The sequence below is a fragment of the Barbatula barbatula genome, assembly GCF_947034865.1.
Source record: "Barbatula barbatula genome assembly, chromosome: 2".
Lineage (NCBI taxonomy): Eukaryota > Metazoa > Chordata > Actinopteri > Cypriniformes > Nemacheilidae > Barbatula > Barbatula barbatula.
Window position 1 is genome coordinate 23,023,927 of NC_136767.1, and position 114,347 is coordinate 23,138,273.

The 114,347-nt window shown below is 38.2% G+C and overlaps 11 protein-coding genes across 29 annotated transcripts; 5 read left to right on the forward strand and 6 right to left on the reverse strand.

Moving 5' to 3' along the window:
• Nucleotides 1-7,575: 7,575 nt before the first annotated feature.
• casp22 (caspase 22, apoptosis-related cysteine peptidase) lies at nucleotides 7,576-10,953 on the reverse strand. The gene is made up of 7 exons (XM_079487339.1): nucleotides 10,813-10,953; nucleotides 9,726-10,052; nucleotides 9,364-9,380; nucleotides 9,117-9,222; nucleotides 8,470-8,965; nucleotides 8,199-8,352; nucleotides 7,576-8,065 (listed from the first exon to the last, which is right to left on the reverse strand). Exons 1-7 carry the CDS (start codon nucleotides 10,817-10,819, stop codon nucleotides 8,039-8,041), a joined length of 1,134 nt encoding a protein of 377 aa, XP_079343465.1. The 5' UTR covers nucleotides 10,820-10,953; the 3' UTR covers nucleotides 7,576-8,038.
• A 3,906-nt stretch (nucleotides 10,954-14,859) lies between these two features.
• Nucleotides 14,860-16,525, reverse strand: vma21 (vacuolar ATPase assembly factor VMA21). The gene is made up of 3 exons (XM_079487888.1): nucleotides 16,373-16,525; nucleotides 15,866-15,975; nucleotides 14,860-15,630 (listed from the first exon to the last, which is right to left on the reverse strand). The coding sequence occupies exons 1-3, from the start codon at nucleotides 16,432-16,434 to the stop codon at nucleotides 15,488-15,490; spliced, it is 315 nt and encodes a 104-aa protein (XP_079344014.1). The 5' UTR covers nucleotides 16,435-16,525; the 3' UTR covers nucleotides 14,860-15,487.
• Nucleotides 16,526-17,443: 918 nt separating this feature from the next.
• On the reverse strand, nucleotides 17,444-25,197 carry mtnr1c (melatonin receptor 1C). Of its 2 annotated transcripts, XM_079487952.1 has the most exons (4): nucleotides 24,906-25,197; nucleotides 24,618-24,802; nucleotides 24,091-24,166; nucleotides 17,468-18,656 (listed from the first exon to the last, which is right to left on the reverse strand). In XM_079487952.1, exons 2-4 carry the CDS (start codon nucleotides 24,621-24,623, stop codon nucleotides 17,767-17,769), a joined length of 972 nt encoding a protein of 323 aa, XP_079344078.1. In that variant the 5' UTR covers nucleotides 24,624-24,802; nucleotides 24,906-25,197; the 3' UTR covers nucleotides 17,468-17,766. The 2 variants fall into 2 exon arrangements, with proteins under 2 accessions (XP_079344077.1, XP_079344078.1); XM_079487951.1 differs by lacking the exon at nucleotides 24,091-24,166 and having other exon boundaries at nucleotides 17,444-18,656; nucleotides 24,906-25,174.
• LOC306912114 (uncharacterized protein) lies at nucleotides 25,073-30,997 on the forward strand. Its single transcript, XM_079487980.1, has 6 exons — nucleotides 25,073-26,143; nucleotides 26,234-26,401; nucleotides 26,479-26,577; nucleotides 26,870-26,940; nucleotides 29,627-29,757; nucleotides 30,354-30,997. Exons 1-6 carry the CDS (start codon nucleotides 26,029-26,031, stop codon nucleotides 30,586-30,588), a joined length of 819 nt encoding a protein of 272 aa, XP_079344106.1. The 5' UTR covers nucleotides 25,073-26,028; the 3' UTR covers nucleotides 30,589-30,997.
• Nucleotides 30,998-31,078: 81 nt separating this feature from the next.
• nono (non-POU domain containing, octamer-binding) lies at nucleotides 31,079-35,349 on the forward strand. Of its 6 annotated transcripts, none has more exons than XM_079487899.1 (10): nucleotides 31,079-31,340; nucleotides 31,955-32,102; nucleotides 32,402-32,595; nucleotides 32,859-33,160; nucleotides 33,238-33,333; nucleotides 33,612-33,808; nucleotides 33,981-34,165; nucleotides 34,250-34,280; nucleotides 34,402-34,481; nucleotides 34,564-35,349. In XM_079487899.1, the coding sequence occupies exons 2-10, from the start codon at nucleotides 31,955-31,957 to the stop codon at nucleotides 34,654-34,656; spliced, it is 1,326 nt and encodes a 441-aa protein (XP_079344025.1). In that variant the 5' UTR covers nucleotides 31,079-31,340; the 3' UTR covers nucleotides 34,657-35,349. The 6 variants fall into 6 exon arrangements, with proteins under 6 accessions (XP_079344025.1, XP_079344022.1, XP_079344027.1 ...); XM_079487896.1 differs by having other exon boundaries at nucleotides 31,089-31,340; nucleotides 34,561-35,307; XM_079487901.1 differs by lacking the exon at nucleotides 31,079-31,340 and adding an exon at nucleotides 31,347-31,544 and having other exon boundaries at nucleotides 34,564-35,119.
• Nucleotides 34,765-37,177, reverse strand: tnfsf10l4 (tumor necrosis factor (ligand) superfamily, member 10 like 4). Of its 2 annotated transcripts, none has more exons than XM_079487964.1 (5): nucleotides 36,593-37,177; nucleotides 36,372-36,500; nucleotides 36,240-36,285; nucleotides 36,043-36,108; nucleotides 34,765-35,922 (listed from the first exon to the last, which is right to left on the reverse strand). In XM_079487964.1, exons 1-5 carry the CDS (start codon nucleotides 36,764-36,766, stop codon nucleotides 35,510-35,512), a joined length of 828 nt encoding a protein of 275 aa, XP_079344090.1. In that variant the 5' UTR covers nucleotides 36,767-37,177; the 3' UTR covers nucleotides 34,765-35,509. The 2 variants fall into 2 exon arrangements, with proteins under 2 accessions (XP_079344090.1, XP_079344091.1); XM_079487965.1 differs by having other exon boundaries at nucleotides 35,293-35,910; nucleotides 36,593-36,903.
• Nucleotides 37,178-37,688: 511 nt separating this feature from the next.
• Nucleotides 37,689-50,727, forward strand: aifm1 (apoptosis inducing factor mitochondrion associated 1). Of its 2 annotated transcripts, none has more exons than XM_079451247.1 (17): nucleotides 37,689-37,992; nucleotides 41,254-41,384; nucleotides 41,518-41,617; nucleotides 44,113-44,328; nucleotides 44,438-44,592; nucleotides 45,755-45,885; nucleotides 46,021-46,111; nucleotides 46,611-46,695; nucleotides 46,791-46,867; nucleotides 47,246-47,354; nucleotides 47,813-47,920; nucleotides 48,223-48,311; nucleotides 48,414-48,554; nucleotides 48,680-48,822; nucleotides 49,014-49,138; nucleotides 49,335-49,519; nucleotides 49,625-50,727. In XM_079451247.1, the coding sequence occupies exons 1-17, from the start codon at nucleotides 37,905-37,907 to the stop codon at nucleotides 49,694-49,696; spliced, it is 2,046 nt and encodes a 681-aa protein (XP_079307373.1). In that variant the 5' UTR covers nucleotides 37,689-37,904; the 3' UTR covers nucleotides 49,697-50,727. The 2 variants fall into 2 exon arrangements, with proteins under 2 accessions (XP_079307373.1, XP_079307374.1); XM_079451248.1 differs by having other exon boundaries at nucleotides 37,736-37,992; nucleotides 44,477-44,592; nucleotides 49,625-50,701.
• Nucleotides 50,728-52,104: 1,377 nt separating this feature from the next.
• Nucleotides 52,105-65,091, forward strand: glra4b (glycine receptor, alpha 4b). Its single transcript, XM_079451144.1, has 10 exons — nucleotides 52,105-52,337; nucleotides 53,886-53,980; nucleotides 55,303-55,370; nucleotides 56,940-57,163; nucleotides 59,389-59,471; nucleotides 59,569-59,706; nucleotides 59,930-60,144; nucleotides 60,298-60,456; nucleotides 62,485-62,589; nucleotides 63,134-65,091. The coding sequence occupies exons 1-10, from the start codon at nucleotides 52,267-52,269 to the stop codon at nucleotides 63,422-63,424; spliced, it is 1,449 nt and encodes a 482-aa protein (XP_079307270.1). The 5' UTR covers nucleotides 52,105-52,266; the 3' UTR covers nucleotides 63,425-65,091.
• Nucleotides 64,556-66,832, reverse strand: rpl36a (ribosomal protein L36A). The gene is made up of 5 exons (XM_079478451.1): nucleotides 66,775-66,832; nucleotides 66,225-66,330; nucleotides 65,597-65,664; nucleotides 64,902-65,024; nucleotides 64,556-64,636 (listed from the first exon to the last, which is right to left on the reverse strand). Exons 1-5 carry the CDS (start codon nucleotides 66,775-66,777, stop codon nucleotides 64,616-64,618), a joined length of 321 nt encoding a protein of 106 aa, XP_079334577.1. The 5' UTR covers nucleotides 66,778-66,832; the 3' UTR covers nucleotides 64,556-64,615.
• Nucleotides 66,833-69,950: 3,118 nt separating this feature from the next.
• Nucleotides 69,951-80,789, forward strand: sptbn4a (spectrin, beta, non-erythrocytic 4a; the record flags this gene model as incomplete). The annotated part of the gene is made up of 10 exons (XM_079471668.1): nucleotides 69,951-70,373; nucleotides 75,668-75,964; nucleotides 76,069-76,272; nucleotides 76,534-76,623; nucleotides 77,384-77,662; nucleotides 77,754-77,884; nucleotides 77,998-78,202; nucleotides 78,729-78,974; nucleotides 79,262-79,396; nucleotides 80,496-80,789. Exons 1-10 carry the CDS (start codon nucleotides 70,251-70,253, stop codon nucleotides 80,787-80,789), a joined length of 2,004 nt encoding a protein of 667 aa, XP_079327794.1. The 5' UTR covers nucleotides 69,951-70,250.
• Nucleotides 80,790-96,505: 15,716 nt separating this feature from the next.
• On the reverse strand, nucleotides 96,506-110,071 carry LOC306910999 (uncharacterized protein). Of its 11 annotated transcripts, none has more exons than XM_079485991.1 (20): nucleotides 109,831-110,071; nucleotides 108,972-109,064; nucleotides 105,333-105,360; nucleotides 104,407-104,610; nucleotides 104,120-104,313; nucleotides 103,987-104,023; nucleotides 103,444-103,569; nucleotides 103,103-103,291; nucleotides 102,812-103,005; nucleotides 102,679-102,715; nucleotides 102,136-102,261; nucleotides 101,795-101,983; nucleotides 101,504-101,697; nucleotides 101,360-101,396; nucleotides 101,226-101,257; nucleotides 100,656-100,683; nucleotides 98,430-98,507; nucleotides 97,990-98,190; nucleotides 97,537-97,727; nucleotides 96,506-97,404 (listed from the first exon to the last, which is right to left on the reverse strand). In XM_079485991.1, the coding sequence occupies exons 2-20, from the start codon at nucleotides 109,044-109,046 to the stop codon at nucleotides 97,387-97,389; spliced, it is 2,178 nt and encodes a 725-aa protein (XP_079342117.1). In that variant the 5' UTR covers nucleotides 109,047-109,064; nucleotides 109,831-110,071; the 3' UTR covers nucleotides 96,506-97,386. The 11 variants fall into 11 exon arrangements, 10 of the variants coding, with proteins under 10 accessions (XP_079342117.1, XP_079342115.1, XP_079342113.1 ...); XM_079485989.1 differs by having other exon boundaries at nucleotides 98,421-98,507; XM_079485987.1 differs by having other exon boundaries at nucleotides 108,972-109,171; nucleotides 109,831-110,028.
• Between the last annotated feature and the right edge of the window lie 4,276 nt (nucleotides 110,072-114,347).

Consider the following 114,347-nt stretch of genomic DNA (forward strand, 5'->3'; position numbering starts at 1 on the left):
ATCCACTTTTTTATATTGACAATGCATTCCACTATTAAAGTAGAAAGTAGAATGAACTTAAAGTAGAACTTAAAGTAGAATGAGTCTGTGGAAACTAGAGGTTTGCTTTAAACATCTGTCTAAACTCATAGAAAACATCTGTCTAATCTTAAAAAACAGCATATAATAGACATTTTGAGTGCTAATAGTAGGAAAACTCTGCTTTCTATTGTCTTGATAGTGTAAAGGGGACAATATGAGGAGGTGTCCTGTCACCCTAAAGTAAAATGAGTCTGTGGAAACCAGAGGTTTTCTTTAAACATCTGTCTAAAGTCATAAAAAACATCTGTCTAATCTTAAAAAACAGCATATAATAGACATTTTGAGTGCTAATAGTAGGAAAACTCTGCTTTCTATTGTCTTGATAGTGTAAAGGGGACAATATGAGGAGGTGTCCTGTCACCCTAAAGTAAAATGAGTCTGTGGAAACCAGAGGTTTTCTTTAAACATCTGTCTAAAGTCATAAAAAACATCTGTCTAATCTTAAAAAAACAGCATATAATAGACATTTTGAGTGCTAATAGTAGGAAAAGTCTGCTTTCTATTGTCTTGATATTGTAAAGGGGACAATATGAGGAGGTGTCCTGTCACCCTAAAGTAAAATGAGTCTGTGGAAACCAGAGGTTTTCTTTAAACATCTGTCTAAAGCCATAAAAAACAGCATATAATAGACATTTTGAGTGCTAATAGTAGGAAAACTCTGCTTTCTATTGTCCTGATATTGTAAAGGGGACAATAAGAGGTGATTTACTGTCACCCTAAAGTAAAATGAGTCTGTGGAAACCAGAGGTTTTCTTTAAACATCTGTCTAAAGTCATAAAAAACATTTGTCTAATCTTAAAAAAACAGCATATAATAGACATTTTGAGTGCTTATAGTAGGAAAACTCAGCTTTCTATTGTCCTGATATTGTATAGGGGACAATAAGAGCTGATTTACTGTCACCCTAAAGTAAAATGAGTCTGTGGAAACTAGAGGTTTTCTTTAAACATCTGTCTAAAGTCATAGAAAACATCTGTCTAATCTTAAAAAAACAGCATATAATAGACATTTTGAGTGCTTATAGTAGGAAAACTCTGCTTTCTATTGTCCTGATATTGTAGAGGGGACAATAAGAGCTGATTTACTGTCACCCTAAAGTAGAATGAGTCTGTGGAAACTAGAGGTTTGCTTTAAACATCTGTCTAAAGTCATAAAAAACATTTGTCTAATCTTAAAAAAACAGCATATAATAGACATTTTGAGTGCTAATAGTAGGAAAACTCTGCTTTCTATTGTCCTGATATTGTAAAGGGGACAATAAGAGGTGATTTACTGTCACCCTAAAGTAAAATGAGTCTGTGGAAATCCAGAGGTTTTCTTTAAACATCTGTCTAAAGTCATAAAAAACATTTGTCTAATCTTAAAAAAACAGCATATAATAGACATTTTGAGTGCTAATAGTAGGAAAACTCTGCTTTCTATTGTCTTGATATTGTATAGGGGACAATAAGAGGTGATTTACTGTCACCCTAAAGTAAAATGAGTCTGTGGAAACCAGAGGTTTTCTTTAAACATCTGTCTAAAGTCATAAAAAACATTTGTCTAATCTTAAAAAAACAGCATATAATAGACATTTTGAGTGCTAATAGTAGGAAAACTCTGCTTTCTATTGTCTTGATATTGTATAGGGGACAATAAGAGGTGATTTACTGTCACCCTAAAGTAGAATGAGTCTGTGGAAACTAGAGGTTTGCTTTAAACATCTGTCTAAAGTCATAAAAAACATTTGTCTAATCTTAAAAAAACAGCATATAATAGACATTTTGAGTGCTAATAGTAGGAAAACTCTGCTTTCTATTGTCTTGATATTGTATAGGGGACAATAAGAGCTGATTTACTGTCACCCTAAAGTAGAATGAGTCTGTGGAAACTAGAGGTTTGCTTTAAACATCTGTCTAAAGTCATAAAAAACATTTGTCTAATCTTAAAAAAACAGCATATAATAGACATTTTGAGTGCTAATAGTAGGAAAACTCTGCTTTCTATTGTCCTGATATTGTAAAGGGGACAATAAGAGGTGATTTACTGTCACCCTAAAGTAAAATGAGTCTGTGGAAACTAGAGGTTTGCTTTAAACATCTGTCTAAAGTCATAAAAAACATTTGTCTAATCTAAAAAAAACAGCATATAATAGACATTTTGAGTGCTAATAGTTGGAAAACTCTGCTTTCTATTGTTCTGATATTGTATAGGGGACAATAAGAGGTGATTTACTGTCACCCTAAAGTAAAATGAGTCTGTGGAAACTAGAGGTTTTCTTTAAACATCTGTCTAAACTCATAAAAAACATTTGTCTAATCTTAAAAAAACAGCATATAATAGACATTTTGAGTGCTAATAGTTGGAAAACTCTGCTTTCTATTGTCCTGATATTGTAAAGGGGACAATAAGAGGTGATTTACTGTCACCCTAAAGTAAAATGAGTCTGTGGAAACCAGAGGTTTTCTTTAAACATCTGTCTAAACTCATAAAAAACATCTGTCTAATCTTAAAAAAACAGCATATAATAGACATTTTGAGTGCTAATAGTTGGAAAACTCTGCTTTCTATTGTCCTGATATTGTATAGGGGACAATAAGAGGTGATTTACTGTCACCCTAAAGTAAAATGAGTCTGTGGAAACCAGAGGTTTTCTTTAAACATCTGTCTAAAGTCATAAAAAACATTTGTCTAATCTTAAAAAACAGCATATAATAGACATTTTGAGTGCTTATAGTAGGAAAACTCTGCTTTCTATTGTCCTGATATTGTAAAGGGGACAATATGAGAAGGTTTCCTGTCACCCTAAAGTAGAATGAGTCTGTGGAAACTAGAGGTTTGCTTTAAACATCTGTCTAAAGTCATAAAAAACATTTGTCTAATCTTAAAAAAACAGCATATAATAGACATTTTGAGTGCTAATAGTAGGAAAAGTCTGCTTTCTATTGTCTTGATATTGTATAGGGGACAATAAGAGGTGATTTACTGTCACCCTAAAGTAGAATGAGTCTGTGGAAACCAGAGGTTTTCTTTCAACATCTGTCTAAAGTCATAAAAAACATCTGTCTAAACTCATAGAAAACATCTGTCTAATCTTAAAAAACAGCATATAATAGACATTTTGAGTGCTAATAGTAGAAAACTCTGCTTTCTATTGTCTTGATATTGTATAGGGGACAATAAGAGGTGATTTACTGTCACCCTAAAGTAAAATGAGTCTGTGGAAACCAGAAGTTTGCTTTAAACATCTGTCTAAACTTAGTATTTATAGGTAAAATGATTTTCTTGATACTGTATGTAATACATTATGTCCTCGATGTAGTATTTGAAGGGGTGTTAATATCCTCAAAATTATACTTAAAATTTTCTCTCAAAGAACAGATAGTGAGGAAAAAATGTTACCAATTAAAATTAAAGTAAGAATAATTTGTTAATTGTTAAAGTAAAAAAATGAAAGTCACAGCAAGAATTAAATGGTTCTTGTCTTAAAACATTGATTGTAAGATGTCATTAAACTAACAAATCAGTGGGAGACAGAAGAGCACTTTTATTTTGAAATGTTCTCGCAATTCTAAGAAGGTCCTCTCGCGGTATCTTTACCGTAGTGTCTCATATATGCGCCCATAACAAAACCGCGTGAGGGCTGACTTGACCGTGTTTTTCAAAGTGGAGGCTGGCCTGACTGCAGTGAGTCACGGCGCTGAAGCCAAAGAAATGCACCATTGCATTTTACTGTTTAACTTAAAACAGGCATTTAATTGATTGAAATCATATTGTTGTGACATTATACATAGATGCTTTACAATAGTCTATACACTGAATTAATCCCCCGTGCCCTGGAAGCACCCCAGCTTACAAGCAAGTACAGTTCAAGTTGTCTGATCATGGGACAGAAGAGATGGCACACATTAAAAACTAAAACAGTTTGCCATGGATTTACCGCTAAATTCGCAGTTTAGATAATCACGTTTTTAAGTCTTCAATTAGCTTCTGTGGGTTACGCTACAGTTAGGGATTTCTACCTTCATTTACTCTTTCTGCCTCAGACTAGACTGTAAGCGTTTGTTAAAAAAATTGCGAGATAATGTGACCGAGAATCCAGTCTCCATGGCAATGGTCGCTAGTCGGTGAATCACCCTTAGTTACTATTGCACAATCAAAATACAGGATGTGAGCTCAAGCTGCTGTGTCTATGGCAACTTAGCGCATGTGTTTGACTTGGGGAACAAGTTCTGGTTCTGCAGACTGAGACTGGAGTATCACCAAAAATATCTGACTGTCTGGACCGCTTTCTATCTAAAGCTCTCATGGCTTTGCCAAAGGCTTATTTTCTTTAGATCACAATATTGGATCTGTCCCATGAGCCACACAAGTAACTATCAATGTTTTAAAACACAAACAGAATGGATTCCTCTGACTCTTCCTTCCGTGAAAGACATAAGAAGATATTTTGAGAAATGTCTCAGTGGTTTTGTGTCCAAACAATGGAAGACGGCAAAGTCCATGTTCTTCAAAATATATTCGGTCAATAAGTCCTCCAAGGTCTTCTTCCATGGAGCCCACTTTTGTTCAAAAATCGACGGGTGGTAAAATCAGAAACTGACGTATCTTCACCTTGGTGAGTTTGTATCCTTCTTAATCGTTCTTTTTCAACCATTCACACTATCCTTCTGTTTAATCTAAGCCCGATTTTCCTCTTGGGGCTGCGCCCAGGGAGGTTGGCTACAATTCCATGGACCTTAAAGGCATCCAAGTATACATGATACAATAGCTTTTAATTTCATCACTCTTCAGGAGGAATGACGCATTATTTCAATGAGCTGTAAGGGTTCCAACAAATTTGAGCATGTCTGTAGTTCAGTGGCCCTATTGGGTCAGCAATGGTGTTCAACCAAAATGGAAAAAATCAAATGTGTGTTTACACTGATATGATTCATATGAGGTTAATGTGGTCAGTATGTTTTATTCAACTTTAAAAGGATGTACGGAGTGGTGACCGCATAAATATCAAATATTCTTGGTAGTGTTGATGTAGGCTAATCCTTGTGCATGTTAATGAAGTCAGTAGCACCGGTAAAGACTTATTAAACCTTAATGAGGTCACATATTGTTTAATTGTAGAGAAACACACCTTAATACACACAGGAAATGGTGAGGATTATACAACATCCTCTCACCTCGCTGCATGTGTGTTTACACGACAGGGTGAATCAAAGAGAATAATAGGGGGGATTCAAAAACACACATACCCGACCATAAACTCCTGAACATATGCACACACATGCACAGACATGGATTAATTATTGTGATGCACGAATGTACAAAATCTCCGTCATCCCTTTGTGTCTGGGGAGTGGGTGGTGAGGTAAAAAGAAAGAGTGAAGCAGAAATAGAGAGACTGGTAGTGGTTCTATCACGTGGCAGCGCTATGGGTGGTTTAATAGGGCTGAAGCCCCGAATGTTTTCAGTAAAGCCCCAAACCTTTCATTATCATGCCGTGTACGAATCCATGAGAGGCCGTTTACATTTTGCGTGCAAATGTGAGTGGGTCCCTCTTCTTGGAGATTGAACAGAAGGGTGGTGCGAAAATTGAAAAGCCACAATCCTGTTGGGGAATGTCCTTTGGTCAGATGAGTCAAAACTGGAGCTTTTGGCAAGTCACATCAGCTCTATATTCACAGTCAAAAAATCAAGCTTTCAAAAAAGTGAAAACCATACCTACAGTGAAACATGGAGGAGGCTCGGTTATGTTTTGGGGCTGCTTTGCTGCATTCGACACAGCATGCTTTGAATCTGTGCAGGGCACAATGAAATCTCAAGACTATCAAGGCATTCTGGAGCGAAACGTTCTGCCCTGTGTCAGAAAGCTGTCTCAGTCGCAGATCCAAAACACACGGAATGGATAAGAAGAAAGAAATTGACTATTGTGAAGTGGCCTTCTATGAGTCCTTATCTGAATCCTATCGAACGTCAATAAAAAGAGCTGAAACCTGCAGTCTGGATAAGGCACCCGTCAAACCTGAGACAGTTAGAGCAGTTTGCTCAGGAAGAGTGGCCCAAACTACCTCTTAGCGGTTGCAGAAGTCTCATTGAGAGCTACATAAAATATTTGCTTGCAGTGATTGACTCTAAAGGATATGCAACAAAATATAAGATAGGGGTCCCATCATTTTTTTTCATGACATTTTCATTTGTTTAATTATTAACAATATTATGTTGAATAAAAAAGAAGTCTGATTTCTATTAAATATGGAATAAACAATGGTGGATGCCAACAACTTTTGTCAGTTTCAAATTATTTCAGAGAAAATTGTGCATTCTTTGTTTTTTGTGGAGGGCTACCAAGCCCTACACGTGAGTGTTGATAAAAACATAATTTAGTCACGAGAAATTCATTTATTGGCACTTATATTAAAAATGGAGATCCGCCTTGAAGTTTTCCAAAATATTAATTTGATTTACTTTTGAAATTTGGCTGTTGCTCAGCTCCCGATCCACACTCGTAGACCATCCGTGTTTATCTCGCCTACTGTTTTTTCCATACTGAGGTTTCGGACATACTATTCATGACTTATTTTCGCCCACTATATAGTTTTGAATTAGGCTATTTCGGGCGCAGCCTGTGTTATTTGGGAGATGCAAGGTCTGGAGAAAGCGTAACTAGACGAATCATGTGAGCCAATTATAACAACATCTAGTCTGCTTTCCTGCATTCCGTGATTTTTTTACTAAAGCATGCAACCTTTATTCAAAAAATCTGATTCTAGTGTCTTTGATAACACAGATATTATGAGGCCATTGACAGGCGAGTGCAGACAAACCCTGCGTTCGAATCAGCGTATCCGTCCTAATAGTATTCTAAAGTAGAATTAGTATGTCACAAATCGTAGTATGTTGAAAATAGTATTCCAAAGATTCCCAGATGGTCTACTACTTCAGGTAGAAATTGGAAGTGCAGAATGATTTAAACTCTATCGGCTGATATTATCCACAACTCACCGCGAGTAGGGGGAGTTTAGTGATGCTCCACTGCATATTTGTAGTATTTACAATATCTCAAATGTTTCCAAATATTTGTTAACCGTGAGAAAAATGGTCATATTAACCAGTAACACGAGGTCCTGTCTGGCGGTTGTTGCTAGAAGGGACACAGCTACAGCCGGAAGTGGTGCAAAATCTCGGCATGTAATTACAATAAATTACATTAGCTCACACCTAACCCAACCCTAAACCTAAACCTACAATGATAAACAAATATGAATCAACTGTTTTCAGCATAAAAAAATATGCGGTATTGAAGTGCGGATGCCCAGTGGAGGTAGTTGTGTCCCTTAGTCAAAACCGTCCCTGCATTCCAATTCGCTTATACAATGCCCTAATAGTAGGTACAGTTTTTGTGTTGGAATAGTAGGTACTTTTGAGTGCATGGCAAAAGAGACATACTAACAGGGCCGTTGTTGCCTAGACAACTTTGTGGTCAATAACTTTAAAAACACATCAACACACATCAAAATACAGCTCTTCTTTCCATTAAGGTATTTATTCATTCATTATTTTGTGTGTAATGTTTACTGTACTTGTTAAGTTTCACATCAGTTATATAATTTATTAACCCATTAACTATCACCGCGCTAAAGTTTACTTTAAGATTTCACAATAGAATTGCATCCTAACCATGAGAAACTACATATCACAATTTTTACATTTTCTCAAGATTTACAAATCTTAATGGCCCCATGGTTTTTGGATATTTTCCTGCAGAAAAGTTACAAACTGGATATTTAAATTGCAATTTATAAAAAGCAATAAAAAAAGGAAAAAATATATTTAATCATTTGAAAATAAACATAATTATCATGCTTAAATGCATTTTAAAATAACAATTAGGTAAAGTAGAAGACAGGAAATTCTTTTGATGCTGTCGATCTTCTCAGAAATGTGAACTGGGAGAATGAAGTGACAGTGATGGAGGTGTGTATCATCTTCTAGAACCAGCAGACTTAGCCTAACAATGGTAATTTTGAGTGTGAGTTAGCAAAATTTTTGTTTACTATATATATTGCCTCGAAAACATCACATGACATGCCTTGAAATGACATCACAACATTAAATCATATTAAATAAATCATGGTTCTGACCTCAGGAACTCTGAAAATTAGAGTTTTCCTCAAAGTGAACTGGGGCTCCGGAACCTGCTTGGCATCGATTGTTTTTTTATTTATTATTACAGTTCCCTCTATCCTGCTTACTTCATCGTTGACATCAATGAGGATGTTCAAGATGTCCTCACTCCTAAAAATGGAAAACCAAGTCAACTTATAAAAAGGGAAGATACCATCTTGTCTTATACAAGCTTAAAGTAACTTTAATATAATTTGTGCTACATCAACAAAATTAGTGGGGGCTTACTGTTGGCTTCCAACCCTTAAATGCTTGCAGAGGGACTGTATAAACCATGATCCACGGTGTGGATTTCGCATTGCAAAACATCCTTCAACCGTAGACATGACTGTCAAAAAATCTGAACCACTTGCAATGTATTCATCTGGGACATGATCGGACTCTTGGTCAGGTTCACCACCCGAAGTATCTGCTTTAACTTCAACTTTTCTCTGCATCTCATCGCCTCTACATGCCTGGATGAAGAACACTTTTGGCTTGTCAACAAGAGAGGGACAGTTGACTCCATCAAATGGTGATCTTATCTCCTTCAAGGTACACCTTTCCTCATCTTTCCCAAGGATACCGCATTCGTCTCCATGACTCAGCACACAGCAGACAAAGCAGTCTCCATGACGTGGATCTTTACTGTATTCTGTCATAAGTTTTTTTATTTTGTTGGCGTCCAAATCATCATGCTTCTCCACCACAAAGCCCAAAAATGTAAACACATCCTGCAGAGAGGCTGACAAATACAGAAAATTTGAGCTTTTTATATATCGAAGCTTTAAATGTAACCATATATAAATGTTATTGTAAGAATAATATGTTTTTTTAAGAAGAGTATGTCTTTATTGTTTCAAGGTTTTTAACATAGAAACATTTAAAATGCCTACCAGCATCAATATGGGATCCGTGCCTCTTTTTTTGGGGTTTTTTGAAGTTCTCATTATTTATAATAACAAGTCCACGTGGAAAACTCTCCATTTTGTACTCTTTTCTCTAAAACAAAAATCAGGTTGACTGTTAAAGCACAAACATAATCAGTAAATGTTTAATGTGTGTGGATGTTTGCAGTAAACATTTAATAATTTAAAGTGGAAATCTGGAAATGTGTTCCATTGACCCGCTCCACTTCCCTACCTCTGTTTTTTGTTTATCTGAAACAAGAGGGATACAATGTATAAATATATCAAAAAATCCACTGTTCCATCACCTTAGTCTTAGATCATTATGTTGTATATATATATGAGAATTAAAACAACTTATTGACTCTTAAGTTATCGTTATGAATTACATACAAATATATATTTACATTCAGTACAATAATTCTTGACATATTACAGTAAAATGCAACATAAAGCATCTTAAAACCAAACATAAAACCACAAAAATAAAAAATTTTTAATAATCTGATATTTATTTTTAATCAAATGTAAAGGCCGAAATTAAATATTTTCTTACAAAATTAATTTTAACATTTGAAAAGAATTTTTTATGACTACCTGTGGTCTCATGGCTGACACTAGAGGTCACTGTTGCCTTACGTAGAACTTCTTCTAAAAGGCTGGCGATTTTCAAGGTTTTGTATAGAGTTTTGTCATTTTTTTCTAAGGAGGCAAAAAAACGCTCGCTTGCTTCACACCCCTTCACTTTCACACTGTCAATCAGGCCACGAGCCTGATCCGATCGGGTTTTGGTCTTGTGCAGTATATCTTCCGTCTCGTCTTTGTTCAAAACTTCGCCCTTCCGAAGATCATCCACCAGATTCTGGATGACGGGCTCGGTCAAGCCCTCCTTCAGATCAATCCGAAGAAGTTCCAAGATCTTGTCTAAAATCAATGAGATTAATAATTCGTTATAAAAGTTACCAACATAATTATATGAAGAGTTTGCTACTACACCCGCTTATCGTTCGTTGAAAATCGTTTAGGGTCCACTCTGCCAGGCGCATGTTTCTATTTGCCATTTTCTGCTGGCCTTTAAATTGGTGTTTTCAGGCGCAATTTGGCGCGTTGCTATTTTGAGGAACTGAAATATACTGCGACGGCATGTACCTTTTTCTAAAAAGTCAATTTTCCAAGAGCGCGTTAATAGAAAATGCGCCCTTTCACTTTCCTTATTAGACAGAAAGAACCGCAGCAGCACACAAACACGCCAAATATAAAAAATTAATGGATTAAAATGTAAAAGAGTATTATTGAACATAAAGATACAAATACGGGTTGTCCAGTGTTTGGTCTGCACGCGCGCTTTAACCTCACGCACAAAGCGTTTCCTCTCTGGTGAAGCGTCCAGTCTTTCCTCTTGCTCTTAAAGGGAATGGTGGACAATACTCTGGTTGGTTTACTGCACATGACTCATTATTAAAGAGTCATTAAGAGAAACCCGTTTAGACCGTTTTCCCGTCGTTAAACTAGCTAAATTGAATTCGGACGCGCCCTAACATCTGCCGTGCGCTTAGATCGTTAGAATAGGGCCCTTGCTTTTGCTTTCATTATTATTGTCACATTTCTTCAAGAGAATAGGCCGTCTGTTCTGGTTTACTTTTACATCTCACATGCTGGTATATTTAGGCTATAATAATCTTACCTGCCATTCTGTCAGATACAATGAACGCAAATTTGTCGCTTTCGTGTAGAGTTCAGTGTCGCCGAATGCTTTCACAGAAGAATCCGAAGGTATGACATATGGACATAGGCGTGAAATATTCATGCCGAGACACGTTTATATTCATACACAGCAAGTACCACACATAGGCGGAGTTTGACATTCGAGCCAGGGGGGGCAAAAAAAAATCATTGTAGCAGCTGGGACCTGGGCTATCAATTGGGGAACACAGCACTAACACATATGGACACAACAAACATGCTAAATAAACACATATATTTATTTTTAACCCAAAGAAGAAGAAAAAACAGTACAACAACACAATCATTCTATTAGTAAACAGGTAAGCCACTTGACTTTGCATCGCATCTTCGGACACAATTAGGATCAACGCAATAAAATTCGGACCACTTTTGTTAAAATATTATCTTCAACCAAAACGAAAAGATTTTAAAAGTTTTTCTTTCCTTTTTTCAAAACACATTGTGGCAATGAGAGCGATTAAAAAACAAGTTATATTTCGCATTTTGTTGTACTTCATGAAACATTTAAAACATTTTGAGACAAGGGGAAAAAATAAAAAAGACGCCATGTGAGAGGCTACAGTATGCATAGATACAAAATTGCCTTTCACTTATAAGTGTGACAAGTCGGAACATTTTCAACTGACAGTCACACAATACTCCCCACTTTTAATTTTTATATCAGTGGGACCCCCGTCCCCATCCCTCAAAAGACAGCATATTGAAAGCAGTGTGTTGAGTTTAAAGCAGTTATTTGGCAGAGAAAATGGTCTTTTAAAGAATGCTGTTGTTTTTTGAAAACAAATATTTAACCAATTCAGCTCAGTTGGATATACTGTATAAAATATATGATCTTTTATCAGGCCATTTATTTTATATTGTGATATATGTGTGTATAGGCTCTGTGGTTTTAGGGAAATGCCCTCTTAAGCCTGATAATACATATTTGTAAATAAAAAAACTACTGACAACATGCAAACAGCAAATGTAAAGTTACAATTAAAATGCTATATAACAATTCAAATCACGAACAGAAAACAGAGTTACTAACTTAAGCCTTTCAATTGTCACCTTTTCACTTTCATGCCTGAACTTCTTAGATTAGATTAGATTCAACTTTATTGTCATTACACATACAAGCACAGTGTAACGAAATGAAGTTTAGGTCTAACCAGAAGTGCAATTAGCAAGTGCAGGATATACAGTTAGAATAAATACAGAATACAATATGGGAGAATATAATACAGTGGGCATGAACTATAAAAATATTTTGCAGTAGGAATGTTCTATGAAAATATGACAGTAGGTATATACTATGAACAATATATACAGATGGCTATATACTATGAACATTAATGTACAGGTGGATATGAGCAGATAATAATTTAGACTAAAATAGTGCAAGTGACTTAGGTATGCATAGATTATTGACATTGGCTATTAAAGTTGCAGTGCAATAGGTGAGTTAATGCAGTAGTTGAAGTTAATGCAGTTATTAAAGTTACGGTGCAATAACGATATAATGCAGTTAATACGATTTAATGCAGTTAATAGTTTGCAGTCCAGAAGATGAGTTAATGCAGTTTATAGGTTACAGAGCAGTAGATTAGTTAATGCAGTTATTGAGGTTACAGTGCAATAGATGAGTAGATGCAGTAATAGTTACCGTGCAGTAGATTAGTTAATGCAGTTATTGAAGTTACCGTGCAATATGAGTAGAGGCAGTTAATAGAATTACAGTGCAGTAGATAGGTTAGTGCAGTTATGGAAGTGGTCCATTAGTGCAAATGAGCATTCAGTTAAATATTCCTGGTGTGCAAGTGAGCAGTATAGAGTGCAAATGATGCTGTATGTGTGTAAACAGTCCAGTAGAGCAGATAACATGAAGTACTGGTGTGTACAGTTCAGTCATGCATGCAGCCCTGTAGTGCAATGTTAACAATGTTATAGCAGCATTGGAGTTAAAGGTAAGAGAGGTAGTGGAATCAGTGGGGGGCAGAGTTCATGAAACAGCTCTGGGAAAAAAGCTGTTTCTTAGTCTGCTGGTTCTTGTCCGGAGGCAGGAGAGTAAACAGTCTATGAGCAGGGTGAGAGGAGTCCTTGAGAATCCTGCGAGCTCGACGCAAACAGCGTTTCTTCTGGATGTCCTCAATGGGAGAAAGTGTAGTCCCTGTGATGCGCTGGGCTGTTTTCACCACCCGCTGCAGTGCCTTGCGCTCAGCAACAGAACAGTTCCCGTACCAGACTGTGACACAGTTGGTCAGGATGCTCTCTATCGTGCAGCGATAGAAGTTCACCAGGATAGTTGAAGACAGTTGGTTCTTCTTCAGTGTCCTCAGAAAGAAGAGACGCTGGTGATCTTCTATATTAAAATAATTTCCCAATTAAAACGTTGCATACAAAATGTGAACCTGCTTGTGAAAACCCAGCAAAGTCCATAAAATCATCCTACAGAATGTTTTGTGAAACGATATCTTCGATATAGACTTAATAATACCAAAATCTTAGTGAAATAAATGCTTGACATTAATCTTTGACGCTTGTTATAATAATCTATTCGAATATGAGATGTTAGTCTGGGTTCCCACAGGGTCAAATGTTTACATGCTGACGAATAGTGCAAATGCTAAATGTAGATAAAACATTACGGTTAATAAAATATCACAAATTTGGTTGGTTGGACACAATTAGCAAACAGTAAACAGACTGACGGCTACAAAAACTGTAATATTCGCTGCATTGTATTTATGCATAGATATTTATTTGATTTGTTTATATATATATATATATATATATATATATATATTATAAATACATTAGCTACACACTGTTCTTCATTTTATATATTTGAATGTCCATTCTCTCCATTTACCAATTAAGTGCTTCTCCATTATGCTCTCCATGTTTCCATACACCCATAACCACAAGGGTTGTCAAGATATCCGATATCCACAAGATATCTATGACAAAACAATTCTGGATAACAATATTGTTTCTCAAACCATGTGTATTCACACATCCATAATGTTTTTTAATATCGTGTAGATATTGTCAAAACAGATGTACTGTTTGTTTTATTATGTGTTATTTTATTTTACTTCATTACATTTTAGGTTTAATTTGTGTTTTATACCTTTGAATGTTTAGCACATATTTTCCCTGTCATGAACTGCCCCGAGACTCGAGGGTTGAAGATCTAAATGCAGCTAAATAGTGAATAGTGAAAGTGGGAGAGAGCTCTCTTGTGGAGTACGAGGGCACTGCAGCTGACAGACGTTACATTGCCCATGTTTTCATATCCGACCCATCCATTTCCGGTTGTAAAGAGTGTTTACCAGTGTCCAGTCCAAAAATGAAAGTGTAAGAAATAGATAAGAGTGTTTGTAATCACCAAACGTCCCACTACTCACATAAATGAAAGACAGCATGGAGAAATGATGTTGAAGAATAACAAAGATAACAGAGTTAGGATGACTGATTATGGAAACGTTCAAAATGTGTAACATTGGGGATCCTCCAGGAGCAGGGGTGGTAGAAGGCAAAAAAATTATCACTGTGCCTGCTTGTAAAGGATCCACATTTCCGCCCGTTTAGTTATGTTTTTCTTTAATATTATAAAAAGCAATTTTACTATTCATTTGTTGTGCTTTCACTAGCATGCTAAATAACATAACATGAAACTATGACTTGTCACATAAGACCCACCACTGTTTCAGTACATACATGTAATAGAATTTCAGTTTAATGATTCATTGCAACTATTTTGGAAGATTACTTTAAACTCAAGTTCCCCTTAACTAGCAAGTCTGATTTTCTCTTAAATTTTAACCCGATTAGCGAATTTGATCATTATCAAAAATTAGATTTATTGGAATTAGAAATTTTTTATGTATTTAGCTGCAGATGGTGCAGCTGACACAAGGGTGGCAATTGGTATACTCTTGTTTTTTTATTAAACATATTTTTTGTGTGTGTGTGAAGAAAAACAAACAAATACATTATTTTTGAAAGGTAGGGGAGCATTGATTTAATAGCTACACAGTCAGTCAAAAGAACACAAAACATCATTCCCACCCTCACTTGACAGTGTCATTTAAATATTTATAAATAAAAATTTATAAAGCAGAAAATGACACATAGAACATGAAATGATCAAACTTTGGGTATGCAGGTATAACCAATTTTCTACACAATATCACCAATGATGTAAAAGGGAAGACATGAAATCCTAGAGGGACCTAGATCTATTTCAATTCAGTGCTTTCAGGCTCAAAGTTTTGTAGCTGTTCTGTTCTTTTACAGCTAGAATGTATCAGTGTATCCGTGTCATCTTTTTTAATTGTAGAGCTGAATTTATTAGATAATCTGAACTGGGGAAGCCAATGACACTGCAGTAACAGTTAACTAATATACGAACACAAGCTTGTTTTATCTCTGCAGAAAAACACAGAACAACAGCTTCAACAACTTACGAAACTTCCTGCAAGGCTTAAAATGACCTCAACCATTTTTCAGCAATCCAGTATCTTCTCTCTGACAGTCTGAGACATTCAGTTAAAAAGTCAACACACGCATAGACAAATATGATGTTATTGGTGTGTTAATGTGAGTTTTCCTCTTTCTGTCTCTCCATTTTAATCCTGTTTTCCTTCTCTATGTTGGCGGGATCCTTCATTCCATGCAACGTATACGAAGAGTGCCAGAACCACATGTACTGCTAGCACGGCAACAATAGCAGCATAGAAATAGCTATCATTGTTGGAGTAACCCAGAAAGGCTGTGTATAAGAAATAAATTGACAATTAAACGCTTGTATTAGCAGACAAAAAATAAGGTTGTAAACGAATATTCACACATTCTACACAGACACATAATGTTATTATTTAGACCGTACTACTGAGTTATGTTAATACATATACAGAAAGTGTTATATAAAATATTATTTATAAATCCATATACAATATCATAATCGTAAACTTGTCTTTGCCTGATCAGATAATGGAAACAAATACCTTCGAAAAGAAAAGATTTTGATGCAAAATACAGTCCGATAGGTAGAGTTATCATCAAAATGGTGAAAAACAACAGTGTCCTCAGAACAGATACAAGAGAGCCATCATTCCTGGAGAGGAAAGGAAGCAAGCAAGAGAGATAAATTAAACACATATTTTATTCCATTAATATAATCCCTTACAGAAAAGTAAAAACATGGGTTTACTACAGTTAAATTACCAAAAATATAAATCTGTGCTTGAATATAAATCATTCTCGAGAAAAACTGAACTGAATCATACAGATCAATGATTCACTGAGACTCGTGAGCACTCATGCACGAGGTTTTGCAAATGTACACTACATTCATTTGTACCTTAGAATGAATTTACATACTAAACGTTTCTTATGCACGTAATATTTATGTTCTATTTATGATAGTTAAGTCTTCGGCTATGCTTCTTTTAATGGACGGGTCACGTGCAGTATGAATATGAACATAAAAAAATACAAAGAAAATACATTACCCCCTGAAATCCGGCGCAGTTCCGGCCACGGAGCCCACAGGCGTCCTTTCGTTATTTAGCATTTTGTATTTTTATTTATCGACGAGAGAGAGAGAGAAGTAAAATCATGCGTACGTAATTCCTGGTTGCGACATCTTTAATTATTTGCGCTTCCGGGTCTTTGTCACATGATCGTGATGGAAACGTTTTGGTCGTCCGTGAATCCGATAGGGGGCGCGCGCTGCGCCTTAATGCGCTCCAACTGTGCACAAGCTTCAGACGATGAACATTTATAATTGATCTGTGATGAACAGGTCCTCGTTTGTTTGTGTAAGGGATTGGGGTATTTAATTTACATTTACTCTTTTTGTATCCAGCCCTCTCAGGACCTTGCAGAGTATACGCGGGATGAATGATGTTTTTTAAGTGACAGGTAAAACCTCAATGCTGCATTGTGAAAACTAAATCTCAGGAGAAGTGTTGGGTTGCAGAGATTAGGTCATCACCAGCTGCCCCTTTTAATAAGGTAAAGTCTGGAAAGGTGTTCATTCTGAAAGTAGGAGGAGGTTTTGTGGCATTTTGGTGTGTGTGTGTGTGTGTGTGTGTGTGTGAGAGAGAGAGAGAGAGAGAGAGAGAGAGAGAGAGGAGAGAGAGAGAGAGGAGAGAGAGAGAGAGAGAGAGAGAGAGAGAGAGAGAGAGAGAGAGAGAGAGAGAGAGGAGAGAGAGAGAGAGAGGCGAGAGAGAGCGAGAGAGACGAGAGCGAGAGAGCGAGAGAGAGAGAGAGAGAGAGGAGAGAGAGAGAGAGAGAGAGAGAGAGAGAGGAGAGAGAGAGAGGAGAGAGAGAGAGAGAGAGAGCTTCGGACCCATTGCTAAAGATACAGTCACAAGAAGGGTGGAAAGGACTCAAAAGGACAAAGATGTATATCCTTTTTAACATTATTACATGCAGACCCCTTAGACTGAAACTGTCCACGCTGATTTTAGTGATACAGTATGATTCAAAACATTTCACCAAAATCGTTTTTGTTTCAAAAATAAAAACGTAAGTATACAGTAGACATATCACATTATGTATTGTACGAAGAATCATGTGTCTGTCATTTTCCTTTTTTATTTCTAAGATCTTTCCTATTCCTTACAGATATACAAAAAAGACATATATAAATATACAAAGAACACACATAAAATGTCTTCCAGTGCTGGTTGGGGTGGCATCCACCAATTTCTATGGAAAGTCAAGTGGATATTCTCGACCCACAATAGTCCATTTGCTACCCAGGGCCACTGTAACAAAATACTTAAAAAAGCAAGAAGTGTTCATTCTTCAAGCTCGAATTAGTTTTACAGGCCTCACAAAGACCACCAAAAGAAGTCATATTGTGGTGCTTCGCCGTGGCCTCTGATTGGCTGATCTACTAGAACAGATTTTGGGTCACTCTGCCCCTACACACATTCACCTCCTTCACATTGTTATTGGTCGCCGCTGGTGACTGTTTACTCTTTATGTCCTCCGTGTTGCATCTTGAACTTTGAGAGAACAGCGCTCTCGGGGTACAGAGAGCACGAAGAATCTGTTTGTACTCTTGCCTGAAGTTCTGGTTGAGCAACCCGTACACCACTGCATTCAGACAGCTGTTGAAGTACGCCATGAAGTAGCTCATAACAAACAGCCATTCTGGGATATTTGGGGCCACCTTTGTAGGATTAACTGCCACAGCAAGCCCAATGAAATTCAGAGGTGCCCAGCACACGGCAAACAGCACGAATACCACGAACATCGTCAGGAAGTTCCTCAGGTGTGCTGCTCTAACCCTCGGATTGGGCCGGGCGCGACCTTTGACCCTGATCACCAATGTCCATATGCGCAGGTAGCAGAAAGATACCACGCCCAGCGGAACCAGAAAGTGTATCAGCACGACGCAGATGGTGTAGGAGGAGCTTGCTGTTTGGGTGAACGTGCAGGAGAAGATACGCGGATCGTAACTGAGGGAACCCACGAGGAAGTTGGGAACTGTTGCCAGAGCTGTAAGCATCCAGGTGAGGAACAAGTAAAGACTGGTGTTGCGACGCGAATAGAGGCGGTCGTAGCGAAAACTGTGGCAAATGTAGCAATAGCGGTTAATGGCGATAGCAGTGATGTTGAAGACGGAGCCAATGACGCTCAGTCCCATGACGAACCCGCTCAGCTGGCAGTGCAGGGAGCCCATCGTCCAACCATTATGGAAGATAGCTAGCAGGGCTAGGGGATAGGGGTACAGCGCCACCACCAGGTCAGCGACAGAAAGGCTCACCACAAAGATATTACCTATAACAAAGAAAGAGTGAGAGAGATGGATGTAACAAGAGGAGATGGAGTAAAAAAAACAGAGTGAGTATTACTGGGAAGTACAACATATTATGAGCTATTGAACAGAATGATCCTAACATTTTAAGTATAAATTGGCACCTTAAATTTACTGTTTTTCAGTGTGTATTAATGCTTTGCTAAGATTAGATGTTTAACCTTCATAAATAAAGTATTTCACTGCACGCTGTGAGAGAAAATCAGACATTTGTATTTTTTCACCATATTAAAACAATAAAAAATGTTCCTTATACTTTTTCTCTCTAACATACATTCCTACAAGCCTGATCTTACAGGAATCCCTATTTTACAATTTCGAATGAATTTGTATGAAGTGAATCGTAAAAATTTCAATAATGAAATAACAAGGCAAAAATATTTTTGGGTGAAGTATCAAGCTCTTTAGTCTGCACTGTCATTGGTAGACAATGCTGTAATTATGTTGTGCATTTACATTATGTTGAACTCTGCTCAACTTTGTTTCATCGCCAACGGTCTCTGCTGCTCATGTCGCCTCAATTTTTCTGTTTGCTTTGTCACTGTGAATTGCTGTCAGTGTAAACGGCCCTTAAGGGGACCACAAGGTCCGATGTGTGCTATGTGGATGGTATGCCTATGGCTTTTATTATTTGAGGGACAATGAGTAACCTTGTCTCTGTGTGTCCATACATTATTCTATTGTTACTCTTCTGTTAATCTTATTTTAATCATTCTTAATTCAATTATCACTCAAACAAAAGTATGTTTCTTCATTTATTTGGCTTGGTTACATTTAGCCATGTAAGAATTAAATTAGTGTAAAGGAGCAAATTCATGGATAAATAATAAAATAATTGTCAAAAATAAAACTTTAAGATAAAGGGGAAATAAAAAGCGAATTAGATTAAATACAATTAAGTCTTGTTTGAGTAAGAACCACGCAGTGTGTGTGTGAGAGAGAGAGAGAGAGAGAGAGAGAGTAAGAAATATTCATTAACTGACAGAATCCAGACCATCTTATTCATAATTTAATTAAGAAGCTATGATAAATTCTAACTCTTGTCGACTTACATTAGGTCTATTCTCAACACAAAGATTAAAAAATATTGACTGTCAGAGTAATAAAACAATGAGTAATGTTTTCTTTAGGAGTTAAGTGATTCAGCTTGAACATTACGTGCCAGGTAATTTAATTTGTGGTCGATTCATGAGGAAAATAACCAGGTATAAAGAGACTTTTAAATCTGATCAGACTTACGGCTGTCATTCTGTGTTATACCATATTAGCATGTCTGCGACTACCTGTGGCTTTCACTTTATCTTTTCAGATACACCCAAACTTGAACAGTTTAAAACGGTTGATACATATACCTACTACTCATATGACAAAAAAGAAAACAATTGGCTCCTACAACAGTTTTTAGGTCACATCGCTCTGTACTCTACAAAAACTGGAATAAAACATCTGTACTTCTTAGTTAACATCTGTGGAGATCAGTAATAGCATGCGTGTGTCTGAACCAGGCTGTGCTTATCATATGATCTCTTTTTGGTTAAGTTTGAAAAACAATTTTACAGTCATAACAAACAGCAGATTGTCTAAGGTCTCAATGATTCAAAGGTCCTTTCAAACGTTTTTTTTCGACCAAGAGAGATGCTAGATACAACTGGACCATTTTTGTATTAACCACAATGAATGAGTTTCACTGCTGGCACAACACACACAATCAGGTCTTAGACCTGCTCATATATCCTCAAAGAGCCTAAACTCTCTTATCACGGTGTCACCCAAAGCATTGTGAAAGATTTATGTTAACATTTCTTTTAACCCAAATTGACGTTTTGATTGGTGTCTGCCAAAAATCTGTTTCAGCTTGCCACAGTTAACAGGATGTGTGGTTTGAGAGGTTCACGCTCTTTTGCCATTTGTTTAGTACGAGTCCAATATGCCCCGAGCGTGTCAGATATAAACAGGGAGCTTGTCTCTGTGTAAATGAATTATGCCAGAGTCATTTGTAAATAAACAAATGCAAATATCACATCTTATCTTAACTGTGTGACTTCTACTTAACAACATCAAATATATTTTTATATATTATAGACAACACAAAAGCAAGTCAATGGATACTGATGTTATTCGGTTAAGAACATTCTTCATTTATATATCTTCTATACCAACATAATCTTCTTTTGTGCTCTGCAGAAGAAACAAATTCATCCAGGTTTGAAATGACATAGGGCGAGTAAAAGATTGGTGAACTATCTTGTTAAGTTCTAATAATATACTACAGTATATATATATATATATATATATATATGTAACTGCGTATATTTTATGAAGCTGAGGTGTGAAGTTACATTTGAGCTATTTTAAGGCAGAAAAATTAACGTTTTATTTATTTTAAAGATTTGTTTTAAGGGATACATTGATTGACCACAGGGGGACTTTAATGCATCTCAGCACAACAAATATGATGTAAGTCAATGCACATTATTTAAAGATAAAAATGCAACAAGTAATCAGAAAGAGAACACAATCATAATCTTTTATTAAATGTTGTACACTGCTCTGTCTCAAATAAGTTATACTTTACAGATGAGATTATCTACACCATTCCAAATTTCAATGTTAACCATTACCAAAATGGTACTAAAACATTGATCTGATGAGGTTAAACGTGCGACCAAACTACCTGCCTGAGAATGAGACCGGGGGAATAGCAGGGATCTTTTGTAATTTTGTGTTTCAAACAGATATCCAAGCTAAGGTTTTTCCATTACATGAAGATTTTATGATACGCCACCTATTAGCAGGCAGAGAGATGATTTTATAACAGTCGACAGAAAGTTGAGCTCAAAAATCACCAGCTCTCTGGAGATCCTACAATGTTCACTCTATAAACATTGCCAAAAAGTAAACGGGTGAAAATGACAAAGATGGATCCGCATATAGGACTTTTTGCCCAGCATCTATTTAAACCTGAAAAGACACCGACCACTCATCCTGTCACTCCAAACACACATTAGGTTTCCATGTTTCCAAAGACTCACAGGGACAAAAAAATGTCCCCACAAGGAAAACATTTGGTTTCTTATATAAATAATGTTGGCTTTTTTTTAAGAATAAGTAAATGTTCCTCAGCTCTGGAAAGGCGTTATTGAAAGCTTGAATATTCAAGCTTGGCAACTACTGTATTTAATGTGTTTATGTAAATGCATGATAAAGCAGGGATATTTTATAACCTTAATTTCCATAAGTACTTAATGCTGAATTATTCCTGGCAGTCATAATAAAGTGCCAACCTTCCTCTCAGGCCATCTGACAGAACAAAACCCACTCAAGCTAAACAGCATATTTTTAATGTGATATGAAAATGAGTATATTGATCTGTCAAGGTTAAAAGGTATGAGATTTGCCATAAGTGTACCATGGGTTGTTTTTTGGCTGTTGACTGACAGACTTAATCTCAAATGTACATGTGACTTTCTGTGCATGTTAGACAGTTGTGCCTGAGGGCACAGTCCAAGCAAGAGACCATCGATGACATCATGCATGTTCATTCCATCCCTTTTATACACGCACATTTTCAAAGATACCAATGAACAGAGAAGCTGTGTGTATTTGTCATCAACAGAATTCATGGTCCATATTATTATATATCAATAGTATTGATTTCAATTAAAACTCTCTCTGCGGAGGTCGAATGTATGTTAAATTTGGATCACATACTGCTGAAACGTCTATCTGTAAAACTATTTTCCTCTACAAAGAACCTTTTGTGCACTATATAATCACATGGTGTGATAAAGTACACAAAGCAGAGATATTAATTATACTACCTGTACTAATACAATAAAGGCAAGCGTAGAACTGAAGAAAGTACGAGATAGATTAGATACTTTATTTCCCCCCTTTTCCCCTAAATGTCTGTGTTTAGTTATACACTGAGAGTAGTTCGATGTGAAAGCCATCTGTCCATAAACAGCTGATGCCAGACACTGTTGTAATTTCAGGTTGTATCTGTCTGTGTGGTTAAAGGTCAAATATTCATATTTCACACTGAAGATAGATGATTTGGCCAGGTTCAGGTGGTTGACTTGTAGCAGCTTGGCCTTGAGGGATATACAGTATCTAATATATGCGCCGAAATGTCTTGCATGAAGGAACACCAACTGATGCTGGGCATAATAGTCTCTTCAGTCTGAGGAGATACCAAAGAACCCAGAACGCCTTGTGTAGTAAACAGTCTAAAACCTCTACATCAGTGCATAATATTTTAGATTTATTTATTGCAAAGTTACTATGTGTGAGTGATCATTCTTAACATCAAATTTCCCTGTAGTTACACATAAATCGCATTGGCACCGTGGCACTGTGCACATGCTCACAATGCATATAGAGTCTGTGTCATGTCCTGATCTCATTACTTCTCTCTCTCTCCCCAATTGTTTGCCGCCTGTCCTTAAAGGCATTAAAAGCCCATAAATAGAAAAAAGCAAGCACAAAAATTGCATGAGCGTATCGTGTGCCTCTCTATTGTAAGCATTCTGGATGCCATGCACAGGATTCTGATCCCTATTTATATTCGATCACATTTGAAATTCCTGTTACATTGGTCATCTAAATAGCATTCCAAATTGACCCAGGCTCCTCCTCTATAACAGCCTTAATGATAACTCTAAAAGGTTATTGAGATGGATTCTGTAACTTCACGTCGCATCGCTTTTCCTGTGTGCAGTATGTGTGTGTTTGTCTCTGTTATGATATGTGTCTGAGCAAAGCTGGAATTTCACTCTTCATGCATATATTCAGGCTACTAAAGCAGCTTGCGGTTAAATGCAGACTGAGAAAACACTGCATGAGACAGTGAGGTTTAGACGTGGTGCGAAAGCAATAGAAGCAGCTGCTGAGATTGAAACGCTTTACTCAACAATACGATATAAAGAGTATATGTGCTTGATGTGCATCTCATAATTCCTCAAACCATCTCTTTCAATGGGGCATGGACCATCACTGTTTTCCAATCATGAGAGGGTAGGAGCATGTCTCATCCCCAAAAGTGTCTTAAATATTCATAACCAGCACACTTAATGGGTTTGTGGGGGCAGTTATCAGCACGGAAAGGTCATAAGCATGGAACAAATCTTTTCTGTTTCTATCTATTCTCAGCAAAAAGATACAAAAGGTCTACAATATACGATTTATGCACAGATATGTACACATTCTATTCCAATATGACATTATATACAAGGTACTAATATACACTGTTTAGCTGCAAATATGTATTTTTGAAAGGTTACCACCTGCTACCTGTGTGAGAGAGAGAGAAAAAAAGAAAGAAAGAAGTCTTTGCCCATGGGCTTTCTAAGATGAAATTAGATGAAACATGTAATTTCTCACGACTTGTTTCATTACCCGATAAAACAGGAGAGCCATGTTTTGCTGGTGTCTGTAATATAAATCTGGGCATCCGCATGCTAAAGGAGGAATACTGAAAAAAAGACATGTTACCTATGTTTTTGTATAGCTTGATTTATGTAGCCTCACTGGAAGAGCTTAATTTTAACAACGCTAAGGTCGAGGGCTCAATTCCAAGGAAACAAACCAATAAAATATATAGTGCATTGTAAATCAGATAAAGGCATCTGCCTAAATGTAAGTGAATGAATTTTCTGCATATTATGCCCAATCCACTCCCTGTAAATGCTACTAAGAATCGTTATCAAATCAAAAGATTTATCCAAAGCAAACAACAGCTGGGAGCAACTTCATTCAACATATGATAAGGTAATGCTGCTATATATAAGTATAGATGTGTTTTATAAAATAACACACTCCTACTCTACAAGTCTTGTACTTATCTTTTAAAAATAAAGTTTAAACAGCTCTATGTCTTAAAGAAATATTATTAAATATTTGCTTGACTTTACACATTTCCACACCTGCATTCCTCAGTTTCTTGTTCCTATACACAGACAGGATGACCAGAAGATTTCCAACGATATCAGCCAAGGTAGTGAAGATGAGCACGCCGGCGAGGGTGGCTGCGACCCCGGGAGACGTGCTTGTGGCGGCGAGGCACTGATTACTTCTGGATAAACTCTCCATACAGCTGAGGTTCGCCATTCTTAGGGACCAATGTAAAGCCACAATAAAGTTTCCCCTTTTTCCCCCTCTTCAGGTTAAAAACAAAGACACGAACAGGTATTCCCGTATGCATTCCCAACAACCTTTCCAGTTTTGCCTTTATAAAATGATTTATCATCACACGACATCTGTTCGAGTAGAATCCCCTTCCTAATTTTCCAGCAGCTCCGATGAAATTACGCTTGGCTTCTGCTACTCCCTGCATTGTGAATCCCACAGTTGTCACATCGGATCACAGTGACTCACACAATCCGGGCTGTTGATCGGACGCCGTGCGCGCACACACACACACACGGACATCACGGCACAGACATTATCAGCATCCTCTTGGTTTCTTCCTCAAGCGACTGTCAGCTGTTCAGCGCCATGGGCTGCAGCGTAAAGAGTTGTGGATTCAATCTGGACCACCACAATTTGCGAACATTAACAACAGTTTGGCTTCAGTGAAGGAAGCTTAAATGGATTTTATTACAGGGTGCGCAGGACAAAGTATTACAAGTTTACTTTCGGACTGTCAAGAATGGTTATAAGCCCAAGTAGGATACCCGTTTAATGCACGTTGATACCCGTGTGTACGTGGATGGTGATAAAAAAATCTATTTAAACCCCTCGCGCTTAAACGAGCTCTATTAAAGTTGAAATCGGAAAATAACTTCGACATTTTGGATTTAAAGACACATCAAACGCAAAATATAAGTGCACATCTAAAATAAACTTCAGATTAAGATATTATTAAATCATAGTAATACCCCCTTTATATACAAACACACACACAGAGAGAGAGAGAAACACTGATATTTTGATTTTTAGATTGCAACAAGGTCACAAATAGAATGGCTTCTAACATACGGGAACTGGCACAGCTGAAAACCTCAATCACCCAAGCTCGTTATAAAAGCAAACAAAACAAATTAAATAAACAAAAATATTTTTACAGCTCTATAAGAGAATTGATAGAAATAACTGTGGACTATAACGAAAAATATAGAAAATCTGATCTCAATAAATGATGGTAGTGAAACAAAACTCGTTATGTCAGTGTACTTGGTGCGCATGCGCAGACATCGGCTGCAGGTCTCCATTTGTTGTTGTTCATGTCTACGTAGTCCGCCGTCCTCGCACGTTTTCTAAGCATAACGTTTATGCGTCTAAAGATTCATTTAGTCTCTTTGCCATTTGGGTCTGCTGCTATTATAAAGCTAAAGAATGAGTGACGAAGATAAGAGAAGCACCAAGAAAATAAAAAGAAAATCAAGCGAGGACACCACGGCGCCTACCAGAAAGAGACCGAAAAGAAAAGAAAAACACGATATTAAGAGAGGTGCAGTCAATCTATCCAACTATCTAACGTTATGCCTGTGTCCGTCCGTGCGTACGTGGGTTAAGTAGTGTGCTTTTCTCTGATCTTCAGCTGGTAAACTGGACAACACAAAAGCCAAAGTCAAGCACTCTGGCACGGACAAACAAACATCTGCCCAATCAACAGACGAGTCTGAAAATGAGAAGAAAACAGTGTCAGATGGAGGCAAAAACACATCTGAAGAAAAGAGGAATGCAAAAGGACAACTTGTGTTTAAAGGCAAGAATGTTGTGCTCTTTTTGTCATTATATATTCAACATGTTAAACCGTATACTTTACGTTTCACAATTTTACAGACCACCCAGAGTTCACACCTAACATGACTCCCAAAGAGGTTTTGCAGGCAGGCAGTTTTGGGGGCACCTATTTCAGGCCAATCTACTCCAGTATCACAAGTATGTCTCTTTATGCTTAGAAGCTGCTAACTTTTTATTATGATCAACGGGCACTTTTTGGAAAATATTGATCGAAGACACTGTCAAATCTGTGAATAATATGAATCAAAGTAGCAAAGCTAACCAGCATTTGACCAGGCCAGCAGTCTCAGGACACAAGGGCAGCAAGTGCTGACTCTCTTCTACCCTGAAACTGCTTGCCTGTATGCTTGGCTCTGCGCATGAATCTTCAGGTGGAAACTTAGATTCCCTGGTTATGGACGGACCTCATAATAAATCATTTTGGTTACAGAGCAACACTATAAAGATGTTTGGCAAGAGCTTCCCAAAGACTGGCTGGAAGAGCTTACAATCTCTACACAGGTATTATTTACCATTCAATTGTAATCAATCTGTTAAAATGATGATGAATGTTTATAGGCGATAAATGAGGTTGAGTTCAGATTCAGCTTTGCCTAGATTGCAGTTCACTGTAGAGCTATTTGAGCTTAGTTTATGTGAAATACCTATACCCCATATAGGAATTTATAGTCTGGATAATATATTACCTGTGTTTCTCTTCGTTTATATTCTGTCTGTGAGCGTTCTGTGCGCAACTGTCGTGTTCGCTGAGTGTGTGCCTGTTTTTCGTGTATGTGCACTGTGTGTGCGCGCACATTCTTCTGCCTCATGTGAGTATGTGTGCACTGTATATTTTGTGTGGCTTGTGTGAATGACAGAATTTCTATTCACTTGATACCTTTTCTATTTTATAAATTTAAAGGGATATTTCACAGGCAAATCAACAGTTCGCAATGTTTTACTCACCCTCAATGCATCCTGACTGAATATTTCTTTCTTCTTGAAGAATAATGCAGTCGCAGTTATAATGCCATGTTTCATTTTTCCATGCGGTATAATTGGAGTGAATGGTCGTCTTTTTGAAGCTCCAAAAAGTGCATCCATCGATCAAAGAACTGCTTGACACAGCTCTGTGGTCTTAAAGCGGCCGTGCAAGAGTGTTTCATGCACTCTGACTTATTTACAATGTTAAACGTCTTGTCCTACATGCTTGACATGGTCAAAAACCAGTTGGATGTATGATGTAGAATATCTGTGCTCGTTTTACTCCCCCAGCGTTCGTATAGGTTTCGGAAAATGTTTATTTCGAACATGAAAATCTGTAACAACATTTTTTAGTCCCTTATTGGATTTGGAATTCTCCTGGAAAAGCATGCAGCACGACCAAGCATCACCCAAGGAGAGCGGGAGAAGGAGCATGCACATGTCACTTTCACTTGTGTGCAGGAGAGAGAGCGCTACATTCGCGAAGTTCAGCTCTGTTGTTTGTTCACCGCATTTGGATGATGAATGTTATATAAATTGTGGATATATCGCTGGATTTGGAGATAGTTTGAAACTGATGGATGGAGCGGTATCTGTCTTTTATTAATGTGATCAAACTAAAGACTTTACAATATATTTTTGAAGGGTACGATACAATTCTATAAGGACTCAAGATTAACAGGAGATATGCAGAAACTGTCTGCGTTATAGTTGCTCTGAAGCAAATCAATGTGTTTGTTTAAGAGAAATATCTATATTTGAAAATGCTATTAACATGGATGTCTAGCTTCTGTTATCCCTCGGCTGCACCTGCAACCTAGGCTTGTTTTTCTGGCACACAGGAGCTTGCGTCACCCTTGCAAAAACTATTAATCATTCGGTTACCCTGTGGTGGAATGAACTGCCTCCCCAAATGCAGCATCCTTCACAACTTTCAAAAAACAGCTCAACACATATTCCGTATTTATTTGAATAACCAATAATTGTCTATGTCTTGTGTCTAAAGAAAGCAGGAAAGAAATGTATTGTTGTTCATTCTCTCCCTTGCTTACTCCAGCTTTTATCATCCTAGTAGCATGGCCTTGTAACTAACGGTACTGTTTAGAGTGTTGACTAAATGTTTACACGCTCTCCTTCTTGTAAGTCGCATTGGATAAAAGTGTCTGCCAAATGGAATAAATGTTAATGTCACTTTCCGGAAAAACAAGCCTCATGTTCATGTGCAGCGCAGGTATAAAGTAAGCTTGACATCAATGTTAATAGCGCAGTTAAAATTGATTATATATTAATATATATATTGATTTCTCTTAGACAAACGAACCGATTCACTTTAGAAGACCTTTGTTAACACCACAGATACGTGTCAAGCAGTTCTTTGATTGATGGATGCACTTTCTGGAGCTTCAAAAAGTCGATGCCCATTCTCTCACATTCTACCACTTTCAAGTAAAATGATACGTGATATTAACGTGACTGCATTATTCATCAAGAAGAAAGTAATATAGTCAGGATGCCTTGAGGGTGAGTAAAACATGGGGAACTTTTTATTTGCCGGTGAAATATCCCTTTAATGTATTGTTTACAGTTTACATGTTGTCATGTACAGGTGCTTTGTAACAATGAAAATGGTGAGAAGCACTATATGAATAAAAAATCTAGTTGAGTTGAAGGAGTTGTTAGTATTAGTATATCATTTTTTATTAGAATTAGATATAGTGGAGTACTTTGTTGGTGGGCTGTGTGTTGTTCTTTTTGCAGTATATGAACAGATTAACTGTTCTAATAAACTGAGAGTGAATTTGATAGTGAGGAGTAAAATCATGTGATAAGTGACATAAGAAAATATTGGAGAGAGAATAGGAAAAACCATGAAATATGGTTTAGCTGTAAGACCTTGCTTTCACTTGCAAAAACAAAATGAATAAATGAGTTGATAATATCAAGATTGCCACTGTTTAGCAAATGCACCATTCACAATTTACCGAAACAGCATAATCAGCTTGAAGTCAGACCTTTTCTCTGTGACCCCTGTTACATATTAGTATTATTTTTTTTATGTAAATAATTTGATAGCATTTAGAGTATTGTTTACACTATACCAGTTGGGCCATGAGTAATATAACGGTATAGCAAAGTTTGGGTGCTTTCTTCATTGTTGTTTTTAAGTTGCGATTGACTTTGATGTATACAATCTAGGTATGTTTTAATGTTGCGTTTATTTCAGGTAGCATCATCAACATACAGGGAAAATGTGAACACCTACAAGGTGAAGTGTGGAGGCAGTCTAGAGATGTGGGAAAGCAGTGGATGGATGGTTCCTCAAGACCCATACGGATGGTTCCAGTGGTACTGCAGGCAAGGCTTCTGCAAATATGAACCTCATTCTGTCCAAATTAGGGAAAGACATATTAAGTCATTTTGTAGCCACATGCTCCATCACAAAAACTTAATAAATTAGTTGTACAGTAATGAATTACATGGAACTTAACAAGTAATAAGACATATTCAAGCAATAAGCCCCAAGAGGCAGTGGGCATTTTATAACAGCTAGGGGTGTTGTGGCACTATGTGAAGCGGAGTGTCTAAAACCCTGTTATAACATGCACTGTAACCCACTGCTTCGTGGGGCTTATTGCTTTTATAAAACTGTTATTCCATCTGCATAGCAAGGTTTCATCAAATAAAGTAAATTAAGTGATACGTTATGCGGTCAGCCGTTATAAATTGCGGTATTTTATAACGACTTAGAACTCTGCTCAGCCAATCATTATCAAAGACCAGAACTGACCGTTGTGAATTTTTTTTATTGCAAGCGTTGCATCGCCCTTATAGTGGTTTCACTTTTATGTAAATATGTAAATAAAACAATCAAATGCACAATTTTAAATTGCTGCTAATGCTTTCATATTAAAATAAAATATATCTCAAAAATACCTTCTCACCCCCGGCAGATTTTACCAGGGCCGGCGAACACAGGATGATGAACGCCAGATCAGTCGGTGGGCCAAATGTGCAGGAGTCAAAGGTCGCTGGCGGAATAACCTCATTACAAAAGTGGTTCGGTCCGGTTGTGCATACGATAACTTCAGCGTTTCCCCAGTTGTCAGACAGACTCTTCAACACTGGAGCTACAGACTCACACTGGAGGACTACAAGGAAGGAGCCAAAAGAGTCAAACCCAAGTAGCATCAAGATTCTCTTTCAAACTGGACTCTATCAGTTTAAACCATAGTCCAGAAAAGGGGGACCGACCGTAGTGAATTAATTAGTTAATGTCTTATCTGAATAAGGAGGACATCTTTTTAGATGAATGGGAAGTTATGCAGTTTTTCATAAGCGTTTGTTAAGTGGAACAACTGTACTCCACAACTCTACCTTTATCAAACTGGATGCAAGCAGCACTAGATTTGAGAGCACTTTGGTGTTAAAAAGGTGTGAAGTTGCATAACATCTGGGGGCATTGGTTTTGTATTTTTATGACAATGTTACAGTGCAAATAATATAAATATTTCTTCAGCAACGTTTTCTGGATTTGTATCTTAAGTCTCGTGTCAGTTATTTTGTCAATGAGCAATAAAAATGATTTTATTCACTTTGTTCATTGCACTTTCTTGGTTTAACGCTGGTCTGCGCTATTAAATTTCAATATACAGCGCTCGCTTGTACTCACGTCACTTCCTGTCTTAAGCGACCTATCGAATTTTATCAAATGGTTCAAAAACGATGCCGACCAATTAAACGCTAGAAATGTCCGTTCGTCACTTTATTGTCGTGAAATAGACCAATAGGGAACAGCGCAGCTGAGGCGGACGGAGGAGCGCCGGCCAATGAGCAGTTGAGCAGGCAGCAGGTTGCGGTGTGAGCTGTTCCGCCCATCTCCTCTTTGTGATCGACGCTGCGTGTGTTTTTGAATCGGATAAAAAAGGCTGCGTTGAAAGGTAAGTAAGTGTATTTTTGTTCATATTTATCGCATACGATGCATGCTTTGAACTCTGCTCTAAACATCTCCGTGTATATCGGCTAGAGACAGGCCCGTGTTGCAAGCTGTGTTGAGTTTAGCGCCCGGCTAAGGCTCCGGTACAATTAACGTTACCCAAAACGCTAATTCATTTAAATATTGGACATTTAGAAAATAATATATGGTAAAGCTATTATTAAATACGTACTGTACGTGAGTATTAAAACTAGATTCTTAATAACAGATGGGTTGTTAGACCATACGATGTACCGAAGCCATCACACATCATATGTATAACAAAGACAACAATTTACACATAAGATAGGAGACTCTCAAAATGACCAGTAGTTCTAACAATATTGAGACACATTTTGTGATCGTTTGTTATACAATTTTAAATGTTAATAGTAACTAACATTTAATTTGCGTGTTATTTGTCAATGCAGTGATTTGTCAAATTTGGATTTATTGAGTGTATACTAACAAAAATGGACATACCAGGGGTGTCTGAAACTCAGCGAATCCATGCTTAAGCAAGAATGGTTAGGTCCATGTTTTTAGCATGGCTTTGTTTACAATTCTAACCTTTATTAGATGCAGGAAAACAGAGGACATCGTTCAGAGCAGCAGAACCACGGTCCTCCGCGACAGCAGCCCAACCCCCAGCAGGAACAACAGAGGAATCCGTCAGGAGGCGACAGCAATGGCCAGCATACTGATTCTGGAGATCCTAGCAGCTCAAGTAAGCAATCATCATTTAGGCTAAATAAAACCTACGATAAAAGTTTACTGGGTTGTTCTCACACCCACCTCGGACACAACATTGATATCATGCTGCAAATAAGATATCTGATGACCAACAGTTGTGTTGCCTAGCTGGACTTTGTTTGATTGTTGTTTAGCGGTTGTTTTGTTTTTATAAACAAAATCATAGAGCACAAAGCTATAAAGTGACTATAAACATTTACACATCCAAATCACAGAGTTAACCTAGTTATCTAGCCTAACATGAACTCACTGACTGAAGTTATTCTTCTCCAGATCCTGCATTTACTATAGATCTGCAGAACTTCAGGAAGCCGGGAGAGAAGACTTACACGCAGAGGAGTAGGTTGTTTGTGGGGAACCTGCCTGCGGGAACCACAGAGGAGGATGTGGAGAATCTCTTCTCCAAATATGGCAAACCTTCTGAAGTATTCATCAACAAGGATCGAGGCTTTGGTTTCATCAGACTGGTAAGTCTGACCAGAAATAAGACATGATGTTGATCTGGTGTTTATTCTTATTCCTTATTTGTTATTAACCCTTAATGGTATACGGTTTTTAATAGTTTTTATGTTAATATTAAATACTAATTTCCTTCCTTTTCTTTCTGCTCAACATCATCTGTTTGATTTAAATTTTCAAAGTTTATAGGTTATCCAAAAGGACTTGTGCATCTCGAAGAATGTTGACTCAAAGTTCGATTTACCTTGACACACTTCTCTTCCCTCATTAGGAAACAAGGACCCTCTCTTCCATTGCAAAGGCAGAACTGGATGACTCTCTTTTCCGCGGTCGGCAAATCCGCGTGCGTTTTGCCACACATGGTGCTGCGCTGACGGTCAAGAACTTGCCACAGTTTGTGTCCAACGAGCTTCTCGAGGAGGCCTTCTCTGTGTTCGGCCCGATCGAACGGGCCATTGTCATCGTGGATGACCGCGGCAGGCCATCTGGGAAAGGCATTGTTGAGTTTACCAACAAACCCTCTGCTAGGAAAGCTCTGGACCGCTGCACAGAAGGAGCTTTTCTCCTTACAGCGTGAGTCTGCGGGTCTGCTGAATGTTAGGAATAATTTTCATAGAAGCTGCTTGTTTAATTTTGCTCCACATATGCAGATTCCCCCGGCCTATTACTGTTGAGCCGATGGACCAGGAGGATGAAGATGAGGGACTTCCTGAGAGACTTGTTAACAAAAATGCCTTGTTCCACAAGTGAGTTAATTTGTGTTTTCATGTGCAAGTGATTTACAGTCAACTGGTCGTTATCCATGATTTGCAGTCACTGATATGTATTTCAGTGATCTTTGAATTCAAAAAAAGTCATCCATCCATAATGATAAATGTTCTTTATATAATTGTTACTAAAGAGAGAGCCCTTAGAGCAAAATACAAAATGTAACTCTCACATGTCACTCGCTGATGTAGAAACTTTCGTATTTTGCAGTTTCTATGTTTTTTAACCTGCATTTAACATTCATTCTTTTTATCAGGGAGCGTGAGCAGCCACCCCGGTTCGCCCAGCCTGGCACATTCGAGTACGAGTATGCAATGCGCTGGAAGGCCCTGATGGAGATGGAGAAGCAACAGTACGAACAGGTGGAGCGAAACATCAAAGAGGCTCAAGAGAAACTGGAGGTTGAAATGGAAGCAGCGCGACATGAGCACCAAGTCATGCTGATGAGACAAGGTGAGTGCTGTTCTTTAAAAAAAAATATTTGGACACTTAACAGCAAATATTGCTGGTGTTTCTTTTGATGTATATAGAATAGAAGCTTGTACATCTTTAATTTTGTAGAGATTTCGTGCCCAAAAAATTGAGTTAAACCCTTCAATTAAGTTAGAAATGTCTCTTTCTTAAGATCTCCTGCGCAGACAGGAAGAATTGCGGAGAATGGAGGAAGCTCACAACCAGGAGGTGCAGAAGAGGAAGCAGATGGAGCTGCGTCAAGAAGAGGAGCGACGGAGGAGAGAAGAGGAGATGCGTTCCCACACTGAGGACCTGATGAGGAGACAGCAGGGACAGGGAGGAAACTTCTCTGAGAAAGTAAATACATGCTCTGCTTCACTATTTACACTGTTATATTCCTATTCTCTGATTACTTGAAATAATGGTTGTTTGCTCTTTCAGAGAGAACCAGATATGAGGATTCAAATGGGAGGTGAGAATGAGATGCAGAAACTCATATACATCTGATAAAAAAGCACAAACTTTTCCGCACTCCACTGAATTTTAATGTATAAATATTAATAAGGTATTAATCTCTGCTTTGCCTGTAAAAGGTCAGGGAATGGCCGTGAACAGGAGTCCGATGGGTGGGAATACCACAGCAACAGGACCTGCTAGTATGGCTCCCAATGAGGTACAGATCACTGCCACACACAGCATTCAGCCCATCATGCAGAGAATACGGTGTTTAAGCTCTTGTCATTTTTCATTAGCAGGGTTCTGCAAATAATCCTGGTGGTTTGCCTCTTCCTTTCCCCCGTCCTGGACCTCCTATTGACTTTGGCGCCAACAAACGCCGCAGATTCTGAGACCATATTCAAAATGTCTTTTTTGTTTTTTACATAATGTAAAATATTTTTAAGTAGGTGTTTTGTAGAGCCTGTGTGTGCATTGCACAGATTGGATTTGTTTGGGCAAACATTTTAAACATAGAATGAAATAGTTTTAAGTTACCCCCTAAAATTTTTCACCCCCATGAGCCTCAGGGGGTTGTTTCCAGAAACTGAGTCCAGTTCTGGCCGATAAACTGGTGAAAGATCCTTGCAATGATTACTCTAAAACCTTCACACCCAAAAGGGAGTTTTGTGCAGGGGAACGGGCACTGGGTGAACATTCAGCATTGTATAGCTCCATTGTTCCTTTTTTTATGTTGTCCTGTTTTTGTAATTACACAGCTATGATTTCCATTGTAGACATTAGATTTTGTCTTTGCCTCTGAAATGCCTGCCTTCTAGACAACTTGAAATAAATTCACAACTACATGTTACATACAGTCCAGTCTTGCCAACAGTATTCTTGGGTACAGTCTTAAGTATTTGTCTTTTTTGTGCATGAGAGCTGTTAAAAAGAACAATTTATGCATATATGCACCATTAACAGCACCAAAAGGAAATGCAAAGATGACTTATTGCACAGTCCTCACAAACCCAATAAATACAGAAAATGCAAGGATAACCTTTTAATAAGGAGCCATTTAAATGCACATGAATAAATCTCGAGAGAAAATTCATATGTATAAACTTACAATTAAAAGGCAAATAAATGTGCTAAGTTTAACGTCTTGAAACCTTTATTCAAACGTATTTATATATTCACGTATACTTAATATACTTCACTTCAATATCATACATGTGTAGTTTTTGTAAAAAGCAAGCGTTCTTGTTAGTTTATCATAAATGCCCCAAAGTAAGTTGCCTCCCGAGGAAAGCGCACGGAGTTTATGTTTGACACGTATAGGGAAAGCCTATCACCCTTTTCCAAGCGAAACAGCGCCCCTTGGTGACTGGAATAAAGCTGTACACCTGGCCTGCGGCTCGTGCAAGTGGTAACCACGGCTTTTGCGAGCATCACTGGCCACGGAAAGGACGTTGTCGTCTTGTATAAGTACTGCATAAAATGCAAACCATTTTCTTTGTGCGTTTCGAAATTAACATGAGAGAAAACGAAGTAAATTCCGTCTCGTGGCACAGCAATTTCTCCGCTGGTGCTGAGGCGCATTAAGCCCTGGCTGATTTGGCCCCCCGTGTTGTCCCACTGAATACGATGCAGTGTAGAAACCACGTCTGCAGAACCATCTGGTTAAGTGAGGTTTTGTTATCAATATAGCATTCATTGACTTAACAAAACCATCGTATTTTAAGCTTTTTACACAATGGGAAAGCAGTGAGTGTTTCAAGCGTTGGGGAAGGTCTTACCAATTTGCGGCCCCTGTTTCGCTCCTACGTGCACGGCTGGTTTTAAAACATCGGTGATGTTGTGTTCTGTAAAATACAAATGAATTGCACTTCAACTAACATTACGAATATGAATAGAAAAAAATCGAATGAATTCAATGGTTAGAGTGGGAATAAAAAGTAGGCTAGGCCTATATAGCAGTATATATTATATTTACCTCCTAAAGCCTCCAGTAGAGAATTATGTATGTCCAACAGCAATCTCTATACAAAACGCATGTCACTGTCAAAATCGAGCACGCGATATAGGCTACATTTAAAAAGAATTCTCAGATTCATGGGGCCAATACCTGTTGTGCACTTCGTTTCAGTTCTTCATTAAACATGTCACAACTTGAGATCTGTCGACCTGCTGTTTGTGTGAGATCTGAGGAAAGACAGTGGACTGGATATCCTCCCTCTCCGCCTGCTTCATCTGTCTTAAAAATATAAAAATAGGCTAGTTAGAACCAAATGCATTTTGCTTGTTTTCGTTTTCTCGTAAATTGCTTGAATGTGTCACAAAACTCACTCTCTGAATATCCTCCCAAACATTAAACAGAAGAAAAGCCGTGATCAACGTTTCCGTGCCTAATAATAGAGTCAGAACCAAGAAGAATATGTACTTTCCTCTTGCAGGTTTGTTTTCAGATGGGGTTTCGTCCAGCTGGCTATAATTGGGACTGATTTGAAGGTTTGATGTCATATTGCGAGAGTGTTTTGCAGAATACTCGCATGGCAGAAAGCGAAAGTAACCCGGGGCTGGTATCCTAACTTAAGTCCAATGTCGTTGTGTACTGTTTTCTGCTCTTCCGCACATAAGTTTGTTTTCCTCTAAGGAAAGTCCCATATGAAACGCTCCGCCCATTTATGCCTATACAACCTGCTGGCGTCCAAAATGTATAATGGATGTAAACTGTAAAACCTATGAATGAGCACTTACATAAATTAAAATAAATAAATCTAGAAACACATTTCAAACAAAGCATTTGTTAAGTTTAAAATGGTATTTGTTTAGACTAGAGAGGGAAATTATATTTAGACAGTTTTATTTTTAGAAGGGGACAACCAAAAAAGGTTAGGCTACACACTGATAATAATCCCCTTAAATGATCTCATTCCACTCCAGCGGCACAACTAATGATAACAAAATAAGCAAATCATAAATTAATTTAAAAGTATTCCTTGTTTTTTTAAGTAGGTCGTTAAAATTGAGTTTAAACAAAGAAAATGTTGAATATTGTGAGTACAATCAATAGATCAAATCAAGTATTTTGATGCCTTTTCCAAATGTTAAAGCATTCTACACCACTAATTTAATTTAATTGACTTATTGTAACAGATACGATTATATTATTATAATATGTACTTGTTTCTTCTTAAGACGTTTCGAAAAACTTAAGGAAAATAATAAGTATAAAATTATAAAATAAATAACATATTCTATATACAATAATATTAAAAATAACCTTTAGGGTATTTAGAATATAAAAGTCGTAAGCCAGCCAGTGACAATAATACAAATATCCATTTTATCAGCGTAATAAGATATTGCAAGACGTGAAATGGGCGGAATCTTGTCACACGGCCTATCGCGTGTATAATACGAGCTCTACAAACAACCAATCATCGTTGGCTGACGCTAATATAACATAACATAACAGGCAGACGCGTCAACCAATCTTCGAATAATCCGTAAACTCTGCAGTCAATCAGTGCGAGGAGAGGGCGGATCGTCAGCGCAGACCGGAATCGCTTGCATGAGCTGAATGACCTGAGAAGGTCTCCGGCCTTGTACGTTGAACGTGGTGGTGAACTTTCCCAAGGCTGCCGTTATCACAGCGATGTTTAAGTGCAAGACCGTATGGAACAAACTGGCTCCGCTGGCTCGGGCTTCATCCACTTTGTGTCTACAGAATGCAAGAAAATCAGGCAAGTTAATGGCGCCTGTAAACTTAGCGCTCTCGTTTCACTCCAGTCTAGCAGAAAATGCGTTTGACGTTAAACATTAAACACTCAGGGCAATACATGGATACGATAACTTTTCAGTTTCAACATCCTTTAACAAATAAACTGTAATATAATTGCGTTGTATGTGCATTCCGTCTTAATATGTATATTTGATACAACAGGTCGAATATACGCCAAGTGTTGTAATTGTGCCAAGGTCGGTGTGGCGTTAAACTTGCACTCTAGGACGCGTTTGTGACTCAATGAACTGTCAATCAGTTTATAAATGAATGCTATGCGGGTTGAAGGAAATACTGCGAATCCCCTTAAAAATGTATCAAAATGACGTTTTCTGTAATAGACACATTCAGTGAGGGAAACGCATCACTGTGGAAACACTAATGCCTGGAATGGATCAAGGTAAATCTGTAGCAAAACTTGACACCATGTAGATTTTTATTTGTGAACTTGTAAAGTAAGTATTTGCACTAAAATTTACACTCAATGTGAAAATTTGTAAAATAAAAAACTGAAGTTGAATGTTGAGATTTGCAGTGGACAAAACTCCCAAATCTGTCTTCTGAATTTGAAGTGCACAAGTTAGTTTTGCAGAGGTTTATAGCGAAAGTAGTAGCAAAAGTCAAGGCAGGAAGATTTGAAAGTGCAGTGACCGATTTGAGAGGTTGTAGATGCCTATGTGTGGTTGCAATTCAAATCTGAATCTAGGAAAACGTGTATATGTGCAATTGATTTGTATGCTGTGCTAGGCTTTAATGGACTAGTTTGATGCACTTATGTATTTTGTTGCCTATGTTGTTATAATTGCTTCCAATGTTTCCTCATCTGTAAGTCGCTTTGGATAAAAGCGTTTGCCAAATGACTAAATGTAAACGTGTAAATGTAACTGCCAATGCATTTTTTAAATGCCAGTTTTTCAAAGAATTTCTGCCACTTCAGATTCAGAAGACAGATTTGGGTTTTGTCCACGGGTGCAAATCTCAACATTCAACTTCAGTTGAACAAGTTTTCACATTGGGTCTTTGATTGGGTCACATTTTAGTGTGCAGGTACAAATACTTACTTTACAAGTTCACAAATTAAACTCTACATGCTCTCAAGTTTCGTTACTGATTTACCTTCATATGAGTGACTGACAGTCACAGGACGGTAATAATGTAAACGCAGTTCGTTGGATAACGGAGATGTACAGACAGCTTGTTGAAATTTGGAAACGTAAACAAATACCTCCTATAATGTTTCCTTAAAGTTGTCGCTTCGCAATGTCCAATGCTTTCTGGTGAATTCACGTGATACACGTGTCCTCTGGTACGATAATCTTAAAATTATTTTGTAGTGTGTGATGTGACAGAAATGTCAAATATTTAGTTTGAGCATGGTTAAGACTTTAAATTAGAGAACAGCTGTACTGTACATCAATGAATCTAGCGCAAGCTCTCCAGTTGCTATTAACTGTCATATCAGAATAAACTTTAAAACATGTACAAGCAGAGGTTGCTCGCGCCGACCTTAATCAGTTAACCTGCGACAGCCACCACAAGTTTCTCCTGCATCTTCACAGTCTCCATCATAGACATGTATAATAACTAGACAGACCATTGTCTGCGGAATCATGCATCAATACCGATGCCATATTGGTCAGGGCAAAAGCCGACTATAAACACATACAAGCGAATGGTGGAGCGGCGGTCTTCTGGTTATAAACACAATAACGGTTTAATTTCTCAACTAATTCCAATACTTTATTATTTATACGTGGAATACAGAAACGTTAATGCTCCAGATAAAGATGGTAGGATTTCAAAAGAATATTTATTGTCATACGGAAAACTGTTAAAACCCAAGCTTGTCGAGCATTCATTTAGGCTTAATAATTGTAATTTCAGGTAGATGAAATGCACAATTAGAACACGGCTCGTACACTTTAAAATCTTGGGAAAACCTGGTTGGGTCTTATTACCATATTTAATACTATTTATAATGCACCACAGAGTAATTTGTTTTACTCTCACATACATGTTTTACTGCTCTAATTGTTTTACCGGATTCATAAAAGAACATCTTTGTTTTTAAAATTGTATAAAATGATGAGCGAAAAAGCCATTTTCCCAGTAAATTTAATCAGTTTACCTTGGTTGTTTTGTTGGATGATTCAAATAAAACTCAGAAAAAAATCTTAACATGATGTGTTTTATTTCTCGACTAATACTTCCAAGTCTGCTTATCCAAGTGACACTCTGTGGTCAATAAAGATCCCATGGCACTTTCTCGTAAAGAGTAGGGGTGTAACCCCAATGTCCTGGCCAGATTCCCTTCACTGGCCCATGTCAAACATGGCCTCCTAACAATCCCCACCCTCTGAATTGGCTCTATCTATCTATCTATCGCTCTCGCTCCACCTATAGCTGGATTGTGTTGAGCGCACTGGCGCCATTGCACTGTGGCTGCTGTCGCGTCATCCAAGTGTATGCTGCACACTGGTGGTGGTAGTAGAGGAGAGACGCCCATCATATGATTGTAAAGCGCTTTGGGTGTACAATAAAGCGCTATTCTCAATCATTCATTCAACATAGCCCATGACTGAACATGGTGCCATCTAGTGGATTCTCCTTAATTAACAGGCTCAATTAATAAGTATATTTCACAACTCATTATGACAATCTCTTTAGTTATACTTTAAAATCAATTGTTAAGTACCAAGGGACATGATACATTTGTACTCTACGAATATTGCAAACCATTGAAATGTAAACGTGATTGTGCTTTTAATGCCGAAAAAGCTCAGCTCTCCCATTCACTTCTATTAGTTTAGTGGGCCCTAACTAATATGGCGGCGCCGTTGACAGCAGAGCAGAGCGGCCAATGCCACGTCTAGGTATTTATTATGTCTATGGTCTCCGGACGTTTCAAGCAACTGTAAAGTTCCATCACCACAACGGAAGTCCCACCTCCCCATTCATTAGATTGGACTGTGGGGAAAAAGGCACATGTGTCCCCGCCAACTGAAAACTATTCAAAAGAGAGGTGTCTAACCGCGAAAAACATGTTCCGTCTGATCGGCCCGCGTGACCTGACCTACAGGTGTAAGCTTTTTTTGTGTAGCTAAAGTTCTTGCTGTATTTAGGTTTAGCATTATTACTATCCAATGCATCTAAAAAATACCCCTTTGTTATAATCTTTATGAATTTGTTGTTTTGTAATACATATGTGTCATGATCGATTCAGTGCTGAGACATGGGAGAAGGCTGGAGATGATGCAGAAGGCCCAGATGTCATCAGGGCCAACAGGAGGGGGCGCGGAGAACACCCTTTATTTTGTTCTGATTGGAGCAACATGTCTAGGAACAGGTTATTATGTAAGTATGACTTGTTTTATTATGATCCTCATATTTTAGATGTCTTGCACTGAAACTGAATATAGGCTGCATTTATCATTCAAAGTTGTACGATTCCAGTTATAGTGTTATTTGTTTGTTTGTGTATTTGAAGGCCTACAGCACTATCTCAGGGGACAAGGAAAGGTATAATGAGCGAATGCTAGAAATTGCCAGTAGACCAAAACAAGGGCGGCAAGCTGCTGAGGCTGTAGGTAAGTTAACACACAATTGTCACGCATATATTGACTATCAAATACACTCACCAATGAAATTATAAGAATAACTGCCACATTGATTTAGCAGTTGTACTTCTGTCAAGCTATTTCCTTCAAAACACTTAAACAGTCCTGGTTTGTGCCTCTTTAAGCCAAATTCCTTTGAAATAACAATTGAATTAAAGGCTTAGCACACGTACAAGACACCTCAGGAAAATCTGAGTTTAGAGTATAAAGATCATTCAGAAAATGTCCAGATGAAATATTCTTTACATAACTTACACAAATACAAAATTTACGCTACAAAACCATTCCTGGTTTTGTAGCGAAGAATTCAACCGTCCAAATCTAAAGATTAAAAATATATTTTTAATCTTTATTCAAAATCTAAACGTGTAGATTTCTCTCTCTGATGTCATTCTTTTAACCCCAATGGAGTTAGGATGGGTAGGGCAAACCAGAACCTTGATAAAATTGATTTCATAGGGAATTTGCCAGTTATATGAAGAATGTTTCATTAATGAGGTTCCCACATGCAAACGACATGCTTGGTGAGTGCAGTAACAAGCACAGAATGTTCTTCTCATGCCGTATGAGACCCTGTAGTACTTGTTGCTTCATCTGAATAAGGAGTTATGTAACATGTTATTTAGAATTGTCATTTCCACAACAATATGGTTTTTGAAGTTTTCCATTTAGCATATTTGGCTTGGTTTGAGGGTGGTAAATATCAGAACAGACGCTTGTCATTTTAGATATGTTTAGATATGCATGTCACTGCACCCACTGGCTGTTATGAACTTTCTGTCTCAGTGAAAGTTTATATTATAATGTTTTTTCTGCTGTTGGAAGCCTACGTTTTGCCTACATGTTAAAGAGGATTTTTGACAAGGACCAGCACATATGGACTTGATCTAAAGTCAACTCTAGTTTTTTATTTTATTTCCATAGCATAATTGTGCTAATGTTGATTACTTGAGGATAAATTACATTCAATATTTATCTTTCAGCTTCAAATAACCAAATATTATATATTTAGTTAAAGCAGTATTTTGTGAATATAAACATCATCATAAATGCATTATGGTTATATGCAACTGAAGTTGACTTGAAAAGTAATATTTTGTTAAATTACTAACTTTATTTGTAACTTATTGCTTATATTCCCAGAGCAGGTTTGGCTGTTTAGCTATACTCTTGTGTTTTTTCTCTACTGTCTTATGATTTCTTTCCTTTTGGCGTGTGTCTGACCAGCTTGCCTCAGTTTTAAGTTTGCATGATTCCTAGGACACTATGTGCTACATGAGACATGTTTCTACTAAATTCCTTTTAGATTTCCTCTCCTAAAACTTCTCCACAAGCTGTGCACTTTTCTCTGAATGGTTTTGTGGTAAAACATCTGACACAAATTAATAATGCTAACTATTTTTAGAGTTTTTTTTTACACCGGTTTCTTACAACTGTCCTTCATGTGAAGAGTGTGATTTCACTTGAGAATAAAATTGTGTGATTTGCCTTTTGGGTATCTCCATTGACATTCCTCACCCAACTAAGAGAAATCCATTGCTTTATTATAAATTATCATGAACTCCTTTACAAATTGAGAAGGTAATATGGTATAAATGAAAAGGAGTTAATGTTTCAGCTCTTTAATGTTTGGACTGAGGTGATGTTGAATGAAGTTCTTTCATTGTCTTTGTGAACATTCCTGAAGTTCTTTTCCTTCATGTTTTAGCGGACCATTGTCTTTGTGTCACACATCATCAAACCATAACAGCCAACCAAACTTAACAAAATCATTATATTCTTTCCTTTTTTAACGATCCATCTCACTAACTAATGGTACTGTTTTGTACCCACTGTTCTGCTGTGTCGTTGTCCATTTCAAAATGTTTGGAAAGATATCTAGACGTTAGATTATCCAGTTGGTTTTTAGATGATCCGCCCATCTTTGAAGATCTCAGGTTCAGGAAAGAAAGCAGTTTCCTGTTCATTTTCAAGTTGCATTTGTTGGACTTTTTGATGGTCACCAGCACACATGGACCCAGCTCTGGAAATCACAAATACAGGGTCATCTGCACTTACAACCAAGAATGGGTGGACAAAATTGACAAACAGGAGCCCTGTGAAGACTTCGAATATTAATGATGTTATTGTGTTTTAGAGAATGAGAGAACCTCATAAAAAAGACATGATGTGCATTACTATAGCGGAGTTTAGGGTTAGGGTTAGGGAATGTGCAAGACTCCTTCACATTCTTCCAGAACTATTATACTCTTCCTTTTGTTTGACCCTTTTCTTCACTACAAATCCATCCCTGACCTTGGAAAACGATACTTCCTCTTTCATTAAAAGAAGCCAACCCCAAATGAGTCCAAACTTGTCAGACGTGCCATCTTTTATATTCATAATCAGAAAAAACTCTGCAATCTTGTTTAGAGTGAGATTTGTATTTTGATCCTCTGTCAAACATATTTGTTCTGTGGAATTAGAGGTGATTGCTGAAGCTCCCATAGTGGAACCTGAGGTATCTGCTGTAACAGAACCATCTGTTGAAGAACCTACTGTATCGGAACCTGTTGTTGAAGAGCCTGTAACGGAACCCACCGTGGAAGCTTCTAGTTCCGAACCTGTTTTAGAATCACCGGAACTGGACGCTCCAGAAGTTAAACAGAGTGAAGAACCCATAGCTCCTGTTGTTGAGACTGGTAAGCTTGACACATCTGCAGCACTGGCATACGCTTAAATGCACCACAATGCTAACTTAGTGTTTGGTTTATTTGTTTGTTTGTACTAAATTGATCTTTATTTGACCAGGTGTGATCGCTGAACCTGCTTCTGCTAATGTGCCCATAGAACCCACTGCCACTCATTCAGATGTCCCTGAACACGCCCCCTATCTGCTGATTGGTGGAGGCACAGCTGCATTTGCCGCTGCTAGATCCATTCGGGCAAGCGACCCTGGTGCCAGGGTGAGTCTAATGGCTTGTCCACACCGGGATGATAATCGTACAAGCATATCGCCAGCGTTTTTTGTGATGTTTTACGGTGTACATACCCAAACGATTTTCACTAGCAATGAGCTGAGTGAACGTACAGATTCACTCCCTCATATGGATGGGGCTTAATGTAAAGACAGAAACACACCGGTACACAAGGTGGTGCTGCGCAACTTTATGTTTCTGTCACACCGTCTGAATTACTTCCTCTCTGTCAATAGCTGCGTTCCTCTCTGTCAATAGCTTCGTCTTTGTTTGTTTTGTTCTATTACATTTATTACGTTTAATAAATTTACCACACTGTATACTATAAATGCTGTATAGTATAAAACACGGCTATATATAACACAGGCGTGAAAATCACTCACCTTTCGGTGAAATTCGCCGTCTTGAAAACAAAATGGTTGACCTACGTGCAGTGGCAGAGAGGCAAATTGGGTGCCCAAGGCGAAGGTGTGTATGGGGCCCCACTATCTGATCTTTAAAAGAGAACGAAAAATGTTTACTTCAAAATGAAGATGGAAAGCAGAGAACACACAAAGTGTATTAGGTTTCATAAAACACGTATTTGCCAAAATGCCAGGAAAACTAGCACTGTTTATTCTTTTTTTAAGATCAAATCAATATCAATATATCATTTCAGAAAATCTACAAACAACCCTGTGTACTTAACCTACTGTACTAAACCTTTGTTTAGCCAATATGCGTTTAACGTCGACTATAAATTTTCGGATTATCTTTTAAATAAAACCATCCACAACTGAAAGGCTTCAAATAAGCATCCTTATTGCAACTGTCATTTTGTTTACATTCATATTTGGCACAGAAACGTACACTACCGCCACTGGCAGTTCACCGCCCTCATCGCACTTTACCACTTCGGTGGTGTGGTTATCACGGCCAGGGTACAGCCCTACATGTTATCTTTGGTAAAGAAGTGAAATCATGACGACATGTTTGTCCTGTGTCAGTTGCCATAGTTCTTTGAAAGGGATGGCGGGAAGTGAGCTGTTGGTTGAAATTTGCAACCTCACCACTAGATGCCTCCTGAATCTCAACATTGCACCTTACCTTTGTCTGCCTCATTAAAGATCGTTCAAAATGTTTGACAAGTTTTAAATTGTGTTTGTTACAGGTGTTGATTGTTACAGAAGAATCTGACCTGCCCTACATGAGACCCCCTCTCTCTAAAGATCTCTGGTTCTCGTATGACCCAAAGGTCACGGAAACACTGCGTTTCAAACAGTGGAACGGCAAAGAAAGGAGGTGTGTGTCTAAATGATCAATCCAGGACCACACACTTCTGCATACCGTCTACATCTAGTGTTATAGATTTCATTACTTAATAAAATTATTGGTAGAAATTGTGTGATTTACTTTTTTTTTTTTTACTTTTTTCAGTATTTATTTCCAGCCTCCATCATTCTACATCAGTCCTGCGGATCTTGCGAAGGTGGAGAACGGCGGTGTGGCTGTGCTCACTGGTCGTAAGGTAAGAAACCCATGGTCAAGAAACTCAACTCAAGATAATTTTTTAACCTCACTGTGAGAGCTTTTCCGTATTGTGTTTATACAAACAAATATGATTCATGATGATTAAAATAAGAGTGACATCACAATGGAATGTCTGAATGAGATCTCAGATCTCATTCCTGTTCACAGCCATTATTTTCTTAGGTTCTGCATATTTAAAGTATTTGCCTTATTTTGCTGTTAGTAGCCCCCCCCCCCCCCCCCCCCCGGTAATATCTCACAAAATGACCACCACAACATATATTTCTCAGTACTGACCTTGCATTTGTCCACACAGATACATTTCATCATTGATCTGGGCTCGGCAGGAAGCCCGGATCAGATTTTTAGACATTCCGGCTCATGAATAAGAAATTGCTGAGCTCACTGAGCAAGAGAATGTGTTTTATTGATGCAAAACTGTGTGGATTAGTTGTCCTAAATGTTACCCTGAATGTGTGTTTGTGTCCACTGTGTAGGTGGTTCACATGGATGTCAGGGGAAATAAAATCAAACTGAGTGATGGTGCAGAGATCTCCTATGATAAGTGCCTCATTGCCACAGGTGAAATCATTTTACTTTTAAGATAACCAGGAATAGAGTGTATAACCATATGTGTACGTATGTGCATTTATGCACATTCGTGTGTGTGTGTATAGGTGGGGTGCCTAGGAACCTGCAAGTGATTGAAAGGGCAGGAGAGGAGGTGAAGAATAGGACGACGCTTTTTAGGAAAGTATGTTGACTAAAGTCTTTTAATGGTAACTGATTTAGTGTCATATTAAAACTAATGTATGTTGTCTTTAAAAGTCTGATCAGTTTTGAAGAGTGATATTGTTACTATACAGTATAATATTTCAAACCTTGGATAAGCTCTTTTAAATTCAATTCATTCAACCATCTTTTTGAGATGGTTTATAAATTACATCAGTGTAAAGCTGCAATACTGTCTGAAGGGGCCATTGTTCAGTAAAACTAAAACATTTAGTGTAGTGTTTGTCAAATTAGTGATAGAAATATCTGTTTAAACAGATAAGTACTACTCTGTTTTATGTTGTTCTATACGTCCATGTATGTTCCTAACTAGTCTAACTATCATATGTCTTTTTGGAAGATTGAGGATTTCAGGTCTCTAGAGGAGATCACCCGAGCAGTGAAATCCATCACAATCATTGGCGGAGGTTTTCTGGGTAGCGAGCTGGCATGTGCCATTGGTCGCAGATGTGAGTTTAAATAGTTGTTCATAACCTTATGTTATCCACAAGTTTCCTACGCCCCATGACGATTTGCCCGAAAGATTGGAGAAACTTCCAGTTCAATCTTCTCAGGCTGTTGTGATTTGTCGGTGTCCCAATCTGTGAACGGTGTATTCATAACGTTTGGCTTTTAGCAATAAACAGTGCATTGTTGGTTTCATGCGGGAATCTATAAAACAATAGTGTTCCTATTCAAAATATGAATCACAGCCTCTTTTTCTGTTGTCAGAAGAAGTTATTTAACGCTTCAATTAGTGTAATACACCACTTCCATTGCTTCACCGGAAGTTTTACCCACTTTAATTTTTACAGTAGCGTCCTCCTGAAGTGTGCGTGTGTGTGTTTTATTTATTATGTACATAGGTTTTATGAAACTCGTTGCTTACTCATTCTTTCTCATTGCGTTCATTTCTACATTGGGGCAGCTGCTGATCTTGATTTAGAGGTGATCCAATTGTTTCCAGAGAAGGGGAACATGGGAAAAGTTCTGCCTGAATACTTGAGTAACTGGACCACTGAGAAAGTCAGAAAAGGTGAGAGTGTAATCACAATATATCTCTAATACTGTCAAGAGTTAAATTTAATATTAAAAGTTTAAAAAAAAGTAAATATTTTTAATCACAGAAAGCCACAGATTTTCCTTTTTTTATTTTAATGTGAGCAGTATAATGCGAATCATTTCTATTTGGAAACAAAGCAAGGTTGTTCCTAAATAATAACAGCTCATATTTCAAAATATATATATTAACATTAAGATAACAGTGTGTTTAGGAAACCTGTTTGAACAGATTGACATTTTGAAGTTCAGCACAGCTAACCCTTTGACCTCTTACAGAGGGTGTGAATGTCATCACAAACGCAGTGGTTAAAAATGTGAACTACAAAAATGGCAAACTGGAGATCAAACTAAAGGATGGACGACAGGTAAGTGCACTTGTATCTTAGCCAGGTACACTACTGTATTATCATATTAGCTTTGAATTAATGGTGATCAATTTCTTAACTCAAAGAATATTGTCGCTTTAGGTGACGACGGACCACATTGTGGCGGCTGTTGGTTTGGAGCCTAGTGTGGAACTGGCCAAATCAGCCGGGCTGGAGGTGGACTCTGATTTCGGAGGGTACCGCGTCAATGCTGAGCTCCAAGCTCGGTCCAATATCTGGGTGGTACGTAGGGCATTTCTCACAGCAAAACAGAGGAGTCTTTATTTTACTACGGTGTGACAGAGAAACTGTATTGGTTGTTGTTTTGAAATGGATTTGGTTCTAATTGGAGCATATTTGCATTCCAGGCGGGAGATGCTGCATGTTTTTATGACATCAAACTGGGCCGTAGGCGTGTTGAGCATCATGATCATGCGGTGGTCAGCGGCCGATTGGCTGGAGAGAACATGACAGGAGCCCACAAACCCTACTGGCACCAGTCCATGTTCTGGTATGCATGCAAGCACACACTTCAACACGCTGACACTGCAATTTTACGTAATTAAGATCTTTATATTTTATTCACTTTATTCCCATATCTGTGAGTTGGTTAGCCTAGTTTCTAATCAACCAGTAGGCAGGACATGTAAATGTGGATGCTATCATATATTCAGCACTTACAAATTATGTCCTTGTCTACAGGAGTGATTTGGGCCCAGATGTGGGGTATGAAGCCATTGGTATAGTGGACGGGAGTCTGCCCACCGTAGCAGTGTTTGCTAAAGCCACAGCCAAGGACACACCAAAAGCTGCGACAGAGCAATCAGGTACACAAACATTTGCCAACATGTAGATCACTGCGACAATGGATTACCACTTCAAATGATTTTCAGTCCTGAAAACAGAGTATGTTAAACAAATGTATGAGCATGAACAGAGATTTTCGGAGTATAATCAAGAATACAGTTTATGCTTCCTCATATGAAATATCAATTAATTTGTTTTTTATTCCCCCGGCTACAGGTACTGGCATCCGCTCTGAGAGCGAGACTGAGGAAGTCGCCGGAGAAGTGAAGGCTGGAGCGGCGGCCCCTCCTAACCAGCAGGAAGCGGATTATGGAAAAGGTGTGATTTTCTACTTGAGGGACAAAGTGGTGGTCGGTATCGTCCTGTGGAATGTCTTTAACAGAATGCCCATTGCAAGAAAGGTGAGTGGAGATTTTTAGGCTCCGTTTCCATTTTTCTTTCGAACCTGCTTTCCTGTGTCTCATCTGGTAGATGTGATCATTTTTCTTAATTTTCTGTGTCTGTAGATCATCAAAGACGGAGAGGAGCATTCAGATCTGAACGAGGTGGCCAAGCTTTTCAACATCCACGAGGACTGAACCATCTCAGTCATTTACTCTATCAAGGAATCTCATCTTGCGTCTGTGAAGTGAACTTGTGAAAAGACACGCACACATACAGAGAACAAACACATGCAGGTTTACATTAGCCTGTCGTCAACTGTTTTGGCCTTGAACTCTGAGACCAGGACATGGAGTGCAGCTTCCGAGCCTCAGGGTGGCACTGTGGTTTCATTATGGTTGTGGATTTAATAAATTTGTACTGGTCTTCTTCTACTTAACAAATTCTACATTCTTTGTATTTAAAGTTTGTGATTTCTTGCTTGTTAAAAAGCTACCCAAAACCAGACCGGAATATCAACTTTATAGTGTGTTGTAATAGATACGTAGAACAAAACCACAAACAAATTTGTCTGACAATTGGCAACATGGTATTTTGTGTAAGCAATATTAAAGCAACATGATCAAGTTGAAAGTCAAATAAAATTTATTTTAATACAACAAGAAGAAATCTTGAAACATGAAAGCATGTGAATACAGTTTCAAAAGCTTGCTTCCCAAAGTGCTTGGGATTGTCAGAGAAGATTTGCCTCAGTTATGTGTGAACGCGGATGAGCGTGATATGCATGTAACCCTGAGGCTTTTGATATGTGTAAATGGGCATCTCAGTATGTTAACTCATTACACCTGCCATTGCGCTTAAACTTCCTCCATGACAGCCTTGACCTATTTCCACACCCACCAGTGCTCTTATTTACACGCAGAGTAATATAAGATTTGTCCCTTTGTGATGTCCGTTTGCAGAGGGATAGCCATGAAAAACAATCATGCTTCATGAATTCTTAATCATTGCGTTTTTCTCAGTTTGTCACCAGGTATTTATTATGACTTGGTAATTCATTCATGGTGGCAAACCCAGCATTTTATTTTTTTCTTATTTTTGCAAGGAGGTTTTGGTGTATTTTAATGGATGGATACCTTCTGTTGAAGCATTCATGCTGCTTAGATGAATAAATAAAATATTTGGACTCCACAGAAATGCAAGCGGTTTCTGAGATGGTAAACTTGCTGAGGACTGTGATCTTCACTCAAGCATATGAATGGGGGGATGTTAGTGACCCCTTCACGCACACACAATATTCTCCTCTTTCAGGGATCAGCTGTTCTCCCTTAAGAATGCCTGAATGTCTTAAATATTTGTGCTGAAATCAGATTTTATTATGACGAATGATTCATGATTGGTTAAGACTAATTAATGTAAAGAAACGGCGAAGTGCGCATGAGTGATGGTCCACTTTATCTCGTTCCTTTTCTAGTCTATGTGGTTTAGACATGAGCTCTAATTCCTCCCGAGGTCAAGTCTCTGTTTTAACACGTCATGGACATGACTGTTGCGTGTGTGTTTCGCAGAGAAACTGGGTCTGTTTTTCTCAGGTTTGGTTTACTGCGGAGCGAAGATACATTAAAATTAACACTGGCCTAGTTTTCTGCTCTGACTCAACATGCACACACAGCTCTTGTGTCTCGCTTATTTTCTTGTTTCAGTCATTTCTTCTGTGTATTCTCACGATTTCTCTAATTCGTCTTTATTTAATGGCTTTTTTGTGCCAAACTGATATGAGTCAGTTTTGTATGGGCATGTACCTGAAGTACGGTTCCTCTGTTTTAATGATGAAAAAAATGGTTTCTTGTGGGTTCTGTGCACATCTGAAGACACTTATAGCTTCCAGCAATGACAACAAAAAATATATGTCAAGCAACCCATGTTGTCAGCCATGTTCTTTTAGTGCAAAGATTTTCTTCACTTGTTAAAATAGAAATTTGAAATCATACAATTTTCAAGGCAATTCTTCCCATAACCGTTAGACAACAGTATTTACATAACATGCTATATTTCTGAAAATGTCAGAGAATATATATATTTTTTTGCTTTTAAATGATATTATCTTCAAAAAGCCGAAAGATGACACACTGGAAAAGAAATGGTAACCAGTTAAAATACACTTTCTTATGAAGAGGAGTCCAAAGATTTGAAACTACATTGAAGATGTAGATTTATGTTTTTTTCCTATCTTTTTTATTCATGATTTATCTTTTTCTCAATAGAATTTGTAGTAAAAATGTACCCAGGAAAGAAAGCAAAACCAATCTTTTGGACTTAACTGTGTTGTATACAGTTCGGTCTATCAAGTTAATTTCATCATGCAGACCACATCTATTCGAAGAGATTGATAGATAGACAGGTTTCTGTCTCTTGCTATGGGTCCCAAGATGTGGATCTGGAGCCCCTCAGGTAGAGTCGTGTCACAGTTTTTTATTTTTCTAAAAGTCTTTAAACGTATCTTACGCCCTGTTGCCTTCTCCCCCCTCCGTGCAACCGCACCTCAGGCTAGCGTGTGGCCAGAGAGAGAAAATATGAGCCGAGAGACCCCCCTAGATGCACATCTCTGATTGTGCCCGTCTGGGGATGCAGTGCTCAGGCAGATGCTAGTGAGGGAGAGATCAGACAGCATCAGCATGGGCATCCTGCCCCTCCAAAGCACATCTGCTTATTGAGCGTTCGCCACAGGACACCGGAGGAGAAAATCGGGCAGCTGAGGAGTGAAAGGATGTTTTCTCTTTTGTGGAGGATCCTGTTGGAGCTTTTCCTGGTTTGGTGGATGTTTGAAGGTGTCATCAGGTAAGTTTTTCACATGTGTGACTTTATTCCTCTTTTTTTATTATAAACTGTTTAAAAGGGAGACTTCATGGATTTGTGTATGTTTTAGAGGAATACACGTGTTTGTGTGTGTCACTGGTGTGCCAAATGGCTACAATGACCTATTCTTGCCCGAATGTTTAAATTTCCCTATTTGTGCGTCTTTGTGCAAGTTCTGCTTGTGTGTTAAGCAGTCCAGAAGCCTTCATGGGTGATGGGTTTATTTTAATCCCATGGAGCGTTCTTGTGTTTCGTTTGTGTGTTTGCCTGCGTGTTTGTTAGCTTTATGTATCTGGGTCTCTAAAGTATGAGGTTGAGATGTAGAGACAGCTCTGTCTGAAGTCACTGAAACAACAGATTTATTCAAGTTCAAATCCACATAATGAGATTTCACTATTATTATCTGGATCATGTTGGCGTTCTAGAGTGACAATAAGGGCTTCACCTGAGGATGAATTCATTGTGTCTCATTGTGATTCCCTATTTGTTCTGTTTAAAGGAGTTCAGACTTCCACAAATCGAATTTGACACAGTTCCGCTCACAAACAGACAGGACAATTGCAGAGGAACTGGGCCAGAAAATATCTCTAAATATGGAAGAATATTTAAAGTGTGGGGGTTTACGGCGCCTGAGAGGACGTGCTGTTGTTTTCCCATTTTAAACTTTTACTTTAACTCTCGCTTAATGAAATATTAACACATACAACGACCCACAATTACATCCAGACCACTAAAGATGTAACTGCTCTGTAATACTGGCATCTCACAGATAAACAGACAGGAATAGTGTTAAACTGAAGCAGGTGCTGATAAGGTGTTCACGATACTAACATACCTTATTACTATACCTAGTATGCTGTGCAATGTTGTGGAAATTCATAACTCAGATCTACAAAATGAAGCAATGTGTATTTCCAAAATCAATATTAACTTTATTAATGAGAATCAATGATTGACTGGAAGAAAATAGAAAAACTGAAGACAATCATATGGCATGGCATAAAGCAATCCATATGAAAAAACTGTAGTGTACTGCAATGTATACTATACTTGTAATTTTCTAGTAAATGCTTTGGTATACTTTAATATTTATTGTGAAACTCAAAAACATAATGTCTAGGAATTTTACTAGTTTATGGAAAGTACACATCAAAATGCAAATGCTGTTATCATTTACTCACCTTCTTCCTTTCTTTCTTCTGGAATACACAAAAGAAGGTATTTTGAAGAATGTTGGTAAACAAAAAATGTTGGTCACCATTCACTACTATGGACACAAAATAAATGCAAGTGAATGGAGACCAACTTTTTTTCTGTTACCAACATTCTTTAAAATATCTTATTTTGTGTTCTTTAGAAGACAAAAAAGCGGGCGATCCTTTTAAGTATTAAGAATCATGCTAAATAGAAGCAGTGCAAGAATTTCATATGAAATATGCTGGGGAATCTGTTGTGGAAGGGTGTAGATAAATCTAAGGTGTGTTATGTGTATCTCAGGTGTGTGTTTAGTAAAGAGCTCAAATCTCCCAGCAGCAGGGTGAAGCCAATGTCACCGTCTGATTTCCTGGATAAACTAATGGGGAAAACATCAGGATATGACGCTCGGATCAGACCCAACTTTAAAGGTACGTGATCCATTTCGAACTGCTTTAGTGCAATGTATTTTTATTTTCTGTTGAAGAAACAGAAATATTACTTTGGAACCCTTATGCTTAAATTGTTTTCTCATTGCTTTGGGCTTCTGAAAGTCTGTCGGGATCTCACTCTCTTATTCTCACTTTCCAACCATGACTTTCTTTCAGTGATATTTTGGTCATTTGTGAAACATCATAATAAAGCACAGAACAGAGGTAAAACTGCTGGAGTGGCTTAATCTTTTGTACAAAGGTTGTTTTTGTCAGGAACTCAAATGGACAAATGGATGGCCTCAGCAGAAAATATATTTACATTCTTTCTGAGCTTCACATATAGAAATAGTGCTGCAGCCAGAAACACAGAGCAACATGAGAGCTCATTAAACTATGTGACCGCCCCATGGGTTCTCCAGTCTATTTTTTACCATCCTCACCTTAAGAAAGACTTAACAAGAGACAATGACAGGCATTCAGAGCTGAAACAGATAGAACACAGCACAGAATCTTAACTCTGGACGGTGATGAGGATGATTTCAGAAACATGCAGGATACGGTTGTCAGCTTACGGTAGATTTCTCTCCGTAGAAAATGTCATAACAGCCTGTGCATGAATCTGTGAGGGGCAGTTTCTCCGTTGGCATCAGGGCCGTTTGATGTGCTGTGCTGTCTGCTTGAGTAAATGTTAACCCAAAGACCTCAATCCATTCTTTTTTACTTTTCTATCTCTCTTCTCTCTCCCCCTATCTCTCTCTATCTCTCTCTCTCTGTGGGTGTCTCTGAGCTCCTGTATATTTCATGTCTGTTCTACATCAGACATGTGGCTGTCAGAGCGTGTGAGGGAAAGTCCCCTCTGATCATCTATAAATATCACTAATGTTATGTATGTTTCATCAATAAATAAAACACTGCTATGAAATATTTAATGCAGACCTTTCACAGCAACTGACTTCTAATTAAAGTATTGGCTAAATCAACATAGCCATATGTTGGAATAATGTGAAGTAAATCAGGCACTTCACAGTTGTCTGGTTCACTTAGTGTTTCTTTTGTGCGTAGGCAGACGCTTGCTAACAAAAACGCTTCATTTTAGATCATTTGGTATGTTTTATGTAAAAGCCTTTGATCATCTTTTTAATTATTTGGTCATTCATTGTAAGAAACATTGTTTTATCATACACATTGAAGCAGCAGGTCAGTTCTGCCTGAGCTGTTTATCATGCAATGTATAGTGAAAATATTATATGTATATATATTGCACTCAAAAAAAAAGAAAGATGCTCTATTCTTGTTTTCTCTAATTCTCTTATTTTCAGGTCCTCCTGTTAATGTCACGTGCAACATTTTTATCAACAGCTTCGGTTCCATCACAGAGACCACCATGGTACACGCAAACACACAAAACAAATTCACATAACTCTCTCAGAGCACCTGTCAATATGTATCAGATTAATGATCATTAATATCACACAGGGCCAACAGAGGAGCCATCAAACTAGTCACATCTGCTTTGAATGACACACATATCAAAAGTCAAAAGTTTGGGATTACTTGACAAAAATATCATGAATCATGAATAAAAGCAGCCAATATGAGTCCAGCATGTATGGAAATTCCTTCAATACTGTTTAAAAAGCATCCTGGGTTGAGACATCAAGAAGCTGGCTTATCAAATGCCAAGAGAATGATTTTGTGAATTCTAGTCATAGGGTGACTACTTTGAGATGCTAAAATAGAACGTAGAATGCTTTTAGTCACAACATAATTCCCACATGTTCAACTGTATTATTCCATGGTTTACTATTATTCAAAAATGTGGAAAATATATATATATATAGAATGAGTGATCCCAAACTTTTGACCGGTAGATCAAAAATATGAAGAAATATGCTATCATCAGAAATATGCTAATATTTTTGCTCGGAAACAAGGCTCAAGCACGTTATTGAATGATTTAGGAGTCTTATAATCTCTAAATTCATTCATATTCAAAACTAACATTAAAAAATGTTATTTAATCAGCATAGATGTGTTCTGCCATGCAAAGACAAAAGGCAGTAACAGTTATTGCTATTTTTTGAAGACCTCTATTATCATGTGGATTAGTATCTTGAGTACATTTGGTTGTTTTTCAAGAGCATAATGATTTGTAACTTTGAAAAGCCCACGAGAAGATAACAGATAAAAAAATGTAAAGTCCCTTTTCACAGTTCCACAATCCAGCAAGTTAAGGTCTTTTGCTTTTGTATGGCAGTATTGTGACCATTCCAATCTCTGTTGAATTTCAACAACATCAACCTCAGGATGACAAGACACTTGAAACTGTGATAAAAATCGAGGTTATTGCATAAAATATTTATTTTAAAACTTTCTAAATACATGTACAAATATCGCTGTTGTATTGCTTAAATCTGAATTTGTGTTCTTTGTGTAGTGTTTGAGGTCTGTAAATACAAAGAGCATCTAATCTGTTATCTTTACCTGTTACTCCAGTTTTCTGTAAATGAATGCCAACAAAATCAATATTTTTATTTGAAATTTGAAAAAAATATTGTCAGTGATTCACAGAATAAAACAAAAATAAGAAAAATCTTTTCCATTCAAAATAAAGTTGCTTTTAGTCACAGAAAGAACCACGTACCACAGTCATCATACATTTGGTCACAATAAGAATTATTTGAGCAGGAGGACCTAGCAACTATACCAATACCACAGAAACAACAAGGCTACTGCAATGAACAATCATTAATGTGTGATCGACAAAAAATAAAAAATATTATTGAGTTATAAAATGTAGTTATAGCTACCTTATTATGCTGATGGATATTGAGTGATAGCTAGAATGCAAACATGTAACTCTGAAAATATACTCATACTCAAGTAGTGTTCACTTTTACTCGTTGATGTATTTTAATCTATAATCATAATCTAATGATTCATTCTTACTTGGCAGGACTACCGGCTTAATGTTTTTCTACGGCAGCAGTGGAATGACCCTCGGCTGGCATATAAAGAATATCCAGATAACTCCCTGGATCTAGACCCATCCATGCTGGACTCCATCTGGAAGCCAGATCTGTTCTTCGCCAATGAGAAAGGAGCCAACTTTCACGAGGTCACCACAGACAACAAACTGCTGAGGATTTTCCAGAATGGAAATGTGCTGTACAGCATCAGGTGCAATATCGCCCCCCAGAGGTTCATGAAATATTTCCAAACTGTTAAACGAAAGATGATAAACCGTCAAATACGATCAAACTGTATGGAAAGAGCCAGTTTCACATCCTCTATCTGTCAGCATCTGGATTTACATTACGCCATATATCTCAAAATTGCCATCCTGTGCTGGCTATCCGTCCCCACCGCCATTTGTAAAGCTTACCTAAGGGGACTCAAAGCTATTCTAACTCAACCAGTGAAGGAAATAACTATTTGATCCCCTACTGATTTTGTAAGTTTGCCTGCTTACAAAGAAATGATTGGTCTATCATTCATATGGAAGGTTTATTTTAACTGATAAATCAGGGATTTTTTTCTATATAAAGGTTTTGCATTTCAGTCGGTGAAATAAGTATTTGATCTCTGAGCAAAACATCATTTTGAACTTGGTGGAGAAACCCTTTTTGGCAAGCACACCGGTAAGACATTTCTAAAAGTTGGTCACCAGGTTTGCACCTGGGTCAGGATACATTTTAGTCCACTCCTCTGTGAATCTTTAAGGTTTCTTGGCTGTCGCTCAGCAAATTGGATTTTCTATAGGACTAGGGTCTTGAGACTGTCTAGGAAATTTCATATGTTTCTCCTTGAAAAACTTTTTGGTTGTTTTGGGTCTTTGTCAAAACATCCACAACCCATCTTCAGTGATCTAGTAAAGGGGAGCAGGTTCTCGTCCAAGATTTTACGGTACATGGGCCCGTCCCTCAGCCCCTCAATGCGGTGAAGTCATCCTGTACCCAAAAGAGAAAAAGAACTAAAGCATAATGTTTCCAACACTGTGCTTCTCTGTAGGGATGGTGTCCTTGGGGTCATAGTCAGCATCTCTCTCCCACCAAAAACAACAGGATTACATTTTGTTTAATTCACTTTCTACAAAGCCTTTCCGACATTTTGATGTTCATTGTCAAACTTCAGAAGAGCCAGACTGGTCTTCTTGAGCAGGAGGACCTTGTGGCTGCTTTAGGATTTCAACTATTTTGGCGTTGCCTGTTAACAATGGTTTGCTTGCTAACTGTGGTCCCAACTGTCTTGAAATGTCTTGTCTGTGTAGTTCTGGCTGATCTTTAAGCTTTCTCATAATCATCTTTACTTCATTGGAGAAATCTTGCAGGGAGCTCCAGACCAAGAGCTATTTATAGTTATTTTGTATTTCTTCTATTTCCAAATAATCGCTCAAACAGTTGTTTCATTCTCACCAAGCTTCTGTCTGTATTTCTATTCAAGGTTTGTGCAGGTCTACAATCTTGTGCCTGATCATCCTTTGAAATCAATTTGGTCTTGATCATGGTGATGGAAAGGTTCAAATGGAAGATACAGATTCTGTTGGCAGGCATCTTTTTTATACATAAGTTGATTTAGGAATGACAGGACTAATCTGTTGTCCATATAGGCACATCACCAATCTGTGGAGCCAGAATTCTTGCTGGTTGGTAGGAGATCCAATATTTATTTCACTGACTGAAATGCAAATCAATTTATAACCTTTATAAAAGAATGTCCCTGATTTTTTGGTTGATATTCCATATCTATCAGTTAAAATAAACCTACCATAAAAATAATAGACCCTTCATTTCTTTGTAAGCAGGCAAACTTTGAAAATCAGCAGGGGATATTTCCCTCACTGTATGTTCTTCTTCTCGTGAAGTGTGCAACACAGGACACCGAGAGGCTTTAAGCAATCCAGATGGGACCCACATCCACAATGCTCAGAAGGCTGACAATTTATCCTTTAGGCCGCTGATTTCCAACCAGGTGTATTTAAGAAAGTTCCAGGGTATGCTTGGAAAGATTTTGCTTTGTTAAACTGGGAACTTTTATCCGGATAAGCTGAGATACCCAGGGACTTTCAGCCTATTCGGAGACCCATCCATCTTCCAAACCCATTTATCCTTACAGGGTTACATCCTGATCCAGGGACCCCTAATATAATATTTTCTTTATATTTCATAGACCACTAGGGTCCCACAGAAAAATCTAGAGGTAAGAATAAAATAACTACTTGTGACTAATGACATGAGTTTTTGTTTGGGTTCAAAAAAGAAAAGAACCTGCGATGTTAAGTTTTGAATCTGTAAATGTTTTTGTTTGAGTGGCAATATAGCACTGGTCATCTTTAAAATACAAATGACTGAGCAACAATTACATTTTTAAGAGGATCACTTCTATCTCATTTACTCTTTCTCTAGACTTACTCTGATTCTGTCATGTCCTATGGATCTGAAGAATTTCCCAATGGATATACAGACCTGCACTATGCAACTCGAGAGCTGTAAGACATACAATTTGCAACAACTCGCATTTTCCACGTTTTTCTTTTCATTTCTCTTCTGTATGACCATGAGTCTCTCTCTTTTATTTCTGTGTAGTTGGCTACACTATGAATGATCTGATATTTCAGTGGTTGGATGAAGGCCCGGTACAAGTGACTGATGACCTTGTGCTTCCCCAGTTTGTCCTGAAGGAGGAGAAGGACCTGGGTTACTGTACAAAACACTACAACACTGGTACCAGCACTTTCACTGCAAAATATTTAGTGCACCATTGATAAGGTCATGGCTAACATCATCAATTTAACTATAAGGGATCATTTGGGCAATATATATTTTTTGAAATATATATATATATATACAATATATAATTGTATATTTCTCCATTCTAATAATTTGGAATCACAATTGATTTATCCTTATCATAAGTATGCGTACCTTGAGTTTGTGTTTCACCCAGGTAAGTTTACCTGTATAGAGGTTAAGTTTCATCTGGAGAGGCAGATGGGTTATTACCTGATCCAGATGTACATCCCCAGCCTATTAACAGTCATCCTATCGTGGGTCTCTTTCTGGATCAATATGGATGCTGCCCCTGCCCGTGTTGGACTGGGCATTACTACAGTTCTTACCATGACGACACAGAGCTCTGGGTCCAGAGCATCACTGCCTAAGGTAGGAAACAGAAAAACCATCCATCCATACACCAGCAACTATTGATTTGTCTATTGAAAGAGACTATTTATAATTTTTTTCAATGCTTGATTTTTAATGGTATGTTGCTCTAATACAGAAGGTTTTTATAATTATGATTCTGCATTTGCATAGGTGTCCTATGTGAAGGCCATTGACATCTGGATGGCAGTCTGCCTGCTGTTTGTCTTTGCTGCTTTGCTGGAGTACGCAGCCGTTAACTTTGTCTCTCGGCAGCACAAAGAATTCTTCAGACTCAGGAGAAAATTGCGGGAAGAACAACGCCACAGAGCCGTAAGTGCCTTTCAAAAACACTTACATACACAACATGTTTGAGTGAGACTGTTGGCCCACTGTGTCCTTGATCTTTCATGATGGCAACCAGATGTTCTCTAAAGAGAGATGACAAGGTCAGGTAAACAGACAGTTCACCCTAAGAAATGTTAATCATGTAATTCTAAACATGAATGACTGAATATATAGGGTAATATATTTGGTAACCAAACAACACTGGTCCCCATTGACTTCCATTATATGGACACAAAACCACTGAGACATTTCTCAAAATATGTTTTTTAGTGTTCTCTATAAGAATTAAATTTATACAGGTTTTAAATGACATGAGGGTGAATAAATGATGACAACATTTAAATTTTTTGGGTGTACTATTCACAAGAATGATGGTCTCAATGTATTCTAATGCAGTTTGATTGTGTTCACTTGTTTTACAGCTATAGCGAAATGTTGTATGATAAGATATATGATGAGTTTGGTAGACAGAATAAACAAAAATGTTCTAATTTTAAGGTCCAGTATATACAATTTACTGGCATCTAGCGGTGAGGTTGTGAAATGCAGCCAACTGCTCATCCCTCCCCCTCCCTTTCGAAGCACTACAGCACTTGATACATTCGTCACGTTTTCGCTTCTTTGAAGGAGGTAACGCATTTCCGAAATGCGCTCTGTAGAGCAGTTTGTCCGTTTAGGGCTACTGTAGAAACAACATGGCGAATTCCATGCAAGGGGACCCGAGGTGTATGACCGTTGTAGACGGATATAGCTCATTCTAAGGTAATAGAAACATAACACTTTATTATGTAAGGTCTTTATACACATGAACACATAGATATGTATATTATGTTGCATTTCTGTCAATAGATCCTCAAAGAATGACACACATCACCTTTAAGACATTTAAAACCATCTTATATACACATTTGCAATCTGCTTGCTTGTCATATAATCTCACAATGGAAAAATTGTACGGTAAAAACTTTAATTTCAAACATGTTTGTCATTTTCTACAATGTAACACATTTGACTGGCTGGAATGGAAGCCTATTTCCAGACTCTTCACAGGTGTATTATTCAGCAGAGACATTAGTCATTATTTCTCTTTTCTCCAGCTCTTAACCAGTTCGCCGAGAGAACATCATTACATTGTAAAACCTGCACAGAACTCTTGTGTGCATCAGAACACTATACTGCCAGAAAGAGCAAACAATAAATATTACACCATCCTGTCCTTTGCTATTCCTCCTCTATCGCCCTGAAGGGCAGGTTGCGTCTGTGCAGAACAGTAGTGTGCGTGTTGTGGTTGAGTTCAGTGGCCCCCTCACATGCCTAAGGGTTGCTCTCGGGCATTCAACATGCAAACATGCGTGTACACTATAGTGCATTCAGGCACAATGTACATAAAAATACACACATGTGTGCACACTGCTTCACACAGCTGTTTAGTCATATACAACACTGTGCAGTCAAATGTCATATCTTATGTGCAATAACTCGCCCAGAGCAATCACCTGTAAACAATGTGATTCAACTCAAACACCAAACTGACCACATCTCACACTGAGAAAAGTTTTCTTTCCCAAAGGTACAAATATACTGTCACTGCTGATCTCACAAATGCTTATGTGTTTGGATATTTATATGGAAAGCAAAAGGGAAAAACTGAAATAGTGAAAGAAGGCCGCTACATCAAACAACACCCAAAAACAGCTGAAACCGACAAAACATATCTATAAAAACAATAAACTGGCTATCAAACCAATTTTATTTTAATTGAATAGGTTCACGTTTAAAACTCTAAATGACTTGTGGATGAATATGCTGCTGTGAGGATGTGGGATTGCCGGCTTGGTTATGTCTTAACAAATTAACAAAAATTCCACTCCAATCTCCCACTGGAAATTTCGAAGGATCCGATTTCAAAGCAAATTTCTGATAGTTTGTTGAACAATGTGCAGGAAGGAAATATTTTATTGTTTGGATTAATTATAAATACATTTGTAAGCAAGTTTGTTTTCTTGTGTTCAGGCTTCCGGTCAGGCTGGAGGAACAGAGATGAAAAACAAAAGCAACAATGTGACGGGGAGCACGCCATCCAGAAACGCACAACGCCGTTGCAGCGCCTGCGCACAGGTATATGCACAGAAACTCACACATATACAAAACTAATCAGAAATCTGTACATGTTATGTATTATGCACTTTTTATACAAAATGTAAATTGTTACCAAAGGTATTTTCTGTTTGATTTAAGCCAAAATTTGGAAGAATTTTATTGTGAAATATCCCCAAAATCACTTACACAGTGCAATATATTTCATGCAATTGTGTACTTACATTATCCCGAATTTTCCCAAGAATGTGCAAATCCAGAGAATTTCTATTTAAATAATACAGCATACCTAGCATTACATTCCACGTTTCTTGCAAGCTAATTCATTACGATGACATAAAATAAAATTAATTAATTACCTCGTCTGTGAACATGATGGGTGATCTCCATGCGCCTCTGTATGGTGAAAACAACATGTCCAATAATTCCACTCTCCTACATTTAGCTTTGCTTTTTGTTGTTGTTTTGAAAGTGCGTTATCTGGTGGTTCAAATTTACATATTGTGGCTTTAATGTGTGAAAAAGATTAAGGTTGAAGATCTGAGATTAAATTATGTTTCTTCAGGACAAGCAGAATCAGGAATCACAGAATCAGGATTTGTACTTCATGGGTTACGGGATGGACACCTGTCTGTCAGGGGACGGGCCACTCTCTGAGGCCGCTGCCATGTTCGTGGGACTTCCGCCTGGCCACATGCTCTTTGATATCCGCCGCCGCTTCGTGGAACAAGCAAAGCGGATCGACACCATCTCACGAGCAGTTTTCCCACTTAGCTTTCTCGTATTCAACGTCTTCTACTGGGTCACATACAAAGTTCTTAGACATGAGGAAATTCATCATACCCTGCGACCTTAAGATTCTGTGACCCTCAACTCCTCATGACTGCAGCCCTTCCCAGCACCCCATTTTGTGAGATCAAAGTATACCTGCCCCGTGTAATCAAGGACTTACATTTATGCATTTGGCAGACGCTTTATCCAAAGCTAATTACTTTGCATTGTATTATACATTTGTTTTTGACTCTAACCACTGAGCAATAGGAAAGCTGACTCTAAAGCTAACTGTCAGAAGTGCCACGCACATTCCTCGTCTGCATGCGTGTGAATATGCATGTGTCTAAAACTACATATTTTTACAAAGAGCAAAATAAACCCTTACTGTACATGTTGAATTGCTTTGCCTTTGGTCTCTTGATTCTCAAAACCTAAAAGCTGCAGGTCAGAGATGCACATGTCTAAAATAAAATGGATTAAAATAAGATAGGCTTTTTTAGTCTTACAGTAAGACCAGTATATAAACAAAATTCAGGTTGTAACATTAACACAACTTGGTTTTTGAATGAAAGATTACTAAAAATTATTCTTGTAGCACTTGCCTGGTTGATAGTTCAGCTAAAAATATAAATTGTCATTTACTCACCTTCGAGTTGTTCCAAATCTGTATAGATTTCTGTTCTGACGAACGCAAAGATATTTGTAAGAACGCTTATCCAACAGTTCTTGGACCCCATCGACTAGTAACCGTTGCGTATAATTTTTATTCCGTTATATTTTGAAGAACGTAGGAATGCTAACTGTTCTGGGGCACGTTTGACTGCCATTATTCCTACTACGGCAGTCACTGGAGTCCAAGAACTGTTTGGTTACAAACATTCGTCAAAATTAAAAAAACTTAATACAGGTTTGCAACAAATAAAAGTAATTCATGACAGAATTTTTATTTTTGGATGAACTATGCTCTTTAAGCCTTCCGGTTTTCCATAGATTACCTGTTTGTCAATTCACAGAACAACTGATTAAAACTAATATGTTCAGGCAAGGAAAATGCACTTAGTTGGCTCAGTTTAAGACACTACCGTGTACATGTTGAATGTAATGATCTTGAACTTTCCTACCATTGGCAGTCTCAATCCATTTCAGACTACACACAAAATGTCTTTATAAATCAAAATTCAGGCGATATGTGCAATAAAATACATGGACAAAATTACGGTATACAACTTTTATTGACAGTGATGAAAAACCACAAAAAAGCATCTGGCCCAGCTCAGAACTGGATGACCTGGCCCTGTAAAAGACAAAACAGAAAGAGACCGGTTAAGAAACTCTGCTGTAGATCATTTTATCGACAGAATACATATGCACAGTATGTGGCTAAAACATCAGACATCATAAATTCTGAAACGTGCATTTATATTCCATCTTTTCAAAGTTCTCTCTGTATCTTACACCTCTAAAAAGTGTGCATTCGATTAGGGTTAAACTTTATAGGACAGTTGATCCCCAGTAGCAGGATTAGCGACCTCTGGTCATCCAATGAGTGTTCCTCTCACCTTTCTCTTTTTGTCTCCTCCCAGCTCAAAGTGTTTGCATCTTTTGATGGCCAACATCCTCTTTGAGCGGCAGTTGGGTTCCACACATTCCAGCCTCAGCACAATCTTCTTTGTGGTTTTAGCCTACATAGAAATCCACAATGTATATGAAATGTACAATATTGTAAACAATAAACATACCTTTACAGATATCTGTATTGTTACAATGTCTGTCGTTTATGTGAATTAGGTTTACTCCATGTTTATTTGTCAGCAGCAGTCTGCCAGGCGCCCCAAAAATAAACATGCATATTTCCGGCTAGGTAACAGACTTATTTATGTAGGACATTATAACAGTAGAAAAGGGGGTTGAAACTGGCCAAGTTACAAGATTCTCCATCTACCTTGTCATAACTAAGATGAATGTGAAAATTATCATTTGGAAAAACAAGATTTTCATATAACATTCCAGTACACCCATCAATAGAATGAGTGTTTTACATTTCTTTACACATCCCAGTCAGGTCCAGATTCTGGATTAGAATGTAAATCCACTCGAATCAGATAAATTAGTATTATTCAGGACAAACAAAATGTCACGACAAGCCCACTTTTACCTATAATCCTACAATGCCAAATAATTCACCACTTACAGATAAGGTTTCAGGCAAGTTAACACCAAACATAACTCAGTCATGACACTTAGCTTCACACACCTTTTTGCGGAAAATGGGCTTTGTCTGTCCACCATAACCACTCTGCTTTCTGTCGTAACGCCTCTTACCTGTAAACAACCGACAAATGCACAGTTCAAACATTGGTCACTGAAATCCATGTTCTGGGTGAACTTAAGTGATAGTTCACATAAAAAAGACAATTCTGTCATTCACGCAGCCTCATGTCATTTCATACATGTATAAATTACTTTGTTCTGATGAACGCAGCGCAAGATATTTAGTAAAATGTTAGAAATCTTCTATTCTATTACATCATTGACTGCCATAGTGGCAAAAATAAAATGGTAGTCAGGGATAACCTAGAACTGTTTGTATTCCTAAATTTCTAAAGGTTTCCCAAAAAGAACCTCACTTTGTGTTCTCACATAAACTCAACATTTAAAAATATTTACACTTTTACTACTACGGTAGCGGATGTCACAAAACCGAAAATGGCTAACATGCTTACAAATATATTTCTTGGGGTTTAACAGACACAAACATGCGTGTGTAACAGAACACAGACGTTTATATAGTTTTAAAACAACCTGAGGGCGAGTAGATGACAATATTTTCAATTTTGAGTGAACTAACGTTAGCTCTATAACGTCAGGATGTGTGGACTCACCCTGGGCGTACAAAGAATCCTTGCCCTTCTTGTACTGGGTGACTTTATGGGGCTGATGCTTTTTGCATTTCTTGCAGTACGTCCTGCGGGTCTTCGGCACGTTCACCTGCAAATGCACGCACGTTATAAACGGATCTTGCCGCTATGACACAATCTAAGCGTTCAGCGCCGTACAACACCAAAAGGACTAGCGTTTATGCTAATCAGCGCTAGTGCAGTCCAAACGAGCTAAAAATACGACTGAATACAATATACAGCCATAATTACTATAACAACATATAATACACAAGATCGTTGTCGTTTAGTTAGTATTATTTCCCATTCAAGTAATGAGCGAGCAAACAGAAACGTCTACATGAAGACTCGGGTCGCCAGCTAACAGATGAGGGGGAAAAGCATATAATCTATTCCACAAACTACAACATACAACATTTTATAATGTGTCAAGAGCATAACAATTGGAAGTAAACCGTTTGTTGGGGTCCAGATTATTCACAAATTGAGGATTAACACAGATATCACAGAAAGTCATCGGATCAGTATTACGCACCATGGTTGCCCTCGCGGCGCAGGAGCAAAGAGGAAGCGTAGACGTCACTCACGGCATTATAACCGGGTCGCGCGCCGCACGGGTTGCTAGTGTGCGATGCTGCCACCCAGTGGACGAGATGCACAAGAAGAAACGTATGTTTTGAGACTAAGAATAAACATGTTTCAAAGATGGAAATGTTGTATATAATTTTCGTGCTGGGTTTATTGTTGGACGATTAATTGAGCACTAATGTCTAACGACATCAAGGTAAATTCTAAGGGAACAAAGGAAATGAAATATCCATTTATGCATTTAGGGATGCTTTTCTGTGAATTACAGCCAGTGGAGTGTCTGATTTATAAACTGGGATGATAATAGCTTTATGACTATAAAGTTGCTCAAAATTCATTTATGCTTCTCTTATTATTGTATATAAATTGCACAATTATTATTTAACACTTACGCAGTCCTATGATAAGGCTACATAGTTCTCAAAATAGTCTTAAGGTTAACTGGTTTAAATGACATATTGTGATTAGTTTGGCAGTACTTTTAGTAAACTGTTTTTGATTCATTTCATTGATTAATTAACTGAATGTTTCACACAGTGTAGAAAAGCCAACAACCCTTTTTATTTTAAAGCCAACAAACGTGCAACAGCGCGTGTGGGCGTGACGTCAGAGGCTGACGCTAGATCAATGGACAACATACCGCGTGTGGTGTAATAAAAAACCGTGTGGTGTCAAAAGGTCAACTGTATCTTGTGTTTCCTGCACTGTAGCAAACGTCCAGTAACTTGTTATACCCAGAACCTAAAGGTATGTGCGTATACAGAAGTTGACTTTCAAAAATTAAAGGTGCTTAATATTAGCTGAAGAAGCAAGTGTGGGAGCTAACCCGTCTATGAAAATAAAAGGTGCGGATGAATGAAGCGATGGCAAGCAGATTTCATTGTCTGTTTATATGTTTCCATATGTTTTACAAGTATTTACAAGCATTCTGATTTAACATTCGTAATACGACATTCAGCATGACATTTTTTGTGTGTAATATCTTATATCCAAATTATCTTATAATTGTTTGTTCTCTTTTAGAAATGGAAGCCTACAGTATTCTCCCTGTAAGGACTAGGGGGCAAACAGTAACATTCTTTCTCTAAATTGATGACATCTGGGAGAAGAAGATATTTTGGATTGTGATAAGAACAGGAATTTTCCTTTACACACTTGGAAGCAGAAAATGTCTGAGAACAGAATTAACAGGATGGAAACTTTATACGGAGTAGAATAAGTCTTCTTTCCGATTGCTTTGAAAAGCATGCCGTTTTTTATTTTAATATAAGCAGAGCTTATCATTTAAGTGACATTGCAATTAAATGTTTTAAAATGTTCTCAAAAATCGTAGCAAGATATGTTTGTGTACATTAAAAAGTTAGCAGTATTTATGATTTATGCTTCGATAGTAGTTTGTCTCAGTTAAATGGACAATTCACCCCCCAATTTTTTTATTGTTCTGATGAACACAGAGAAAGATATTTGGCAGAATGCTTGCAACCAAACCGTTCTTGACCACCATTGACTACCGTAGTATGGACCACGGTAGTCAAAAGTGCCTCAGAACAGTTTGCATTCCTACATTTTTCAAAATATCGTCTTTTGTGTTTAACAGAACAAAGTAATGTATAGAGTAAATTTTCCTACAATGCCAATGGTTGCCAGAACTGTTAGTTGCAAATATCTTTCTCTGTGGTCATCAAAAAAAAGAAATTATACAGATTTGGAACAACTTTAGGGTGAGTAAATAAAGACAAATTTCTAAAATGCGCCTGTCTCTTTAAAATGGAAAAAGTGGCACGTGTGTGTCCTGTCCTCTTCTCTCACTCAGCTGTTTGCAAATCATGACGGCTGCAGTATACACACATTAAAGATATATCTCATTGAACCATTGTGTTTTCCTTTTGACCTTTGTAATTACACGGTCCACCTCTCCGGTTCAGCCGTCTGCCTCCCGCTCCGCAAAACGTAACATAAACTCATCCTCCTTTCCAATGCTGTGTCCTTACAACCCCACCCCCCCCCCCCCACACACACACAGACACGCAACCTCTGCACCCTCTCTACTGTGTGGCATCTTCCCAACACAACTGCTGAGGCTATGACCTCCAGTACCTTAGCATCCCTGTGGTTGTTTTCTAAACCAATCTGTTCTTCATATCTGACTGTCCTCGAACACACACACACACCCCTCCACCCCAACTGTGCAGCTAAACGCCCCTTGACAATGAAAAATGTCGCCCACTTCTTCTTACACCTGCCTTTTTCTCCATCTTTTTTCTTCTTTGGATTATATGTATTTCTTCTAATTCACTCCCGCGTCCCTTTTTTCTGCCTTTTTGCTCACTCTTTAACACCAGAGTGGCATTTTGTGTTGGCACACTCTATTTCTACCTCGTTTTTATCTATTTCTCTCACTCTCTCTATCCCTGCCACCCCCCTTTGCGTTCATCTACCACCCCCTCCCTTATTTCACTCTCTCTCTCTTTCTTGCCTCTCTCTCTCCCACCCTCCCTCACGCTAAGGCACTGCAGTGAAGTCTGTTGATAGGATTGAGGCGTTTTTCTCCGCTCTGCGCTGAAAGAGAGAGAGAGACTGCAGCATGCTGCACTGCATTCACACTAGAGCACATGAGAATCTGCCCACAAATGCACACGCATGTCTGTTTGCTAACGCTGCAGCCGTCGGATTCACCGCAGCATAATGTTTGAGGGTGTGAGCTCATTCAAAGAGGGTAACTTGTGTCTTTAGGTGTCTAAATCTCCCCCCACACACACACCCCCAGCATACACGCACATCAGCGACTCCTCCCACTTATCCCCCCCTCCATCCAGGTCGACAGCAGGACGGTGTACCAACTCGGCCGCAGCGCTGAAACTGGAGCTTCACCCTGACAGCTTTTGGACATTGTAGGATTGAAACACAATTCTGGAAACATCATCGAGGTTGAGGAGATTTCTCTAGAATACTAAACGCTTGGTGTTTGTCTTCGTGTGTGTGCCGGTTGTTTTTTCAAAGCATTGGACTGACGCACGGATACTGCAGCAGAACTGCAGGGGCCTGCACGCTAACCTGGAGGACATGAGGACCCAGCAGAACCCCCGCCCCTGAGCTCCAGACCCTGCTGCTGCTGCACATTCTGCTGAGGTGCTGCTCTCTCCTTTGCTCAGGAGGTTTATTGGGGTGCGTGTGTGTGTGTATATTTGTGGTGGAGGTGAATGCTTTTTTTGTGCCGTCGCAGTGCTGAGGATGCTGGAGTGATTGTGTCGGAGGGGCCTAGTCCTATTTTTCTCTGCTTGTGTGCATGCGTGTGCATGCGTGTGAATGTGATGGCTGATAAAAGATAGTGACCGAGCGTGCCAGTGTCATAGCCGTCTGCTGAATTGCCCTGTGCATGTGTGTGTGTGGTGTAGCTGAGCAGAGCTCTCGGAGGCCAATAGGATGCTGACAGCTCGTGATGGAGCTCGGGATGAAGCTCAGAAGCTGCACAGGAAATGGATGAAGCACCAGGCCTTCATGGCCGAACTCGCCCGCAACAAAGAATGGCTCGCCAAGATTGAACAGGTGAGTCACCAGAGCTTAAATGAACTAAGGGGAAGCTATTCATTTACAGGTGGGTGATACGAATACAAGCTGCTTTGCAGGTTACTCCATGATCAAACACACTGGCAAATTTTTGCACATGACCACAGTTTCTTGTAAATGTACTTGGGTATGTAATGTGTACTGTATGTTAATATATAGAAGACAGAGAATATGCTAGAATTGCTTCCTCTTCATAAGCATTATTTGATCAAAGTAAGCAGTGTTCATAGACCTTACTTACTGTACTGAAATGTGTGGAAAGGAATATAGAGGCATGAGGGATTGCTAAAAAGAAACATTAGGATAAAGGATTCTGTTAAAAGGAAGTGGAGGATTGATTAAAGAAGAGAATGGATTGATGACAGATTCACTATCGATTGAGAATGGATTCAGGCATGGTGGATGGGTCCACGACATAATCAGAATTGGTTGAATTATGGATTGGTTGAGGGCAGGTTGTGAATTGGTTAACAACAGATTCAGCATTGGTTAAGGATGAGTTGAGGGCATTGAGCATTGGCCAAGGATGAAGACAAATGTGACTGGGTGAGAGAATGTTTGAGAGGTTTTTGTAGACATTTGTCATTGGGTTAGGATTGCATTTAGCACAGATTCAGGACATAGTGAACGAGGGGTTTAGGACACATTCTGAATAGGTTAAATGTAGAAAATAATTATTTGATTACCCATTCAAAACATGTATATGACTCATTTGTGATACACAAAAGATATTTTGAGAAATGTCTCTGTGTTCATACAATGAAAGTCAATGGGGTCCAAAGTTCTATCTTCTGTTGTGTTCTGCAGAAGAAAGGTTTGAAATGACATGAGGGCGAGTAAATGATGAAAGAAAATCCATCTTTGGGTGAACTGTTCCTTTAATGATGTTCTCATTCAAGAGCTGAAAATTATACATAAAACCTGTTAGTGTGAAAATAGACAGTAGAAAATGAAGAAGCTTTCCTGTGGCTCAGTGGTTCCAGCGCAGCATTAGCAACGCCAAGGTCATGGGTTCGATCCCAGGGGATTGCACATAGTAAAAAAATGTTTTATAGCGCAATGCAATGTAAGTTGCTTTGGATAAAGGCGTCTGCCAAAATGAACAAAATGTAATGGAAAGAAGATTCACTGATCTCTATGATCCCACAGTGCTCACATCCGCATGTACTGTATTTTCACATCTTATTTTGAATGTCATTATTCAGTAAATATAATATCTGATGTGTACATAACATGTTTTATGATCCCAAGTGAACTGTTATGATCCAGCACATGCTGTCATATAAAATGCTTATTTGACCTGAGACATCACAGGACGTTCAGGTACACGTAATGTACTTTATGATGGCTGGGTTTCGCTTCACTTTTATCTTGTGTGACATTTATATGTCTGAATGTGTAATCGGCATTTGGTTAGTTTCTGCTTGTGGTGTAGCACATAAGATGACAAAGAACTGTGTGACACGAGGCATTATGCATTGCTGCGTGACTACACAGCTACTGAGATGATTCTCCATTCATGCCAGAAATGGGTGTAAACTTGCTGAATCGCCTGAATGATATGTACTTGATATTGTGTCAAATTGTCACAAAAGCACCATTAAACATGCACATGCAATTCAGTTAGAAACGTGAAACAGTAAGTGCAATGGAATCATATACGTAAGAATTTTTTTATCTATCTGCTAAGGTACACAAGTACATGTGTTTATGTTTATTTATGATATAAAACACTATGGACAGAGATGCTAGAATGTGGTAGTGTTGGTCAGGACAGGTGGGTCAGGTGTGTTTGGTTTAGATTGCGGTTACGTGCTGATGTTTGTGGTTGTGAAGAGACAGTCAGACGATCTAAACACTGCTAAAAATCAGTCTTGAATGAAGTTTGTGGTAAACAGGCCCAATGACATTTCACACACATTCTGCTGCATTGATCATTAACTCAAGCTAAGTCATTGTTGAGATGTGATCATTCAGTCTGCGTTTGTGTGGTGGATTCATGCAGGTTTATTCGATGTTGTGGGCTTTCTGTTTCTTCTCACGTTTCTTGTTTCGATGTTTCATTTTGTGTTTTACAACAATTGCAGTGTGTTTATATTCACAGTTCACAGAGGATTAAAACCTTTCAAATGTAGACTTCCCAGCCTTTGTGCTGACTGTACTTTTTGCACAGTAACAATTAAGCGTATTTTTCTTCAAGTTGATTTTAAATGTCAGTATGGTTTTTCTAAAATGTCTGTATCGGAGCATTTTTTAGGCAGTAATCTGTGGGTTATCACCTGATAATTCTTCTCATGAAAACAGAGAATATGTCCTCTTATCAGTGTTCTTTTTAATGTACGGGACAAACATTTTGTGTTGAGAAAGAATGTCTTGGCATTCCTGGCCATTTTACCACTGGTTATAATGAATGTCATGTGGTGCATAAAATCTGTAAATGCCAGTAAGAATCAGCATCTTCTCGGGTACTTTATTACTGTACAGTATGTGTGATTGTCATGAATCTCCAGGGCGTTTGTGAAACTGTGGTCTAGTACCACAATGCATTTTCAAAGCTTTGAGCAATTCCAATGGACCATATCAAACATGCCCACCAATCTCATGAGTGATATAGCTCCTTACTCTCTGGATGCTGTTGTGAATTAGGTTCCAGGCTCAATAGCAGGTGCATTGGGAAACGTAGGTAGGTCTTCGTATGTAGAATATTCTGTGTTACTGCCTAGATTGTTTTCTGACTCAGCTAGTTCAAAGTTGAATGCCTATATGTATTGTGTGTTGACTTTGAATTGTCAGACGGTTGTCCGTTCAGTCTGGTTTGATAGAGTCTTATTCTGCTTTCTCTGCAATCTGCTAACATGCTTCCCTTTCTCTCTCTGATCTTCAGGGTTTTGTTTCAGACATGCAGATCAGAAATAATTATTTTTACAGTTTGGCAGGTCATCTTAGAATTTAAGATCTAGATGTATCTGTTTTTCAAAATGAACTCTTACGCAAGGTTTTATGAGTGACACGTTTTAATGCAGAAGTAAATCTACTAAATTATTTTATTTTTGTTTTATTCCCTTTTATTACAAAGGGTATGTTTACACATGAGATTGCAGTGATCCCCACGTACAGTAGAGCGATGGTTTGTCTGTAAGGGCGCAAGCCAGAAACATGAATGTCAACATTTTATGACATTTGCCACTCTTACAAGCTAAGTTGACCACAGTAGGCCAACTGTTAGGAGGTGCATTTATGACCTGCTCCATCAGTTTGAGTTTTATAAGTTTTAACTTAATCTTTTACATTATGCATTCAATTTATTTTTATATAAAATTGTATATAATAGATACAAATTTCAAACTATTTTTAGAAATTGTTTGACAGAATTGAAATTTTAATAGGAACATAAATAAATGTTTAAGACACAAATGTATTTAATATACAGAATATTTAATAATCATGTTTTGTATGTTAACAATATGCTCTTTTTTAGGAGTTGAAAAACTGATCAGGTAATTTTTGACCAAAATGTGTCAACTACCAAAACTACCAACCTGATGTAGTTGAAACACTAGTTGGGTGATTACATGACAGATGTCCCATTTTGGTTTGGTGTATATTCAAAGTTCATATACACGCAGGCCGATTATTCACAAAATTCAGGATCTCTTATATATTTATATAAGAGAAAAATGTAAACACAAATCGGTCACAAAACACACAATTTGGAAACATAAAACTATTAAATTAATACAAATTATTAATATTTCATATATATAATGAAAATGTATATTTAATTTAATAGTTAAGTGAGATTTTAGAGGACTGGAGCACAAGTCTCCACTTAAATTGTGAATCCCCTCTTATTTAAGGTTTGTATAATTTTTCATTCTTTGAAGCCCAGAACTTGACTAAGATGGCTGCCAGTATTTTATGAATATGATTTCTGTAGCCCTGAGAGCAATTACACCATCACACACATACACACTCACGCGTACATATCCACGGAAATGTGAGTTAATAATGAGGCTGTAACCCGAGAAACAGCATAAGCGGTGACATCGAGTCCCACTGTGATTGAAGAACTCTACGTCCTTTTGGAAGGGTTACATCCCCGCCCCCTCCCCCACTTCCAGACTCACTCAGCTCAGCATCCTGGATGACAGACAGATGGCTGGACCAATCAGAGGACACAATGGTGTCCTCAGAGCTGACCTTGCTTCCTAGTTCTAGAAACCGAGGGCCATACCGGTTACAGGAACACATGACGAAACATAACATGAATATAAATACTTTCTATTTGTCTATGCTTCTTTATTCTTTCAAATCCATCAGTTTCTCGCTCTTTTTATTTTTTCATCTCCCTTCCCAGCTTATATCCTCTCTGACTGTCTTTGTTTCGACTTGTCTCTTTCTTTGTGTTTTTCCATCTTTTTCTGTCTCATGGTTTCGCTCTCTCTCTTACACACACACACTTTCTCTCTCTGCAGTACAGGGGGGAGCAGGCAACTTGTGCCAGAAGGAGAAATGCTGCACTGCATTATGAAACACAAACGCACACACACACACACATATGGACACACGTGTGCACTCACACACACAGCGCTCTGATAGAGAGATTGATGTAGACTGTTTTAGATAATACATGTAGTTTAATTGAATGTATTTTTGCATCAGTGTGTCAAGGTTCATTCTCCCCTGCAGAGAGAGAGAGAGAGAGGGAGAGGGAGAGGGAGAGAGTGTTTGTGCCCTATTTTAGGAGGCTGGACTTTAGCCATAGCTGTGAAGAGACATACTCTCTTTACTTGGATCTCTCTCCATCATAGACACACTCTCACATTGTAAGCGTACAGTGGTGAGGGTCAGAGACAGTCAGGGGGTTATGTTACATTTGTGTATGTGTCCTGTATGAGTCAGTTTGTGGGTACCAAATGTGGGACATTTCCTACCGTGAGTGTAATTGCGTAAAGGGATAGTTCACCCAAAAATGAACATACTTTTGTAACCAAATCCAATTAACTTTCACTGTTTGGACACAAAACCACTGAGACATTTAAAAAAATATCTTATTTCGTGTTCCACAGAAGAAAGTTCTGAGTGACAGGTTCTGAATGACATAATTTTAACATAAACAATAATTTTATTTTATTTTGTGTAAACTACAACCCAAACTGTGATGTATTTTAAATGTAAAAAAAGATTAGGGTTTCAGCTAGGACTTAATTTAAGGGTCAAAAATCTAAGTTTTCATCGCAATTAAAAAAATGTCTATTTGTGTGTATGTGTAGGAGGGCGAGGAGCTGATTCAGGAACAGCCCGAGTTACGTTCAGTGGTGCAGATAAAGTTGAAGGAAATCAGAGAGTGCTGGTCTCACCTAGAAAACACCACTAAGGTCAAGGCCCGGCAGCTGTTTGAAACCCAGAATCACCGTACTAGCGACGTACCCGTCAACAGCCTCAGTGACCTGGACCAGCATCTCACCATCATACAGGAACAGCCACCCACACTAAGCTCCGCCCACACCACTCAACCCACCCTTCTACAGCCCCGCCCCACTTTTAGCCAGCAACTGCAGAGGATTCAAGTGAGTGTCGACACCAGCAACATCCCGTTAAAATATGTCTTGATCAGTGATGCACATTGAAATCTCAAGTAAATGTATTTGTCGTTTCTCTCATCTTTTCTCAGTCGATGGAAGCCCAGATGCAGCTTTATCACGGTGTCGGGGAAGTGAGAGGCGGAGCTGATCAGCGAAGACTGGAGGGGGAGGAGCCAGGAGGCATAGCGGAGACACGAATCGTGCGTCTCATTGAGCCTTTGAAGGAAAGAAGGCGTATCCATCTGGCTTCGAAAGAAATGCACCAGGTCACCCAGGACCTGGAAGATGAGATTGTGAGTGTCTCTCTCTCTTGCCCTTTTCATTTTGTTGCAATCTTAGGCTATTCTTATTCTTAATAGTTTAGTAAGTGTCTTTAGCACAAGGTAAAGTTTTATAGATATAGCGTGGTGTTCTTAAAGACATTACTCACACGAAATAAAGTGTGTCAACGTTTACCCACCCAGTATCTAAAGTACTGAACTGCAACTGGAAACTTTATACTACACATTTTCAACAAAATCTAACTTTTATTTGTACCTTTTTATTATCCGTAGATATGGATTCAGGAACGGTTGCATCTGACCTCGTCTACAGAATATGGCACCAATCTCCAGAGTGTCCAACAGTTAATAAAAAGCCATGAGGTGGGAGTCCTTTTCTGAACCTTACCAGGACAGGATTCGGGGAAATTCTATAAATTACAAAAATAATCTGTTTCCCAACCCGTAAATTCTGCAAAAAAATATTATTGTAGTATTTGAGCAATTGTCTCAGACAAAAATAGGTTAATTTGATTAACGGGCATATAATGTAATGTAATGCATTCCAATGCATTTGTTAATCAATTTACAGCCCTAAGAAGAATACTAATACCATGAGAAGTAAAAAGGACAGGTGCAAGGAGTCTGTGGTCCATGTTAGAAACCACCTTAAATGGTCCCGACCTGTGCTGGGAAAATGGTGGTTTTCAAGGATGATGATAAATTCTGAGACACAGGGGCCATGAGTTCATCATGTTAGTGTTAACCAGACCTTAGAGAACATCTTGATCTGATGTAACTGACCTCATCAAATGATGCAAGAGGATGTTTTATTCCTTCACTGTGATGCTACTAAAGTTATGAAAGAGCAAGTGGATGAGCATCTTTGAATTGATTTATTTCCATGCTGTTATTTAGGCCAACAGCCAAAAGGGACATAAATACCTTTTGAGGTCTGTCAGTCAACCACTCTCGATCTCAAAGGCAAATCTATTCAACTGAATTTTATCTGAAATGTATTAATTATGAATAACCTGTCATCTTAATTATTTGACCTGTTGCTGTTAGATATGCGTTCCTGATTTTTTTAGATTAATGTTGATTGGCTGGACCGGATATTTGATTGTGTTTATTTGGTCGTCAGGCTTTGGAGATAGAAATGCTGGCTCGGAGAGGGCGGTTGGAAGAAGTGCTGGACAGGGCGGAGGTTGTCGCTGCTTTGCAAACCCCAGAGGTGGAGATTGTGCGGGAGGGGGCAGGGCATGTGAGGCAACTGTGGGAGGTGCTACAGGTACAGATGGAACGTCGCTCAGTGATGCTGGAGGCTGTAAGCCATGCCCAGCAGTACTATACCCAGGCAGCAAAGACGGAGTCTTGGCTCAGTGGACAGAGACTTCAGGTTCTCAATGAGGAAAAAGGAAACGTATGCACTGTATCTCATTATTGCAGTATAAAATAACCGGGTTTAGAATGACACTGGGTTAACAATCTCTCCCTCTCCTTTCTGTCTGCAGGATGAAACAAGTACACTTAAACTACTAAAGGAGCAACTGGCTTTAGAGCAGACAGTGGAGAATTATGCTGAAACCGTGAGCTCACTGTCCCAGCAGTGCCGTCGTATGATTGAGCTGGGACATCCCGACAGGTAAAAACAAACAAAAATGTGTATCAGTTACAGACAATAATTTATGGCATTTTAGTGGTCACTAGGTTTCAATGTCTTTCGCGTGACTTGGTGTTTCTCGTTGTGTCTATCAGTGAGCAGATCACCAAACAGCAGGCTCATATAGACCGGCTCTACGTGTCTCTGAAAGATCTGGTTGAGCAGAGAAAGACAAAACTGGAGCAGCAGTATTGGCTGTACCAGCTGAAGCGAGAGGTGGAGGCGCTGGAGAAATGGATCACTGAGAGAGAGGCTGTAGCAAGCTCCACCGATCTTGGAGAAAACCTGGAGCATGTCACGGTATCACACACACAACACAATGTCAAGTGCTTCATCTGTTTACCTAATTCATGCCAGTTTTGTAGTTCTTTCATCAAAATGTAATCGATTGCTTTACGCAAGATAAAAAATGTCAACCATAAGCCAAATAGCTATTTATGATACTGTTGTGACTCTGTTGTAACAGTGAACATTATATACAGTATATACTGTTAACATGTGTACTTGCATTATCTCAAATGTTTCCAGAGAGATTAGTAATTTTATTCTGTGTAGTGCCCTTCTGTGTAATTTAATGGGTATTGTGCATGCAGAAATTGTGCATGTCAAAAAAATATATATTTTGTTGTTTAGAGTGTTACACATTAAAGCAAAATGGAAGGTCTCAATCGTATTAAGGACACTTTTACTCATGTTCACAACACAATGTAAATATTACGTCAAATAATACTTAACAAGAGCATTCGTTCGTTGAACTCTAACTTGGTTGCAGTCTGGAGCCCTGCTCCTGCAGTGTGTAAAAATGTTTGCTCTATGCTGCTTCCAGGCTTTACAGGAGAGCTTTACCCGGTTCTCATCTGAGACACGTTCAGTGGGCCAGAAACAGATGGATTCCGTCAACAAAATGGTCAATGAGATGATTGACTGCAGTCATTCTGATGCCGCCACCATCGCAGAATGGAAGGACGGACTGAACGAGTCCTGGGCGGATCTTCTAGAGCTCATGGAGACCAGAGCACAGATGCTTGCTGCCTCCTACCAGCTGCATAAGTTTTTTACTGATTGTCAGGAGGTACATGAAGAAACAAACATGAAAACATTCACAGTTCCATATACACACATACAAAATAAGCATGTCGACTGCATTCATTGGACCCAGTAAAACATTTACGGTAATAGAAAAAATCACAAAACTAGACAAATACACACACAAGAAACAGATACTGTATTAATATAAAGCAGCGAAAAGAGATGTTTGCTTTAAACTCACAGACAGTTTTTATAATAACAGGTTGGCTTTCTTTAAGGAGGTAAATGCTTAAACATCTGTGCTCAGTGGTTACACCCGTGTTTTTTTAGGTGTTGGTCCAAATTGAAGGAAAGATGAGGCAGCTGCCAGAGGTTAGGTCCTGTCAAGTGAGCTCGGCAAACCCTGGCACACTTCAGAGACTGCTGCACTCCTTTGAGCACTCCCTGCAGCTGCTTGTCTCCCAGGTAACACACACACAAGGGCACACGTCAGCACCTGTTCGACCAGGTGCGACAGCTACGATAAATAAGCGTTTAGACTGGTTCATCCTCCTGACCCAGCAAGGGGAAGTTCGCATTTCTACTCAAAAGCATTATAACTTACAACTATCACACAAGGCTGAATAGTCACACCAGTGTGAATAACATTCTGTGTCTAAAATATTAACTGAACAGGGTACTGTAGCTGGGATATTTAAGATTGAAATAAGATCTAGGCTGGTGACTATATGGTCGTTCCGTAATGAGGGTATTTAGAGAATCACCTTTGTGTCATGGGGTTTGTGTCACTGTCTATCAGTGCCCTCGCCCCACAAAGACATAATATGCGCAGGTGTTAAAGGCTTATTTAGTTTTGTATAGAGCGCTCTTAATCGGACAGCAGCATAATAAAGATCTCTGTTTATAATGTTCATCAAACAATAAGGGACGGGCCCAAAACACTCACTCATGTTAAAGGAAGTGTGTTCTCCTTCAATGAATTGTTAATATAAAGACAAATGAGCATACAATAATTTCACTTTAAATACAGTACACTTTACACTTTGTGTTGAGAGTTAATGTAATATCAATAATCATTATAACTTGTTTTTCTATATCAAACTAGACAGAACGTTAATTCCCTGGCAGTGGCAGGGTTGGTTTTATACTTAATTTGATTACATAAATGTGTAAATTGAGATTTACAAGAAATATTTAAAGTTAAATTGTTAATGCTATATAAAGGAAATACTGTTGTAAAAAAGCACATTACTTGTTTAAAGTGTTTGCAAACCAAATCTTATTGCACTTTAGGTAATATAGTAGTACTTTTACAATGCTAGACCACATATACTACTTTTGAATTCATTATTGAATCTACTCTTAACAATGCGATAATCCCGGAATCAATTAAAATGTCAATTATATATTAATTTAAATATACATGTATGTTTTTTATAAATACACAATGAATGCACAGTACACAGACATATATTATGAAATCACAAATTTTTATTCTGTATGTGTTTCATTTGCTAAAGTTCAGTAGTATGACACAACGACTCAATCGCTTTCCCCCCTTCAGGTACGTCAGCTGCAAGAAAACGCAGCTCAGCTGCGAGCCATTTACGCCGGAGAGAAGGCAGATGCCATTCTGAGCCGTGAGCAGGAAGTGATGCAGGCCTGGAAAGAGCTCCTCGTTGCGTGTGAGGGCAGTCGCGTACAGGTCACCACGGTTACAGATAAGATCCAGTTCTTCGCCATGGTGCGGGAACTGAGCATGTGGATGGATGGAATCATGGGACAGATCGGCACGGCTGACAACGCGAGGTACCAGATATTATATAACATTAGCTCTGAATGTACAGTTCAATTTTAGACAGGAGTCAAGTGTGCATGGTTAATGTGTGCGCGTGTGTGTCTGGTTTGTATCTGGGCATGGGTTGTGGCGCTGGGTGGGTCGCTGCGTGTGTGTCAGGGACATCTCTATGCTGGAGGGGATGATGTCGCAGCATCAGAGCCTGAAAATTAAGATGGACAACAAGAGCAAGAACTTTGTGCATTGCGTGGAGATGGGAAAGATGCTTCTCGCGGCCCGCAACCCTGCGGCTGAAGAGGTACACAAATGCTTAAACCATAGTTCTTTTGTATTTTGTCACAGTCTGAGTATGTGTTTTCAGTGTTTTATTGTTTGAGTTTAGAAATTACATTTTTAATACATTTTTACATTATGACTGGATTTTTCATGGATCATATCACTGCATTTTCTTGCATTTAACATTTAAAATCAGTCGGAAATGATGAAATAAAATCACCTCTTTAAGTAATTTCAGGGAAAACATGAATACAATATATAAACAGGATCTATCAAATATATTGATGCAAGGCTGAAAATATAGAGTCTTTTTTGTAATATCACCTTGCTTAAAGTGATAGTTCACCCCAAAATGAAAATTCTGTCATCATTTATTCCAGGCCTTGTCATTTCAAACCTGTATGACTTTCTTTCTCTTTCACAGAACACAAACAAAGATATTTTGAAGAAAGTTGGTAATCGAATAATGCCGGCCCCCATTCATTTCTATTGTTTGGACACTAAACCAATGCGTGTGAAACAGTGATTCTTCAAAATATCTTCTTCTGTGTTCTGTAAAAGAGGTTTTACAGGTTTTAAATGACAAGTATTTTTGGGTGAACTATTACTTAAAAGATTACATCATTTTTAAATTACTTCAATGTCCTTCTCACTCCATCCAGGTAAAGGAGAAGCTGGACTATGTGATCGCAAAGCAGAAAGATCTAAATGACAGATGGGAGCAGCACTGGGAGAAGCTTCAACAGGGTCAGTGATCATAATGTTACTGTGATGTTCTTGTCATGTTATAATTGCCAGTCTAGAGATTTGATGGCTTCATCTTAGACCTCTTTGTTTGCTGCACCAGAGGTATAAATATGGGTCAAATATGTGACCCTGCCTGTAAAAACCAAGCCGAAGTCATAAAAGCACCCAGCATAATCTAAAGAATACTTTATATTTTACTTTTTATATGAAGTAGTAAAGTAAAGAATTAAATTAACTTCTTTAATGACTATTTGTTCTTCTACTCTGAGCCTGCATTACACAAAAAGGTCACATATATAATTTAACCACCATATAATTGCATTTGCATGATATTTGTCTTTAAAAATGATTTTCTTACATGTCCATTAGTGACAAAACAAAGAATCTCGTTGATCTGAATGGCTCATGCGATCTACATCAACATCATCATCATCATCATACTTACTATTTGGTTTAATAAATTTGTATAATTCCAAGTTTTTTGTGCCTTACAGCCCAACAGAGGCTCCAGTCTACTACCCAGCCGGGATTGGTTGAGCAGTCCTGGTTCACAATCAAGGATTCTATCCCTCCAATCACTCGTGAGGCAGGGGGCGGGAGTGACGAGGTAGAGGAGCTGATTCGCAGGCACGAAGCATTCCGCAAGGCCGCAGCCACATGGAAGGACCATTTCAGCTCATTGCGACAGGTCGCTGTGAAAACAAAGACTTACATTAATAAAAATATACAACTATCTCTTTTTAATGCATTTTTATATGTATTTTCTCCAGGCAGAAAAGCTGAAGGAGGAGCAGAACAAGCCCGCCACCTCCTCACTCCTTAGCAGGCAGATGTTTCCTCTTTCCTGCCTTGTGCCCAGCTCCTCATCCTCTTCTTCGTCCTCCTCTCTATTCCGTAACCCACTTCAGGACTCATTTCTGGAGTCCAAGCCCGGGCCGGACCTCACACACTCCATTGAACACACTATGGCGCACGCGCTCACCCAGCGGCTTGGGTCCACCATGAACCCATACTCACCCGTCATGAATGGCTCATCCTACCACGGGCTCAACCTACCATCAGGGCTCATAGGGGAGGGTCTTTCCTATCACGGGCTAAAACAACAGGGTGTTTCGGTATTGGATAATATGAGCTATCCCGGGTTAAACCAACAAGTAGGTGTCTTGGGGGTCAACAGTTCAAGCTACACTGGATTAAACCAACAGGGTGTTTTAGGAGACGACAACTCTGGCTACCACAGCCTGAACCATTTAGGTGCTGTGGGGGTGGTAGATCCCAAAATGGGATACGCTTGGCAGCACCTGAAAGTTGACTGCCTTCAGCCCAAAATCAACCACATTCACAAGGCCGTTTCACCTTTACTGGAGGCGCATCGAGCTCAGCTTGCATGTGGAGGGGCAAACATGCCAGCTCCCCCTATGGGCATGGACCCCTCGCTGGAAATGATCCACAGCCGTTTACAGAGGGACCCCCGTGGTAGCCGGTCCGACCCGCAGATGGATCACCTGAGGCGGGAGAGAGAGTACCGCCTTGGCCGACAGACCTCTAGCGAGCAGGAGATCCAGGCGCGACTCAATGAACTCCCTCTTATAGTTAGACAAGAACGTTACCGTCGGAGAATGGAGAGACAGTCGTCTAGCGAGCAGGAGGGAAGCGGGAAGCAAAGAGTACAAAAACATGACTCCAGTGATGCAGATTCTGGCAGAGAGCCGTCCGACAAGAGACCATCCGGGTGAGTCAAGTCATGTTTGTTTGTAAATGGGTTTTTACAACACATACAGACCTGCCTAAATTTGTTGGTACCCTAATAGCTCATTGACTTAATTCTTCAGTCCTCCTGGGGAGTGATGAAATTGAAAGCTGTATCATGTATACTTCCATGCCTTTGGTATGTCATAGAATAAAGCAAAGAAGCTGTGCATAAGAGATTATTGCTTTTTCTACAAAGATATTCTAAAATGGACACATTTGTTGGCACCCCTTAGAAAAGATAATACATAATTGGACTATAGGGATATTTAAACTAATTAGTTTATTTTATTAGTATCACACATGTATCCAATCTTGTAATCAGTCATTCAGCCTTTTAAAACGGAGAAAAGTAGTCACTTTGCTGTTTGGTATCATTTTGTGCCCCACACTGAACATGGACCAGAGAAAGAGAAGGATAGTTTTGGCTGAAGAGCAAGTCACATCAGCTCTATGTTCTCAGACGAAAAAATCAAGCTTTCAAAGAAGTGAACACTTTACCTACAGTGAAACATGGAGGAGGCTTGGTTATGTTTTGGGGCTGCATTGCTGCATCGTGCACAGGGTGCCTTGAATCTGTGCAGGGATGAAAATCTCAAGACGATCAAGGCATTCTGGAGCGAAACGTACTGCCCTTTGTCAGAAAGCTCTGTCTCAGTGGCAGGTCATGGGTCCTCCAACAGGATAATGACCCAAAACACACAGCTAATATCACCCAAGAATGGATAAGAAGAAAACTCTGGACTATTCTGAAGTGGCCTTCTATGAGTCTTGATCTGAATCCTATTGAACATCTATGGAAAGAACTGTAACTTGCAGTCTGGAGAAGGCACCCATCAAACCTGAGACAGTTGGAGCAGTTTGCTCAGGAAGAGTGGCCCAAACTACCTCTTAACAGGTGCAGAAGTCTCATTGAGAGCTACATAAAATATTTGCTTGCAGTGATTGACTCTAAAGGATGTGCAACAAAATATTAGGTTAGGGGTCCCATTATTTTTGTTCATGACATTTCCATTTGTTTTATTATTAACAATATTATGTTGAATAAAAAACCAATGGAGGGGTACCAACCAATTTGAGCACTTCTGTATTTCTTCAAGTGAGCTTTACAGAAATGTTTCTGTTCTAAAAAGGCTTCCCTACTATGGCAACAAATGACTAACCGTATGATTATAAAGTGTTTGTGTGTGAATATACTAAATGATCCCTGAAATTAACCTTAGAAGACCTAGCTTCAGAGAATTAGAGTTTGTTTAAGCATACATGAATATTGATACATATGTCCTCATTTAGATAACTAGATAAATGTGTTTGTGTGGCTTTTAGTTTTGGGGCAAAGTTGCCCCCTATAAATAAGCTAAATCTGACAAATTTTTATTTTGCAGGGAAATTCTTGATAATAAATCTCTCTCTCTCTCTCTTGGATTAATAATTATTTCCTGTTTTTTAGCTGTGGTATTAAGATTTTGATATATAGGTTAATTGTACATCTGCCTGTGTGTCTAACTTGGTTGGCTTTCTGATCTTTTTTAGGGAGAAGCGTTCCACTATGGCTGAGATAGTTGAACAAGTCCAGGAGAGAGAAGCTTGCAGTGTATGTGTCATGTATCTGTATTCGATTTTTCTATTCATGATAGTTTTGTTTCACATCATCTTACCCCTTTTATTATTTACCTCCATGCATGTGGCTGATGCTTTTTCTGAAAAGCGACTTACAGTGCACTTAAAGTATACTTTTCTTATAAGTATGCACGTTTGTATTATACTGAACACAATTATTTACAGTTTGGTGTGACACTGATATTCATTACATGACATACAGTCCAAACTAGTTCATTTTTAGACAGCATTTGAAGAAAAGCAATTCACACACCTTCAACCTAAGGATTTCGTTTTTATCCTGTTTGTTTTTGTACTAAAGGAATTGATATCCTTGTTACACATACATATGAATATATAATATATGTCAGGTACAGTGTCTCTAGAGTATCATGGTTTGGTGTGTTGCTCAAGGGCACAATAGTGAGAGAGCAGAATTGTGATCTCAGCTCTCTATCTTATGAGTCACCCTCAATAGCTAAAGACTGAACATTTTGGTCAGAGACTCAATAAGATCCTGTTTTAAATTTTTTTGTCAAGTACAATTGATTTTATGAGAATTTTACATTGCAGAATTGTGGCATAAAACCAGTTAACCTGTTTAGTTTTGAATGACAAAAAAGAGGACATCATGTTATAGACGGTTTCATCGGACACACACACCCAAAGTAAACTTCAGGTCTGTGTTTGTTGATTGATGTAGCTAGTAGTCACTTGTATTTTATTTTAATTATAATAATTAATTATATAATATTGAATTGTATAATTAATGTATTTTTTTGAGTTTTATAATATATACATTTTTATTAAATTAACAATTTGTGGAATGGGTCGTGTAACTTTGTCGCATTTAAGTTTAGCCAAGTTACAGTTCTTCTGCTGGTAACCCAAAATAATACTGGCTAGACATACTTTTAACATGGGAGCTAATGTATTTTACTTGTTATACATATTATTATTATTATTATTACAAAGCATTTTTATGCAGCACATCTCCTATCTACCTTATCTCCTAGAGATGTAGCCTCAGACTTTACATTAAAACAACTAAAAATATTTGTATTCACTGAATAATTTATGTAAGTGTTTTAACAAAACCACAAGCTTCACATTTTTGCTGTTCAACCCTCCAGAATGCCATTAGCCACTTTAGTCTAAGTGCATTATTGTACATACACTTTCCTTTTTAACATTATTCTTTGAGCCAATTGACAATGTCTTTTTTTAGGCAAGAGGGGAGGTGTTCCGGCCCACCAGCAGCCTCTCTGCACCAGTGAGCCGCTTGGATCGACCCCGGGCACGTGATCGCCCCAAACCACGGCGGAGACCTCGTCCGAAAGAACCCGAGGAGCCACGGAGGTCACGTTCTGCTCCTTCGCAGAGCATCCCAACTACACCCCAACCTCCTACACACACCATCCAGCATGAAGGATTTCTCTACAGGAAACATGAGGAGGAGGGAAAAGAGAGGAGCCCTAACAGGTGTGCTACTTCTTACAAGCCTACTTACTATGTGTAACCACCTTTTGTCTGAACTTTTTTTGACACTATAAAACGGGTTTTCTGAATGCTTATCATGGCAATTTTATCTACAAATATTAGTGGACTTAAAATAACATATGTATTACATTGTTAAAAATGCATCCGTCACATCAAATTACTCACTAATGTTTTGCACCTCCCACAGCAAGTCGTGGGTGAATCTGTTTTGCGTGCTCAAACAAGGAGAGATCGGTTTCTATAAGGACGCAAGGCACAGGACCACACCCTACAACGATGAGCCCCTTCTCAACCTGGCCATCTGCACTTTTGACACTACCAATGGATATAAAAAGAAGAAGAATGTCTTCATTCTCAGGTAAAACAAATTAGTATGATGTTGCTGAAGACAAAGTGGATTACACAGAATTTTAAATTGAAACAGTTTGCGTAAAACATAAGGACTAGATTGGGCAAAAGAATCTAGTTTGAGTAATATTTTGGTAAATTTTCCAAACAATACACACATTTAAACCGAAATGTATGTAAATGTAATATTTAATATAAAAATAATAATAATAAGTAATTAATTCTTAAAATTAATATAAAACTATCACATTGATCAGTAGTTCTCAATAGGGGGGCCCCCATCTGATCTCTAAGGTGGCCTCAAGGTAACAAATATTTAAAATGAGCATTCAAAATCCATTTAAAAAAGTTATTTTAACTATTTTATTATTTTATAAATGTTTTGCCAGTCAATGTCAAGCTTTAAAATATTTTATGAGGACTCTAAGCGTAGGAAGAGGTAAATGTTACACTTTTTGTCACTTTTTTTGATTTTCTTCAGGACCACTGCTGACGGGGATTACATCTTCCTGGCCAAGGATGAGGTAGGTCAGACCTTGCCAACTCTTTCAAACCCACCCCCCAAGTGTGGCCTGCTAAAAAATTACAAATGTATAAAAATCAATGTTTATGTACTTTAGTTTATATATCTGCATGATAAAGGATCAGAAATCAAATTAGACTTCATTTAACCTGTTTTTATTTTCATTGATGATACCAGTTGGTACCAGTTCAAGGCAACTTGATTTCCAAAGATACACATGCTAACAAAAATTTTACTTAAAAAACACCATGCATCACTTCACATAAATAAATAATACATAAATAAAACGGCTTGCTAAGTGCACAGATGTAAATGTACACTGTAAGGTTCAAGAAAAAATTTGGCCAGTACATTATCCATCAATTTTACAGACATTTCTATTCTTTTTAAAGCACAACTCAATGCAGTGCATAATTCAAAATAAAGTTGAAACTGTTGTAAAAAACCTATCCTGAAAGTTCTGAAAGATTATTACAGAACATTGTGGCCTATTTTTACAGACTTCTTTACAGTGTAGGTTTAGCCAAAATCATATTTATATACGGTCACAGCCTTATTATGTGTTTTTCCTCTCTCAGGAGGATCTGAAGGGTTGGGTCAACAGTATCAATGCTTGCCTAAAAGAGATCGAAGAAATTGCCAAGTGGGAAAAAGCCACAAACTCCTCCACCGACCCTGACAAATCAGAGCGCAAGGAGCGATCAGAAGGGGCGGAGCCATCTGAGGGAGCGGAGAGGTCAGAGAAGTCTGAACGTTCAGATCGATCAGATAAAATAGAGGCATCGGACAAAAGCTCAGAAAAGAGGGACGCATCAGAGAAAGAAAGCGGAGAGCGGGGAGGGAGAAGAGAACGAGGGGAGAGAGCGGAAAGGGGAGAACGGGGTTCCAGGGGTTCCAGCACTTCCGGGAAAAGCAAGTGACTCATCTCTCCACACGTTTATTTGCTCATCCATCCCTCCATTTTCCAGAGAGAAGACAGGACCTGTGTTTCTCTGTCTCCGTTTCTCTGTTTCTCCTGACAGCCTGATTTCAGGACGGACGTGTCCCTCGTTGATGCGCGTCTATGTGCGTGCCAATGTGTTCAAGAGAAAGGATATGTTAACGGTATATGAAAGTATCCCAGCAATCAGAGGGCCTGTTTAGATGGCCTGCTCGACTCTCGCAGAAAAGGCACTTTAGATTATTGAGGATGACTATAGCCCGTGATATTTTAGAAGCGTTTTTATGAAGCAATATACTGTATGTAGTGACACCGCTTGTTTTAGCTGCTCCGCTCTTCTGAGCTCGTGCAACAGAGAGACAGAGAAAGTACTAGAAAGAAATCTGTGGTAGATGTGATTCTCCTGACATCCTTACACACCCCAACACAGACATACACACACTCAGTGCATTATGGGTAAATGTTCTATATGGAACGCCATTCTCTCAGCTGAGGCTGTACACGTTTTCCACCCGCTGCTTGTGATATCAGTTTTAATCATCACGTCGCGCGATTCAGTCTATGCCGAGGAGTCTCAATCGCAGTCCATGAATATAACGTGTAATGACTGTCTGACAATGTGTGTGTTTGTGTGAATGTGCACACAGCTCCGTGCAAAAAGGAGCTCAGATGTATTATGTATAATCTCATGGATCGTATTTATTAGGTTATTGCTATACAAATTTAACGTGAAAGGTTCCCTCTATTCTTTCGAGAACGAAGAGGAGCAAAGTACGATCAGTCACCCTCCGTACGTGTACAAATATGCTGCTTTTTAATCATCTTCGCCCCTCACGTCACCTTTTGATTGTAAAACGATTAGTACACATAAAATAGGGTGTCTGTGACTTTGTCATGCTATAATGAAAAAGATTGTATATATATATAAATATATATTTGTATATATACTAGTAAACGAGATTTACTTCTATGAACTGCAGCAACTAATTACAATAAAATAATAATTTTTATCAACCTACGGAAATGTAACAAGTTAAAAAAAAAAGTTGTTTAAAGAGCCCCTGGCTGAATTAAGATGTCGCCTGTTTCGAGGTCTCTTGCATATAGACTCCGAAATTCAGAGACCGAAATTCTTTTAATTGATTGTTTTTCTTTTAGCCAGGGCGAACGATCAGGATCCTTGTAAAACCGTTCAGATGTTCAACAGAGACTGCGATTGTATTCCATTTAAATATACACAGAACTGTCTCTCAACAACTGTTGCGGTTACTATAACAAGGACAATTCTCCCCAAACTAGTAAATTATACAGGTACAAATTACAAAGATATGATGCAAACTAAAATATCAGAATAAACAGGAATTCTTTAAAAACACACGAATTGAATTGTTTTGTAAGTGTTTCGCTTTCACTAATTTGTACTGATGGTCTGAAGACTTTGGTTTTAAGTTGTAAATCACCTTGCTGAGGTCAAGCTAACTTTTTTTAGTTTTCCTACAAGTCATAGCCGAGTTTAAAACAATTAGTAATAACATGAATCATAATGCCTCCTCTACACCAACACTATCTTGAAACCTTCTGCCACAAAAATGAACTTTAAGACTTTTCTAAAACACGTAACTAATACAGCCGACACAGAATCTCTGTGCAAGAGTAAAAGTTACATTATGCCACAAACCCCAATGTTTCCCCGCTTTAAGAAGCTTTATGAATCTGCAGTATTGTCCATCAATGGGGTATATGCACACGGAGCGATGACGTCCTTCCGCTAAAATCTAAAAGCCAGCTCTGTTACATCCGGTGCCATATGGAACAATGGTGTTTCGCTTCAGGATGGACATAGGATTACGTTTAACAACGGGAGTCGAATTATTCAAATACTCTGCCATCCGTCGACAACCAAAAAGGAGAAGCACTTCAGGCCATGTGCCTCAAGGTACATCAACAAATATGAAAAAAGCTAAGTGAACTTTTGCACTTACTAGACGCACGATCACAGAGGCACTTAAAAATTATCACCCGTAGTGCTGTCCGTTAGCTCGTAATTGAAGTTTTCTTATTAAACACATCTTAGTTGTATGAGAGCCGAAGTGACCTAGCTGGCAGGGATTTTTGCGGATGTACGCCATCCTCCTCCTGTGTATATATCGTATTAAATTGACATTCTTTCCCTACACAGATTGATCCACGTTCAGAACACAGAGATACAGAATGGGAAAAACAAGGCAGACAGACTCAGGATGAAAGTACACTCTTCAAAATAAAGGTGCTTCACGATGCCATAGCAGAACTTTCCTTGTCTAAAGAACCTTGAATTTCCAAAGAACCTTTCTGCTTCACAAAAGGTTCCGTGTGGACTGAAAAGTTCTTCATATTATAAAAAGGTAAGAGAGAGATGGTTCTCTAAAGAACCTTGATGGAATGGTTCTGAGATGGTTTTTCTAGCATCGCTGTGAAGAACCTTTAAAGCACCTTTATTTTTAAGAGTGTAGGCCAAAAACATTTAACACGTCTTAAAATATTACATACGGAAACACCTGATCAGCTCCAAGAAAGTGTTCAATACTTTGATCTGCATGTCAAGACAAGTTTGGTCAAATTCTAATCTAATCTAAATTGGTCATTGAAGGTACAGAATTTAAACCTACAATGAGCATGCTGACGTTCCTGTTGTCAAATAATACAAAAGAACACACTTCACACAAGTGCGTTTCTGGCTCGTGTTAAACATGCTTTGATTATTAGAAACTGCAGAAGTGGAGAGGGAATGACACATGATTTGTACTGTATATCTGTCTCTGATAAATGTGATTGAGTGGAAGCGTGTTTGTTGTTAAAGTGTTGCTGTGTTTGTTTCTGTTTCGTTTTTGCTGAAGCAACCAGCCAACTAGCTCCCAAACCCCACAACCAAAGCATATCCAAAACTGACTTCATTTTCAGACTCTTCAGCTTTATCTGTCATTCCTCTTTAGAGTGACCTCATCTAAGGTCCGTCTGCAAAAGCACAATGTCCCCAATCTCTGGAGTATTAGAAAAGACACAGGATGCTGTCCTACACCGTGAATCCTGCATTTCTGAAAGTAACCACATGAGTTCACTGTTGCGTTTATTTCGCTCTGTGAATCTATCAGCAGTTGGAAACACAAACTCAAGATAATGCTGAAATAACTTCTTTTGAACTCTTCATTGAACTTACTTTTCTATATGATCAAAACTCAGTATTTGTGTGTGATTCAGTTTTCTTTGCTAAGCCTTGCTTCATTTATTTAGCAGTGCCACCTGCTTGCCATTTACCCAGCTTGACCTCACCAGCAAGTCTTTGTTTTTTTATTTTGGAAAGAATGTAAAAAAACAAGCCCTAACAAAAAGGAGGCTGTGTGTGGGTTGCCCTCCTTTATCCAAAGTCAGTTGTTTTACACGTGAAACAAAAGAAAAACACTTATTAAGTTGCATGAAAGAGAATATAGAGGTGATTTCTATGCAACAGTTGTGCATGTTTATCAAAAGGGTTTCAATCTTCAGCAAAGCACTGGGTTTGGATGACGATAAAGAAATGAGTGGAATGAGCAGATGACTTGTATAGAAATGTGACATTAAATCATTTATGAACTGATATCTGCACTAATTCATAAATACAGTTGTATATATCGGTGTGCTGTGGAGTTTTCATTTATGTTTGCATCTACAAGTTTGGTTAAATTCTGCCCATCATGTTTGTCCGTCTTTAAGCTCTAGAGAATAGATTTTTGAAACTCGAGGATGGAGCAACAGACTTCTGTTCTTCCTCAGTGGCATTTTGTCCACTCGGATGTCACCTAAATATCTTCATTTGTGCTCAGATGATGAAAAGTTCTCTTAACATGTTTAACGTCATGTGGGTGAGGAAAAAAGCACACAAAGTTGTTTTTGGGTGAACTTTCCCTTTAATACTGAAATATAGTGTAATGTAAATTACAGCAGAAATAATTAGATTTTTTGTAATGCTAATATTCTTAAACCTTAAAGTGATAATTCAGCCAAATTTTTATTCTGTCATCATTTACTTAGCCTCAGATTGGTCCAAACATGGATACATTTCTGTGTTCTGCTAAACAAAAAGGCAGATATATTTGTAAGAATGTCAGTAACCAAACAGATCTCTTCCACTCAATGACTCCCATAGTATTTATTTCCCATACTATGGCAGTAAATGGGGGATGAGATCTGTTTGGTTACTGACATTCTTCCAAATGTCTTTCTTTGTGTTCAGCAGAATAAAGAAATGTATCAAGGTTTGGAACAACCTGAAGGTTAAGAAATGATGACAGAATTTTCATTTTTGGGTGATCTCTCTAATGTGCTGAATTAATTTAAGAATATCAGTTGTTTAATATATTAATATGATTATATATATTTCAATTTTATTTGTACACTCCTTTACCTACATTTTAACAACATTTTCACTTAAAGCTAAATAAAGAGTGACAAATTTCTCATGAACCACAGTAATCAGAAAGACACATAAAACATGCAGCCATTTGTTTTGTAGGCTTAATGAATAAAAAACGATACGAGTAACACAACAACATACCTTGGACATTTTACATATTTGACAGACACTGAAGTGTGACATGACATCATTACATTTAAATCGCCTATAATTTATTGAACTTCAAATAAAGCAAATAAAGGGGCTTATTAACATAAGAATGTATAATGGAATTAAATAAATCAATGAACAGAGAAACTAAGGAACATAATGAAACTTAAACAAAAACAGAAAAGAACAAAATATAACCCTGACAGTTTAAAATACTTTCTAAACAGCAAATACATGTTAGAACACTAAGACTCCGACACTGCTAGCATTTATATTTTTTATGTTTTACAGTGAGTGATATCCTTACACTATCCACATCACTTCTTAACCCAAACTATGAAACTGTTGGGAGATTTTGTGTTAGATTACATTTACATATTTGGCAGATGCCTTTAGCCAAAGCATCTTACATTACTATACATTTGTTTCTGAATAAATGCAATACCCTGGAATCGAACCCATGAACTTGACGTTGCTAGTGCCATGCTCTAACCACTGAGCTACAGGAAAGCTTGCGAGTTCAGTATTGAGCAAAAGTGCTTACCTGTGTAAAATTTTTACAACGCAATGCTCTCCAGAAATATGACTCGCCTGTTTAAAATAACACAGTTTTAAAATTTGTTCTACTGATCATTAGATGATACAGCAGAGAAAACACAGAGATCCCATATCCCATTACCTTTAGGACAAAATGATAAATGTCTTAACTGAGCTTAAATCATACAGGTTAACATACTATACATGGACAAAACTTTAACTCCCGCTGTCTCCCCCTGTGGAGAACAGGTTTAAATGTCTAAGTGACCTGTTGTTTTTAAATGATACAGTACATTTAAGTGCAGCCTTTCAAAAATATTCTGAGCATTGTTGTAAATACCTGCTGTATTAACCAAATCACAACTTTGTCGATTGCATCATTTTTTTTCTGACACTTTAGTAATCCTGTGTCTTGATAGAACAGACAGTCCACTGTCAGTATAACTGTCCTGTTGACACATCTGCTGCTGTCTGGTACAGTTTTCTCTGGGTCAAACGTGTGATGTAGCACCACTAGAACTTTTAGCTTAGAGGCTGTTAAAAACATATTTAAGGAAAATATTGTGGAATTGTATTTAAGATATCATGAAAATAAATTACTTTTGTGTTTTCTAAATACTGATGATAATAATACAACCTGTAGAGTCAGTTCAGTGCTGCTTCTATATCAGTTCCAGCTCGAGAAACAACAGGACAGAAAACCAAAACAATGTCACTCTCATCCACTGTAGAAACTTCTCTCATATCTTCAATTCGGTTCATCAGAGAGTCAATTAAACTCTTATGGGAGTTATTTGTTTTTCCAGTCAACATTGAGAACAGCCTAACTCCTCCTGAAAAATGATGCAGGCTTTCATGTGTCTTGCACTTAGGAAAGGCTTCCGTCAGGCCACTCTACCATAAAGCCCTGACTGGTGGAAGGCTGCAGTGATGGTTGACTTTCTACAACTTTCTCCCATCTCCCAACTGCATCTCTGGAGCTCAGCCACAGTGATCTTTGGGTTCTTCTTTACTTCTCTCACCAAGGCTCTTCTCCCCGGAAAGCTCAGTTTGGCCGGACGGCCAGCTCTAGGAAGGGTTCTGGTCGTCCCAAACGTCTTCCATTTAAGGATTATGGAGGCCACTGTGCTCTTAGGGACCTTAAATGCAGCAGAAATGTTTTTGTAACCTTGGCCAGCCTTGCCACAATTCTGTCTCTGAGCTTTTCAGGCAGTTCCATGATTCTCATTTGCTCTGACATGCACTGTGAGCTGTAAGGTCTTATATAGACAGGTGTGTGGCTTTCCTAATCAAGTCCAATCAGTAAAATCAAACACAGCTGGACTCAAATGAAGGCGTAGCACCATCTCAAGGATGATCAGAAGAAATGGACAGCACCTGAGTTAAATATATGAGTGTCACAGCAAAGGGTCTGAATACTTAGGACCATGTGATATTTCAGCTTTTCTTTTTTAATAAATCTGCAAAAATGTCAACAATTCTGTGTTTTTCTGTCAATATGGGGTGCTGTGTGTACATTAATGAAAAAAGTGAATTTAAATGATTTTAGCAAATGGCTGCAATATAACAAAGAGTGAAAACTTTAAGGGGGTCTGAATACTTTCCGTACCCACTGTATATATATTCACACACTCACCTAAAGGATTATTAGGAACACAATACTAATACTGTGTTTGACCCCCTTTCGCCTTCAGAACTGCCTTAATTCTACGTGGCGTTGATGCTGAAGGTGCTGAAAGCATTCTTTAGAAATGTTGGCCCATATTGATAGGATAGCATCTTGCAGTTGATGGAGATTTGTGGGATGCACATCCAGGGCACTAAGCTCCAGTTCCACCACATCCCAAAGATGCTCTATTGGGTTGAGATCTGGTGACTGTGGGGGCCATTTTAGTACAGTGAACTCATAGTCATGTTGAAGAAACCAATTTGAAATGATTCAAGCTTTCTGACATGGTGCATTATCCTGCTGGAAGTAGCCATCAGAGGATGGGTACATGGTGGTCATAAAGGGATGGACATGGTCAGAAACAATGCTCAGGTAGGCCGTGGCATTTAAACGATGCCCAATTGGCACTAAGGGGCCTAAAGTGTGCCAAGAAAATATCCCCCACACCATTAAACCACCACCACCAGCCTGCACAGTGGTAACAAGGCATGATGGATCCATGTTCTCATTCTGTTTACGCCAAATTCTGACTCTACCAGCTGAATGTCTCAACAGAAATCGAGACTCATCAGACCAGGCAACATTTTTCCAGTCTTCAACGGTCCAATTTTGATGAGCTCTTGCAAATTGTAGCATCTTTTTCTATTAGTAGTGGAGATGAGTGGTTACCGGTGGGGTCTTCTGTTGTAGCCCATCCGCCTCAAGGTTATGCGTGTTGTGGCTTCACAAATGCTTTGCTGCATACATCGGTTGTAACGAGTGGACATTTCAGTCAAAGTTGCTCTTCTATCAGCTTGAATCAGTCGGCCCATTCTCCTCTGACCTCTAGCATCAACAAGGCATTTTCGCCCACAGGATTGCCGCATACTGGATGTTTTTCCCTTTTCACACCATTCTTTGTAAACCTTAGAAATGGTTGTGAGTGAAAATCCCAGTAACTGAGCAGATTGTGAAATACTCGGACCGGCCCGTCTGGCAGCAATAACCATGCCACGCTCAAAATTGCTTAAATCACCTTTCTTTCCCATTCTGACATTCAGTTTGGAGTTCAGGAGATTGTCTTGACCAGGACCACACCCCTAAATGCATTGAAGCAACTGCCATGTGATTGGTCGATTAGATAATTGCATTAATGAGAAATTGAACAGGTGTTCCTAATAAACCTTTAGGTGAGTGTATATGTGTGTGCGTGTAAAATGCATGTTTTTTTTTTTCATCAAGTCATTAAATAGTATTATTAATATTTAAATAAATTAATGAATTATTAATTGATATACATTTTTGTTGATATTTTAAGTAAGTGTAAAATAAATGACAAACAAACTTTTAATTTAATTTAATTAAATATAACAGTCCAATTCAACAGGTGTTTAAAGTGTGTTGAATGCTAAACAAATGCTAATAAAATACAAACCGATCATAATTTATGTAATGAAAATGAAAAGGATGACAGTACTTCATTTTAGGATAATTTGACATCACTCATTTCAAATGACAAAATCTAAAGAACATATTAATGATAAAATAGTAACTTACCAGTCCCTGTTTTTATATCTGAAGTCTCACAGTACATTCTTACAACCCAAATGTCTTTAAATAATTAAACATTTACTGTACGTGCTAAAGTCGTGAATTTCCCTGTATTATTAGATATAGAGTGAGTTACGGTCATTTTCATTAAAGTAATGAACATATCCGATCAGCAGAAAAAAAAACATGACAAATGTGCTCATTCTGAATTCTAAACATATAAATGCAGGCTGTATAATGTTCTCTAAGTCTACACATGTGCCATTACAACAATGTGCAAAACATGCTAACATTCTATACATTGATTTCTATACGTTGCTATACGGCCAAAAATAAGCATAAACATTGGAAAAAACATCGGAAGTAACAATTAATTTAAACACACATGTGAACTAAAAACTTATCGCGCGCCTTTCAATAATGTGAAAAACTGGTTATTTTAGATTGTGATTTTGACTGTAAGCGATTCCTTCTGACGTCACGATTGCTTATGGTGGCTTCACATCCTGCTGTTGGTTTAGCGTTCTAGGTGCAATCTAGTCATTTATATAGATCAGTGTCCATTAGGTCATTTATTTCAACTAATAATTGAGTTTTGTTTACTTGTCCATCACAGGATAATTCTAAATGGCGAGCAGATCATCAGGTGTGTGTCCATCTTCAGTGTGATCCTTTAATCTGTACAAATAGAATATTTATTTTTATAATAACAATACTGTATATGTGAGACATGTTTTTGTCTGAAAGTTTGAGGTAAAATTGGTGTGCATTGTTCGAGAAGTGTCAGCAATCAGGAAAAGCATAGGGTACCTTAGTTCTTAGCCATTGTGAAACTGCAGCAATTGCCTCTCTGTTTATCTGGCATTCAGGTAGTTCTTCAACTGCATCACAGATAACACAGTTCACTATGAAAACATCTGGACTGTTTGAACATCCATAGCTGTTTGGGACAGATGTTGAATCCTGTGTATTGTGTAGAACAATGAGAACAACAGGCTTGTCTGATAAGGAGAGAAAGAGATCAAAGGCCATAAGTCTCACATTATGTAGAAAAAAATGTGCAATGTAAACACTTTCAGATTTATTATAAAAATGATTGTAAAATGAGGTTAAAAGCGATTCTTTGAGTATTATTCCCTTTTTGTTTATTGTTCCTATTATTATAATTTTCTTAATCTGGCTAGTTTTTAATGGTTATTAAATGCTTTTTGTAACACGGTCATGAATCATCTATACATGGATTTTTTATAAGTAAATAGTTACCTGTTCTCTTATAATCATTTATAGCAGACTGATTCTCAGCAGAAAGGAGAAAGTGCAGAATGACATCACTCTCTAGCGACGTAAAAACCTCCCTCAGACCTCGATTCTCTTCATGTAGAGCGTTTATAAAGTCGATGTGATACTTATGTCCAGGAAAGATGACAAAATATTTCACTGTACTAAAGCTCATCGGCTGCTCATCTGAAACATTTAAGAAAAATGTTTTATGTAAAGTAAATTTCAGATGATGTATGATACAGTTTTGAAAAAGAAAAGACCATTGTTAAAAGGTTTAACAATATTTTCCTTTGCACCCTTTAATAACTCAGAGATCATAGAGTTTATCAGAGGATAGTTTCACTATTCAAAGTAAACTTTATTTTGTAATTGTAATTTTGTAAGCAGACTGCTTTAAAACACTATGGGCTGACATAATTTACAGGGAGCAGCTGATGTTGAGAAGGTTGCTGGGGATGTTGCTCCTGCAGTTAATTTCTTTGCAGTTTTTTCAGTTGTTTCTGTTGTGGAAAAAAGATTTGTGTCATATTAAAAAAGTATTCTGTTCTTCTAACCCTGTTCTAACCCTGTTCTGAATTTATTAATTTGTTTATTCATGATTAGGTTGAGAACGTTTGAGAGTTTTACCATTGTTTTGGTAATTGTTTTGAAGGCCCTTTTCGTTTCTTAAATACATACAGCAATTATAATTGTTCAAAATATTAATAGTTTCAGACAAATAACATAAAAAGATCAGACCCCTCAATGCCCATAAAACTTTTCTCCCCAAACATCACGAACAGTGAACACGCACTATTGTTTATAGACTGTTTCATCGGATGCTAGCGTCTAATAATATAATTATTTAATTGAATTTATGTTCATATTAATAATATTATTATTTTATTGTATAATAATTGTGAATTTTTTTGTATGTTCATTTTATTAAGTAAAAAATGTGTTGATGTGGTCCTGGAGTATGGTCGTATGTAAACAAACCGTATGGTACATTGACATCTAGTGGTTGAGCTTGGTATCTAAATTCTAAATATTGGAGAGATAAATTTAGCCAAGTAACATTTACTTTTGCTTGGTATCAGAAATAATCTACAGGCACTATATTTTTTGTGAACGTGTACGGGAAGTTAAATTGGGGTCACAAATGTCCGCATGGGCAGTAATGTTTGATTATGTTGTTAAGATGAAACCTTCTGGAAGAAGTATATGGAGAAGTTGGTGATATTTACATTTAAATGTATGTATTTGGCATACATTTTTATCCAAAGCGACTTACATTGCATTATTCTATACATTTGTTTCTAAGTACCCACTACCTTGGCATTGCTAGTGCCATGCTCTAACCACTGAGCTACAGGAAAGCAGATATTAATTTATAAAATTGATAACGGCTGTGATAAAGTATCACACATTGCATTGTTTATTTGTGATAAAATCTTTTGTCTGAACCTGCAAAAATGTGATACATATGGCCCTAATAAACATAAACAGCACCGTTTCAAGGCATAGGCAAACTAGGCAGTCGAGCTTGCCTTCCTGGATTAAAAACGTGTTTAAATAATCATCATGAAAAGGTCAAACCCATCAGGGGCTCAGTATCGTAGAAAGATTTAAAGCAAAATATATAGGTATGCTACCAATTAGTCAAACAGTCATGACAGATTCTCTCAAGGCAGATGCTACTGCAGAAGAATCATAAGAGGTAAGCCCCAGTCCTTACTGTATAAATAAGACAGTAGCATATGTTTAAAATGTAAAGGTTTTTGTTGTACGTTCTGAAACCTGTACGAACACTGGGGAAGTGTATCGAGCACAGAAAATAACTTTTTTCTTTTTACAATACTGAGCCCCTGATGGCTTTTCCTGATGATTATTTAAACACGTTTTTAATCCAGGTAAGCAAGCTCGCGGGTGACCCCTACTGGTGGCCCCCTAGGCGACTGCCTAATTTGTCTATGCCTAGAAACGGTGCTGATCCGGACTGTCATTTCACACTACACTTCCCCTAATCCATTGCCAGACTTATTATATTAATCACTCTTACTTGTGTCTAGTTTAAGCGGTCTCTCTGTCTATTTAAACCCCGGTTTTACATTTAGTCTGGGCGAAGTCTTGTTTGTGTCAACTGGATTTCTCATCGTTTCTCATCGTGTTAATTTATACTGGTTTTGGACCTAGGGTTGTACTTTGGTTTTTGTGACCCTTTGCTACGTGCCCTGACCCATGCTTGTGACTCCGTCTTTGATTGTTTGTTGCCTGCCCTGGACTCGACTGTTTTGTACCTGTTCTCTTTTTAATAAATCTGCATTTAGATCTTGGAGTCTCGGAGCAGTTTGTGGCACTTGACAAGAAGTAACTGTTGTTTTTATTTTAATCTTTTTAAACAAAAGTGCAATATTAGCCCCATAGAATTATGTTAACTAGAGTCTGAATGTATATGTACAAAATATGTTTAGGATCAATAATAATTAGAAATGAGGAAGCTTTATTTCATTCACAAATTTAGTTAGATGTTGAAATAAAGTTTATTTCTCATAAAAAAGTATTCAGAATACATAGTGAAAGTTCATATCTCCAGAATTTCCCCTTTACAAGAAATGAAACAATTTTTTAATAATAACTGTTCAAACTAGAATGTAATTTTGACTCACTGTTACTTGAAGATCCCCATTTATGCCACTGTGAAATAAATAAATGAGATTACTCACATATTGCATATACTCTGCAATTACAAAATAATAGTCTTTGCTCTGTCAACCAACACACATTTTTATGGAGTTTGTTTCATATATTGCTGCTGTGCAATTATTTAAACGTATTACACCCCTTATCATCTGTGTGCACACTCATGATACTACCTCACTTTAGCCACCAAAGGCTGGTAACACAGAAGTATGTTTTCAGGGCTTTTAAATGCTTTCAACACTCTCCTGCCTCACTGACTTAATAACAACAGCACAATAAATGTTCAGTACATGGACAAACAGAATAATTCAAAACTTTTAGAGGCTGAATATCTAAAAACACAGCAACGTTTGATATTCTGCTTACTTCTAATAATGTACATTTCTAACACAGTCGTTTCAGGCTGCATTTTGTATTGTATTAAAATATTATAAAGTTCACTGAAATCAAGCTGTTGCAAAAGTACATATGTAATAATCAGTGTATAAACTATTATAGACAGATGATGTCAGTATTGAGCAGGAATGTGTTTTTACCTGTGTCCCGAATAAGACGGCAGGTGATTTGTCTGTTTAGAAAAATTGACGTAATAAAGTATAAATAGTTGATATATCACACAAACTACTGAGAGATTAAATCATACTTATAGAGAAAAGAGACTTGAACCTACTTTTAGGTGGACATTTATTAACTCCAATTATCCTCTCCTGTGGAAAATAATTACAATGTGAACATACAGAGTAAACATTGACTACTTTGTAAATTATTTGATCACAATTTAGAACCGAATTCAACATTTATGGAATATAAATACCTGCTGTATTATCCAGTTCTCAACTTTGTCGATTGCATAATCGTTTTTCTGACACTTCAGTAATCCTGTGTCCTCATTGAACAGACAGTCCACTGTCAGTATATCTGTCCTGTTGACACATCTGCTGCTGTCTGGCACAGTTTTCTCTGGGTTAAAGGTGTGATGTTGCACCACTAGAACTTTTAGCTTAGAGCCTGTTCAAAGAAACAAATTGTCTGAAAATTCTTGATCTAAAATATTTTTTAAATGACATAATTCAGTCTTATTAATAATAATGTGATGATAATTAACCAGTGAATTTTTTCAGTGCTGCTTCTATGTCAGTTCCAGCTCGAGAAACAATAGGGCAGAAAACCAAAACAATGTCACTCTCATCCACTGTAGAAACTTCCGTTAGATTCGTTTGTTGTTTTTTCAGAGTGCTAATAAAACTCTTGTGCGAGAAATTTGCTTTTCCAGCCAGGATGGAGCATAGTTTGACTGGGAAAGGAAATAAGAAAACAATTTTAATCTTAAAAGCCACACTGTTTGAAAGTCTATTTTCATTTGGTCATTTTTGTAAAACAACAAAGAATTTTTTAAAAGTCTTTCCAGCTGTATAAATTGGATCTTTGCTGGTCTCTCTATCTCACTTGAGGGTTTGCTCTCTCTTTTTTTCTCCTTCGAATATCTGTCATTCATGACAAGTCCTGGTTGATGTTCTTCACTTTCTTTTTTCAGATTGTTGATCTGTGCATCATTTTCTTGTGGAACACCTTCTAGACAAAGCACAGAAAAAGCATACACAATCACAGATGAGATAAAACGAGGGCCTTAAATACATAAAATGTCTCATTAATATGTACATTATATATGTGATAATCATGTTCTATTTTTATTATTTGAGTATGGAGATGGTTTATCTTAGATCAGTCAACAGTAAAACCAGAAAGAGACTCTGACTATCAGAGGTTTACCAGTGGTGATTGCATTAGGTTTTATAATCTGTTGATAATATCATGTAAACAGATTTACAGAGTTAACTTCATAAATTAAACTTTAATAATTTGTATAGTGGACTATGCAAATTAATAAAAATACCTTGTCATAATTTCCAAATGTCTTGATGTGTATTAATGTACTGTTAATCTAAAAATTATATTAGTTTTATAAGAAAAAAAGTGCCTTCAACCTACTCTGAGATGGACATGCGTTGACATCCTTTTGCGTTCTCTGCAACAAAAATGGCATGGGCTCTTTTAATAAACATGTTTATCATACCGTTTGAAGATTTTTTTAATATTTATTTTAGAGCATCTGGTAAAATACCTGCTGTATTATCAAGTTCTCAACTTTGTTGATTGCATCATCGTTTTTCTGACACTTCAGTAATCCTGTGTCCTCATTGAACAGACAGTCCACTGTCAGTATATCTGTCCCGTTGACACACCTGCTGCTGTCTGGCACAGTTTTCTCTGGGTCAAACGTGTGATGTAGCACCACTAGAACTTTTAGCTTAGAGCCTGTTCAAAGAAACAAATTGTCTGAAAATTCTTGATCTAAAATATTTTTTAAATGACATAATTCAGTCTTATTAATAATAATGTGATGATAATTAACCAGTGAATCTTTTCAGTGCTGCTTCTATGTCAGTTCCAGCTCGAGAAACAATAGGGCAGAAAACCACAACAATGTCACTCTCATCCACTGTAGAAACTTCCGTTAGATTCGTTTGTTGTTTTTTCAGAGTGCTAATAAAACTCTTGTGCGAGAAATTTGCTTTTCCAGCCAGGATGGAGCATAGTTTGACTGGGAAAGGAAATAAGAAAACAATTTTAATCTTAAAAGCCACACTGTTTGAAAGTCTATTTTCATTTGGTCATTTTTGTAAAACAACAAAGAATTTTTTAAAAGTCTTTCCAGCTGTATAAATTGGATCTTTGCTGGTCTCTCTATCTCACTTGAGGGTTTGCTCTCTCTTTTTTTCTCCTTCCAATATCTGTCATTCATGACAAGTCCTGGTTGATGTTCTTCACTTTCTTTTTTCAGATTGTTGATCTGTGCATCATTTTCTTGTGGAACACCTTCTAGACAAAGCACAGAAAAAGCATACACAATCACAGATGAGATAAAACGAGGGCCTTAAATACATAAAATGTCTCATGAATATGTACATTATATATGTGATAATCATGTTCTATTTTTATTATTTGAGTATGGAGATGGTTTATCTTAGATCAGTCAACAGTAAAACCAGAAAGAGACTCTGACTATCAGAGGTTTACCAGTGGTGATTGCATTAGGTTTTATAATCTGTTGATAATATCATGTAAACAGATTTACAGAGTTAACTTCATAAATTAAACTTTAATAATTTGTATAGTGGACTATGCAAATTAATAAAAATACCTTGTCATAATTTCCAAATGTCTTGATGTGTATTAATGTACTGTTAATCTAAAAATTATATTAGTTTTATAAGAAAAAAAGTGCCTTCAACCTACTCTGAGATGGACATGCGTTGACATCCTTTTGCGTTCTCTGGAACAAAAATGGCATGGGCTCTTTTAATAAACATGTTTATCATACCGTTTGAAGATTTTTTTAATATTTATTTTAGAGCATCTGGTAAAATACCTGCTGTATTATCCAGTTCACAATTTTGTTGATTGCATCATTGTTTTTCTGACACTTCAGTAATCCTGTGTCCTCATTGAACAGACAGTCCACTGTCAGTATATATGTCCCGTTGACACACCTGCTGCTGTCTGGCACAGTTTTCTCCGGGTCAAACGTGTGATGTAGCACCACTAGAACCTTCAGTTTAGAGGCTGTTCAAAGAAACAGACAAATGAATTTAAGAGTTATGACAATTAAAAGCCTTTTCATCTTATAAAATACATTAGTGATGATAATAAATAAACCTGTAGACTCAGTGAATCTTTTAAGTGCTGCTTCTATATCAGTTCCAGCTTGAGAAACCACAGGACAGAAAACCAGAAAAATGTCACTCTCATCCACTGTAGGAACTACTTTCAGTTCTTTAATTTGGTTCACCAAAGAGTCAATAAAACTCTGATGACCATCATTTGTTTTTCCAGCCAAAACATAGAACAGCTTGACTCCACCTAAAAAATGAATTGGCACAAAGACAAAAGGAGATGTACAAATATGATCATATGAAAATCAATCAATTATAACCCACACAAAATGTAGCATAATTTAAACAAGACTTTTGTTATAAGGACCTTGATAATTTACATTATGTGGACATGTATGTTTTATGAACATACTTGTGAATTATCTGAATAAACTATAAATGTGAAATAAGCACAGAATTTTCACCTTAAAACCAGTTATTTCTGACCATCAGCTGTTGTTAATATTTGATTGTATTTTCCATCTCTGTTTAATTTGCATGTTTTACATCAAGCTATGAATGTCAACCATCTTTCCTTCTGTGCTTTAAGAGACCGTAAGTCTTCAACGGTTCTGACTTTCTCAGTGTCTCCAGTCGATAGTTTTCAGCTCTTTGACTCTGTTCTGTGGTCTCTCTTTTTTGTTTAGATTCTTCAAATATATTCTTAAATTATCTTATGGCTGATGCTGCTTATCCTCAATCTCTTAGATTTTTTTACAGCAATTAGCTGGGAAGAGCAATTATTCAATATAATTCAGACTGTAGGCCGCTTAATCGAGACAATCATATACACCTGGGACCGCATGAGGGTGAGTCAAATATAGACTAATTTAATTTCTAAAGTGACCTATTCCTTTAATAGAAGGATGTGAAAGTGAAGAGAAAGTAATCAAAACAAATGATGAAACTGAAGAAAAATATATAACTCACTGTTAACTGTTGTGTTCCTTGTACATCCCTAAAGGAAATATTCAAAATTATTAAACGATTAATACTGTGCTACCTGGTAATAATATTTACCAGGGTGCAACCAAATGGTCGCATTTTTTCAGTTTTCACACAATGCAAGCATTCGTGCATGTGTGACCTGCAAATTTGGAATTGCTTCTGGTTATTATTTGATAAAGTTGAAAAATGTGTAGATATCGAGCCCACCAGTACAGTATATCTCTGCCAACTGCGCGGGTCACGAGTCACATATGTTTCTTGCTCTCCGGAGTAAAGTGCTGCATTGGGTTTGAGCTCTCACATTTACATTTAGTCATTTATCAGACGCTTTTATCCAAAGTGACTTAAAATAATTCAGGGAGCAATTAGCGATATGTCATAAAAGAGCAATAGAACGACAGGTGCTAATACAAAGTTACTAGTTTCAACAAAAGCTAGACCACTACCTGTTGAGAGAATTGGGGGGGATTAGTGTTTTTTTTCTTCTCATTTGTCTGTCAAGTATTTACAGAAGAGATGGGTTTTAAGTCGTTTTTTTAAGGTTGTGAGAGATGTGGTTGACCGGACCGAGTTAGGAAGAATGATCTGCCAGGAAGGTGTTAAAGGAGAATGAAGGAGAATGAGCGGGAAAGAGATTTTATGCCGCTCGTTAATACAAGGCAATTCAAGGCCCGGTTCGTCTGCAGAACGCAGGGTTCTTAATGGGGTGTAGGAGTGTAGGAGGGTCTGAAAGTATGCCGGTGCAGATCCGGCGATAGTCCTGTAGTCAACCATCAGTGACTTGAATCTGATACAGGCTTCAACTGGTAGCCAGTGGAGAAAGATGAAAATGGGTGTCACATGAACCTTTTGGGCTGTTGGAAGAGGAGGCGTGCTGCTGCGTTTTGAACCAGCTCAATTGGTTTGATAGCCTTTCCAGGAAGACCAGCAAGGAGAGCATTGCAGTAGTCCAACCTTGAGATAACCAGGGCCTGGACAAGGAGTTGTGCCGCATGCTCCGTGATATAGGGTCCAACCTTTTTTAATGTTGAATAAAGCATATCAACAGGATCGCGTTGTCTTTGGCATATCGACAGGATCGCGATGTCTTTGCAATGTGATCATTGAAGGACAGCTGTTCATCTAGTATGACTCCAAGGTTCCTGACTGATTCGGAGGTTGTGATTGTGGAATTGCCAAGCTGGATGGTGAGATCGTGTTGCACAGTGGGGTGTGCCGGAAACACAAGTAGTTCTGTCTTGGCCGGGTTCAGCTGGAGGTGATGCTCTTTCATCCAAGCTGAGATGTCATCTAGGCAGGCTGTTATGCGAGCTACCACAGTGGTATCGTCTGGGTGAAATGAGATGAAGATCTGGGTGTCGTCAGCATAACAGTAATAGGAGAAGCCTTGTGCCCGTATGATGGGTCCTAAGGATGTCATGTAGACGGAAAAAAGAATTGGCCCTAGCACAGAACCGTGAGTAACCCCACTGATCATGTGGAGAGCAGTGGACAGTGAGCCTCCATGACACCTTGAAGGATCTGCCGGTGAGGTAGGATTGGAACCAGCGGAGAGGGGAGCCTGAGATTTCTTAAAGATCACTGGGTTGCTAGCAGTATCTGGTGATTGACCGTTTCAAACGCTGCAGGCAGGTCTGGCAGAATCAGGAGCAGCAGACTTCTCCTTCCTGAGCAGTCTTCGCCTGTGCGTTTCTGCAGAGCACGTCTCGTAGCGTCGCCTTGGGTGAGACTGACTTATCCCTGACTCTGACGGCCATGATACTTGCGTCACTTGCTTGGGGCTCAAGCATGCTAAGGCGGGTTTCACTGATTCGGCATGCTCCGTCTGCGGGGGCATGACAATCAGGGTGTTACGGTCACAGCTGGCTTCGCTCTTTGTTAATGTTGGAGCCACCCCGTATGTTTCCCAGACGTGTTCGACTGACACTCTGGCAAGGTTGACCACTTCAGCAAGCGGCGGGGGTGATTTGGGAGTTCCTATGGATGTTGTTCCGTTGGCATCGGCCCTTCCATACCCCAACACGCTCACCTGGCTCGTCCCCGATGGGCGGCGGTCGACCGTCCCATAGCGGGCATACTTCGCAGAGGGATGACGACGAAATCTCTGTCATAGCATCGGACAGCTAGCTTCTGGCATCGGATTCCTCTGAGCTCCCGCGAACGGGTGGTCGAGCTCATGAGGAAACTTACACTGAGATTTCAGCCATCCTTTCCCAGACACCACCCTCCCCAAAACGCTGGGATCGGGGCGTGGTCAAAGGCCATGCATCGCCCCGGTGCCATTATACACACTAGGTCCTGGAGTGCAGCATTCTTGGCGCTTTAAAGGTAAGAGGGCTCTGTAGCTGTGACTTCCCTGGAGGGGTCGACCTAGGCTTCCGTACAAGGCTTGCAATGCCGCTGGATGGGCTGCTTCCGCTCTCCATGCCATGGCAGTCCTACAGGTTTTTCAGGCTAAAGTCCTGAAGGACCTGGACGTTGGGAAGTCCGAACTGCCGTTCAGGTATCAGTCCACACACGTACTTTCACATCTATAATCAGCATGACCTGGTCACTCAGGGACGCGAGAAGAGTGAATCCGTGTCGAACGTGCTCCGTACCCTCTTGGGACCTTAATGTGGACCTACAGGGCCTTGATACTGCCCTGTTTGAGCCCCTCAGAGATGCCAGTCTTTCTCATCGGACAATTAAGACCACACTCTTGGTGGCGCTTGCCTCTATCAAGAGGGTGGGGGACCTTCAGGCATTCTCTGTGTCCCAGGGGTGCCTAGAGTTCAGGCCCTGTGTTTCTCACGTTGTCCTGAGACCCCGTCCCGGTTACGTGCCCAATGTTCCGATGACTCCCTTCCGGGACCAGGTGGTGAACCTGCAGGCGCTCCCCTCTGGGGAGGAAGGGGCATACCAGACCCAAGATCGTCCGTGCCCGCTGGCTCGGAGTATGGCCTCCTCGTAGGCACTGGCACAAGGCGCCTCTATGGCAGACACTTGTAACGCTGCGGGTTGGGCTACACCCAGTACCTTTGCAAGGTTTTACAACCTCCGAGTGGAACCAGTGCCAGCCCATGTCCTGAGCGCTACCGACGTGAAGGACGGGCAACTGGTTTGGGCGTACGCCTGCGAAAGTGCCTTCTCCACTTCTAAGGTGAGTCTAGCGCTCTACTTAGCCTCCCTACTCCCTACATTAACATTCAGTTAACCTACGGCAGACGGCATGTGAATAATACTCATTATAATCCCATATCCTTCTCAAATAAAAAACCTGCACATTGTAATTTATGCGAGTTTAGTCTATTTATAATCAAAGTATCTGTCAGAAATACAGTTATTTTTGGGTAAATGTGAATAATTAATTGCATTGCAGGCTGATTTAAGGTGTGCCCCTAAATGTACTCCTAAAGTTAGTCTGGAGCCTGCCTATAGTAGTACAGAGTAAACGCATGCAGTACTAATAGTTTTTTGTCTATATTTGACAAATCTACTGCACATAGCATAGCAGTATATACAAATATACTGTACTGGCCAGCTGCATACACTTTTAATCGTCATAATTTTACTTGCACTTCATCATTTACTTCATTACATTTTACTTTAGCTAGAGTATTTTGTGAATAAGAATCATACCTGTTCAATAGCGTCTGCGTGCAACTCTGATGACATCATTGTCTGTGATGTAGTTGAGTTTTCCCACTGCTGCATATCATACGAGTGTCTGGGCTGAGAATGAGATCTTTTAGAGTTACTGCATCTTGGCTCTTGTGCACATGTTGAGACTTCCGTTCTCTCTCTCTCTGTTTTCATTTTGTACTGTTACATCAGCTCCACTGTAATAGGACACGATAAAGGCATCTCAAAAACTACACTTTGACGTCTGACCTGTTTAATAATTGGTCAGGCTGGCTCACGCAGCATGCGTAGGCTGCGTTTAGGAGGTTTTGGCTCCGGTTTTACCCGATCATGATACAATTACAGTATCACTGGCGTTTAAAATCAAATAAGAGCACAATTCAGCAACACATTACGTGACGTGCAATAAAAAAGGCAAAGATGGTTTGGACTTGTTAAAATGAACACATTATTGATTTTGGTTATTGTTGCAGGCACACCGCACCAAACTCTGTAGAGAGGAGTCAGGAAAGAGAGAAGACGCAGATGCGACGATTATTCACTAGTTAAACTATCGCAGATAGAGTATCACGAATGGATAAATAAATATTGCGCAAAATTTGCGTGGTCACACCCGCCAAATAAAGTTAATGTGTGGGAACCACTGCAATGGCGAAAGCTCAAAGTTCACTCCCTGTTGCGTTGAAACTAGCGCAAATAAGTAAATATTATTACAGTAGACTTTTAGCTACAATAGGTTATATAAGTGGGAAGTCACGTATCACAACAAGTCCTAGTAAAAGCGGCATAATATTACTTCAAATTACTTGAGAATCAAGTTTACATGATCTATATTGTGAAAAACTGCCGTACTCACCCTTTCTTCGCTTCCACTTTGGAAAGACTTTGAAGTTGCCTGTTTAGACTTGACTCACGTCAGTTTGAGGTGTTGGTTTATGCTATGCTATAAAAAAATCTATAATTTGTCTTTCACACAATCGTCCTTTGGGTGAACATGGAAGTATGTCACACAAGCTTTCACTTTCACTGCAGTCAAACCACCACTTTCACTTTCACTGCAGTCAAACCACCACCCACTCACAACAATTTCTGTTAATGCTCTAATCTACTTTAGATTAACATTTAGCAGACGCTTTTATCCAAAGCGATTTACAGATGAGGTAAACTGGAAGCAATTGGAACAGCACAAGGACAACAAAAAGCATAACTGGAATCAAAAACTAGTCTGAAAAGGTCTAATTTTCCTAATATTGTAGAGGATGAATCTACAGGACCGGGTGGTGCTGGCAACCTGATTTGTGATCAGTATTAAATATAGTATAATAATAATGCTAATGTTCTTGAACCTTAAAGAGATAATTCTGTCATGAACACGGGTGGTGAGACACGGACAGAGGACCCAGGTGCAGACAGCGGGTAAGGGGTTAACATATAATTTAATAAATAATAAAACAAAGACCCACGTGGGGGTAACATAACAAAACATGACAATATAATGACAAGACAGGACTAAAACTAACTACACTTACATAAACTCTTGACATTAACTACAAATAACTAAACTGACAAGACATGCACTCACCAACCAAATCACAATGAACCAGCACAAGACAGAAGACACAAGGGCATTAAGTAAGGGAGCAAATCAAGAGGGAAACAGGTGTAGGGCATTAATCAATAACGAGAGGATGGGAACAGAGACGAGACCCGGAGAGAGCGTATGGAAGGCAATTACAACAATAATTGCCTATCTCCACATTAAACATGAGGTTCTGTCATAATCCTGCCACTATACTAAGAGAAACATGACATGATGCAGCAGAATCATGACAGAAGCCTCTCCCTAAGGAGCAGCAACCTGATGCTCCTCAAGGCACAAACAAGACAGACAATGACATAGGCAAAACCAAATCAACATGATAAAACATATCAAAACAAGCAAGCACAAGAGTCCAAAGGGAAGTCCAAACATGGGCAGACACGGACTGGGTAGCTCCGGCAGACACAAACTGGATAGCCGGCAGACACAGACATGATGCACTGGGCTGGAATGGTCGGCGGCCCTGAATCAGGAAGGGAGTCCGGCGTTCTTGGCCCTGGAAGGGAGTCCGGCAGCCTCTAACCCTGGAGGGGAACCCGGCAGCCTCTACTGCTGCCACAACGATCCCTCTGTCTGCTGGGTCCGATTATGGCTGGTTCCTTCTGTCATGATTCTCGTTGGGTGAGACACAGAGAGTGGACCCAGGTGCAGACAGCGGGTAAGGGGTTAACATATATTTAATCAATAATAAAACAAAGACCCACGAGGGGGTAACAGAACAAAACATGGATACAATAACACGACTAAGATTAACTACACAATACAAAGACTTAAAATAAACTAAAAACAAGAACTACAAATACACTGACCTAGACTTGACAAGACAGTTGGACTCGCCACACAACTACAACGTGGGGGTAACAAGTACAACAAACGAGCACAGGACAATGAACACGAGGATGTTTTAAAGGGGAACAAACACAGGATAATTACTAAGGGGCAGGTGAAGGTAATGAAACACTAATGGGAAGGCTAACGAGACAAAAGGGCGGGAAACACCGACGAGACACGAGAAAGCACATGGCAAGTCAAAATCAAAACCTAAGGCTATGCCATGACTCCGCTGCAAGACCAAGAATAAGCATGACATGATAGCGGAATCACGACAAATTCAACTAAAATTCTGTCATAATTTACTTACTCTCTATAACGGCTCCTGAATGTTTTCTCCTTGAGCAGAAAAAACACGCTTCAACTGATGCCTTCGATGTCTTCTGTATTTTAATGTCTTCCTTTCTTGCATACGAACAATCAACATCACAAACATCAAATGTACACCGTGAAAAACTGAAAATAAACCAAAATTACAATCAAATTCGTGATGAAGTGATTTTGCCATGACGTCGTTCAATATATATCTTATTAAACTGAAATCAATATACACGGTACATTAAATTATAAATACAACATAACCAAGATATATGCAAGCCTACCGTGTGCTTTCCTATCAGGATTCAGGAGACATTAGGAGACATTTTTTGATCAACAATCTTCTAAACTTTACACCTCTCAATTCGTGTGTGACACCTCGTGTTTCTCTGTTTTTTTCTTTTTTTGGTGTTCACGCAAAAATCAAATCACATGACCAGCACGTCTTATGTTACTCATTTTCTCCATAGGTGTCACTATTGCCAAACTATCATGCGAATGAAATATACAATTCCAAAATAAGTATTCAAGTATTACATAATATATAAAACAAACAACAACAAAACCTTACTGAAGGTGACAAATATTCAGCAACAAACTACACCATCTGCGACAGCTACACTCTCAGATTGTTCCAAACCTGTATTTATTTATTTGTTCCAAACAGAAAGGCAGATATTCGGAAGAATGTCAGTAACTAAACAGTTTGGTTAATGACATTCTTCCAAATATCTTCCTTTTTGTTCAGCAGAATAAAGAAATGTATCAAGATTTGGAACAACCTGAAGGTTAATAAATGATGACAGAATTAAAATTTTTGGGTGATTTCTTTAATGTGCTGAATTAATTTAAGAATATTAGTTGTTTAAAATATTCATGTAATTATGTAGTTTCTATTGATTTTTACACTCCTTAGCCAACATTTTAGTTTATTTTACAATAATGATTAACAATATTTTTTCTTTTAAAGCTCAATAAAGAGTGGCATATTTCACATCTACCACAGTAATCAGAAAGACACAAAATACATGCAGCCATTTGTTTTGTAGGCTAAATAAATATCTACATAAAGTACAAACATGTAAGGAGTAATTCAACAAAATACCTTTGACAATTTTAGAACTATTTTTTTACACATTTAACAGACACTTTTTTCAAAAATGACAGTGCATTCAATATATATGTTTTCGATTAGGCTGTGTGTAATCCCTGATATTTGAACCCACAAACTTTTGCACTGCTATGAATTAAGTCACATGAACATAATAAGGTTCTTTGGCTGGAAAGAACAGGGTATCTTCCTGTGCTGTTTAGTTTTGCCTCGTCGAGATGTATTACTACCGCTAATCCTTGGTCCCATATACAATTTTCCTAGTTCCTGCCCCCTTGTGGGAAGTCTTTGGTTTGCAATTGTTTTGTAGTTGTGATTGTTCAATTATGGTTTTCGCCCCCTAGTGGGTCTTTATTTATTAAGGTTGTCAGTCACAGGATCTTCTGAATGATGGTGTAACAAGATTATTCCTAAACCACCATGTTATTTGTGCAACCATCCTTAATGATCTGTACAAAGCACAGAGTTAAACACATTAGTGTGACATGACGTCATTACATTTAAATCGCCTATAATTTATTGAACTTCAAATAAAGTTGGAAATAAATAACTACAAGAAATAAATATATCTAATAAAATTCATACATAATAGAATGGATATCTATTATTATTCAACAAATGTTTAACTTACTACCCCTTGACGATCCTGATCAAATTCAGCTTCTGTTTTTACAAAAGTTTTTATAATAAAAAAATAAATGTGACAAATGAAAATGTTTGTACTACAAGTTTTCAAGAGAGCAGGCCACCACTGTTATTCCCAAAATAACCACCAGATGAAGCCAAGATACTTCTTTTGTTCCCTACCAGCAATCCACAAAAAAAATTTCGTCTTCTGTTATGTCCTATCAAATATATAAGCTCAAAACGATTAAAGCTCTATTGTAATTAGTTTATTTTAATTGTATAGATTTATTTTTGTCTTGGGCTATCACTTTCCTGTTAGTTATAACATATTAAAAGCATACTTTTCAATTTGAAAAATAGAAAGCGTTGACGTCACTAAAACAAACATTAGATTCTGATACATAGCTATAGTATAAGCTGTTTATTGTTTGAATTGTTTATTTACTGACCATATGTTGATACATATTGGCAGCAATATATATCCTGTCTCCTACTATGATTGTATTTTATTTTGGGAGGTCATTAAGCAACTGTAATTTTAAACAGAGTTGAACATGTTCCTTATTTCATAATTTTGTCTTTTTGTCCTTTTTTTAAGAAGATGGTGAAATCTGCAATTGTCCCTGTAGTTGTTGTTTTTACTGGAATTATTATTTACAATTATTAGAAATGTATGTACGATCTTGACTCCGCTCCAAAGTCCTCTTTGTGTCTCTCCATTTTTTTTCAATAGACCATTTTATTATCCTGCCGAGATTTTCAAATGCCACTGCATATGATACCTTATTTAGTTTAAATATTGACGAATAAATAAAACAACAACACATACTCAAGGATTATACTATGGGAAGGCAGCTAAGGCGATTAAACAACATGTTGTGCGTAT

Bases quoted from the DNA above. Each gene is read 5' to 3' on its own strand.
- casp22 (XM_079487339.1), bottom strand. The intron at 8,966-9,116 runs GTAGGCATTTTA...TGTATTTGTCAG, and splicing joins CGGATCCCATATTGATGCTG to CCTCTCTGCAGGATGTGTTT. The intron at 8,353-8,469 runs GTAAGCCCCCAC...TTCCATTTTTAG, and splicing joins TTAAGGGTTGGAAGCCAACA to GAGTGAGGACATCTTGAACA.
- vma21 (XM_079487888.1), bottom strand. From the start codon at position 16,434: ATGCTAAATAACGAAAGGACGCCTGTGGGCTCCGTGGCCGGAACTGCG. The intron at 15,976-16,372 runs GTAATGTATTTT...TTTCCTCTCCAG, and splicing joins ACTGCGCCGGATTTCAGGGG to GAATGATGGCTCTCTTGTAT. The intron at 15,631-15,865 runs GTATTTGTTTCC...TCTTATACACAG, and splicing joins AAAATCTTTTCTTTTCGAAG to CCTTTCTGGGTTACTCCAAC.
- mtnr1c (XM_079487951.1), bottom strand. From the start codon at position 25,027: ATGCAGGGAGTAGCAGAAGCCAAGCGTAATTTCATCGGAGCTGCTGGA. The intron at 24,803-24,905 runs GTTGTTGGGAAT...TTGGTCCCTAAG, and splicing joins ATAAAGGCAAAACTGGAAAG to AATGGCGAACCTCAGCTGTA. The intron at 18,657-24,617 runs GTGTGGAAATGT...TCTTTGTTATAG, and splicing joins CAAGAAACTGAGGAATGCAG to GTAATATCTTTGTGGTGAGC.
- LOC306912114 (XM_079487980.1), top strand. From the start codon at position 26,029: ATGAGTGACGAAGATAAGAGAAGCACCAAGAAAATAAAAAGAAAATCA. The intron at 26,941-29,626 runs GTATTATTTACC...CGTTTATTTCAG, and splicing joins AGCTTACAATCTCTACACAG to GTAGCATCATCAACATACAG. The intron at 29,758-30,353 runs GCAAGGCTTCTG...CACCCCCGGCAG, and splicing joins TGGTTCCAGTGGTACTGCAG to ATTTTACCAGGGCCGGCGAA.
- nono (XM_079487898.1), top strand. The intron at 32,596-32,858 runs GTAAGTCTGACC...TTCCCTCATTAG, and splicing joins GCTTTGGTTTCATCAGACTG to GAAACAAGGACCCTCTCTTC. The intron at 33,809-33,980 runs GTGAGTGCTGTT...CTCTTTCTTAAG, and splicing joins AGTCATGCTGATGAGACAAG to ATCTCCTGCGCAGACAGGAA.
- tnfsf10l4 (XM_079487964.1), bottom strand. From the start codon at position 36,766: ATGACATCAAACCTTCAAATCAGTCCCAATTATAGCCAGCTGGACGAA. The intron at 36,501-36,592 runs GTGAGTTTTGTG...TATATTTTTAAG, and splicing joins TTTGGGAGGATATTCAGAGA to ACAGATGAAGCAGGCGGAGA. The intron at 36,286-36,371 runs GTATTGGCCCCA...CGTTTTGTATAG, and splicing joins TGAAACGAAGTGCACAACAG to AGATTGCTGTTGGACATACA.
- aifm1 (XM_079451247.1), top strand. From the start codon at position 37,905: ATGTTTAAGTGCAAGACCGTATGGAACAAACTGGCTCCGCTGGCTCGG. The intron at 44,593-45,754 runs GTGAGTCTAATG...TGTTTGTTACAG, and splicing joins CAAGCGACCCTGGTGCCAGG to GTGTTGATTGTTACAGAAGA. The intron at 48,823-49,013 runs GTATGCATGCAA...CCTTGTCTACAG, and splicing joins TGGCACCAGTCCATGTTCTG to GAGTGATTTGGGCCCAGATG.
- glra4b (XM_079451144.1), top strand. From the start codon at position 52,267: ATGTTTTCTCTTTTGTGGAGGATCCTGTTGGAGCTTTTCCTGGTTTGG. The intron at 53,981-55,302 runs GTACGTGATCCA...TCTTATTTTCAG, and splicing joins GATCAGACCCAACTTTAAAG to GTCCTCCTGTTAATGTCACG. The intron at 59,707-59,929 runs GTACCAGCACTT...TGTTTCACCCAG, and splicing joins TACAAAACACTACAACACTG to GTAAGTTTACCTGTATAGAG.
- rpl36a (XM_079478451.1), bottom strand. The intron at 65,025-65,596 runs GTGTGTGAAGCT...ATTTCTATGTAG, and splicing joins AGCCCATTTTCCGCAAAAAG to GCTAAAACCACAAAGAAGAT. The intron at 64,637-64,901 runs GTGAGAGGAACA...TGTCTTTTACAG, and splicing joins GAGGAGACAAAAAGAGAAAG to GGCCAGGTCATCCAGTTCTG.
- LOC306910999 (XM_079485985.1), bottom strand. From the start codon at position 109,148: ATGAAAACAGAGAGAGAGAGAACGGAAGTCTCAACATGTGCACAAGAG. The intron at 105,361-108,971 runs GTATGATTCTTA...TATTTCCTTTAG, and splicing joins ACGCAGACGCTATTGAACAG to GGATGTACAAGGAACACAAC. The intron at 101,984-102,135 runs GTGAGATAGAGA...TTCCTTTCCCAG, and splicing joins AAGAGAGAGCAAACCCTCAA to TCAAACTATGCTCCATCCTG.